This window comes from Callorhinchus milii, unplaced genomic scaffold, assembly GCF_018977255.1.
Source record: "Callorhinchus milii isolate IMCB2004 unplaced genomic scaffold, IMCB_Cmil_1.0 Scaffold6, whole genome shotgun sequence".
In the NCBI taxonomy this organism is placed as follows: Eukaryota; Metazoa; Chordata; class Chondrichthyes; order Chimaeriformes; family Callorhinchidae; genus Callorhinchus; species Callorhinchus milii.
Window position 1 is genome coordinate 30,020,292 of NW_024704747.1, and position 144,179 is coordinate 30,164,470.

The window sequence follows — 144,179 nt, forward strand, 5'->3', positions numbered from 1 at the left end:
GAGAGAGAGCCTTTGATTGTTTGCAAGTGGTCCAGATGAGAGAGAGTGTGCTTAGACTAGGATCATTGACAGCTAGGCGCAAAAGCGATTCACTTGTAATTAATGGCGAGTGAGGGGGGGGATTTGGTTCTGTAGCCCTTGTAAAACTTCTCCCACATGACTGAACCTGTGGTCATGAGACGTTAGGCAACATTAACTCTCTGTGCATTTCCCCAGCACTCTTGAGAAGCTGGGTTGGCAACCAGGGCTCCATTTCCTCGCACCATGGGACACAAAGCCATCACTCTGTACCTTTTCATCTCGGTTGAGATGCGCAAAGGGTTCAGGCCACAGAAGGCTCCTTAATTCTCACTAATTCATTTGTGTTCCTGATTCATTTGGCCCACAGAATAATCTGAGTGTATGATAATGAAGCTGTGGAGGTAGCACTAAAGTCCCCTCTGCCTTTGAATGTGCTCAGAATGTATTGAGGCAGAGAGAGAGGGGAGAGAGAGAGAGAGAGAGAGAGGAATCTTTATTAGCACAAATTTGTCAGACACACAATATTTCTTTTTATCTGGGGAGGGGGCAATTTATTTTTAACATTTTTTATTGGGAAGCGATTATTCCCGGGACCGTGGCTTTATTTGAATAAAAAAGAGGCTGCTTTTCTGCACTTTCATAGGAATGTTAGGAATATGGTTATTGTTGGAAGAAATATACTTAACCTGCAGCAATCTCTGACCCCTTGCCACTAATCAAGTTTAGTAAACAGTTTGAATTGCATCAATATTGTTTTATTTCTGCATAGAAGAATTTTATGGATCTTCCATTCCCAACACAATGATAGTGTGGAGGGTTTATATTTTATTTTGCTTTATTCTGCTGTGGATCATTGCAAGTCGGGCTAATTTTATCTGGAGGGAAGAAATGTGTAGCATTTAAACGCTCTTAAATATATTGACGATTTCATTTTTGTTCAACAAAACCAAAAATATATATGATATATATATAAGCCCATGCTATAAAATATCCTTAACTAATTAAAATATTTCCTGCTATTTGACCATTTAACCACCAGCAGCAAAAGAAAATATGTTTGAAAGTGAAGCCCTATAAAAGATGACCCGATGTTACATTTTAAAACATATTATTGTGTCTTAAAATATTAAAATAAATGTTCCTGTGTAAAAAAAAACGGATTCCATGTCATAGCAATGTTACATTATTCCAGCTGTTATTTGTGGCCTCGTATCTTCCACCTTGAATGGAAAATAGATAACTGATTAAAAACGTAATTAGCTGAAGGATTGTGAAACCAGCATTAAACACAGTGGAACATTCATTTCAGGTATTAGTGGAGACCATCCAAACCCAGTGGTGTGTGTGGGCATTCCTAATCCACTGCATTAGGAACTCAGGCAGCATCAAGCCTTCTCTAAGAAGGTAGCACTTTAACATGCAGTAAAGCTCTCCTTCACCAACTTCCTGACTGATTAGATCACTTATTATAATAATAATAATAATAATCCCACATACAAAACACACAGTCAATTCACTTTACAGCTGCTCCACTTGGCTCAGTCGCTGGCACTCTCATCTCTCAGTCAGAATGTTACGGCCTCTCCTCCTCCATCGGTGGCCGTTCCTTCAGCCGCTACGCCCCGAAACTCTGGAACTCCCTTCCCCCCAAAACCCTCCACCTCGCCCCCTCCCTCCCCACTTTCAAATCCCGCCTAAAGACCTTCCTTTGTGATCGTGCTTATGGTCACCTTGCCCACCCCACCCCCCCCACTTCTCCCCCCTGGCTGGTGTCAGACACTGCCACTGTCAAGCGCTCCAGGGACACTACCCCATGTGAAGGGCGCTGTGTAAATACAAAATATACAGTCAATTCACTTTACAGTGTATCCTGTGAAGCGCTTTGAGACGTCTCGAAGACGTGATAAGGCGTTGTATCAAATGCAAGATTATTATTGTAAATAAATATGTAACATCAAGCAAGCAGATAGAGCTGTAGACGATTACTGTAGGAAAGATTTCCGTGCTGTATAATAGGAAGCCGGTCTGAACTTTAAAGAGTATAATTGGACACCACTGGAATGCTCCAACAAGGTGAACCTGGCAATAGAGAGAACTAATGCAAGATTACACTGTCAATGCAGTCTGTGAAAGCCTGACTCTACATGACAGAACAATTTAATATTTTGACAAGACAAAACATAAAGCAGTGTTTTATTCTGCTGAGAATTTGCTTGACACCAGCGTGGAACTGTGTGTGATCAATAAGCTTAGCGTCAGAGGGTGGTTTATTTACAGCACTGGATTATGTAGAAAAAGAACTCTGGTGTATTGCCACAGGGTTTCGAGTAGAAATGGCTCTTTCTCAGTACGTTTCACGGCAGGGATAGATTGTCACGGGTTTTGGTACCAGTATTCAAAGCGTTATCTGATCAGCCTCAAAGACATGGGACGGAACTAGACAGATGATTAGTTACCTTAAACGATTCTCATAATGCAGAAATTGATGATTTAATATATCGGGTGACAGATGATTACATTTACGCTAGATAAAGTGTCTGTGGTTTGTATCAATCATAATAGAGTTATTATTGAGCATATAGCAAAGCATGTTTAATATCATTAATTCCAGATATGTCGGGCTCCACATCTGGCATCCATCCACACACGACACAGCACTCCAGGCTACTCTTTCCCTAAGCGTACGGCCCATTCCAGTGTTTTTGTAATTTCAAAATGTTTTCACCACCTCAAGGTAGCTGCAATAACAGTTTACAGATTGCCTTTGCCGTCCCATTTTGACAAACTTCTCCCTGTGATTTGACCTTGGTCTTCAACCATCTGCTTCGCTATTTTTTCTTAAACTACAGCTTTTAGCCGAGTGTACTGTCAGGCGTTGGCTACAACATTGGAACCCCAACTAATGTAATTTGCACCAATCAAACACACTTACTGTATGAACATACAAACAGACACTTCAATGTCACAGATGTCCGTATCTCTCTAACTCAATGTGTTCTTTCCATTAATGCTATTCACACACAGTGAAAGACACAAATATGTCATATATTTATATTTTGCATTTTTGTACTGGTTAGTGCTCAGTTCTTTCAAGGTTATGACAGTCCATACCTAGTTGAATTAACGTTACACAAAGCGAAATCACATAATGGTTTAATATATATTATTTTTTAACTAACAAATATTACATGAAGCAAAGGGTGTACAAAGGGTGAATTTCTAAAAATTCAATTTTTTGTGAAGTACAAACTTATGGAAAAAGAATTGTTTATGTAGCACTTACTGCTTATATACAAAGATTGCCCATTTAGCTAATGTCTGTAAAAGTCCAGAATATTTTTTATGTTGATTCTTAATAAAAAATTGGCTGCTGCGTTTCACCCACAAAATATACAGTATATTCTGTGAAGTGCTTTGAGACGTCTAGAAGATGTGGCAAAGTGCTATATCAAATGCAAGGATTATTATTATTATAAATAAATGTCACGCACAAGGACTCGCTCACTGTTGTGCCACAAACAAACCTTGAATCCTGTGATAGGGGGTTTGAGTGAGTCACAGAGTAGAATTTCAGTGTCCAGGAGCTAAATATGTCAAGTGTGACATTTGCAGTTTATTTAGAGAATGGCTTTTATAGAAATATTCTTTATGTTCTTTTTCCGAACACTTCCTTTGTACCGTCCTGAATTCAATAATACTTGAACCACTGACTGAATTGTAATTGGTTGAAAAGGTGTTCGCGGATTCTAATTGACCTGGAGCTCGGAGTGCACTGATGTCATTGACTTACTCTCATTCGCTTTGCCGAGAGAGAGCTGCAGGAAGTAACCCTTTGATGTCCACGCTGATACCTTTTCCACCATTTCAGAATAACAGACATCAAAATGTTCTTACCAACCTCTCATTGCTGCCTAAGAAATTCTACTGTACAAGCTGTTGATTCCTATGTTTTTTTCCAGAGAGTGAAAGACTTTAAAAGAATCGAATGTCAGCCTGGTTCAGTGGCTAGACTTCCTGGCAATAAGTCCAAAGATTGTGAGTTTGAGTCCCATTCCATGGCTTTTGAGTTCTTAGTCTAAGCAGATGCTCCCGTGCAGTGATGGGGGAGCATTGCATTGTCAGAGGTGCTGCCCTTCGGATGAGATGTTTAAACCCAAGGTCCCATCTGCTGTTCAGGTGGATGTTAAAGATCCCAAAGCATTTATCAAAAAGAGATGGGAGTTTCTCCTTGTGTCCTGGCCAACAATCAAATAATTCACTGCATAGCTTTCTGTGAGACATCACTGTGTTCAGATTAGCTCTTGAGTTCACCTACAAATAGTCACTGACTTCACAGAAAACCGCTGTGAAACACTTTGAGTTATTTCAACATAATAATGTGTGATATGAAATGTAAGAATTAGTGTGATTTTAGTTTAGTATATTCCGTATTTAGTATTTAGTATAATAGTACAGTATATTCTGTGAAAGGGCTTTGAGACGTCTCAACGACATGATCACGCATTATATCAAATGCAAGGATTATTATTATTACTCTTGGGAAAAACTACTAAACAACTATTGATGATGTTGATTAACATTTGAAGAACCTCTTCGAAGGGTCCAAATTCTTAACTTTTTTTTGTGTGGGTTTCAGTTGTTCCCAGAAACGTCATTTTTCTGAACACACGTAATAGATTCCCGCTGCCGAGTGCTGAAGGAATCCAGCAGTCAGCCATTAAATACAATATATTTCTTCATTTCAAATAAAGACAATTTAACACAATCCTTTTAGCATAATGGCCAAATCCCCCCAAAAGGCTCCTTATTACTTGAACCAAGTGAAACAGATGATAATGGTAGTCCTACCGCTCTTTAATGATATCCAAATGTGTTATCAGTTGGGTTTAAGTGGAGCTGTGGACTTTAGAATCACTTTACCAGTAAAATCAAATGGAAAATGGTTGTCACTCTGAGCGCTACAGAAGCTTTAATTTGAAAGTCTAAAAGTGCCGGGAAAAAACACGAGACAATATGGAATGTGTAAATATGCAGAATATTGGTGGCAGTAACCATTTCTCACTTCATTTTGTTTAATTTTTCATTTAATCTGGATCATTAGACGTATGTTTAACATTTCTTAACCACAGGAAGCAACCATTCCCAAATCATTGCAGGAGCAGAGAGAGAGAGAGAGAGAGAGGAGAGAGGAGAGAGGGTGGGGGTGGAATCTGAAAAGTTATCTCAAACTGTTCAAAAGCACAAGTTTGTAGGCAGTTAAAAAATGAATGTGCTCAGCACTGGAATGTCATTAGTGAGAGGTTGGGTAACAGCAACAGCAATGCCTGAAGGATTGGGAGTCGGCAACAGAAAAGATTAATAATTTACACATGTTGAGTTTCCCAGCAAACAGGATACAACTGTTAGGCATTAATCCTCCCATGATGGGGCAGGTAAAAGGAGTGCAGTTGATACGGAAGGGGTTTAACATCAGCAATACTTGAAAGCACAAAGATATCTAAAAAAAAAGATACGAGAAAAAGTGAAGCTTTTTGAAATGTGATCCTGATGATTTTGTAGGAGCTACTAAAAAATTTATTTTTTTGTCTGAAAACTAAACAAGGTAATCTGAAGCATACATGGATTACTTTATGTTTCCAAAAGCTATCGTCTATAAAATTATCTGTAACATCATTACATCATGTTACAGATAATTGCTGTGCGCAATTGGCTGCTGCGTTTCGCCCACAAATATACGGTTAATTCACTTTGCAGTATATTCTGTGAAGCGCTTTGAGGCGTTTTGAAGACGTGATAAGGCGCTGTATCACATGCAAGGATTATTATTATTATTTAATACAACAATGCTGAACGTGAATGGAAAATAAATGGAGGGAACAATATTTTAGGCATTTTGGGAAGATCACTCTTTATCTTTAGTTTCACGTTGTTTGCTCCAAAAGTCAGGGAAACTTCTATTTTTACCCGGAATATTTGCTGTTAAACCAGAAAAACAGCCTTCTAATATCACTCTTTGGCGCTGTCACGAACATAGTGTTGATATCTACAATACCATTCACATCAGAAGATATCTCAAAATGTTTAATAATGCTTTGTGATGAAGATTATATCGAAGGTAAAAGTCAGTGAAAATTATGAAAAATATTAAAATAAATAAGTAAAGACAATACTGTGAGTGTAGGAAAAAGATAATAATAATAATAATCCTGGCATTTGATACAGCGCCTTATCACATCGTCCAAACATCTCAAAGCGCTTCACAGGATATACCATCAAGTCAATGGACTGTGTATTTTGAGGGTGAAAAGATGGGAATTGAGATTAAAGTATAGTGGAGGAGCAAGTTACTGTAACTATATATGTGTGATGCTATGACTACAGATTATTTTTCAAAGTGTGCAGAATACACTTGTTATCAGATCATGGTTGACAACACCAACCCGAGAAAAAATAAATCACATCATTGAATTGAATGAAAAGCCTAAAACAGTATTAAACAGGAGGCTGAAGGCTTCTGTTTCTCAGCTCGCTACTGAAGTTCTTCTTTGAATTGTTATGTTTGTCAGTCCTGAACTGGTTTATTGTTCTTCATTGTTTACGTAAGAATATATAGAGCTCAGTGAAAGCGTACACCTTCGCACATCAATATAACAACGTGGAAGAAACCTCAAGTTGAATTGTATAAAATGTAGAAATGTTATTTAAGAAACAGCCTTTGCCAATAACTAATCTCAATGAATAATAACAATAAAGTTACAAATTATGCAAAATGTCCAACAGCTCTTTGGGGTTTTGTTTTTCATTTTTTTTTGTGTTTCAGTACAGATGTTGGAGCACTCGTCTCGCAAACGAGAGGACCCGGGTTCAATTCCCAGCCGGGCGCGAAACCTTAGGCAAGTTTCCTTACTCCACACACTTCTGTTTACCAGCAGTAAGTAGGAACCCGGTTGTTAGTCGATTGTCGGATCACTTTTCCGGGGGTAATAATCCCTTCAAAATAAATAAATAATAATTTGGTCACTCAACCCACGACTGTTTGTGGGGACGGACGCTGCTGTGCACAATTGGCTGCCGTGTTTCGCCCACAGAATATACAGTCAATTCACTTTACAGTATTTAAAAACAGCCAAACCTTTACTACATCTACTTAATGCTTTCACTTTGTACACATTTATTTCTTGTTTTGGGTAATAATAACACATAAAAATGAGAATAACAAAAGCGAGCATGGGAAAGGAACTCAACATAAAAATATTTTATTTTTCTTGACATACTTCAAGCTCTTCCTCGGTAAGATTCTGTGAACAACAGGCAGGTGTGGGAGCCGGTCATCACTGCTCTCAACTCTGGGCCAAAGCCATTATTTAATCAGCTCTGGGGAGATGAATGAGAACCGCTGATTGTGTCTTGTACCCTGTGGTGCAGAGAAGCTTTCACACAGTCTCTCTCTCTCTCTCTCTCTCTGACAGCTCGGGAACTCACTATGTGAAAAAATGTGAGCAAAGAACCTCCTGTTTAACACTGTTTTAGGCTTTCTACCTTCGGAGTGCTTTTGGCCAAGTTGTTCGGTGAAATTGGCATGCGATTTGTCCTTATTTGCTAACTTGTGATATTCTGTTGTGTTAATTGCAAACTGCTGGTTTGTGAAGTTCGCAGACAGTACAACGTGATTTCTCTCCCTGAAAAAGGCCAGGGAATAAAGTGCAGGTGGGAAGTGATGCAACGTTTCACTCCCAGGTATTTTTTCACACTTTGCTGAGTGCAAAGTTTGGTGTGAAATCCAGTTTGGGAATAGCGCAGATGAGATCCCACCGATAGTTCAACGATAATAATAATATTATAATAATAATACTACCAATAATATTATTCTTACAGTTCAATGATCCCTAATAGTTGGTCGAGTTGACATGATGGATACTTAGAGCCAAATTAAATGAATGAATTTTTTAAAAAATGACATGGATCAAAAACACGTTCTAAAAAAAATCTTCACATATTTTTCTTTCTTTCTTGGCACAATTCATGTATTGTACTGGATATACTAACGACCTCATTAGCTGCTCATTAGGATTCATTGAAGTACTTCACAAATGCCTTTTTTTTGATTGGTTACTTAAATTTTGGAGTGCTCAGAGGAAACTTGTAACTTATTCCATGTTCACCGATAAGGACAATTTATTCCTTAATAATAAATAAGGAGGGGAATATTCTCCACTCACCACCCCCCCCCCCCACCCCCACCCCCCCAAGTGACTATAGAGTGAGAAGATGGCAAATACTATAATTTGATCTTAATTGGCCATGGACTCAAATTATGGTCTCGATTGTTGCTCTTAACTGGGAATTTCTCACACAGAGCAAGCCATGTGAACATATCTCTAAATTGGAAATGATTCATAGTTGGTGAGATATGATCTGATTAAAAGTAGATCTCGAGCCCATTTGATTCACAGTATCTTTGTGAAGTCCTGTAGCTCAGTGTAGGCGAGAGGACCTGGGTTCGATTCCCTGGGCGGGGTGAAATCTTGGGCAAGTTTTCTTACACCACACACCTCTGTTTTACCATAGCAGTAAGTAGGGACCTGGTTGTTAGTCGATGGGCAGATCACTTTTCCAGGGGTAAGGACCCCTTCAAACAAAATACAGTCAATTAACTTTACAATATATTCTGTGAATCGCTTTGAGACATCTCGCAGAAGTGATAAGACGTTGTATCAAATGCAAGGATTATTATTATTATTATTATTATTATTATTATTATTATCTACTTCAACTTTGTTATGGCTCCAAACCAGCACTGCATTTGTCATTTTTTAGAAGTCTCCAAATGTAATTGAATTGTATTTGATTTCCTGTGTGCTGCTGCACACTTCCTATTAATGTTTTGATTTTATTTTGCAGCAGTGATAGGGCTGTTTTATTTAAATCCAACGGCGCTATCTACAGTTCAAGGTCTCTTTTGCGCTGCATGTTACCTTGGCTCCTATTCAGACAGCTGCAAGCAGCATAGGGATCCTGAAATGTGCTAAAACCTCAAATAAAAACACCACAGAATGTAACAAAAGCAGAAGTCGTTGGGAACCCTCAGCAGGTCAGGCAGCATCTATGGAGAAGAGAAAGTGAGTCAACGTTTCGGGTCCACGACCCTTCGTCAGAACAGAATGTACCTGTTTTATTTCCCCCTAAGCATCCAAATAATTATTGTTTTTCATGGCTTATATAGCTTCTAACAGGTGCATTTTTTTTGCCTGTGGCTCACCCGAGTGCAAAAATAAATTCCCTTAATATGAAGTCATGGCAGCATTTGCTAATGCTGTGCTACATAATGGTGTTATAAAACCATCCGTTAAAAGTTTCCCTCTAATTAATGGAATAAAATGCCCACTGAAAGATTAGTGTAGTGGTTCTGTCACTTGTTCCAATAGTGCATGATTAATCAACAAAATTACAGCACAAATGCTGTTACGAGAGCTTTCTGTTGAATACATCCCATTAAGAAACTGTAAGCAACAAAATGTATGCTTTTAATCAAGGGCATCTATTTAGGTTACTGCTCTTTCTATATTTTGTACTGATTTCTGTCAGCTGAACCTAACAGAGGCAACTGACAGACACAGGTTTTTTTGACTAAAACTGAAATAAAAAAAACATATATTATATTATAGTTCCACCTACCACATTGTTTAACGAGAGGTAAGATAAATTATCATAATTAACGTGTTAATTGAGGTTATGTTTATTAGCAAATCATATTTCGAGAGCAATTTAAATTTCAGGTTATCTTGACCATATAGGCAGGCATATGTTTTCTGGTAAACAACAATATTGTACAATGATTTATGTTCTGCAGAATATCTTCTCCAGCAAGAAATATGAAGGTCTCAAATTCTCCAATTTGCACCAGGGGTCAGTCAGTCAAATATCTGCTGCTTCAGATCCCGAGATTCTTCTGTCTAGTTCAAGCTTGAGAGAAATCCTCCGGTTTCCAGTCATCTTCAATGTAGGAGAGGAACCTTTGCACTAATGAGTAGCTTGATCTTGTGTTCTTAACCTTATCAGCCGCTCCTCAAGTGATGAAGGCCTCAGCATTATGTGCTGAAAGGTGTTGATAATTCTCAATCTCGATATGAGGACTTTGTGTCCTTGTTCAGAATTACCCTGTTAACTAAGCTAGACCGCTCATAATGACCATCACCGTGCCAGTCTCCGCTACCACAAAGTGGACAGCTACAGGCGATACGTGCAAGTAGTTCTTTCTTGTCAGGGCAAGAATTATTGTCTGGCGCCTAATAGTATAAGGACCTCTTGCAGCGTCATGACTTTTGTCCTGAAAAATGGAAAAAAAACGAAGAATTGACGGGACAGAAAGGAACACTTCTTCTCGAGTCTCGTGGCTGATAATGGCCACGTGAAACAGACCCACATGTTGGTATGTGAAGTACTTGCACATATGAAAGAACCTGCTTCTCCTGCAGAGGAAGAAAAAGTGCAAAGGCTTCGGGAAGGAAGTCTCGAGTCAGAATCTCTCTCTTCATTCAACTGTGCCTTTTACTCCACATTATTTTTAATCACTAAGTATTTCTCTGCTTGGTATCCACCACTGTTTGTGGACAGATTTGACATAGTATTTGATATGAAAGATGCTATATAATAACATTAATCCTTGGATTTGTTACAGCGCCTTATCACGTCATTGAGACGTTTCAAAGCGCTTCACAGAATACACTGTTAAGTGAATTGACTGTATATTTTGTGGGCGAAATGCAGCTGTGGCCTTCAAACAGTCGTGGATTGAGCCACCAAATTTTTACCTGAGGGTTGTTACCCTCGGAAAACGATCCGCCAGTCGACTAACAACCAGGTTCCTACTTATTGCTGGTAAGCAGAGGCGTGTGTGTGGAGTAAGGAAACGAGCTTAAGGATTCGCTCTGCCCAGGAATCGAACCCAGGTCCTCTCGCTTGCGAGGCGAGTGCTCTAACCACTGAGCTATAGGACTCCACATTGTTGGCCTCAATAGGGTTATGGAGTGAGTGGGGCAGCAGCGATTTGATTGTCACTGTGTACCACACACAGATGTGAAAATGACAATAAAAATGATCAGTTGAATGGTTAAAGATGGCTGAATGTTTGAAGAGATGAAGATGTAATTTTGTCCTAGCTCCCAGAGGATCTGAATTAAATATGACTACAGGGCTTAATCAAATAGCTAGTCACCATACAACAGGCAAAGACTGCATTTTTCATTCCAGGCATGTTTTCTGCAGCCACATTACTTATGCAGAGGTTTGTCAGCAGTGTGCATTATTAGTGCTTTAGAGATAAAACTTTAAGTGTGCTCCCAATTAGCAGTACACTGGCCACGTACAGTGGCTGTGCTTAATGCCTGCTTTCACAGAAGAGGTAGTTATGAAGGTCTGAGAAAATGAAACAGCTTAAGCATTCATTTTGAGTGGAGAGACAGCTCCTATTAACATTTAACAGCATTTGTGCAACTCTGTGTGGAGGTTATGATGCAAATGAGGTAGAATTAAAAGTGGCCAGGGATCTGTCATTGATGGATTGCAGTCTGGCGCTGTTCACACTTCTGTTGTGTCCATCATAAGCGATTACTGTGTAATTAAACCTTATTTCTCTACTCTCCAGTGCATAATTACTTTGTGAATGTAACCATCATCTAAAAAGCTACCAAAATGCTTTAGCATTTAGTCTTGCAAGTCTTTTCTAGCCAGTGTCAGATATAGCCATCAGACAGTGCAAAAGAACTGTCACTTTTAATAAGAGGCAAAAAATTAAATGAAACAGTATGCTTATTACAGAAAAATTAGGCTTTCAAGTGGTAGAGTCCTTTTTGGCATTTGCATAATTTATTCTTTTTTTACAGCGGCTAGCTCCAGGCAATTTCCCTCACATTTAAATAGATCGCACATTTAAGGCTACTTAAGTAAAATTATCACTTTGCATATTTTAATTGTCGAGAAGAAAGTGAATAGAAAGGTCCACAGCTGGGACTTTGCAGTCGGTCAGATGATTTCCGAGCTCAGTCCTGCTCCTCCACAGATAACCCTGCAGTTCACAGACAGACACACACTTCATCAGCAATGCACATAACCATGTACATAGCCATATAGCCATAGCCACATAGCCATAGCCACATAGCCATGTACATAGCCACATAGCTATAGTCATAGCCACATAGCCATGTACATAGCCATAGCCACATAGCCATGTACATAGCCACAGCCATGTACATAGCCACATAGCCATGTACATAGCCACATAGCCATAGCCACATAGCCATGTACATAGCCACATAGCCATAGCCACATAGCCATGTACATAGCCACATAGCCATAACCACATAGCCATGTACATAGCCATAGCCACATAGCCACATAGACACATAGCCACATAGCCATGTACATTGCCATAGCCACATAGCCACATGGCCATGGCCACATAGCCATGTACATAGCCACATGGCCAGGCACATAGTGTCTGAACCAGGGTAACAAGTGGATCTTTGATATTTACAAACTAGCCACTAATAACCGGAATGTAAGTTGCCTGACACCAACCACTGATCTGGCTATTCCCATTGCTGTGGACACTCAGAAGGTGTTTGTGTTGCACCTTTACAAAGTCATTGAAAATAATACTCTGTGTGAATGTGAGTGTTTGTGTTTGAGAGTCTGTAAGTATGTGTGTGTTTGTGTGAGTGTGTGTGTGTGAGTATGTGTGTGTTTGTGTGTATGCGTGTGAGTGTATGTGTGCATTTGTGAATGTGTGTATGTGTGAGTGTGTGTGCATTTGTGAGTGTGTGTGACAGTATGTGTGTGAGTGTATTTGTGAGTGTGTGACTGTGTGTGTGTGTGTGTGTGTGTGAGTGCGCATTTTACGAGAATTCCTTACAGCTGAGGATACTGACTTGTGTACATTGCTGGAGGCCAGGAATTCCAAGCCCGAGGCCGTTAGCAGCTCTGACTTACATGAGCAGGAAACACTGAGGTTCTGGAAAGGGAGTAGAGAGAGAGAGAGAGAGAGAGACAGGAGAAAAAAACATCTATGGATTCTCATCAGCACGACAGGAAAAGCCATACACATGTCTCTGATTTTGATGATCATATAACAGTCTGTGTTGTGAAGTCAGAAATATCACCTTCCCAAATATAATTAACTTAGAACTAACTCGGGAGTGCCTGCTGATTAGAAAAAAACACCAATAAAGTGAATGGAATAAGTGATTGGTGGAGATTTAGTCAAGCTGTTGAGTTTAGTTTGGAGAAAGAAAGCTTTTGGCATCAAATCATTAATTAGATAGTAATGAACCTGTAGCAGCTACTGAAGGAAGCTTTAGACGTTTATCAAACAGTGAGGCACAGCCAACTGTGTGTAAATATTGTATCTCAGTACAAATGAAAAGGCTTCAATTGTGCCATCTCTCTCTCTCACCAAAATAAATATTGTCAACAAGCCCAGCTTTGTGCATAACAACATACATCTGTTTCACCATCAATTGAATCTGAAATCAAATTTCACAGAATAAACGCTCACTCAGTTGTATTTATTTCTCTGCTCCCCCCCAATCACTGTCTAATGATAAGAAACCCAGTGATAAACATTTAGTTGTTATAAATCGATAGATTGGATATAATCCGGATATTTCAGGTAAATCTGCAGATCAAATGCTAATTAATAATAATAATCCTTGCATTTGATACAGCGCCTCATCACGTCTTCAAGACGTCTCAAAGCGCTTCACAGGATATACTGTAAAGTGAATTGACTGTGTATAATTCCATTGGCCGGTAGGTCTGTCAGTCTCCCTCAATCACCAGGGAATATAGACACACACTCACCGCGGCATTGCCAGGGATCAGGTGCAGATATGTTCCTCCCCCCTCCCCCGAGACTGATCAACATTCCACCATCACCAGGGAAAATGGATTGTCATTGGATTTTCTGCGACTGAAACAGCCCTCTCCACACCCCCCCTCCCCCCGCCCCACACATAGATTATTATAAAGCTCGCTGATGTATTCTCCACTAGATTTTCCCTCCTCACCCCCTCCCTCCTGCTTATGAACCTGTATTTTGAGATTCACCACTTGATCTGTAGCGATTGAACCTCCTACACCCCTCCCTCCCCTCTCCCCCTCCCCTCATCTGCCCCACCATCTAAGTAACAACATACTTGACCAAACAGAAAGAGATTTATCAATGAAAACTTGACTACCCACCTACCTTTGGTGTTGCCACTCTAGATACAAACCAGCTTCTGTTTGTGCGCAATTAGCTGCCGGGTTTCTCCCACAAAACACACAATCGATTACAATATATGCTGTGAAGCGCTTTGAGACATTTCGATGACGTGATAAGGTGCTGTAGCAAGTGCAAGGATTAAAAAAAAAATGCAAGGATCATCTGACACCCACCTAAAATGAGGAAAATCTAATCGTAGGACATGCGGGGGAAATTACTCATTTCTCTTGTTTGTAAACCATGCCAGTTATTGAAGGCAAAGGTCAATCCACATTCAAAATAAAGCTCCCAACCTTTTTGCTTTGAGGGGGTTTGATTTGGGTTTGGCTTCCATCCATCCCTGAAGGGGCCACATTCAGATCACATCTTTTATTCACCACAATCTTCTCATATTTCTAATTACAGGCAACAGAGAATCACAACGGGCACCTCAAAAGCCATTGTGTTGCTTCCCAATAATAGTCTAAAGCTGTTGTAGCCAACAAAAGCAATTGAGACACTTCCACCCTACAGTTAATAAATTAAGTAATAATTTGGTCACTCGATCCAGGACTGTTGTGGGAGACTGCTGTGAGTTTCGCCCACAAAATACAATTTACAATATATTCTGTGAAGCGCTTTGAGAAGTCTCGACGATGTGCTAAGGCACTTTATTGGCATGATTTAAAAACTACCAGGTTTGATTGAAAGTTTACTGATATTTATGAAGCATAAAGAATATGTTAGAAGACAGACGTCATGTGGTAATCGCTGTGGGATTTGGGGAAATGGGAAATTATAATGTTTTGTTCTTTCTGGAGATGGTGAGAGAAAGAGAGAGAAAAAAAAACTCTCTCCATCTTTCAAAGAGCCAGCTTTTCCCCTCAAGTCTTCTCAACCTTAAACCGTATGTGAAGGAAATAGAAATCCACAGCCTTTTTGATATTCAGAATTTTATTTGAGGTATGCTTGTTCTCTTCCGTTTCCATATTTAGTAGCATAGCCATATACAACAAATTGTACAATAGAGAAAACTTTTCATAAAAATATCTGCCTTGAACCACAAATTTTTTGTTCCTTTAATGGTCACTACTTAAACTAGTAATTCTATATGAAAATTTTTACTCCGATCATTTACTTCCCTGTGGTAGCAAGTAATTATGAAAAGAAAGATTCTAATGTGGCTAGATAATATAATAGGATTGGGCACTGAATTTCCAGACCACAGTGCCTTCGTATTTACTACACTTGCTAGAACTGAGATGCAGAGGTTTACAATGACACTGCACCCATGATGACAAAATGCATTGCAACAATTTCAGGAACTCAGTCAAGTTCTCCCAATTTAATCATAAAGCAGTTTCCTATGCTCATACGTTCAACCATATAATGATCCCATCACAGCAGCAACTGAAAAAGAAAACCGTTAAACCAGAAATGTCTCATTTACACAAAGAAATGGCTCACAAATAACATGAATTTGTTTCGTCAAATGCCTTTTTTTTCTCCTCTCCTCTTAATTAATTAATCCATTAATTAATCGATGAAGATATTGTGCAGAGCTAAAAGATTGTGGGGTCTTTACACGGCATGAGTAAAGACATATTTGGTTCCAGCAGATACAAAATAATATATCTAATAATATATCTTTAAAACCTGCTGAACATACTTATACAGGGTAATTTGTGATACTGTATAGGACTTCATGTATATGGGAGGTCGTTTATTACTCCAAATTTTGTTTCAGGGAATTGAAAATCTTTAAGACTATTATATTATTATTATTAATTTACTGAGATAGAATTGTAGATTATGTGAAACGTTCCTGGTAGCACGTTAGGTAAGTGCGCACAGAAAGGCCCATACAGTAAACAAATAGCTAACAGAAATACTCTGGCCACAAGTAATAATTTCCAGTCCGACAATATTCGCAGTAGCTGTGCATTATCTAACATGTTACCTAATGCATCTATCGTATCGGTTGATAATACTGTTCAGTGTAAATGACAGTCTTTCTGAGGTAGACTGTTCCAAGTTCAAGGACAAGTCTCATTTTTTTTTCTCTCTCTCTTACAAACGCATGACATTCAAAAAGGACATAAAATAATAAATACTACATGTACAATATGTAGCAATGAGGTAGAAATGGTCACAAAGGATGCAACGAGTTTCTGAATTCACAACAGAACTGTGTAGGATAAAAGGATAAAAGGAACAAAAATCTGAGCGAGTGGCTAAAAAAAAAAAATGCAAATAAAAAATAAGCTTTTTATATAATAGCTTTAAGTAGCTTAACGATGCAAAAGAGGAGCATCTAAAAATACAGTACTGAACATTCTATTATTCTCCCTCTCAGTCCCCTCAGCAGAGCTGACCCAAACTGCCTGCGTTGTAGCTATCATAAGGATTCACATCCACATCCTTCCATTTTAAGTCGAACTGCCTTCCACGACGCTGCTGTGTGTTGTATTGTATTGTATTGCATTGTGCTACACTTCGAGTGTTATGTTTTAAGAACCGGGATTGGGGAGGGGGTTTGGGGGGAGAATGCCGAATGGCAGGAACTGATTGACTGGACCGACTTACTGACTGCGACTGGAACAGCTGATTAGGGCGAAGGGGGGGGAGAGAGGAGGTAGAATTAATTGTAATTAATTATAAACCTGCCTACCTCTTCGCCGTGAGGTGTAATTTTGTGTAACATTTAACGATGAATCGCCCCCCCACCACCCCAACCCCCCCAAAAAAAAACATAATATAGACTTCAGTGGCCCTGATACACTGCGTCCAGCCTCTCTGGGCTGAATGACCACCAGTACAACATTAAACCTATTTACACTTCCAAGAGCGTGCGAGTGCTGATGCTGGCTAAAGAGCTTTTACAAATCAAACTCATTTCACATTCCACTAATTAGTTGAGATGGTGCGAATTTAAATTAGCGTCAGAAACACTGATCTGTTAAGGGTATTCGAGGAACAAAAAAAAAATCCATCCACATATTCGGGGGTATCTTACACGGGCAAAAATGAATAAAAAATAAAGTTATGTAAAAAAGATAAAATATGAAATTTGATTTTTTTTTTTTGCCTGGGCAAAAAATAAATTATATTTTCCACCAGTAAGCCGCAAACTTTGGTTTCCACGTAACATTCACAACAGATTACAAATGGATTAAGTATATAGATATGGAAAAGCCCATGGTAATTTTACCTTTTTTTAATAATTGGGTGAAACATTGGGTAAGTTTCCTCACTCCACACGCCTCTGATTTCCTAGCAGTAAGTAGGAACCCGATTGTTAGTTGATTGACAGATCACTTTTCCAGGGGATAATAATCCCTTAAAATAATAACAACAATAATTTGGTCACTCAATCAACAACTGTTTGTGTGACGCTGCTGTGCGCAATTGGCTGCTGTGTTTCGTCCACAAAATATACAGTCAATTCACTTTGCAGTATATTCCGTGAAGAGCTTTGAGATGTCTTGTTGATGTGATGAGGCGCTGTATCAAATGCAAGGATTATTATTATTAATATTATTAACTGAAGACTGATGGCAATCTTTAATGTGGAAGACAGTCACATTTATGTGGAAAGGCTCACAGCACTGAAGCTTATCATTATACTTTTAATTTTGCTGTAGAAGTATTCGACGTCAAGGACAATATCACACTACGTTAGTGTCCTTTCAGTTGGTAGGTTAGCTGGAATTATTGAATTAAGATTCACTTGATTATTTGTGGTAAGTGTATAACAATTCAAATAAAAAATCTGGGTTTGAAAGCAGGCTCCAGAAATTAATGGGTAACCTTAAAAACACACACACACACACACAAAAGGGGTCAGCAAACACACAGTGCATTCGTAAACTTCAGCAGCGATATTGATTTTAGACCATACCTAGTTGAAATGTTTAAGAGACGCAGAGTGAAAATTTAATTAAAATGAGCTTTTTTTCCCCCACAAAAATAATACACAGGCTGAAGGCTGATGGGTGGGAGGTGAGGGGATGTGAGAGGGGGGGCGGGGGGGGGGTAAACAGGAGCTGTATTTCATTCCTAGTTTGACTTTCTCAGTGCAGTTTAAAAAAAAATGCTTGTTAAACTTACATTATTTTAAGGGGAACGGGTAAAAAAAAAAAAGTACCAGTGCTTTGCAAACAGTTCGTTAACTGTATAAAATAAATGGGGAGGGAAAAAAAATACATTCAACGAGCGAGCGAGCCTATTCTGTTCATGCAGTCAGTTCGCAAGCTTCGAGACAGCTGCAACGTAAACTACTCCTTTTTTTTTCCCCAGAGACATTACCCCCGACATCAATCAGCTGTCCAAAAAAAAAAGTTGCACGTAAAAGCATAAAAGGATAACAAGAAGACAACACGAGAGAGAGACGATAAAAATACCACACATGCCAGCTAATAGTCATTCCAGAAATAACACTCACTCCACACACACAGACACACACACACACACACGCACACACGCACGCACAGAGTGCGTGGCTGTACTGTAGGAAAGGGAGTGACGACGTGAAGCTTTTGACTCGAGGGGGAAAAAAAAATTAGCAGCTCGCAGAAACTCGTTCCGCAGGTTAGCATACCAAAGTGTAATCTGACTTCCAAAAAAAAACAACAACCAAACAAGAAAAAAAAACCTTAATAATCTGCTTTCAGAGAGAATATAACAAAACTGAGGTAGAACAGAAAGCAGGTCACATTCCCTTCCATTGGGCTTCAGTACATCTTTGAGGAATGGTGTGTGTCTGTCTGTCTGTGTGTCTGTCTGTGTCTGTCTGTGTGTGTGTCTGTCTGTGTGTCTGTGTCTGTCTGTCTGTGTGTCTGTCTGTGTGTGTGTCTGTCTGTGTGTGTGGCTGTGTGTGTGTGTGTCGATGTAATCTAACAACCGAACACAACATTTTAGGTTTTTTTGTCTGTTTTTAGTACACTGAAAAAGCTTGTACACATTTGGATGTTCAGCTACTGTTTGTCCAGCAGATAGTCAACCAACTGCCTGGCCTGGCTACCACATGTAGCTAGTTCTGTGGCCTTTGGCTTCCAACTTTGACATGTAATGAATCCTTCCCCACCCCCAACCCAATAGCCAAACGCCTATCAACTCTAACGTTTGGGCCAATGGCTTGAAGGTCAATAGTCACAGAGGTCACAGCCAAATGTGCCTCTGAGATAGATATAAAATAGATAGATAGAGTAGTGAGCCATCAAATAAAATCTATGTTAAACTATTTTCCCCAAATACTTAATTATTAAAGTGGCTTTCAATTGACATGTGCACCTCCTTTGACTGGGTCGAACTGCGCTACTGTAAGATCACAACACATTATTGTCAGTTGCTAAACTTCACTAAGATGAAGAGGTGGATCTTACCCCCCGAGAGTTTGAAAGCAACCACTTTCGGAATAAGGATCCGTCGTTCTGTTAATGCCTAGGAACAGGTCAACAGAGTACAAAGTTCTGTACAGATCACTTCAGAATAAACCTAGATACATTCAAAGTCATCTCCTCGCCATTTTTTTTGAGGTAAACATACAGTAATTAAAATTAGTAATGAGAAACCCAGCTATGACTCTCAGCAGTACATAGTGCTTTCAACACATTCCTTTGAGGTACAAATCACAATCACTTTCCTGAGTATTTGCGGACAGAACATTAAAAGAACTGAACTGCTAACATTAAGGTCCAGATCATCAATACCCTGTTTTAACAGACAGGACTGAGGAATACTGTTGTTCTAAGAATGGCAAAAGCTGGCTAGCCACCTCCTATTACAACCGCTCATGTTTCTCACTCGATAAAACATTTTAGTTTTGTTTGGGAATCATTTCGTTAAAGCTCTTGTATTAGCACGTGCCACCCTAACTGATCTGTGAGGCAAAAAAAAAAAGATAAAGCACCACTTCAGGCACTTGACAGCAACTGAATCTCAAGAACAGCAGAATGGAATCAACACACAGGGTCCTTTCTCAAAACAACCCATTTTCCTCTTGCACCTCGATGAGCCTCGGCCTGGTTTGAGCGACAACTAGGCGTCGATATAAGCGTCTCCGTACACAGCTTACACCAGCAGCTCCCCACGGCTTGTTTTATGCTCTTCCTTCCAAGTTTTACCCTGACTCAGTCACACATACGCTAAGGTCACTGTTGTCTGTCTCCCTCACTCGGTACCTTTTTCAACTGTAAATAACTACCGAAAAAGGTTGGGGGTGGGGGGGTTGGGGCAGATTGGGGGATGGGGTATTGGGGTTGGGATAGTGGTCCCTATGCAGCACATTCTTGTGACCAATAATTGATCACTGTGGTATTCATAGGCTTTGTCATTGGCTGCAGCCAAACATTTTGTTCCATTCAACGTACACGTCCAGCTCTTTCTGCGAGACGCTGGGCTGAATCTTGCACAACGCGCTGTCGAAGTCTTGGTAAGTGACCGGCCTCAACTGGTTAGGCATGATGGCGGAAAGGTCTGTGGACTGCATGGCGTGGAGTGGGCCCAACACGGCTTCCTGACACAAGTGAGTCATATCCAAGCCAGAGAAGCCCTCTGTACGCTGTACGGTCAGTGCGATCTCCTTGTCACTGAGGCAGTAGTTGTGCTGTGAGAGCAAGTGTATTACCATCTGGTGCCGGGCACTGCCATCAGGCAACGGGATCAAGAGTCTCTTCATGAAGTATCTGCGTCCGGCCTCGTCCATCTCTTCTGGTTTGCTGGTGGTGCAGATGATCACCAGCTGGTCCTCTGCCGAGGTGACTGATGTGTCCAGCTGCATGAGGAGCTCGGTCTTGATGCGGCTGACTGGGCTGGGCTCCTCGCTGACCTCCGAGAAGAGGAGCAGATCCACTTCGCTGATGAAGATGACCGACGGCTGGCGACAGCGAGCCACCAGGAACGAGGCGTGGAGGATCTTGTCGCCTTCCCCCAGCCACTTGGAGATAAGTGCGGAGCCGCTGATCCTGCAGAAGGTGGCCCCCAGCTGACTGGCTATGCACCTGCCCAACAGAGTCTTGCCTGTCCCTCGAGGCCCAAAGAACAGGAGGCTTTTGGGCAACGCGCTGAGTCCCGTAAACACATCTGGCCTCAGTATGGGCCATAAAACCTCCTCTTTGATTGCGGCCTTGGCCATTTCCAGTCCCGCGATGTCGCTCCAGTCGACTGGAGGGCCCTGGTTGATGATTTCATTGGTGACCAGTTCGATGAGGTGTGGGTCTGCGTTCTTCAACTGCTCGTCTGGGAGCCTGTTGGATGAGGTAGCCGCACGGATTCCCGTGGCCTGTAAGGGATGAGGCAGGAGCTGTCTATGCTCCTCGCTGTGGTCGCTCATCACCGGCGAAGGGAATTTCCCGAAAGGTTCGCTCGATCTCGAGGCTGGGCCCAAAGAATTCTTGCTAGCGCTGTACGAGGGCGGGGTCAGCGCCCGGCCTGACTGGCTGCTGAACTTCCTTTGCTGGTCGACGACCATCAGCTGCTTGGTGGGTTTAAATGCTAACGATACCGACTCCACGCTCCTGTCAAAGCCGTTTCCCCGGCTCGCGTTCGAGACGCTATTGTCTGGCATCCGGTACATGGGGCTCTGTGCAGTCCGCTGCTGTACGTAGCTGTAACTGCCGTAGCTGGAGTCCAGCTCCCCCTGCCCCGCCATGTAGAAAGCTTTCCTCTTCAGGGAATGGGCCGAGCTGTTGCTGAGCGGGGACGGGGCGAGAGGTGACAGCCCGTGACTCTGATAGCTGTAACCGGGGACAGTGGTGGGGGGGAGGGGGGTGGGAGCAGGGATACCCGAGGGCAGATAAGTGGAGGGTGGGGGGGCACCACCCCCAGGACTGTATCCAGGGGTCTGCGGTGGGTAGCTAGCGGGGGGGTAGTTGTACACCGCTGAGAGGTTGGGGGAGCCTCCGTTGTAGCCTGGGACTAGGCTGGGGGGAGGCGGGGGGGGCGGGGGCTGGAGCAGGCCGGAGCTGTGTAAAGGTGAGGGGTGAGGTGAGGGATGGCCCGAGGCCGACTGGCTGCTGTAACTCGAGTGGAGGTAAGAGCCGTTGTAACCGGTGACGTAATCCTGAGACGTTCCCACGGGCTGGAGGCCGGAGTGAAGGCCTGGGACAGCGTGACTGTTACAGGTGGAGCTGGAGTAGCCCGACTCCACCCCGGGGGGGCTGCCCATCGTGCCACCGGAAGCATCCGCAGGTGTTGGGAGGACCGCGGTCAGCCCCGACTTGCTGACCGTAATCACGTCGGGCACACAGCTCATGGAGTACACGCTGTCGGAGGTGACAGCCGACTGCCACAGCTCGCTCTCATTTTTGCGTCCGTTCACCAGACCGGGCACCAGCTCGGAGTAGCTGTTCAACAAGCCTCGCTCGCCGGGGGCCTCGAGAATCCCCGAGTACTTCTCCGCGTATTTCTTGAGCAGGTTGGAGGCGGTGAGGGCGGAGATGTCGTCATTGGCCCAGGCGTACTGGTAGGTTCGCTGCAGGTGACCTCGGAACACGTCGACTTTGTGGGCCGGGGAGCGAGTGGTGGACGAGATGTCAAAGTGCTGTTCGGGCCACTGGCTGAGAGGCTGTGCGTGTTCTGGCGTCCACTGCATCTTCAAGCCTGCAAGAGAAGATGTTCGATCCTCTGTTAAATCATAATAATAATAATAATAATCCTTGCCTTTGACTCAGGGGTCAAAGATGTGTCAGACCAATGGTACCCCAATGCTGATACCCAGTTATAATAATAATAATAATCCTTGCATTTGATACAGGGCCTCATCACGTCTTCGAGACGTCTCAAAGCGCTTCACAGGATACACTGCAAAGTGAATTGACTGTATATTCTGTATATTTTTTCACCCTGCCCAGAAATCAAACACCCAGGTACCTCTGGCTTGTGAGGCAAGTGCTCTAACCACTGAGCTACAGGGCTCCACTAAACACCCGCTTGTTTCAAAATGCTGGCCGTCAGCGACTAATAGAGCCTCCGTCTCAGTGAAAGTGAACGATTCAGTATCAATGATAATGTTGTCACCTCATGTCACCTTATGTATTAAAACTTTTCCCTCATTCTAAAAGGTCCCCTCTCGCAGGTGAAGTTCCCTTCAATTCCACCATCATTACATTTCTGCTCGGCTAGGAGGCAGCGGAAAACAAGCCAAGCCACTTGTGTGAAAAATGTTGCTTCCCAGCACAATCCGTCAGGAAGGGATTTAACTTTCCGCCCCACAGACTGAAACCAGGGGCTTTGGTCATCCCACCAGCTTCTCTGCTTCGCCCCAGGCTCCTGGCAGGTACTCAAGGGGCAAAGTGCGGAGGTCAACAGCAGGAGATCTTAGAATGTGTGCCACTGATACCACTTCCCTGTTGGCCAAAGTTACACCCATTCACAAGGGATTTGGGGCAATATTTCTGAGCTTTGTCAGCTTCCGCTTACCTACACGAGAGGCAAAGGGCAAAGTAGACCATAAATATGCTTCACATTTTTTTAAATCTTTGCCCAACTGCTCAATATTTTTTAATGAATCAACATTAATAATAATAATCCTCGCATTTCATATTGCGCTTTATCCCGTCTCAAAGCGCTTCACAGAATATATTGTATATATTATATTATATAAAGTGGTTGGACTGTGTATATTTGTGGGCGAAACGCGGGAGCCAATTTCGCACAGCAGCGTCCCACAAACAGTCGTGGTTTGAATGACCAATTATTATTATTTTTTTTCCAAGGGATTATTACTCCCATAAAGCGATCCATCAATCGACTAACAACCAGATTCCTACTTACTGCTGGTATACAGAGATGTAGGAAACTTGCCCAATGTTTCGCCCTGCCCGGGAATCAAACCCAGGTCCTCTCATTTGCGAGGCGAGCGCTCTAACCACTGAGCTACAGGACTCCATAAAGACATCAATCATAGGCAATGCTGAATTAATTAGAAAAATATCTGATAAGGTTCCCTTGATGGGAGTCCCGGTCAGTGCAATGTACTGTATAACATTAAAGCCATACAGACAACAACAACAAATTACACTTGGATAGCGTCCTTCATGTCGGAAATACAGCCCAGGAGATTGGACAGTCAGGGCTTTTTTGGACCTGAACTGGGAGAACACAGGTTTGAATCCTGATTTGAAGCTAAGTTAATTGATCTTAGCTGTGGTAGCAGTTGAAGATGCTACGATTGGCCTTGGTGTTGTTGGACTAGCACTGGGAGCAATCAGCCGGAGCTCCTGTTGCTGCTACCCTGACCGCGTTGGACTGTGTGAGTGTGTAGACGTCACCATTGGGCTGAGCTGCGAATGTCCTCCATGAATTCCTTGTCGAAATTCACACAGAAAAGAAGACTACTTTGATGAGGTACCAGAGGACTTGACTGCCCATAAAACTTTACCTCTAGCTTCTGTAGGAGGGAAGACATTTTGAAGCGGGGGGGTGGGGTGGGAATAATAAGAGAAAAAAAAAAACCTGCACTGATTTTCTTCACCGTTGATCCTGTTACACTAATTATCGTGAATATTAAATATTTTTCAAAACCTTTTCAGAGAATGCCCGAGAATGTGCGTGTTAACGAAACACGACAGGTAGGGGTAAATTTGGTATTATTTATATATATATAAAAAAAGACTAAAACCAACATTAATTACTACAGCTCACGCTAAAGCCTGAAATAGAAAAGTAATCAACATGACTACATTTGCTGTCTACCTCCCTAACAATTGTTTGACTTTCCTCTCCTGATCTAAAATAGGAGACACAGCTGACATATCACTTGGAGGATATCTTTCTGAATTTATCCTGAAGACCTAGTTAGCACAGTGTAATGCACCCCCGTGCAGAACAATATGACACAGACATTTCGGGTCATTCTATAATCCAACTCTCATCTGAGCAGTCCGAGACAGTTTCAAATCTGCTTCCCAGAGAGCAGTAAAGCAATCTCCCAGGCAGCGCTCCATCGCTCTCATCACACAAAGCCTACAACTCCGCATGAATTACAACTGGCCCTTTCGCTCCTCAGTCCTGTTGTCGAAGCTCTGAAAAAAAAACAACGTCACTTGTCTGCCAGTCCTCTTTCTTTTAACAGCCTTCAGGGTACAAAAGGCAACCGGGGGCAGTTTAATCCTCCGGTTCTCTCTCTCGCACACACACACACAACACCAGAGACACGAAACACTGCTGCGTACATCGCTGAGCAAAGATATTAAGTTTACTTTCTATCGATACCCACATTGTGTAATATCGTTCTATTTTATTCCCTCAAATCCTAAAATACACAGAGCAAATTCCACCCCCCCACCACACACCCACGCCTCCACTCACCACCCCCCAAGAAAGCTTCATCTAACTGTGTGTGTAAAAGTCTTACCTGAGTATGACAAACATTACTGATTTGGGGACAGCTGTATCAACAGGCTCTCTTAATCTTGATCATATTACCAAAAGTGATTTCTCACAAACAAGTCCCAGTGTGCCCTCTGGCACTGATGCTGTGATAAGGGGGAGCGCTTGCTGCAACAAAACATCTGTGCCATTGCTCTACTCTGAATTATTACTGTCTTTCCAGCTCCCACCCCCTCCCCGTCTCCTCCCCCTCTTTAGCCGCTCGCATGAGGCATCAGATCCCGCTGCCAGAGACTGGCTCTATTAAAACAAATGCAACATACTGTTTGCTTGGGGAGAGAAGAGAACAGCATGCTGATTCCCACCTGACATCACTCTCCAGCACTAACAAACCACTGCACCAGACACTGGGAGCTAATTAACAGGATGATGTGCTGCTAATTGTGTTAATTTACAAGGTTTAATTCAAAGGAAATCACAATATAGTTGGCATTTCTGTCAGGTTTCCAGCTTAGCACCGGAGAAATGTGAGGGGAATGAGAGGCCGGCATGACCACCATTTCTGGTTGAAAAGGCAATGAAAGGATCTTGTGTGTGTGTGTGTGTGTGAGAGAGTGAGTGCACGTGTGTGTGCATGCGTGTGTGCGTGTGTGAGGGTAAAAGATTGCATTGTTGGTGGAGAAATGTCAGAAGATGATCACAGTCAACCACCGCAGACACAAAGTAATAAACGGTCAATGCTAGAGCTTTTTATTTTAATAACAACAGTAATAATCCTCGTATTTGATACAGCGCCTCATCACATCTTCGAGACGTCTCAAAGCGCTTCACAGGATATACTGTAAAGCGAACTGACTGTATATTTTGCAGGGGAAACGAAACGTTAAACTCGCCAAACAGTTTAAATCTCATCGATATTTCTGATGCTTTACGCTGCAATTAGCGTCGGTAATGAAGTCATTATAAGCAGCCACAGTTCACTAATTCTCATGTTGCCTAACAAAATTTACGGTATGATGCCTGTGGCATATGTTTTCAAGTAGATTGCTTGTCTCGTGTTTTATCTATTGGACTGATAAGCTTCTTTTTAAGTTTAATTATGAATATTGAGTAGAATAATAAAAGCCCATTTTCTCTGTGCAGTCGTAGGAACTTGGCTATATTTATAGGCCTGAGATATAACATGGACTTCAAGCATTGGATTAACTGCCTCAAAGGCAAAGTTTGAACAAATAATAATGAACGTAACTAACAGTGTCGGGTTAATCGATTCTAATTTCAGAAGGATGAAATGATTGGCAAGTTTCTTTACTCCACACGCTTCTTTGTACGTAGCAGTAAGTAGGAACCTCTTGTTAGTCGGTTAGCGGATCACTTTCTGGGGGTAATCATCTCTTCAAAAAATAATAATAATAATTTGGTCGTTCAAACCACGACTGTTTGTGGGACACTGCTGTCTCGAAGATGTGATAATCATAATCCCTGCATCTGCGCTTTTCATGTCTTCGAGACGTCTCAAAGCGCTTCACGGGATACACTGTAAAGTGAATTGACTGTATATTTGTGGGTGAAACGCAGCAGCCAGTTACGCACAGCGTCCCAAGGCGCTATATCAAATGCAAGGATTATTATTATATAAAAGAACAAAGTGCTTTTTTTCTCCATCTCTTTGTTTTTCATGTGTAGGTCCAACTGCAACAACAAACATCAATTTGCTAAATGAAATGGAAACTGAAAATTAAATTAAAACGAACCACATACAAAATGACTTGCCTCGAAATCACTCAGTCATAGCTTGAACTGTGGCTTGACGGGTTTCTGCCCAGGCTCTCTGTGGATATGGACAAAGCTTAACTGTTTGCAAGTCCAGTTTCACTGCAAACATTTCAAGTTATGGACACAAGTATTACCCATGTGCTAAATTCCCCGCTCCACATAAGTGCTACTATTAACATTTAAACAAGGAAAGAGGGTAGTCAAGTGGCCTGGGCTGGAGGCACGGGTGGATTATTAATTTAGTGTTGGGCTCTATTCCTGTTGGGTGCATATTACGAAAGTATCCCAAGACAGCCAACTGTTTGCATTGATTTATTTAGCTTCTGGCAGCATTTGAGCAGCCTCTCTCTCTCTCTCTCTCTGCTCTTTGTAAAAAAATCCAGAATCCAGCAACGAACTACTGCTGTTATGGTGCCTTCTGCACACCGGGAGCAAAGTTCATTCTGCTGCAGGAAATGCTGAGGCTTGTCATCAGAGAGAGAGCGAGAGAGAGAGAGAGAGGGGGGGGGGGGGGGGGGGATCACTAGTTATAGGTGGTGGTGGGGAAGTGGGGGGGGTTCCTACGAAACAGTCGATCCTGCATTCAAGAAACTGTCATCTCCCTGTGCACCGCTCAAAAGCAAGTCAGCTATTTTCCCCTTTCCCTTATAAAGCCAATAAATTCAGCAGTATATACAGGGTGACCAAAAATTTGTGATATCTACCCTATTATTATATATATATAATTTATTTAAGACTTATTAGACATTGTAATGGTATCACGACTTTTTGGTCAGCCTGTATTGTCAGGGATATCAAACATTCGCACGATATACACACGGAGAAAATACACACACACACACATTTGGTTTGTCTTTCTGGAAGGGAAACTCCTTCGATCCATAATCTAATCTGTACCAGCGTTTGTGACTTGACAAGAGTTTGATTAAAACAACATTCCCCCCCCCCCCACCCCCAAATAATGCAATAGTTTGCCTGGTTTCAGGGCCTGGCTGGCTGGCTGGCTTGCGCTCGCTCACATTCCACTGATTAGCACCTCAAAAGGCTCCCAAAGAATGCACTTTTGTATAATTTAACAGTGCTTGGTGGTCGAGCTTATTGCCACAATGATAAAAAACCTACAACATTTTACAGCGCATTTTTTTCGCTTTGTAAATGTCAATCTCCAGCAAAGCGTGTCAAAATTACTCTCAGAAAGTTAGTTTCTCCTTTTCCCCTCCCCTCCTTCAAAGGGAAAGGCTAAATAAAGTAGGCAGTGGCTGCATTTGAATAAGCAATTCCTAGGGTGGTTTTATATGGTTAACAGTGTTTTTTCCTGCCTCTCTCTAACTCTAAGCGATATTTCCACCTCCCTGGTTTAAGCGAGCAAACAACACAAAGCTGACCTTATTTAGCACTATTAATCTCTGTATTCTTTGCTGTTTTTAAGCAAACATGACTGTTCTCCAGTATGTCCATCCAATTTCCCACCACGTAAATTGGACTACCGTTTGCACAATTCTCTATTCATTATGGAACAGCTGAATGGTGTTTGTGTGACGCCTTGTAGCAGATTCCACCGCATCGAAAAAGAATTTTATGCTAGGGGAGCAATGTAATTGAAATTCATTCTCATCAGGCTCATTACTGTTCCCATCGATTGAGAACACTAAGATGCTTATTAAGTAACTGTGTTCAATAAACCACCGTGTGTTTTTCTTTTAAAAAACGAAAATCTGTAACGCATTCTTAACAGCCAATTTTCACCATGATTATGAATGTTAAGCTGCCATGTAACCAACAGATTGCAAAACAGTGCTTTCATTAAACTGTGGTTTCATTGTCTGGGTTAGAGATGTTGAATGTTGTATCCAGGCATTTAATACGGGAACAACCACAGTTCATAACGGTACAGATAATGGGGAGGGAAATTAAAAATATTATAACGCAACAGTTAAAAGATGGGAATTGAAAACCGCAGATCAGTAAACGCTACCCATGTACAGGAGAATACGTTCTGTCCGTGACAAGATATTCACCCACAAAATACAGTCAAGCAATCAATTATACAGTATATACTGTGAAGCTCTTTGAGAAACGTCTCAACAATGTGATAAGGCGCATATCAAATGCAAGTAACAATATTATTATATAAATAAGCTTCAATTGACTGCTGTCTTAGAGATATAATAATAATTTTTGCATTTGATACAGCGCCTTATCACGTCTTCGAGATGTCTCAAAGCGCTTCACAGGATACACTGTAAAGTGAATCGACTGTATATTTTGTGGGCGAAACACGGCGGCCAATTACGCACAGCAGCGTCTGTCCCACAAACAGCCGTGGATTGAGAGACCAAATTATTATTATTTTTTTTGAAGGAATTGCAAAGCGCGGAACAAGGATAATCGTTGGCTGTTTACCTGACGGTTATAGGTGATACACACGTAAAAAACAAACGACACAACTGGTCTGTGCCAACTGGTGTAAATATCAGACACATACCAACCATTCTTCGTCAGGAGTTAGGAAGGTTGTGTTTCAGAGTGTGGGACCTGCAAATAGGCTTCTCCTGGGAGTTGGGAGACGAGTCACCACGTCTCTGATGAACCAATTAAACTGAAGTTACCAGTCAATCGAGCGCCATTAATACCTGAAGCATACATCATCGCATTTTATTTAACATTCATCATCCACTTCATTTATTTAGAGACAGGTTACTTGCTCCTCGTGTAACGGCATTAATATACGCAGAGAAGTGTGCAGAAAAAATGTAATCGTCAGCACTGACAAGGGAGTCACAGAAATCTACTTTTTTTTATATAAACAATTTCTATATCAACTCCCCCACCGCGTTTGCTTTGTTTGATGACAAAAAAAACCACCCTTGGCCAAAAAGCAAGATTTATATTCAATTTAGTTAATGATATTTTGTGTCAGGATGTTAAACCCTCCAAATGGAGATCAAGGTTCTGTATTCACAACCGTTTCAGCGCGTGTGTGTGTGTGTGTGTGTGTGATTTGGTGAAGCTGTGGTACCCATAGATACATAGGAACAGGAAGAGGCCATTCAGCCCCTGAAGCCTGTTCCACCATTCTATAAGATGGCCTCTCTGTACCTCAACTCCAATTACCTGTCCTTGCCCCCTATCCCTTGACCCCCTGACCCTAACAGACATCTACCCACCTCAGTCTTGAAAATGTGAATGGATTCAGCGGTAATGCACAGCCTTTCGGGGGAGAGAGGGAGAGTTCCAGATTCCCACCGGCCTTTGGGTAGAAAACTGCCTCCTGATTTCACTCCTAAACAGCCTGACTCTAATTTTAAGATTAGACTCCTGTGTTCTGGATTCCTAAAACATGTGACTGCTTACACACACGCACACATAGACACACGCACACACACGCACACAGCACACACACCAACACAGCCGGGCTCAGCATATACCCCAGAGTGTGGTTGCAGAGCTGGAGATTCACAAACCTAAAGAAATAAAGTAATCAGATTGGAGCCATTGCTCAAAGCAGCCCCAATATCACAGAACAACAGCACATGGTCGGCGTATTGATGGCAGAGAATCCTAATCGTTTTTGCACACAGAGTCCCAGAGAGGCTGTGGCAGATATCGCTCACTCCAGGTTCTGCTAATAAATCCACCATCGCAGGTATATAGCACGACAGCAGTGTGATGACCTTAATGTTACCACACTGGCATCCCATGCTGCCTTGAGACATGCAACACAGATGAAAGACAGATTCCGGTGCAATTCATTGACACGACAAGTTTCACCGCAGCGTGGAATTTAGTTACTCAAACAATGAAGGGAATAGACGATGTTCATGGAAAAACAAACTATTCTTTTGGATTATGACTGGATCTGTGCAAAATTTCAAGACTGAGGAGGGTAGAGTTTTATTAGGTCAGGGTGACAAAGGATACGGGGCAGAGGCGGGTAATTGGAGTTGAGGTACCAAACAGCCATGATCTTACAGAATGGCGGGACAGGCTCGAGGGGCTGAATGGTCTACTCCTGTTCCTATGTTTCTATGTTCCTAACAACAAACTTTGGGAGCAATCAGAAAAAGAGAACTGGAAGGTGATTTTAATCCGAGAGCTAAAAACCAAGAGTTAAGTTTAAGTGCAAACATTTGTTGCTATAATCCCTCCCTGATCAGTGACTCTGTGTGAGACAGTTCTAGAGACGCCAATAGCTCTTCACTGCCTCATCCAAACACAAGTCCGGGCAGCATCAACAGGCTATTCACATGCAATGGCATCATCCTAATAAATAGAATAATAATCCTTGCATTTTGATTACGGCGCATTATCACATCTTTTAGACGTTTCAAAGCGCTTCACAAAATGTACTGTAAAGTGTAGAGACTGTAAATTTTGTGGGAGAAACGCGGCAGCCAATTGCACACAGCAGCGTCCCCCAAATGGTTGTGGATTGAGTGACTAAACTTTTATTATTTTTTTCATGTGAGCACTTTCCAGCAGCAATCACGAGATAGCAAATGAGGAGCTCGAACCTTTCGTTCCCATTTCCTAGCCGAGCCAATACCGAATCCAAGAGTAGTCCCCAGGTCACGGTCTGTGGTTAACGTTATGCATTGCACTGGGGCAGTGTTTCCGTTTCGGGAAACTCAACATTTACCTTAGTCTTAAAATGAAATAGAATTCTTTCTAATACAGACTAGTTTGGTGCTGTTCCAGACAAATGTTCGTCCTCAAAATACAGTCAATTCACTTTACAGTATATTCTGTGAAGCGCACTGAGACGCCTCGAAGACGTGATAAGGCGCTATATCACGTGCAAGAATTATTATTTATTATAAAGAGACAGATTGTGGGTTACACAGCAAGTGGAGAGATATGTGGGAATTGATGTCAGGTCTGAGGAGACATGGGGTTGAGATTTTGGGATTGGGGGAGGCAGTGGGATTGAGGTGAACGTGTTAGTAGGATGACCTGAGCTGGGTTAATGGGTGTTTTGTGTTCTTACCTTATTGCTATTTCAAACTGGTCTGACTTTGAGATGAGTCAATGAAGAAAGGAAACCGAATACGGGAGAAATAATTGTACAAGGTACAATTATAATCAGGTCCCCAGTGAATACCATCTAAAGCTGGAGCTATATTTTTTTAAACAAAAAGATATATATTTTCAATGACCTACTAATGCTGTGGGTGTCCGAGTTCCTGGAAAACTTAGTGAGGAGACAGCTGCCAATCTCCAATCCTCTAACAGCAAAATATGCTTCAGGACTCTCCATCCTCCTCAAATACCATTGAGATGTAAAAATGTCATCAATCAATGAACACAAGTTTAAAGTATCAGCTGGAGAGAAATCTGCTGGATCTGAGCACCAGCCGTCAGTTGAAGAGTTCAATATCTCAGAACTAAAAGAATTCTCTCCAAACGATATTATAAGTAGGTGCCATATTATCAAAATATATAAAGATATAACACGTCTCGCCCACAAAATACGCAGTCAATTTACTTTACAGTATATCCTGTGAAGCACTTTGAGACGTCTCAACAACGTGATAAGGCCTTATACCAAATGGAAGGATTATTATTATTATTACTGTTATAATATTTTGCTCTCCCTAACTGCGTTTAAAGTTTAACAATAATCAGCCTGCCCCACGTCCCATCTCAGCCTGTTACAATTTATGATCATTGCTTTACACAAAGGCTTAACTCTGGCTTATCTACAAATGTTTTACTGTCACCAATAACAAACAATGTTGAACACATACAACCTTTATATAGAGGGGAAACACCGCATACCGGCCCTGTATAAAACCATTTACTTGCCAGATCACAGCCTGTGGAGAAGGCAACAGAATCCTCCATTTTATTCCTTTAAAGCTTTTGGTGGTGTGTAAGTGGACAACACAACACCCAATTGCTACCATGAAGGCTTCATGTTTCTGTGACTATGACTGAGACTGAGACAAAGTGCTGCCTGTTGAACGCAAGAACCTTATATCAACAAACACTGATTAATTAGGCTTTAGGAATACACACATGCGCTTTATAGAAATGGGAATGAAACACCAACTGTTGTTTGGGAATTTGGTGAAAACCTCGGTCCTTTGAGGTTTCCAGTGAAAAGTTAAACATTCACATGTTTTACCTTAATCTTCCTTTCACCCTGACTGGTATTTTATTTGGAGGGGATGGAGATGGGGGGGGAACAACATGTGAAAAACACAAGCATTCATTATTTCAATGATTTTTCAAGTATTTTGCTCACAAAATACAGTCAATCCAATTTACAGTGTATTCTATGAAGTGCTTTGGGACATCTCAATAACGTGATAAGGCACCCTATCAAATGCAAGGATTATTATTATTATTGTAAGACACAGTCTTATATAAACTTTCCCGCAACAAAAGGACTAGGTTGGATATGAATGTGTCATGTCGGAACTGGTCTGTTACACAGCTAACATAAGACAGCTGAACCAATGAATATAATAAATGAGGAAGTAGAAATAAAGTTCAGACTGTACTAGGGGCACTGACCTTTTTAAATTACATTTCACAAGATTTTATCAAATTTGGCAGCAGAATTTTTTTTACATTTTCAGGATTAAATCATTATCAAAACAGAATAAAATCAGTTCACGCTAACTAAAGATGCAAGAATGAAGAGATAAAAACCCTCAAATAAAAGAAACGTATTGAGATTTCTATATATAATAATAATCCTCGTATGTGATACAGCGCCTTGTCACGTCTTCAAGATGTCTCAAAGCGCTTCACAGAATATACTGTAAAATGTAGTGACTGTATATTTGTGGGCGAAATGCGGCAGCCAATTGCGCACAGCAGCGTCCCACAAATAGTTGTGGATTCAGTGACCAAATTATTATCATTATTATTAAAGAAAATGCTCAGTTTAACCAATTCTTGTTAAAATAATGAATAATATGTGCATATACATTACAAGTCCTTTTACCAAGAGTGTACACATTATGCCCAGCGAGTATCCAGTATTCAGACTCCTGTCGGATCTGTTTGCCAGCTTACCTTGAATGTCACACTACTATTATTTTGCTATTGCAACAAGGAGTCAACGTGAATATATATTACTCCATCAATTGCTGAATACAAACTATGTCCAGGTTTGTCAAAAATTCCCTTCTCTGCACATTGTTCACTGCTGTGTTCAGAACAGCAGGTGAATAAATAAAATAGAGTAATAAACGATATGGCATTCCTGACATGAAATGAACAGAATTGTAGCATTCTGTCTCTTCCACACTCCAACACTCATAAACGTAACTTAGGACATACGATGAAAGATAAAATGAAAACTTCTATAACAGTTATATGACTTTGCCAAACTGCAACCAGGGGAAATGAGTTTTATTGAATCCTCAAAGAATGTTTGGATTAATATAATAACAATAATAATAATCCTTGCATTTGGTATAGCGCCTTATCATGCCTTTGAGTCCTCTCAAAGCGCTTCACAGGATACTCTGTAAAGTGGAGTGACTGTGTATTTCGTGCGCAAAATGCAGCAGTCAATTGCCCCACAAAGAGTCATTTAGAATATCTGTTTGAAATATTTGTTTCAAATGTTTTTAAAATATCTGTTTGGACAGGTGAGTATTAGGGTGTAGCTCGAAACATGTATCCCTATGTTAACTAACAGAAGGCAATTTTCTAAATGAAAATGGTCCGTGTGTTTGGACAGGTATAATGAGAACATCACCAGCCTCAATCTGAAATCTACCTGTCATGGCTGGCACATAGGTTATTCTTAAAGCACTGTTCTGTTTTATTAAATGGTGTACTCCCAGAGGGCATTTGCTACAGACTGGATTTAGCTTCAGAGTAAATAGTCCTGTGTAAATTCTACCGGAGCCGTAACTAAGGATTCAATAAAACTCATCTCCCCTGGATGCAGTTTGATTTAGAAGTGAATCATGAATCAGAGAGAGCTGGCTGGCTGTGGCTGGCTGTGCGAGGCATAGCCTGAAATTGCCCACCGCGCAGTTTTAGGTAATGGGAGATGCCAATGATTTCAAACCATTTACTTCACTGGTGCTTTCAGCCTACATTCATCCTGTTGCGCTATGTTATTGCATGTGTGTGTGAGAGAGAGACTGAGACAGAGTGTGCGTGTGTGTGTACACAGGCGGGAGAGGGGATAGTGGGAATTCAAGAATATAAAGTATTTGGGAAGAAAATTCAAGACTGAGGTGGATAGATAATAATAATAATAAATAATAATCCTTGCATTTGATATAGCGCTTTTCACGTCGGGAGGACGTCCCAAAGCGTTTCACAGAACACACTGTAAAGTGAATTGACTGTATATTTGTGGGCGAACGCGGCAGCCAATTGCGCACAGCAATGTCCCACAGACAGTCGTAGATTGAAAATGACCAATTTATTATTGTTTTGGGTTTTGGAGGGATTATTATTAGGCGTGAGGAAGTAAGGAAACTTGCCCAAGGTTTCGCCCTGACCTGCCTGGAATTGAACTCAGGTTTCTCACTTACAAAGCGAGTGCTCTAACCATTGAGCTACAGGACTCTAGATGTTTGTTAAGGTCAGGATATCGCGAGATACAGTGCAGAGGCGGGTAATTGGAGTTGAGGTACAGATCTGCCATGATCTAATAGAATGGCAGAATAGGCTCGAGGGGCTGAATGGTCTCCTCCTGTACTTACGTTCCTAGAATTGATATTGAAGACTAACCTGTATTCTGCAATCTCAAGAGAGAAGCCAGATTCCGCCCAGCGCCCAGTCCGTCTCTAAGGCACACAAAATGTGCAGCTGGAGCCAGGGATGTAATGAAGAATATCTTTTAGGGATTTTACGGAGCTTTTAATCACATTGAAACGACATGCACTCTACCAGTAACAGTTTTACAATTGGATGCATTCCCCTGACCTAACTACTGTGTGAGAGTCCTCAAATGAGCAGAAACTTGCACTTTCAATGCCAATCGACATTTGCCTTAGTTTTTTCTTATATAAAACATCCACTAGGTTTGTGAGCTCCAGCCACAGCAAAGAAATGTTCCCTCATCCCCAATCCCCAGCAGAAAAGTGGGAAAGATGGTGGGAAAATGTAAAATAGCTGAACATATTACAGGGACAACAATGACTTGCTTTTATATAGCGGCCTTCACGCGGGCAGCGTCTCAGAGTGCTCAACAGTGGCGGAGCTTGTCGCTGAGCCGGGGAGAGGAAGAGAGGAGGTGACTGTGCAGTCGAAGAGGAAGGTCTTCAGTCGAGGGGAAGGAGGGGGCAAGGTGGAGGGATTGGGGGAGAGAGTTCCAAAGCTTTGGGGCTGGCCGTGGCTGAAGGCACGGCCGCTGATGACGATATATAGACATATTTCGGGGAACATCCTTTCAGAGGGGCAGAGGCTGGAGACCCGACTAGCGATGGTGGGTTTAGCCGGGCTGGGGATGTGGAGTTGGCTGGAGCCTGCTGAGCAGAGCAAGTGGACATGTTGATATGGTCACACCCCGGAATGTGAACTAAAACTATAAGTCAGAATGATTTTAGCACATCAGGATTTATTTTTTATTTTACGTCAAAACAGTTGTTTTCGTCACGTAAAGTGACAAAATAGCCAAACAGTATCCGCCACCACGAGGAATCTGCTCAGTGTTGAGCAGCTTTTGAAAAGGGCTCAAATTTGCGGTAATTCACCCCTTGCATTGTGATTAGATTGCACTCGCTGATCTGCCTCATTTTACTACAGAAAAGATTTGTCAATCAAAAAAAAACTGTGTGAAGAAGCTGACTACGTCAGTAACAAAGGGAAAGTGCTTGTGTGTGAGATAGAATGGTGGGCTATTGTGGTTGGTTACCGTCCTGTTGTCAATCATTCAGAATTACAGTGTGACAAGGCATAATCTGCTAATTATATAAACATACTGTACTTGTGTCACAGTGCACGTAGCTGAATAGAAATGCCAGGCCCAATAGTATTTCCTATTCAAACCCTCCTCAGTGTGTTCCAGCTTGCCATACACCTACTGCATTCCGTTGCTGGTGTCTCTGTGAACCAGTAAATCTGTGAACGTCAGTAGTTTTTGATTCACTTACAGTTTTTATTTAATGCCCATCAATTTCCCACACATTTTGTCACTTTAAAAAGCCGCCTGCATGCCGAGCAAGCGTTTATGCAGTCATGGTCACCCGAAGCTTTTTTTTTAAAAAAAAATATAAGGAGGATAAAAGAATTCCCTCGCTAAAGACATTCTCGGCTATGTTGGTGATTACAGATTTCAAACTGCAAAAGATCACAGTGTCACTCACCATGATTGCAGCAGGATCTGTGCACAAGTTAATGCCTTGTAAAATGTGCTCTACACCACTGCACAAAACATGCTCTGTGGAAGCTAAGTACCTTTTGCTAAGAGTTACAGGACTTTACTGGTAAAACGCTGGTTTTATTTAAATCCCAGACTGGAGGGAGCCTTGTTCTATTGCAGCTTTACCCTGAAATGTTACTAAAGCATTGTGCAAGCACTTTGTGCAATCTCAGGGTTTTGCAGTCAAGCAAGCAGGAATCCTTTCATTCCTGAATACCAAGGTTCCCCCACCCCCCCGCCCTTTAAACATTTGAAAAAACAAGGACTTGGTGTTAAAATGCCTGATGATGAACATCATAAATACAATGCGACAGAATCGTTGAACACTTCACCATCCGTAGTTCTCTACAATTACGTTTAAGAAAAGCGTAAAGTTAGGTGGCATTTATTTTTATGTTACATTTATATATGTCAAAACTGTATTTGTAGTTGTTCCAAAGAGACGATGTTTAATGGATGAAGGATAAAAGCTTTTAATGGATGAACGTACTTCCCACGTATGGTTCCAAATACAAAGCCTGCAGGAACCTGCACTCCCTCCTTCTCCCCTCTCCCTCCCCTCCACGTTAAACAATGCACGCTCCATTCTGCATTGAGTTTGATACAAAAGGAGAGACCGAAAGCTTGCAATTCGATCAAGGAGAGGAAGGACTCTGCGCTTATTGAACATAGTTAGGACTCAGACCACATCCATGACTTAATGCAGATCCTCAGATGAAGCGGAAACAGGGTTACAGTCAATGTCATACTGTGTCGTAAAGTCACATGATACAACATGACAGGGGCTGGTTTGATGTCGCCTTGCTATTACATTATGATTTTTCACCCACAAAATATACAGTCAATCCACTTTACAACAGCAGCAACTTGGGTTTATATAGTTCCCTTCATGTGGGGTAGGAGCACTTGACAGTATATTCTGTGAAGCGCTTCGAGACGTCTCAAAGATGGGATAAGGAGCTGGATCAAATGCGAGGATTGTTTGTTATTTATTTTAGAATGAACATGATCATATTTATAAAATATTCCAATGTAAATATTAAGCAGAGAGCAACCAGGCATATAAAAACGTGCAATATTACCAGCCAAAGTCCCCATAGTACAAAGTGATTTTATCAATGACATCTGATATTTGAATGAGGTTCTTAATCTGTTTCACATTTCAGTCAGTTAACAACTGATAAATGGAAGCTGGTACAAATTACACATATTCACATTTATCAGCAGACCATTCACTGTGTAACACTCAGCTCGGTAACGTGAACACCTCCCACCCAATCCTTCAGCACTAATACCATACATCTGCTAGAATATGTACTTGGCTGATAGCAGCCAACTGGTCTGACACTATCTCTGCAAATATTAAATCATCAAATTAAACTTTCAGTGACTAACTAAAGCTATAGAATTCACAGAACTTGTGTCGCCCACGAAATTCACAGCCAATCCACTTTACAGTATATTCTGCGAAGCGCTTTGAGACATGTTGAGACGCGATTTCAAATGCAAGGATTGTTAATAGCAAACATTTGATATGAATTCTTATTATTATAGAATGCACAATTTCACCTGTTTTGTGCTCACCTAATATCAAACATTTCAGAGGATGCATTTGAAATCTGTGTTTTTAGAAACTACTTCTTTAAGCAATCAGTCCTGTAGCTCAGTGGTTACAGCACTCTCCTCGCAAGCAAGAGATCTGGGTTTGATTCCCGGGTCAGGGCGAAACATTGGGCAAGTTTCCTTACTCCATACGCCTCTGTTTACCAGCACTAAGTAGGAACCTGGTTGTTAGTCGATTGGCGGATCAGTTTTCCGGAGGGTAATAATCATTTCAAAAAATACATAATAATAATTTGGTTACTCAATCCACGACTGTTTGTGGGACACTGCTGTGTGCAATTGGCTGCCGCGTTTCACCAACAAAATATACAGTGAAACCTCTTTGAGACGTCTCGAAGATCTGATAAGACGCTATTTCAAGTGCAAGGATTATTATTAGCAAATATTTGATATGAGTTCAAATATCTGGTAAAAAAACTACACAGTTTCATAAAAATTAAATGGTAAAAGTATGGTGGTATTCTGATTTATTAATATTAGACATAGATCACACAATTTCACAGGCGCCCATAAAAGAAACACAGAAGCCAGTGTTTAGATTTGATTTTTTTATAGTTTTGACCTATAGCCAAAGCAAGCCGGCAAAAAAAGGAACGTCATATTTTTCAATAATAATGCTCTGGTGGTGATTGATTATAACACGCTTGTTTCAATCGCAGCTGAAAAGCTTTTTTTTTGTGCGTGTGTGTGTGGGTGGTGTGTGTGTGGCTGCGTGGATGGTTTATGGGTGTGTGTGTGAGTGTGGATGGTTTATGGGTATGTGGGTGGTGTGTGTGTGTGTGTGTCGATAGTTTATGGGTGTGTGGGTGGTGTGTTTGTGAGTGTGGCTGTGTGTATGGTTTATGGGTGTGTGGGTGGTGTGTGTGTATGTGTGTGGTGTGTGTGTGTGGATGGTATATGGGTGGTGTGTGTGAGTGTGTGGCTGTGTGGATGGTTTATAGGTGTGTGGGTGGTGTGTGTATGTGGATGGTTTATGGGTGTGTGGGTGGTGTGTGTGAGTGTGTGGATGGTTAATCGGTGTGTGTGTGTGTGGTGTGTTTGTGGGTATGTGTGGATGGTTTATGGGTGTGTGGGTGTGTGTGTGGCTGTGTGCTGTGGTGTCCCAAATAACGGTTCTCAGTCGATAGGATCTGTGTGGAATTCCCTAAACTAACGCAGCGCCAAAAAGGAATTTCCTCAAACATCTACAAGCGATCCCAACTCTCTTTTAATGCGGGGCTGCAATGCACAAGAACCGACTGCTGTAAATAGAAATGATGTGGAAATAGCAGGCAGGCGCGTAAGTCATCTGGTCAATGTTCCAGATCTCCAGAGATTGCACGCAAAGATAAGATTTCACCTTTCGTAACTTTCTGCAATTTGCACGTCAAATGCAGATGGTTTGAACTGATAAACGCTGCAATACAGTTCTTAAAGGTAATGGCAAATGGCAAGTGTGTGAGAACACATAATGAAACTTTATGTAGCAGTAGGAAAAAAAAGCAGTCAATCACCAAACTGGAATAATCAAGAACATAACCGTTACCAGGTAATAATAACATTTTATATATAAAATAAATGTTTGAAAGAGACTTGCAAATTGATGTCACATAAACATCACCCACATGTAGGGGTTTGATCAACGCCACAGATGAAAAAGATTAACTTCATTCTAAAATAAAATTTAAATAAAATTCCTTTTTTTAAACAAAAACTTGCATTTACACAGCGCCCCTCGCGCAGGATAGCATCCCAGAGCGCTCAACTGTGGCGCAGAATGACACCAAGCCGGTTAGAGGGGGCGGAGGGAGGGGGGAGGTGACTGTAGGTACGGTCGAAAAGGAAGGTCTTCAGGTGCAGCCCATAAGTATGGTTATTACCACCAAAATGTGATATTCAAAGCAGTTCCAATGTGATGTACAGAAAAAAAACAATTTCAAAATGTGCTTTCTGTAGTGTAACCTGCTTAAGTTTAGAGGTATTTGCCCCTCAAATGTGACCAAATGGAAGATCAGCATCACATTTTTTAAAAACAGAAAATAGCATTATTTTCAAGGACATCACTAATCTAAAGGCCGCAAAGCCCAACGAGAAATCTTTTCTACAAAAGATCTCCAGCAAATTTTTGATTTAAATAATAACTGCAAAAACTTGATACACTCATGGAACTGGATGAGAAACTACACAAAACTCCTCGAATAGTGAGAATTAGTCGATTGGCGGATCGCTTTTTTTTGGGGGTAATAATCGCTTAAAAAAAAATCCACTCAATCCACGACTACTTGTGGGACGCTGCTGGCTGCTGCTTTTCACCCACAAAATATACAGTCACTACACTTTACAGTGTATCCTGTGAAGCGCTTTGAGACGTCTCGAAGACGTGATAAGGCGCTGTACCAAATTCAAGGATGACTTTTTTTTAAATTCGGTAAGGGCATCAAGGAATATAGTACAAAGAAGGAGAATTTGGAGTTGGGGTACAGATCAACCGTGATCTATTAGAATGCCGGAACAGGCTCGAGGTGCTGAATGGCCTCCTCCTGTTCCTACATCCCTAACAACTGGTGTGTTTGCCACATATCACCACTCCCGAGCCATATCCCCGGGCACTCCAGTCAGAACGCAAGCCAAACCAGTCCGCGTTTCATTTCCTTTTGATCCAAATGTTTCAGAAGCATTTAGGTTCGAAATCAATTCATTAAACTGGAGATCAAGCAGTCTTCAAGGCGGTCATTAACCATCTCGGCCTCCATCCAACACAGTGCAAACCCAACGGGTCTGTCTAGATGTGGCAGAGTGTGCCGCTGGAGTATATTTGTAAATAATTCACTTCCACATCCAGCGTGACACACTCAAAATTGAACTATTGTTCGGTCGCGAATCCACACAAAGATGTATATGTTTCACGTCTGACAAACAGATCTGTTGACTGCACATGCTCAGCAATTACTCAGACTTAATTAAGAGAGTCAAGATGAATGCAGCCCTTATTCGAGAAAACAAGGAGCATTCCCCCCTATATGAATGGTGTCTTGTTCCTGTTCCTTGTCATTCTCAAGACACATCTATTCGGTGTTTGACACAGAGACTGAATTAATAAAATCTCTACTGCAATCCTTCACTGCAACCAAACGTTTCCTATCCTGTTCCTCAGCAGGAATGTGGGCATTTTTGTGTGTGAAAAAAACACCGTCATTACTTTCCAAGGACAGCTTAAGATGTACATTTATGAATAATAATTGATATTGCAATAGAAGATCGCCTTTATTCATATACTGCTGTTAACCAGATGAGGAAGACAGTGAAAGAGGATTTTAAATTAAGACCTCAGGGAAATGCTACTCAAGCTGTCTCTGCCCGGGAACATATAACATACCAACACATGCACAAACACCCACCACACACACACACGCACACACACCAGACACACACACCACACGCACACACACCCCAAACACACACCCCCCACTCACACACACCCCACAGACACACCCACCACACGCACGCACACACACACCACACCCGAACCCCGCCCCCACACATACATACACACAAGGACACAGGTAAATAGCAAATTAGCTGTAAATTCACAGAAAGCACTTCAGTGAAAAAAATCCACTGCTGCTAACACATTTTAATAATCTCTGCTATAAACTCATCAGAGCTGAGCTTTCACACCAATACACTTAACAGATAGACAGCCACTTCTTCATTTAATTGAAACAGGATATTTTAGTCCACTGTGCATTAACAATCTGCCAACATCAACATGGTGACACGATTAACATCTACGTATGTGTGGACAGTCTTCAACTAATTCCAAACCTTATAAGATATTGCATTATAAACTGCTAAAAACAATAAGATTATTCCTTGTTTTTCTACTGATGAATAATAATAATAATCCTTGCATTTGATATAGCGCCTCATCGTGTCTTCAAGATGTTTCAAAGCGCTTCACAGGGTATACTGTAATTTGTAGTAACTGTGTATTTTGTGGGCTAGCGTTTTGAATTTTGATTTTAAACTGATATTTCATTCTCGTTCAGGATTGGGGATTCATGGTGCATTGCTAACAAGTACATTTTGCATTTCCATTTCAAACAACATTTGTCAAGCCGCGGAGTCAGTAAATACACTGGTATTTGGAAATGCAAAGACTTGTCTTGCTGAACTAAGAACTAGGAAAGGTCACCACCAAACATAAACATGTTTTTAATTTAAACTTCACACCCTACAACTTAACTTCAACATGCTCGCTAATAAACACTGAACAAAGATTCTGTTAGCTGAACAAGTGTTGATACATTATGCAAAACATTAGATTTCTCTTGATTTTAACTCCCAGTTTCTTTTGGAATGGAAGCTTCTCCTCTTTAGCTAATGCCTTGCCCCTTCCTTCTCCACCTCTAAATTGTACTTGGAGATCTTCCTGCTGTTGTTGATGGGGTGGCAACTTGCCTTCAACACGGAGAGGACTGAAGGGGATGCGGAGTTCTGGGTGCCCTAATACAGAGAGGAACACGAGAGTGTGTACAGCGATGGTCCACGTGGAATATACCAAACACCAGGAGGTTATAGTTATAAGATTAGTGCTTGGAAACACGATTGGCTGTTTTCACTGCAACACAGATGATTAAGAGGGGATCTGACAAGAGTTTCTTTTGAAATTCTAGCAGGTTTTGAGAAGATAAATAGTGAAAGAATATCCTTGCTGGCTGGCAACTCAGGGAGCAGAAGATCAGAGTTAAGGAGGTTAGGAGGAACTTGTGTCTGCAGAGAAAATGGAACGGTTTGCCTGTCTCAAGTAACTATTTAAGCTAAAACTATGACATTAAAAGCGAGAATTGTATACACGATTTGAAGAGATGCCTTTGGGAAGGTTACAGGCATTAGTTAGATGAAACCAGCAAAGATTCCTTGAGCTGAATGGCCTTGCTCTGTGCTATAATTTGCTAATTCTATAAGTTGGCAACTGACAACACAATGAAAGCAGTTCATCTGCATTATTTTTATTAGCCAGGGAAGGGTTTGAGGCAGAGGGTCAGGGGGAGAGGTAGAAAGAGAGAGAACATTTAAATTGGGGAGGGGCTGGGGGGGTGGTGAGGAAGAAGTTGATGCTCCTGCACATAACTCAGTCAACATCTAAAACGTACGGTCTCTACTTGGGTTTAAAATAGACAATGAATAGGGTTCTGATCCCCCGAGTGTTTACTGAAGTGATGCCTTGTTTGACAGGTTAAACAGTGCCCTGCATAGAAATAAAGGCAATCACTTAAAACTCAGCAATCTTTCCGTTCTATAGAGGGAACCTTGTCATCTCTACCTCCTGTTAAAATTAAGCAACTGTAAGGAATCATGATCGATCCCAAGATTTTATGAATACTCCTAGCAGTAAGGAGGAACCCGGTTGTTAGTCGATCACTTTTCCGAGGGTAATAATCCCTTCAAAAAAAATAGTAGTTGGGTCACTCAATCCATGATTGTGGGACACTGCTGTGCACAATTAGCTGCCGCATTTCACCCATAAAATACAGTCACTACACTTTACAGTGTATCCTGTGAAGCGCTTTGAGATGTCTCGAAGGCATAATAAGGTGCTATATCAAATGCAAGAACTATTATTATATTAATCCAAACATTCTTTGAGGATTCAAATAGTATACGCTTTGAAGCACTTTTAGACGTCTCAACGACATGATAAGGCGCTATATAAAATGCAAAGATGATTATTATTATTAAAACAGTAAGAACCTGGAGCCATATAAAAGGCAGTATGAAGTTAACGTAAAATGAGACTAACAGGAAATAAAAGGGCAATTGAAAATCAGACTGCAGACATCATCAACCAGGTCGGAAAGAATGTGCCTTTAGCCACATAAGCAGGAGCTGGCATATCAGAGATCAGATCATTTCTTGAAGGGATAAAATAGCAATAGATCAGGAGGTGGCAAATATGCTAAACAATGTTTTTTCACGCACCAGTTTAACAAATCAGGACTGCGGTTAAAGGAAACCACATTACTGCAAATGTCAATTAAACATCTACAAGGCAGTTGGGTCAGACCAATGCAAGCCAGAATCTTCAAGGAAATGTGAGAATAAAAAGTGTTTTTCAGCATTCCCAAACAAATGTTATCCTGTTATTCAAAACCAGACTAGGACATTAGGCAGAAGTTATAGGCTAGCTAGTTTTACATCTGTGGAAGAGAAAAATACTTGAAAGCATTATACAGGATGCTTTCTATGCTCATCTAAGAGCACAGATGCAACAAGGAGTAGCCAACATAGTTGAGATGCCACTGGCCATTCATTCCTCATAAATCCATTGGAATTGTTTGAAGAAGGAGCTAAACTAAATGGACCAGGGGTACCCCGTCAATGTCATTTTATGTGGGTTTTCAGAAGGCATTTGATACACGTAAGACTTTTAAAGAAAGTTTTTACAACCAAAGGAATTAGTGATAAATTGCTGTAGCTGGTTAGAGTCCTGTAGCTCAGTGGTTAGAGCACTCGCCTCACAAGCCAGAGGACCCGGGTTTCATTCCCGGACAGGGCTAAATGTTGGGCAAGTTTCCTTTCTCCACACACCTCTGTTTAGCAGCAGTCAGTAGGAACCCGGTTGTTAGTTGATTGGCAGATCGCTTTTCCAGGGGTAATAATCCCTTCAAAATTAAAAAAAATAATAATTTGGTCACTTTAATCCATGACTGTTTGTGGGACACTACTGTGTGTAATTGGCTGCCGCGTTTCACCAACAAAATATACAGTCAATTCCCTTTACAATGTATTCTGTGAAGGGTTTCGAGACGTCTCAAAGATGTGATAAGGCGCTGCATCAAATGCAAGGATTATTTTTTATTATAGAGTGGGGAAAGAGAAATACAGTAATAATACCTCATTTATACTGCTGGAACAGTTTGTCATCGTTTTCCAGCAATAGAGCGGTTCAGAGCAGGAAACAGGATTTATATTCCCTATTCCAAAAATCACTCTCAATGGGATCCAGCGAGCTCTGTGCATGTGTAACAGAGAGCAAGCACAGAGGTCTGTAAACCAGCGCTGAATGCCTTTTTTTTTAATGTTATTAAAGAGCCAAGCCGTGACCCATGACTGGGCTCTTTAATAACATTAGAAAGCTTAAGGGGAGCCCAATGGGCTCTGGCCTGAGTTTGAGGCACACAGTTCATCCTTACATTGCTTTAAGGTGGACAGGCTCTAGCGAGGATAGGGTTCCTGTTAGGATTTTCAAAAAAAAAAGTTGAAGTCCCAGGGGTTTGGGGCTAATCAGTGTTCAGCTGTCTTCAGTTGGCATATCCCTTTGAAACTGAATGAGATACACCAATTTAAGACAGCTCAGCACTGATTAGAATCCAACCTCAGGGACTTAAAGGGATCTAAAAACTTAAGTTCCCCTTTTCCAAAATTCCAGTCACACCTCACAAAAAATTACAGATCTCTCGAATTTTCCCACAGAGAGAAAACGTCTTGCCTATGTACACATTGGCATTCGCTATTTAATTCGATGCGGTACATTTGATAACAAAAGGGAGTGTATTTTTTTTTATTTTCCCCCCATGACTTCTCATGTTTCGTTCTATCTTGTTCTTTTACCCTGCCTCTCTAAGGTGCTTTCTCAAAACTTAACACCTCAACGGAAATTACATACAGCATGAGGTGGCAAAAGGGTAAGCAAGAAATTTCTAGTTTTGTGTATTATTATAATAATAAGTTCACTCAGTCCACGGCTGTTTGTGGGACGCTGCTGTGCGCAATTGGCTGCCGCGTTTCGCCCACAAAATACACAATCAATTCATTTTACAGTATATTCTGTCTCGAAGACCTGATAAGGCACTAGATCAAATGCAAAGATTATTATTATATTATTTTTGTATTACTCGAAGCCCTGTATGTACCCTTGCTCACTCTATTAACAGAACAGTGTGTTTTTCAGGAATATGGGACAATTACTTTATTCTACTTAAATGACCGTGGTAAAAATAGCTACTGAATGAAGATTAAAGTCAAATTAAAAACTAAAATAGACAAACACTGCAAAGAGAATATTCAACAATTGTGAAAAAAAAGGCAACGTATGTTTGTTCAGATTCTTTCTCCCCACAAAGATTTGGCCAAAGAAAAATATGGAATGGCTTTATAGCTATTTGGTGGGTTCACTCAGAATCCGTGGGATTGAAGTCATGATTAGATATTGGATATACAATAGGATTACTGAAAAATAAACTGCACTCAACCACATAATTTTCGAGGCAGAATGGCAATGAGATATGTACCTGTAACTTTCAGTGGTTTACATTGGGATAAGTTGTTTTGTGTGTTTTTTTATATATAAATAAACATGTGTACTTGAAATCTGACATGATTAAAACGGAATAGGTTATGCAATTCGAATAAAATATGGTACTTTGCAAGCGTGCTTAGAATTTTGGCCAGTCAGGTCAGCTGGCTGTGTCCTAACACACACTGGCAGTGCTGTCTGCATCAGATGCTGTAACATGGAGCCCTGAAGTATCAACATGTTGGGGGTGAATTGTATGAAGAAAGAGCAGGAAGAGGCGAAGCCGGGAGATGCAGCAGAAGGTTGAGTGAGGTTGACAGGCCGAGGAAAAGAGCAGCGAATCCAACAAAGTAACAGCTGAAAAATCTGATATAAAGTTACGTCAAAGAGAGAACAATGAGAGGGACTTGTCACCTCTCTTCATATTGTGAACGTTTGATCAAAAAAGTGAGGCCCCAATTGTGGCCCTTGGTATCATGAAGATATTACAAAGCAGTGAGTGTGTGCACAGAAATAAACCATTGCTGGGCACCTACCAATGTGATAGAACACAACACGTACACTGTGACATGTTGCATTTTCTGTCAGCTTTTCATAATCCCCATGTACAAAATAAATCCCATCTTAGACACCCTCTACAACTCCTGTCCTGCAGCTCAGTGGTTAGAGCACTCGCCTCGCAAGCGAGAGGACCTGGGTACGATTCCCGGGCAGGGCAAAACCTTGGGCAAGTTCCCTTACTCCACTGTTCACCGAGCAGTAAGTCGGAATCCATTTGTTCGTTGATTGGAGGATCACTTTCTGGACATTTTTATAAAAAATAATAATTTGGTCACTCAATCCACGAATGTTTGTGGGACAGACACTGCAATTGGCTGCCGCGTTTCACCCGCAGAATACGCAGTTACTACACTTTACATTATATCCTGTGAAGCGCTTTGAGACGCCTCGAAAACGTGATAAGGAGCCATATCAATGCAAGGAATATTTTATTTACTATTAAACAACATTCTGTAGCTGAGCTGCTAGCGAGTGTGGTCTAGGGGAACAACTCCCCAATGTCAGTGACTCCCTGTAGAAACATTTAGAAAAACTGCCACTCCATTACTGATGGCCAAGATTGGGTTTGGAGCAGTTTAGACATGCCATTCATTAGGAAGAGAGCATGTGATTTCCCTCTAGAGATGCACGTGGTGGAGAACAGTAACCATGAACACTGTTCAAAACAGCAATTAAGGTGTTAATTGCTACTGTAACCAATTAAGTTGGGACGAGGATAATTTTCTCCAGTCTCTAAGGCTTTCTGGACGCAAGGGATATTTAGCCATGGTCTGAGTAGGTGTAAAGTCTTCAGATCTGTTCATAGAATGCCGTGGCTTTGGCTTGGGCAGAGTGCGAGGAGAATTCAGTGACATAGCTGCAGTTAATCATTCCAGTTCGCAACTGAGCAGAACAGCGATTTGCTATTGATATTATAGGACCTTCAACTGGACGTACAATAGCTGAGAACACAAAGCATAAAAGCAAAAGCAATTCATTAACGCACTTTAATGCACCAGCGCCTTGGGACGTCGTCCCGACATGAAAGGTGTTATACAAAGTAATGCGTTGTTGTTGTTTATGGGTTGCGCAATGGAATGATCTAAAACAGCAATAACAATTACACAAACACAAACAAAATCAGCCTCCTGACATGCCATTACAAAGAATTCACTCCATTTGTCTTTGCGTGGTTTAACATGTGCAATATCCCCATCTGTGAATTATGCGGATGAAAATAAGCATTTAGAAAAATGCCATGGAATATGTAGCTAAAATAATTGAAGTATAACTTATTTCTGATGGTAAGAACTGCCCCCATCAGAAATGGAGGAGCATCTGATGGTAATTACATATAATAATAATAATCCTTGAATTTGATACAGCGCCTTATGAAGTCTTTGAGACGTCTCAAGGCGCTTCACAGGATACACTGTAAAGTGAATTGACTGAATATTTTGTGGGTGAAACTCAGCAGCCAATTGCGCACAGCAGCGTCCCACAAACAGTCGTGGATTGAGTGACCAAATTATTATTATTTGATTTGATACTAAGATTAATGGTTTGGCAGCTCTATTATGAACATATACTATTGTCTAAGTCGCAAGATACAACGGTGACGGAATTATTACATCCAGAAAAGTGATCTGCTAATCGACTAACAACCGGGTTCCTACTTCCTGCTGGTAAACAGAGGCGTGTGGAGTAAAGAAACTTGCCCAACGCTTCGTCCCGCCTGGGAATCGAACCCAGGTCCTCTCGCTTGCGAGGCGAGTGCTCTAACCCCTGAGCTACAGAACTCCACATGCAAGGATCATCAGTCAAGGGTTGGTTAATGTAAGTACATCTCTGTGCTATTTGAGTAGCCAGAAAAAGTCTGAGAGAAAGAAGTATTCCTCCTTTGATCACTTAGCACTGATACTCACACAACTCAAGTCCAACTCAATTTCAATGAGTAAACTTCAGTATAAATTGCACTAAAAATAGCCAGATGACAGGCCCCATTGAACCAGTTGGGAGCCCCAGAGGATGGACAACGCAACAGTAAGTGAACAGTGTTTGGCAGCCAAGCCAAGCCAATAACAGCATTGTCCCACCAGGAGCTCTGATCTGCCCAAACCATCACACTGCAAACTCCAGACTTTCTCCACAAAAGCATGTCTTAAGTATCCCTTTACCATATTGACTGCACAAATTCTCTCTTTATCAACTGTTACTGCAGGTTCTGTAGCTTTCCCCAATGGCACTGAGGCTGGTGTTCAAAGCAATAATAACCACGCTTCCAACCCCCCCCCCATCCCCCATATCCCCCTTACATCCCCTTGTGTACACTCCACTGACCTTCCTGCTTGCTCATTATGAGGCCATTTAGTGCTGTAGGACTGTCTTGATGTGATTGGTGCTTTAAATTGACCAAACCCGGGGCAGCAGGGGGGCTGCTCAGTGGAAAATTGAATCTTATCCAGGTTCAGTAAATCGGGTGGATTTACTGCTCAATTTCTTTGTCAATAGCCATACCTCCCAACCAGGAAAATCTCTCCCCCCTCCACCTCCCCTCCCCCCCCCATCCTACTGCCTCTGTCCGTCTCACTAATGATCTGACAAAGATCAGGAACTTGTCCAGCAAGGAACTGCAGATGTGATCCAGCATTTCCCCCCCCCCCCCCCCCCTCACTTCCCTATGGCATCTGAACACCCATCCACCCCAACATCGCTGCTGTGCAAACTCTCAAGACATTATTATACAAATGCCATTCCATCTCTGTAGCTCCAAATGCCCACTGTGATTTACAAATTGTTGTTTAATACAGTTTTTACCAATGTTACCCACTGTTTATCAGATCTGGCCGACAAAAACGTTCTGTCGACAATTTTTAAAAAAAAAAGTACTTTGTGCCCTGCTGAGCCACATGTTTTACATTAAGGACTGTTAACCCTTTCAACAGCTCCTTGTGTTTATGTGGAAGCTTGCAATGCAGCACTAAGCTCCAATTACCGTTGACTTGTCTTTGATTGATACTTATGTCCTTTAATTACCGATAACTATTTTACAATTTTTGCCCAATATTCGCAATTAATTGGTGAATAACCTGAAGGGGATTTTATGCAGATTTGACCTTTCGTTGACTGAGGAAAACAAAGATATTTCAAGCTGGTGACTCAATCACAAAATCCGTATTGCACACACAAAGCCTCTATTATTTAAACTCACAGCAGACATGGGTAATTTATTATTCTTATTTGGAAAATATTAAACTCTAAGAAATTTGCTAATCAGGATAAATCGATGAGAAAAGTGGTTAAGACAACTGAGACGAGACCTTTTTACCTGCGCATAAACAATTCCATTTCCTGGTAAACGGTAGGATTAATGAAACACCACAATGTGTATACATTGCAGTGGTTTTAAGCGATTATTGTAGTGACCCAAAAATATATAATATCACGACATCCCCCAGTTCAAATCCAAAATACAGGTTAATACAATCCAGGATACGTTTAGTGTTGAATCCTAAATAAAGCATTGTGCTGGTGAGGCAGAGCAGTAAAAGCAATTGACTGCATCTTCTGTATAGAAACTGGATGTGATTAATAGCATTGCTTACAACAACACAGAAGAGGGTCATTCCCTAATCCTAAACTCACCACGGTAAAGAGGAAAGCAGATGGGTCACAACTCAACATTTACACTTCAATAAAGGACAAGTCACAGCAAACCCAAACAACCAATTATTCCTGGCGTTTAGCAAATAAAAATTGGCTTGAAAATTCCACGCAGTTTAGCCCCAATGCTTCATTACAGTAGTTTAGAACTGGATTCCCTCATTCATGAAAGCATGCGTAGGTCAAGATTCCCACTGCCACTTTGAGGCTGTTAAGCAAAGGAAATGCAAGCAGTTCTCTTTGTGAATATGGACCCCATACACAGCAGGAATAGTGTCAAACAGCCCCATTGCACTTCCACTGCAACAGTGAACTATTCTTACCAGATTTCATCTTCTCTGACTAACTACTGATGTCTTTGTAATGTTTTCCAGGGGAAAGATATACAGCAATTTACTAATGACAGTATTCAAACACAGACCTGCAGAATGCTAATGAATATCAGCACAGAAATGAAAATATAGTTAGCGCCAATGACAAAATATACAAAATCTTAGTTTTCCCTTTGGTGGCCTATAAGTAAAAGCACAACAGAAATTTATAGAATGCCACCGATCATTAAAAATAATTACAGAAACACAAAATTCATAGAAAAATGAAACAACCATATTCATTGGGACATAATCCTTCCAAACTTTGATGCATGATGTCAAGTCTGTTTACAGAGTTCTGGCCTTGTGTCAATTTTAAACTGTATTTCTGAGTTTTCGTTCCGAATTACTAGAAATATTCTTTTTTTTAAATAATGATATGCATATCAATTTCAAGGACCTTTTACGCAAAGTGTCACAATGAAAAGCTTGCAAGCTAATACATGGAGGAATGAGATAATTGCAAGCTTCATTTAAATCTAAATATACTTAAGCAGCAACTTACAAATAAGCGATCAGCATTTATCTTAGGGTCTGCTTTGAGCATCTTGAAGGGTACAGATACATCAAAATTTACAAAACACCGCCCTGCATATTTACCACACACACAAAAAATCTGCGTTAAAATTAATCTCAATTCAAAACCCAAACTGCATGGGCTTCTGAAGCAGATAATGGCACCACACAATATATTACTTTTGACTCAATTGTTGCAGAGAATACCAGCTAAAAATGCACTTTGTACAGCTATTAAAGATATGACCCTATTGCAGCTCTCTTTTGTGGTGCACTTTCTACATCGGCGAGGCCATTAATCAAATGGCAGGTTCAAATTGATGCGTTTTATATAGACAGCCCTGACCACACACTTTAATTGCCTAGTATTAAATAGTAATTAAGTTTCCGAGCTTTAAAGTTTAATTAAAAAATTAAGTGGATGTTACAGGCATTTATCGCGCTGGAGAAGTCTTTAGCAGCCACAGTTCCCTCGGTCTGAACGGGCGAAAGATGCCGCAATTTGCTATCGACACTCACTCAAATATGAGGTCATTTGACACAAGTCTGCTGTGAACAAAGGTGAACTAGGGAACTAATGAATGCTGTGACCAGGAAGAAAATAGACAATTCGGAGGCAATCGGTAATAAAGTTACAAAAATATCCAGTAGCACTTTAACGGAGGAGAGCAAACAATATCATAATATATATATATATATACAGGCACACACATGCAGTCAATTCACTTTACAGTATATCCTGTGAAACGTTTTGAGACGTCTCGAAGACGTGATAAGGCGCTATATCAAATGCCAGGATTATTATTATTTTTATCAATACTGTCCAATAGTCTCACCTAAAATTCCCCGAGTCTTTTCAAAAATGTACAGTACATTAGTCACCTAATAGAGTGTTTCCCCCAGTTACTTCTTAATAAACTCGTATTAAAAAAACGCCATTGAAATATTTAATTTTGCAAGTGAATAAATAGGAGCTGACAGTGTTGAGCACTTTCATTAGATTCCGTGGAACATAACAATCCACTTTACACTACTAATCTATTGAAGCAAAATTAAATCCATTTGCAACACATACCACACATAAACACATGCCTCAAATTGCCTTTCACGTCTTATATTGTAAAGCACAGTTTGAATCAAACTTTTACACATTTCTGTTCCACCTTAACTTAATTCTTATTCAATTACTTATTCTGTCACTCCACACACTAACAAACTTTAAAATACCAATCATTCAACTACTTTTCACCCACAAAATATGCAGTCAATTCACTTTACAGTGTATCCTGCGAAGCGCTTTGAGACGTCTTGAAGACGTGATAAGGCGCTGTATCAAATGCCAGGATTATGATTATTACTATACTTGTTATTGAAATGAACCATTTAAGCAAAAACATATTTAAATTAAAGATTTGCATAAGCCCCCAATCATTCCTGGTGGAAAAGCAGTCGTGTATTTTAATGCATAATCACAGTGTGGCTGTACTCCCCCCAAATTGTAAAAGCACATGCAAAACAAAACCCCAAAAATCAAAGATAAAGTGTTTTCACAGCATCATCTGGTCACTTCCTGTAACTTGAGGGTCGGCTGTTCACCTGAACTAATGCACTTCACAAGGCAAAGAATTCTAATTGTGTTTTTCTGTTTCATATTGCAGCAAAGTAAAAAAAAATCAATAGCATTTGTCTGGCCTGCAGTAAAAATGGAATCTCTTATTGAGTAATTAAACACCCATTATTGTCACAGACAGCAAAACAATGAATTTTAAAAGAGAACCATTTTTTTTTCTGTAATGAAATGCTGGAGTGACAAATATCTCTGTAGAAATGGTTGGACAGCGAGTGGGACTCTCTACACATTCTGATACAGAGGAGAAGAAAGAATACTGGAAAAGGGAAAAAAAAATGATCACGCAATAACAATGTAACCTTGAAGTACCATCACTTCAGCCGCAAAATACAGGGTGCTGAATTTGAACACGCTTTGAACTTTATCTGTGGATCATTGTCTGTCGGGGCTTAAGGAACGCAGAGAATCTTAGCAGTGCAACTAATTTACATTGGTAAGAAGAACGAACTGCTTTGATTTCTTGCACCAAATGAATTAACACTTTGTTGACCACTGAAGAGTTGACCGAAATAAACTGCGGGGAATAAGGACCAAAAATATGACTGGATTGAGCATTTCACTTCTAATGACTGGGTTACCTGTCTTTCCGCATTACCTAAAGCCAGCCTTACTTTCCCTTGTAAATAGTGCATCGTTACTTAAGCGGGGAGCCCTCTGGTTACTGCAACAAATAGCTGATTTACTAATGCACCGGTCAGCAAGGATGCTGTCTCTCTGCCCACCACTGTGTACGACTGGCTCAAAGGCAGCTCAGTGCACAGTCTCTGGGCTGGAGTTGGAATCTGATTACATGGACCTTTTTGTCCACCGTTCCCTAAACCTTCGTGGCAGTTTACCAACATTTTCAGCACATTTTTACAGACCAGAGAACTGATAAACTCTCAGGTACCAAGGCAGGCTCCTGCAGTCAACGTCTGGCAATCGACCAAGTATGTAGCCACACAAATGCTCGAGGGCCTGAATGCATAAAGCACATAGCATTCAATGGACAGGAGAGAGAGTCACACAGAGAGAGGATATTGGAACGTACAGGATATATTCAGAGAGCTTTACTGCTTGGATTCGAGAGCTCTTAAGTACTTTTTAAAAAAAAATATAACGTTGGAATATTTTTTAAAAAAGTTAATTTACATTTATTCCCTTCGCCAGTCTTCAAATTGTTACAAGTGAAATTCCCCTCCTCCAAATAACACCCCCCCACAAAAAAAAGTTTAATTTGAATATTTTAGTAAGTTATATTATTGCAATTCTGTAGATAATGTTAATTGTTAAACTGCTCAATTAAATCATAAACAATCACAATAAAGACATCAGTTTTTAGGCAAATGTCTTCACGTGCCACTTGGGATATGATAATCACTGGTGTAAATCTATACAGGCTGATGAATCCTCTACAAATCTAGATTTAAGGGCATTAATACTGAACCTCTGGGTTTATTTCTTTCCCATTGGGGCCTGTGTATTATTCTGGATAAATCCCAACCTGCACACAAGAAATCCTGTCCCCTATGTTGTCATGTAAATATATATATTTGTAAAAAAATACTAACACACACACACACACACACACACACACGTTCAAATCTGTCTCTGCTTTAAGGCTCCATTACAAAGCATAACGCTTTAGCTGTTTTAGGAATAAAACAATCTCTTGCACTTCATTCTCCTTGAACTTAGAAGTAAATATTTCATTGGAATTGGGTGCTTTTGAGTGACTGGGGCTGAAAGCTTTGAATGGAATCACTGAGATTCTACAGGAGAAAATAAAAGCATTGCTGTCGTCTGTGCTTAAAAACTTTTTTTTTTATTCCCCCCACCCTCCTCCCTTTAATTTGTTTGTGCTGCATTGCTGTCATTCAAGTCAGAACAAAAAAATTGACCAAGGAAGACAATCTGAGCAGCTGAATGTTGATCAAGTCAGGGAAGTGTGTCCAGGATTTGAGGTCCTTCATTTTCACAGTCAGAGCAAACACATCCCTCAGAAGCAGACAGACACACACAGAGAGAGATACACACACACACGCACGCACAGACACAGAGAGACCCACACACAGATTCACTTTACCATGTAGCCCCCAACCTCGATCTGAGCTAAAAATATATATTGTCAGAGAACTCAAGAGATATAACACAAAGAAAAACATATCCAGCTGCTGAAAGGGTGAACATCATGCATATTACAAATGGCATGTTATATTTGCATGATGCCGAACTCCCCTGGGAATCCTCTTTCTAATCTAAAGCACAAACACAACAGTTAACATATTTGCTTACAGCTGACAAGACTCAGGTTGATGGCGTTTTACTGCAGCAGTGTTTTATTTACAGACAATGTAATAATAAAGTGGATTCATGGTTTGTAACAAGTACAGAACAAAATGTATTGTCTATTGTACATCAATCTACCTGCTCGGATATTCACTTACCATCACTTTTCCTCTATTTCACAATCCCACACACACACACATTAAAAAAGCACTTGATCAATAAAAGTTCAAAATAATTAGTTCCATTTAAAGACGAGAGCTAAGTTAGAAGATGAGGCAGCTTTGCATTCATGGAATACCTCTGTTTAATATTTAGTACTGATAAACAGAATAGAAGTAAAATTGTTTCCCCCTCCAAAAAAATGTATGTATCTTAAAGGTACAGTGTCCTGTTCAAATTGACTCTCTTGTCAATTTTCCTAATGTAAACTTCACCAGCTCGTTAGCTGGCAAATGGTTCCCTGTTTACCCCTCGCCCCCCGCCCCGTTTAATATCTAACAAGGTATTTTCTCCTGAAATGGAATGAAAGGTCAATTTATATAAGCAGGCAGGCAGCAACTTTAACTTTAACAGATCTGATGTGAACAATCGCATATTGTGTATATGTGTATATAGAGATATATTACTTTCAAGCAAGATTAAGAGAGAAAGGGATTGATCGCTTGGTGTCGCTTAAAGATGCAGGGAATCGAAACACATGCACACACACACCTCGGCAATTCGGTTCCATCCAAACTAGTTGAGTGGAGAGCTTACACCTAGACTGATCTCAGTAAACAGCTTTACGTTAGAATCAGCAGAGGACACCAGGAGGACAGCTTAGCTTAGGTAAGGCAACTGTCACCATCAATAGGTGGATGTACACTTCACTTCTTTGGTGTTTAGCGGGAGACAATTGAAAGGCTTCCTTATTCACTGATCAACCTCAAGAGGGAAGCTAAGGAGAGAGACAGGTGCCTGGCTGACAGCATGCTCATGGGCTGATGTGAAATTAACATAAGTTTTCAGTGTTATTTATTTCTACACCACACACAGCCAACTACCCCCCTAAAGTCTTCTTCTGCTAAACATGAACTAAACTGACTGTTTCTTATTGATTAGACACACAAATGACCGATTCCTGTAAATATCCTAAATGTTAGAATAAAACACAAAACTAGACAAAGCCTAGGAAGTCACTGCCAATATTTTCGAATCATGCAAAATCTTTTATTTATTTATAAATTAATTGTTCTCTTGGATTCCTGAATTTTAGCATTAATTGATAGCACACTTCTATTTTCCTCTGCCTTTCCACCTTTCCTCTCCCTTTAATTTTGTTTCTGTCTGTCCTTAACTGAAACAGCTCTGGGTTTTGCTGTGTGTGTGTGTGTGTATATATATATACACACACATCTGTATATCCATTCACTTCAATTAAATGTCATTTAACTACATGCAAAGCAGTAATAACATCAGTGGCTTAAGCTTTCATAAACTGCAATTGACTGAATGAATCAAGCATTTCCAAGTTGTGTTGCCAATAGATTTTGGGGAACAAATGGGTGAATCCATTGGAAGATAAATCTAAAACCATGGCATGGTTGAAGTACGCACTAGCAAACAACCTAACCCTAACCTGGTGCTTTCTGGCTGTGAATTTAGCACTAATTGAATGAATACCAAATTGCCAACAAAAAATAAGAAAGCATTCACATTAAATATCAAGCTCCCACCACACTTACACTTGAAGCCCCATCTCGATCTAAAACATTTATAAACGCTAGAGATAGCGAGATAGAGATAGATAGCCTCTCCACATCATCTGGTCTGGAGCACAGAACTACCCAAATCCTCTATGAATATATATTACAGGTTTAACATGAGATAGAGGAGGGGAAGGCAAGGGGAGAGGGGAAAAAATCTCCAGTTGCTTTACCATAAGAATCTATCTGTACATTACAGCACATTAGCAATATAAAGGCTTTCCTTTCTCTCTCTATCTATTTATCTCTCTTTCTCTCTCTCTCTGTGTGTCTTTCCTCTCTCTTTCTCTCTCTCTGTGCAATTGACAAATGCAACGATAACAATAATAATAATAATAATAATCACCTACCATAAACAGAGACACTGCTGATCATTGCTCGCAGCCACACAATTGGATTCACATGTAGAATTCCGACGGTTAGATTTTCATTAGCCACTTTTCCTCTGCTCTCCTCTGGCTATCAAATTTCACTTGCTTTGAAAAACCTTGGGCCCTTTTTTCTCTCTCTCTTTCCCCCACCGTCAGGTATTCATTTAACCTACATGCATATAATTAAAGAGAGGATGGAGAGAGGGGGGAGAGAGAGAGAGAGCCACATTAACACAAAAAAAGGGAATTTGAGACACAGAGCAAGAGACTGAGCAGGAGAGACAGAGAGAGCAATAGAGACACACACACACACACACACACACAGAGCCACACCAACAAAAAAGGATATCTCAGAGACTGAGCAAGAGAGAAAGATAGAGAGGAGAGAGAAACAGAGAGAGAAAGACACTCACACTCACACAGAAAGCCACAGCAACAAAAAGGGAAATCTGAGACTGAGCAAAAGAGAGACACAGAGGAAACACACACACACACAGAGACACACACACAGACACAGAGACACACACACACACACACACAGACACAGAGACACACACACACACACAGACACACACACACACACACACAGAGACACACACAGAGACACACACACACAGAGACACACACACACACACACACACAGACACACACACACACAGACACACACACACACACACAGACACAGAGACACACACACACACAGACACAGAGACACACACACACAGACACACACACACACACACAGACACAGAGACACACACACACACAGAGACACACACACAGAGACACACACACACAGACACACACACACACACACAGACACACACACACAGACACACACACAGAGACACACACACACAGACACACACACACAGAGACACACACACACACACAGAGACACACAGAGACACACAGACAGAGACACACACACAGAGAGACACACACACAGACACACACACACACAGAGACACACAGACAGACACACAGTGACACACACACACAGTGACACACACACAGAGACAGAGGGAGAGAAAGCCACATAAAAAGGCAATCCGAGAGACTGAGCAGGAGATGTGGACAGAGAGCTATGGACACACACACACACACACACAGGGAAAGCACAGACACTCACTCACTCACATATACATACAAATACAACCACATGATCACAAATCCAAGTCGCTGTCAATTTCACTCACTTCCATGGAAACTAACATGAAGCTCCATAGAGAGAGAGAGAGAGAGAGGGGGTGTGGGGGTAGTACGGGATCAGTGTACTGTATATATATCATTAGATTATCCATCTCTGTGTCTGTGTCTCTCAGTGCAATCCGCCCCCATCCCTTCTCAGCCCTGAAACAGATGGATGTGGTTTTGCTTTCTCTTCCTCTCCCCAACACAGGTTCAAGCTACAGATCTGACACCTCTCTCTCTCTCTCTCTCTCCCTATTTTCTCTCGTTCCCCCCTTCCTGAGTAAATTCACTGCAACTTAACTCAGTGCCGCCTTCCTTCCTCCCCTCATTTGCACTCCTCATTGACTTACACATCGCACAAGTTGTCTCCAACCTATTAAACCCAACTCCAGCCCAACCTCGTAACCAAATAGTTCCACATTCCCCCCGTCTTCATTCCTGTCTGACTCGACACACAGAAATAACCAGCATTACAGAGAGGGGGGGAGAGAGGGGGAGAGGGGGAGAGAGAGAGAGAGGGGGAGAGGGAGAGAGGGGGAGAGAGAGTGTGAGAGAGAGGGAGAGTGTGTGAGAGAGGGGGAGAGTGTGAGAGGGGGAGAGAGGGGGAGAGTGTGAGAGAGAGTGTGAGAGAGAGGGAGAGTGTGTGAGAGAAAGGGGGAGAGTGTGAGAGAGGGAGAGAATGTGTGAGAGGAGAGTGGGTATGTGAGAATGTATGTGAGAGTGTATATATGTGTATGTGAGACAGTGTGTGTATTTATGTGAGAGGGAGAGTGTGTATGTGAAAGTGTGTATGTGAGAGGGAGTGTGTGTGTGTGAGAGGGAGAGAGTGTGTGAGGGAGAGTGTGTGAGAGGGAGAGAGTGTGAGAGGGAGAGTGTGTGAGAGGGAGAGTGTGTATGTGAGAGGGGGAGTGTGTGTGAGAGGGGGAGAGTGTGTGTGTGAGAGGGGGAGAGTGTGTGTGTGAGAGGGGGAGAGTGTGTGTGTGAGAGGGAGGGAGTATGTGAGAGGGAGAGAGTGTGTATATGTGTATGTGAGAGTGTGTATGTGAGAGGGAGAGAGTATGTGAGAGGGAGAGTGTGTGTGAGAGGGAGAGAGTGTGTATGTAAGAGGGAGAGTGTATGTGAGAGGGGGAGAGTGTGTATGTGAGAGGGAGTGTATGTGAGAGGGAGAGAGTGTGTATGTGAGAGGGAGTGTATGTGAGAGGGGGAGAGTGTGTATGTGAGAGGGAGTGTATGTGAGAGGGAGTGTATGTGAGAGGGGGAGAGTGTGTATGTGAGAGGGAGTGTATGTGAGAGGGGGAGAGTGTGTATGTGAGAGGGGGAGAGTGTGTATGTGAGAGGGAGTGTATGTGAGAGGGAGAGAGTGTGTATGTGAGAGGGAGTGTATGTGAGAGGGGGAGAGTGTGTATGTGAGAGGGGGAGAATGTGTATGTGAGAGGGAGTGTATGTGAGAGGGGGAGAGTGTGTATGTGAGAGGGGGAGAGTGTGTATGTGAGAGGGGGAGAGTGTGTATGTGAGAGGGAGAGAGTGTGTATGTGAGAGGGAGAGTGTATGTGAGAGGGAGAGAGTATGTGAGAGGGAGAGTGTATGTGAGAGGGGGAGAGTGTGTATGTGAGAGAGAGAGTGTATGTGAGAGGGAGAGAGTATGTGAGAGGGAGAGTGTATGTGAGAGGGGGAGAGTGTGTATGTGAGAGGGAGAGTGTGTATGTGAGAGGGGGAGAGTGTGTGAGAGGGGGAGAGTGTGTATATGAGAGGGGGAGAGTGTGTGAGAGGGGGAGAGTGTGTGTATGTGAGAGGGAGAGAGTGTATGTGAGAGGGGGAGAGTGTGTGAGAGGGGGAGAGTGTGTATGTGAGAGGGAGAGTGTGTATGTGAGAGGGGGAGAGTGTGTGAGAGGGGGAGAGTGTGTGTATGTGAGAGGGAGAGAGTGTATGTGAGAGGGGGAGAGTGTGTGAGAGGGGGAGAGTGTGTGTATGTGAGAGGGAGAGAGTGTGTGTGAGAGGGAGAGAGTGTGTGAGAGGGGGAGAGTGTGTGTGAGAGGGAGAGAGAGTGTGTGAGAGGGGGAGAGTGTGTGAGAGGGAGAGAGTGTATGTGAGAGGGAGAGTGTGTGTGAGAGGGAGAGAGAGTGTGTATGTGAGAGGGAGAGAGTGTGTATGTGAGAGGGAGAGTGTATGTGAGAGGGAGAGTGTGTGTGAGAGGGAGAGAGTGTGTATGTGAGGGAGAGTGTGTGTGTGTGAGAGGGAGAGTGTGTGTGTGAGAGGGAGAGAGGGTGTGTATGTGAGAGGGGAGAGTGTGTATGTGAGAGGGGGAGAGTATGTGAGAGGGGGAGAGTGTGTATGTGAGAGGGAGAGTGTGTGTGAGAGGGAGAGAGTGTGTATGTGAGGGAGAGTGTATGTGAGAGGGAGAGAGTATGTGAGAGGGGGAGAGTGTGTGTGTGAGAGGGAGAGAGTATGTGAGAGGGGGAGAGTGTGTATGTGAGAGGGAGAGTGTGTGTGAGAGGGAGAGAGTGTGTGAGAGGGAGAGAGTGTGTGAGAGGGGGAGAGTGTGTATGTGAGAGGGAGAGTGTGTGTGAGAGGGAGAGAGTGTGTGAGAGGGGGAGAGTGTGTGAGAGGGGGAGAGTGTGTGTGTGAGAGGGAGGGAGTGTGTATGTGAGAGGGAGAGTGTATGTGAGAGGGGGAGAGTGTGTGAGAGGGGGAGAGTGTGTGAGAGGGGGAGAGTGTGTATGTGAGAGGGGGAGAGTGTGTATGTGAGAGGGGGAGAGTGTGTATGTGAGAGGGAGAGTGTGTGAGAGGGGGAGAGTATGTGAGAGGGGAGAGTGTGTGAGAGGGGGAGAGTGTGTATGTGAGAGGGAGAGAGTATGTGAGAGGGGGAGAGTGTGTGTGTGAGAGGGAGAGTGTGTGTGAGAGGGGAGAGTGTGTGAGAGGGGGAGAGTGTGTATGTGAGAGGGGGAGAGTGTGTATGTGAGAGGGAGAGTGTGTATGTGAGAGGGGGAGAGTATGTGAGAGGGGGAGAGTGTGTGAGAGGGGGAGAGTGTGTATGTGAGAGGGAGAGAGTATGTGAGAGGGGGAGAGTGTGTGTGTGAGAGGGAGAGTGTGTGTGAGAGGGGGAGAGTGTGTGAGAGGGGGAGAGTGTGTATATGGTGTGTGTGTGTGTAGAGAGAGAGAGGAAGAAACACAAATACGGAAAAAAATTAAATCGAACTCTGAAATCCTCGCAGCTCAAAAGGCAGAGTCTCGCGTGGTTTTTACACTCTCTCTCTCTCTCTCTCTCTTAATAATTCCTCAATGAAGATTTTTTTCGAGAGAAAAAAAGAAAAGAGCAATTAATTGCAGGTTTCCTTTGTGGGGTTTTTTTTTTGCATTGAAATAAAACTCTGACAAACCCATAAAACTGTGACAAACCCATAAAACTGTGACAAACCCACCTCTCGGTTATGGCTGCAAACCGTATTGTGTGTGTGAGTATATATATATATATATGTGTGTGTGAGAGTGAGTGAGTGAGAAGGATAAACACTCGGGAAGTAAATCACAGCTCTCTCTCTCTCTCTCTGTCTCTCACCCATTGCCTATTCTATGATCGCTTGGGTTCCCAGAGAGAGAGAGAGAGAGCTTCCCTGTGGTCCCTCAGCCCCTGTCCCTCAGCCCCTGTCCCTGTCCCTCAGCCCCTGTCCCTGTCCCTGTCCCTCAGCCCCTGTCCCTGTCCCTGTCCCTCAGCCCCTGTCCCTGTCCCTATCCCTGTCCCTGTCCCTCAGCCCCTGTCCCTGTCCCTGTCCCTGTCCCTGTCCCTGTCCCTCAGCCCCTGTCCCTGTCCCTATCCCTGTCCCTGTCCCTCAGCCCCTGTCCCTGTCCCTATCCCTGTCCCTGTCCCTGTCCCTCAGCCCCTGTCCCTGTCCCTGTCCCTCAGCCCCTGTCCCTGTCCCTGTCCCTGTCCCTCAGCCCCTGTCCCTGTCCCTGTCCCTGTCCCTGTCCCTCAGCCCCTGTCCCTGTCCCTGTCCCTCAGCCCCTGTCCCTGTCCCTCAGCCCCTGTCCCTGTCCCTGTCCCTGTCCCTCAGCCCCTGTCCCTGTCCCTGTCCCTCAGCCCCTGTCCCTGTCCCTCAGCCCCTGTCCCTCAGCCCCTGTCCCTCAGCCCCTGTCCCTGTCCCTGTCCCTCAGTCCCTGTCCCTGTCCCTGTCCCTCAGCCCCTGTCCCTGTCCCTATCCCTGCCCCTATCCCTGTCCCTGTCCCTGTCCCTGTCCCTCAGCCCCTGTCCCTGTCCCTGTCCCTCAGCCCCTGTCCCTGTCCCTCAGCCCCTGCCCCTGTCCCTGTCCCTGCCCCTGTCCCTGCCCCTGTCCCTGTCCCTGTCCCTGTCCCTGTCCCTCAGCCCCTGTCCCTGTCCCTGTCCCTATCCCTGCCCCTATCCCTGTCCCTGTCCCTGCCCCTGCCCCTGTCCCTGCCCCTGCCCCTGTCCCTGTCCCTGTCCCTGTCCCTGTCCCTCAGCCCCTGTCCCTGTCCCTGTCCCTGTCCCTCAGCCCCTGTCCCTCAGCCCCTGTCCCTGTCCCTATCCCTGTCCCTGTCCCTGCCCCTGTCCCTGTCCCTGTCCCTGTCCCTGTCCCTGCCCCTGTCCCTGCCCCTGTCCCTGTCCCTCAGCCCCTGTCCCTCAGCCCCTGTCCCTGTCCCTGTCCCTGCCCCTGTCCCTGCCCCTGTCCCTGTCCCTCAGCCCCTGTCCCTGTCCCTGCCCCTGCCCCTGCCCCTGCCCCTGTCCCTGCCCCTGTCCCTGTCCCTGTCCCTGTCCCTGCCCCTGTCCCTGTCCCTGCCCCTGTACCTGTCCCTCAGCCCCTGTCCCTGTCCCTCAGCCCCTGTCCCTCAGCCCCTGTCCCTGTCCCTGTCCCTGCCCCTGTCCCTGTCCCTGCCCCTGTCCCTGTCCTTACCTGCTCTCTCACAGCATCCTCCCACAGGTTGGCAGCCAGACTCCTGCCTTCACTGCTGGGCTGAGCAGCTCAGGGCACAGGCAGGGGCTGAGGATCATGGTGAAATCCTTCCAAGTTTTCAAACCAGTCTGCTTCCCAGGACTGCCATGTTGGAATTCACTCCAAAAAACAGCTGCCTCTGAGCCCCCTCCCACCCCCCACCCCTCCCACCCCCCCCCCCCCCAGGCACAGGGACACACGCATGCGTTAGAGCTGGAGAGGCAATTTCAAACAAGACATCACACACACACACACACAGAGCACAGCTACAGAAACCTCTCTCATGCCTTACAAACCCTGCAGCTCTGCATTCAATGCATTTTTGCCCACATAATAATAATAATAATAATAATAATAATCCTGGCATTTGGTATGGAGCGTTATCACAGTCTTCCAGACGTCTCAAAACCCTTCACAGGATACGCTGTAAAGTGAATTGACTGCGTGTTTTGTGGGTGGAACCGCAGCAGACAATTGTGCCCATCAGCGTCCCACAAACAGTCGTGGGCAGAAGTGACCAAATTATTATCATTTTTAATAAGCGCAAAAATAATACTGATAAAAATACACAGTCACTACACTTGGCAGTATATTCTGTGAAGCACTTTGAGACGTCTAGGAAACATGATAAGGCGCCGTATCAAATGCAAGGATTATTATTATTTTAAATATCCTCACCTAGTGCTGGACAGTCAGGGATTTGGACCCAAGCTGGGGGTTGGCATCAGGAGGGGTGGAGGGTATGGAGGGTGGGGGTAGGAGGGTGACAGAAGGCACGGTTGAAGAGGAGAGTTTTCAGATCCTAATGTAATCCTAAATAAAAACTAATTTCCAGATTTTTTTTTACTGCTGATCAATAGGGCAGCTGGTGAAAATTGACAAGATTGTATTGTCAATGTAGTCATGTCAATCTCTGACATGATTTTGTCTCGACACTGGGAACTGTGAGCGTGGGGTGGGGGAGTCAAAAAAGCAAACCAATTGGCCCCAAAAACCCAATGAGTGAACTTGTCAAAGGTTAATGGCTTGAATTCTAACCAATTAAACCCTAAATCGTGTTTATAATAATAATCCTCTTGCATTTGATATTAAATATAAACGTGTAGATGCACACAGTACATTGGATCTGTAAAACTGTATCCAAGCAGGAAGGTATCTGATAAACAAATTTACTCAGAAACTCACAGAACATAAACAAGGATCATGTAAATAATAATAATGTAAGTAATAATAATAATAGTCCTGACATTTGATACAGTGTCTTATCACATCTTCGAGACGTCTCAAAGCGCTTCACACAATATACTGCAAACTGAATTGACTGTATATTTTGTGGGCGAAACGTGGCAGCCAATTGCGCACAGCAGCGTCCCACAAACAGCCGTGGATTGAAGTGACCAAATTATTATTTTTAATATATATTTCTCGAAGGGATTATTACCCCCAGAAAAGCGATCTGCCAATTGACTGACAAATGGGTTACTGCTCGGTAAACAGGTGTGTGGAATAAGGAAACTTATTATATAGGATTATTATTATTTATGCATGAATCCCTTCCATGCTGATTCAATGCTTCTAATTAGTATTACTTTTCATCTATCTACGTTCTATTGTGTGTCCTGTTTTCTGATTATAAAAAGTATTTGTGTGTCTGCCTGTCTGTTGAACGTACCTGTTTGGCTTGCTGTAACTTTCCCTGCTTTCTATCACACAGAACGACCTGGGAAAATGAGTTTCTGACTGGCTGAAACCCAGTTTGCAATTCTAGTTTCTCAGCCAATCAAACAATAAACTGTGGGAGTTTCAGGAGCCATGTTATTAGGATGACATCTCAAATATGTTATGTGATTTTCGCGTGATGCCAGCGAATAGAAATTCCTGGATGAGATAACTCATCGACAGCCTAGGGAACTGGTTATGTCAAAACAAGTTATGTTGTCCACTGTGCTGCTAGGTTGACACAAATACCTGTTCCTCCAGAGACACAGCGGTACTCAGAAGAACTTAGACGCGTAATCCACAATATCAATAGGGCATATTTCTAAAGATTTTTTTAGATCCCAGCTGTGTCACACCAGTTGGTACAACATTGGTGATTCCCAGTTATAATAATAATAATACATCTTGCAATTGGTATAGCGCCTTATCACGTCTTCAAGACGTCTCAAAGCGCTTCACAGAATATACTGTAAAGTGAATTGACTGCGTGTTTTGTGGGCGAAACACGGCAGCCAATTGCGCACAGCAGCAAACACACGTGGATTGAGTGACCAAATTATTTAATTTTTTTGAAGGGATTATTACCTACGAAAAGCAATCCACCAATCGACTAACAACCAGGGTCCTACTTACTGCCGGGTAAACGGAGACATGTGGAGTAAGGAAACTTGCCCAACATTTTTCCCTGCCCGGGAATCGAACCCAGGTCCTTTTGCTTGTGAAGCAAGTACTCTAAGCACTGAGCTTCAGGACTCCACAAAGCTACAGGATTTGACTATAAAGCAGGAAAATGTTTTTTATTTGATGCTACTTGTCCGGCTAGGGATGCCCTACGCACCAGCAGTTTTTTTGTCTTCCCGATTTGAGTCTAATTGATGAGTCAAATAGTCTCGCCAGACGTTAAAATAATTTTTTTAAATAAATACATTTTAAAATAGACACCCCTACAAACTCCTGCTTACCTTGTTTACAATATACGAGATTGTGTCCAATGATTCCACTATTAATTATTTCATATATATATATATATATCTACTGCCTGTGAAAAGGGAGAGATCAGCATTTGGTCAGTGAGTTGAACTTTTATTTCCCCAGCTTGAATATCTCACATTAAAGTAATATGGTCACATTAAACTTTACTCTTTATTCTAAATATGTGACGGTGCCTAAGTGCAAATCTCAACTGGAGCTCATTATTTGAGAAACAAAAAAGATATTGCACTAGGCATTTACATTCTGACTAATTATACAGCACAAATTATTGCTGAACTTAGTCTAAAAATAAAAGTGGTGTGAAACCGTAGAACATTTGCGAGTAAGTATTTTACACAATTCTTTCCGTCTCAAATTGTGGAATCTTGAGGTTTGATTCCCTGGATTTAAAAGAACTCAGGAAACCAGGGAATATGAAATATGTGTGGTATTGATACAGTATAAATTGGGTTCCCATTACTTGCTCATTGCAGTTTGACGTAACAACGTTTTAAAATCAAAATACCGAACAAACAGAAATCTAGCATACCTACATAAAAATAGCCTCTCGCATTCAAACTCAATCCATTTGTGTTTCAATCAGAGCATAAGAATGTTGTAAGATTGCATTAACATTAGACTGCTACACTTGCGTTGACCTTCATATTTAAAATATTCCTACTTAGGCATTTCCTACATGTTATACGGCACCAATACACAGACACTAATGATAATTATAGAACAGATGCTGATTTAGTCATTTTAAGAAAGAGTAGAGGCATAATTAGTGCTTAAATGGCCTAGTTATTACAATGTTATAGGAAACCCAGACAAATCTTAAAATGAGAACATCTACTTGTCTGATAACAGAAAACACGAAATACATAATTCATTCATTCATTCAATTGGAATCGTTATATCAGAGTGTCACCACAAACAGTAATAATGATCCAATTCTTTGTGAGTGGTTTGTAAGATACCGCAGTCATCTGCAATCATTTAACAAATCCTTTGGGGATCAAATAGCATTTTCTGGAATTCTCGGTGGCGTTTGTGTAATAAAGTACGAACAAACAGAAAAAATGTGCAGTCGGTCCCGGTCATTCTTGAAGAATTCAAATGTTACCAGCGGGGAATTTCATTTCAGACATAACAGTGTGAAAATGTATAAATATGCCATAAAACAGAGAAAGGTCAGCCCACCCTTGCTTAAACAACGGAATTTATACTGTTCAAATATTGTATTTATCTTATTGTACTCGGGTCAACTGTTATGGAGTAGAGAGAAGTGTATCATATGAGAAGCTAAAGAAGCATTTTTCAACACAAACACAAGGGATTGGATGATTATACAGCTTTCACAGGCACAGGCACTGGCACAGATACTGGCACTGGCCCAGACATTGGCACAGCCACTGGCACAGACACTGCATCACTCAACTGCTGTGAAATTTGGTGTAGATGTTCATGTTCCCAGCCTCGAGTCTTCTACGTAATAAAGAAATGATTTGTTTATAAGTATGATTGAACAGTATTGTGCCTGATGCAATAATGTACGTTTAACTGTGGTATGCTTAATCACCATATGCTGAGGGCACAACATATATACACTGGATCCTATGGTGCCTTCACTTCTGAAGCCTTCAGTCCTGGCCTGACTGTCTGGGGTGAGTGGTGGTGAGTGTGTTTTCCCTGACAGCTGTGGGAGGCGCAGTCATAGCTGAATTACATTCTGGCCATCTCTGCCTCGTTTCCAGTGGACATCAGGCCACAGCACAGGCAGAACTCAAGATCAACACCTAATATGGTTGTCTTTAGCCATGAAAAGCCTCCATCTGGAACGAGAGGAGAATGGAGGGATTTTCCCTGGTGTGTTTGGAGAGAAAAACACTCTTTCACGTTGGGTGTCAACGTACAGTTTGGAATGCGGGGCTCAGCATAGCATAAGTAGCACTTATTGCGTTGTAGCAAACTAGAAAAGAATCCTTTAATATTTGCCAAAAATTCATCTTCGCTCAATTCGACACCTCACAAATCCATACCTCTTTATAGTTTAATTTGAAAACTACGGGTTCAAACCTGTGTGTTTCTCATCTTATTTCTGCTGTATATGATCTACTGTTCAGCCCGTGAGAAACCATTAGCCTGATCCTCAGTAGGTGGCTGAGTTAGCTGAGCTCAGGGGTGTGGAGGGACAATTCATCTCCGGTTCCATTCTAGTCCAGGATATTGGGGTGCAAACCTCTTCTTTCAGCTAACGCCATATCAACCTGACCTCTTCCTCCACTCAGCGGGCTCCGGCTTGCTCCACTCCACCCAGCCTCGGCTGTCGGGCCTTTAGCCTCTCTGCCCCCGCACTTTGGAACGCCATCCCACAGTCCCGTCACCTCGCTCCCTTCTAGCGTTGCTAGAAGCTCTACAAGTCAGGCACGGTCTCTGTCGTGTGGGTAGCCAGCAGCTTGTCCCCAATCTGGTTGGAGACTGGTTCCTAGGAGAGGGTTAGGAACCTTCTGCAGTGCTTGAGACATGATGCCAATCAAGGGAGAGATCACGGGAACAAAATGGATGCCGACCATTCTGAGCATCTGTGATTTCTGCTCTATATAAAGCCCATTAAACCATGTCCACATTACAGCGCTTAAATCATACCTGTATCCTGGAGAAAAATCCTAGGCTATCCCTGGGATACAGACACACCGAGTGGGATAGGTTTGTTTCCTGACTATTTCAGGAAAAGAGATAAAGTTTAGAGAAAGGAGATACATTTCAGATCTAAACCCCACAGGGAAATCTTGGTAACATTTTACTATGGTAACAAAATCTCCAATATGAATATATTTTGTCAGGGGGAAAGGGAAAAAAAAGCATTGGTTCGTTTATAATACAGTAGTCGTTCTATTGCAATATGTTTACCCCAGAAAGAAACGGTGGAACATTTAGCCACCAGTAAACAAAGAATATTGATTTTGGCTAACATCAAAACGTGGGAAAATGACTCGCTTATTTTTTATATAAACGGACACAATTTTTCTGGCTTTTTTTATTGGGCGTAAAATAATTGAAATATGAACAGCGTGCTTTGGGATTTTAAGGTCTCGAAAGAAGATTTAGGCAAAAACATTCTGGTTAAAAAAAAATGTAACTGATCAGGGTAACTGATGCTGAATAACCCTTGACTTGGCTACGTTGTGATATGAGTGGTCTTTTGTAGAGTTAAGAGTACCCTCAGGAAATGCCGTGTGTGTGTGTGTGTGTGTGTGGTGGGAGGGGAGGGGGGTTGGGGAGCTCAACAGTATTTAAAATCCTACACGTCTCCACTTCATCCATTTTACTTGAACTGAAAGCATCGCAGCCTCAAGATTTTACAATCCATTCATTCTTACAGATGAAACTGAAATAATAAGAGCTTTTTTTTTCCTAACCTTTACCCGCTTCAGTTCACGTCAGAATTTTTTGTGGCAAAAAAATATATAACACACGACTTTAATATTTGGAGATCATAGTAAAAAAAAAAGTGAGTGCAAAGAGAATAGAAGCCATTCATCTTAAAGACCGCACATTTTATGTCCGTGAAACTTTTGAAACCACAAAACCCTTCTCCAAGTCAGAATGATTGCATAATTTAAACGAAAAGATAATAATGACAAGAATCCTTGCATTTGACACAGAGCCTTATCACGTTGTCGAGACGTCTCAAAGCGCTTCACAGAATATACTGTCAAGTGAATTGACTGTGTATTTTGTGGGCGAAACGCGGCAGCCAATTGCGCACAGCAGCGTCCCCACAAACAGCCGTGGATTGAGTGACCAAATTAGAGCATTATCATATTTTTGTTTGCAGGTGGTAGCTATTTTAAAAGAGGATGTGCTAGCAATTTATTTGCAACCATAAAGATTTGATGGTCTTTGTCTGGTTTGATTTAATATGACAGGCCGTAATGATAAATATGGTGACTATTCAAGGGAGGGCTCGATGATGCTGTTGCCTTGGGTCTCCTGGGGAATGGTTTGGGGGGGACCTTAATGTGAGGAGAGATGCCTTTACGTTTGAGGCATAAATAGAACTCTTGTGACTTGGTCTAATTGAGATGTAAGATATGTTGGTGCGTGCGGATGTGGGGGCAAAGCTTCACAACAACAGATTCATTGCAGGGTTACAATATTTCCACTTCTTATTCTTGCAGACTTCAAAGAAGTCTTTTTTTTTAATCGAAGATGGATTTGCGGTGAGACAGATATGCATTTCTATTAAGAACTCGGGAGCATAGAATTGTATTCTGGTGAGAATTACAAATTCTGATTTTTCTGATCCAATTTTGATTAAAAATCTGGATGTGCAAATAAAATAAGAAATGAAGAATAACAGCCATGTTGTAAACAAACATGTACAATATTTATCAAATAGTCATAATATTTATGAACTATGTTTGGGCTGCAAATTGTATTATTGTATCTAGTAATACTTGAATGATAGGTTTAAAACATTACAATTACGAAGACCAATGTCACATTGTATGAGAATTTATATGATTATTTTGCATCACAATTTATTTATTGAAATAGTTTATTAGTATAGCTGTTCTCTAATACCTTCCCTGCTGTAACAAGTACTTTATCTTTATTGATAGACTGTCAAACAGTGCGCCTGAACCCTGTGTAATCATCAAGACAGATATACCTTGCAGTAAGTCTCAAGTCATAAAGATTTTTCCCATTAAAATTCGGAAAAAATACCTAAATTAATAATTTGAGAGATATTGAGTCCGTAAAAATTTACATCGTAATTTGTCTCACTTTTCATTCCAGCTTCTGGAGATCCCATTACATTTTTTTTACAAAAAAAATGAAGGTTGTAATAAAATTACAGTTAGGGACAGACTGCCAGGAACTGGCACCAGAAAATAAAAGTAATGGCGTAAGTGTACAGCTCCATTGAGAAAAGTGAGGGCTATAATTTAGTGGAGCAGCACTTGCTGAACGACTGGAGAGGAATTTAGGTTGGGAAAATTGAAAAATGAAACCTTTGGTTTCTCTCTCATGTTAGATAGTCTGGGAGTAAGTCCCTTTATGGACTAGGGCTAACATCCTAATAGGGACAAGCTTTCAGTGAATAGAGCCTACAGAGGATAAGCTAGTAAATCTTGCAATAAAAGCTATGTGATTTACAGTAAATTCCATTGGGCTTACAGCACCACAGTTGAAGGCATAAACAGTCCTTTCATTCTAGTCCTACAGGCAGCTCTGTCTACTGTGTAGTACAATGGTGGAGAAAGGCACACTGCTCACAAGGACTGACTTTGATAAATAACTAGGAAGTCCCACTGTTGGCTTCAAACTAGAAGTTGTTCAGTTGCAATTCTGCATTTGTCCTGGTTTAATGGCTATGGAAGTGGCTTTAGCTGTAATCTGTCATTGATTGATTAGGTCGGCCTCAATCCCACACAACTCAGTCTCAGCCTCTGGAAATCTAAACCCAAATTGCCCACTCCCTGACTGCTGCATTTATTCAAAAAGTAAATTTGTACCATGTTGCCTGTACAAATCAATTGTTTCTTTCATCCCTTTACAGGTCATTCTCAATTTCGCTCGGTATCCGGAGAGCGCAGGTTATACTAAGAAGTGCCACCGAATGTGTATTTTAACCATTTTCACACACAAACCTGGGCAAACCGGAAAGTGCAGCCTTGCTCTTTACCATTTGGTTTCATTGATTAAGGAAATGAGAGATTGAATCTAAAAGGTCTACAGGGTGGGGAGGTGTCTCTCAATGCAAGAAATCTGTAATGAGCAAACGCACAGCATTTCAAGAAACATGGCTTGTAATAATAATAATAATCCTTGCACTTGATATAGAGCCTTATCACATCTTGGAGACGTCTCAAAGTGCTTCACAGGATATACTGTAAAGTGAATTGATTGTATATTTTGTGGGTGAAACACGGCAGCCAATTGCGCACAGCGGCATCCCACAAAGAGTCATGGATTGAGTGACCAAATTATTGTTATTATTTTATTTATTTAATTTTTTTTAAGACAATTATTACTCCCGGAAAAGCGATCCCCCAATCGACTAATGGGTTCCTACTTACTGCTGGTAAACAGAGGTGTGTGGAGTAAGGAAACTTCCCCAATGTTTCACCCTGACTGGGAATCAAACCCGGGTCCGTCCTTTCACTTGTGAGGCGAGTGCTCTAACCACTGAGCTACAGGACTCCTAAAGAATTACCTAAACACATATGATTTATTTTTTAGTTATTGTAAATCATTGGTTTATAGTGAGTATCCATACTCGATCTATAAGAGTCTGACCATTCTATTGCGATCTGCCTGTATGCTGCTTATCAAATAGACTTATACAGTATTTCACCTGTAAAGTCTATTCCACAAGGAACCAAACTCTTGGTTATAAATGAAATGAGTAAAGGGCTCATTACTCAGTAACCACTGACTATCAGGCCTGGGGAATTCTCAATTCCCCAAGTAGTTGGCTCTCAATTACAGAGTTACCAGCCAAAACGTGATGTGGAGAATTCTAAAGCTTCCACTCTTTATTCTCAAATGGAAAGCAAAGAATGACTCCTTGCTGAATACAATAAATCAGACCTCCATAAAGTGCCTTGGTACAACTTGCGATTGCAAATAATGTTGTGCTGTCTAAAGCAACTAAATCAACAAATGGTGATAAGCTCTGTAATTCCTACTAATATATCTGATTACAAGCTGCTCAACTTCCATTTTGCTCTAACGTAAGGCGAATAAGTAATGAATAATCAGACAATTGAACAACAGACTACAAGCCTGTTAATACCGTTAAAACTTTTCTTATTCAAAAGCTTGCAAGATGGTAGACCGATATAAAATAAACATCTCTTGCAGAAATCCCCCCACCCCCCCAAAAAAAAACCTACAAATGGCATCAATTCTCGACAAGGGAAACTGTCATTTGTAAAAAATATATATTTATTCCAATTCAAAAAAAGACAATACATTCTACAGTAACCTGGAAACGACTGACGTGATGCTGTGACTGTGAAACATGATGAGGACAAAATAGTCCGTTGTCACAGAGGAATCTTGTCATCAAATGGCCATGAAGCAGTGAGAGTGAGAGTCCTGACTCACTCACGTACCTAGGGATGTGAGTCGAGGGGCTTCCCTGAGAGATTCTTGGATAAAATAGTGCCTTATACCCACTTGAGCTCATCCTTCCAGATTCCCCCTCTTTACTACTTTCCCTTTACAGCATCAAACTCTTTCTCAAATGGGTCCCACATGCTGGATTTGGCCACCTTTCCTGGTAACCCATTCCAGATGTAAATTACCCTCCCTGTAAAGGTATACTTCCTGGTGTCTGTCATGGCCAGCCTATGGTTCTTTGAAACCATCTATTAAAAAAGGGCAATTTGTGGCTCTTTCCCCTTTATTCTTTAGAAGGTGCCACATTACATTATAACAATAATAATCCTTGCGTTTGATGTAGCGCCTTATCACATCGTTGGGACATGTCAAAGCACTTCACAGAATAATAAATGATGCACAATAATCAATAGGAAGAAATACCGACATATCAGTCGTGCGTTCAATCATTCCTTTCCAAACTCAATAAGCACACCACTTGTGAATGTACTTTGATGTACAGTGTGTTCATAGGGTGAACCCTGGTACAGCCCTAAAGGGAACGCAATTTTTGTGCTCTGATGCCAAACAATTGCTACTAATATCAAATAGAGAAGTCTATCCCATGTATCTAAAATTATCTGGAACCTTTTTGAATCGTTTCTAGTTCCGAGCTTCATGTGCACTCCCAAACTACAAAAGGTTTCGAATCTCTGTAGCTCGGACACGTTGGCCTTTAAAATGCGTCGGTATATGCACAAGCCGTATTAGGAATAGAGTGAAAGTGGCACGACTTTGCCTTGAACTGGACTGAACCACAGCAGACTAAATACATCAGAGTTTTTAAAAGGCCCGTTTACATTCCAATACACTCTGTGCAAATGACAAGTGAGAAAATAGCTACAGGCAGGACCGTAACACACAAAAACTGGTCCGTTTAAACGTGGAATTGGCCAATAAGACCTTCGAAGAATTAAACCACAGAGGACAACCCCATTAGCCCTGCTGGCACGACAAGCCAAGCCAAAGTGCCTTATTTACACTTAATGTCTCATTTATATTTTTATTGTGTTTTTTTTTGATTAATGACAGAAATCAATTTTTTTTGCTCTGGAGTTTATGAGGTGGATAGTTTTATTTGTTTAAATATTGCTGTCAGCCTCTTGCTGTTCGGCTGTGCGCTTATGAAGGCCAAACGGTACCAAGGCAGGAATAATTGCCTTTCTGTCCTTTTATGTAGCTGCAAAAGACACTTTGCATTGAATTTAGTAATAAAAATCTGGTGAAATAAACACATTGCTTTAAAATGGCAATTTTAACACAAATTGCAAAGAACAAAAGTCGTGTAGCTCAGCAGTTAGAGCACTCGTATACCCTGCAGTACCCAGTTGTTAGTCGATTGGTGGATCATTTTTCCGGGGATAATAATCCCTTAAAAAAAAATTTGGTCACTCAATGCATGACTAAGAGTCCTGACTGAGTTCTTTGCTCCTACTATCAGAGAGAGTAAACTTTGGAACCTTTCCAAAAGTCCCACTATTGCTATTACTGCCACCCCAATGCTTCGGGCACTGGCAGCATTGGCTTTCACGGCTGCACACTCAACCTCACTAAGCCAGTCAGGAACCTGGGTATCTTGTTCGACCCTGAACTGTCCTTTCTCCCTCACATCCACGCCATGACCGGCACTGCCTACCACCACCTCCGCAACATTACCAGACTCCGCCATTGCCTCACCCCTCAGGCTGCCCAAATCCTCACCCACGCATTCATCACATCAAGGCTCGATTACAGGAACTCCCTCCTCATCGGCCTTCCCAACTCTGCCCTTCACAAGCTGCAGATCATCAAAACTCTGCAGCTCATGTCCTCTCACACACCAGGCTCCGTGACCCCATCACTCCCACCCTCGTCCGACTCCACTGGCTCCCCATTCCCCAGAGGATCAATTTCAAGATCCTCATCCTCACCTTTAAAGCCATCCATGGCCTTGCCCCCTCCTACCTCTCTGACCTGCTGGCTCCCTACCAACCTGCCCGCTCCCTCCGTTCAACAGGCTCCGGCCGGCTCCATGTCTCCCACCCGACCCGCCCTACCATCAGTGGCCGGGCCTTCAGCCTCTCTGCCCTCACACTCTGGAACTCCATCCCACAGTCCCTTCCCCTCGCTTCCTCCCTCGCCTCCTTCAAGGCCGGTCTCAAGACCCTTCTCTTCGACCATGCCTTTGGTCACCCTCCCACCTCTCTACCTTCCCTCATCCCTACACCACCCCTCCCCCATGCTCGGGCCCCGACACCTGACTGTTCAGCGTTTTGGGACGTCCTCCCGACGTGAAAGGCGCTCTATAAATGTCATTTTGCTGTTGTTGTTGTAAGATGACTGTCTCACTGGCAATAACATTGCTTCTGAAACCTTAACCTTTGTTCCCATTTGCTGTCAGTAGGAAATTCTTGCCAATCGTTTGAGCTTGCCACGTTGGGATTAACATTGCAATTAGATATTGTAAAAGTGTTTTGAACCAAACAACCCTGTAATATAATTGTAAAAAAGATTTCATAGGCCACCGACCTCCTGCCATTCAATGCCACAGGCCAAACCTGTAACTACATTATCTGCCATCTGATGTTCCATTAGGATTAATAACCCTTCTTGTGCACCAACTGATAACAAAATAAAACAATTTGCAGATAACTCCTACTTGTAATCCATTGGATAACCCACAACATAGCTTCTACAATGAGCTTGGCAATGCTGTCCTCTTGAAAGATATTGGAACTTGGAGCTTGTATTTGTATAGCACCTTATTATTACATTGTCTCAACGTACGGAAAACATCTCAGACACAGTGTCAGTCAGAGTTGGAGCTCAACCGTTCTTTGTCACCTGCAGATCAAGCCTCAACCTCTGAACAATGGCCTCTCTTCCAGTACTATCCTACCGACATGTCTCATGATGATATTTATGGAGTCCTGTAGCTTAGTAGTTAGACCACTCGCCTCGCTGACGAGAGGACCTGGGTTCGATTCCCGGGCGGGGCGAAACATTGGGCAAATTTCCTTAATCCATACACATGCTTCTGTTTACCAGCAGTAAGTAGGAACCCGTTTGTTAGTCGATTGGCGGATTGCTTTTCTGGGGGTAATAATCCCTTCAAAACAAAACAAAAGGAAAACAAAAAATGTTGGTCACTCAAACCACGACTGCTTGTGGGATACTGCTATGCGCAATTAGCTGCCACTTTTCACCCACGAAATATACAATCAATTCACTTCAGCGGATATTCTGTAAAGCATTTTGATACCAGCAAAAGCTAGGACCGCAAGATCAGGAACATTATTCAAAGAGTAACGTCTTGACAATTAGGGTTATGGTTACGTTTACAGACCTTGGCAATGTGTACTTAACTCAAAATGATTTTTTTTCCATTATAAGTACATATGGCCAAGGACGGTAAATTTATTGACATGTTGAGAATAGCACGCAGTCGCTGTCAAGGTCGGTAGGTTTAACGACAGACTGAGAATAACAAACTTGGAGTGGGTAAATTATTAAACACATCGCCACTTGGTACAGGGACTTGCTAACACCATGGAAAGTGAGCATTCAACAAGGAACTCGCTAGATTCCTGATTCAACGAGTAAAATAATAATAGGATCTTGGAGCAGAAGAAAAGATGAAAATGATTTGTGCAGATCCCGAATAATGTCTGAAAGTCCTGGACAGGCTGATTGGCTTCACCTTATCCTTACATTCGTCCACAAAATACACAGTCACTACACTTTATGGTATATTCTGTGAAGCGCTTTGAAACGGGTCGAAGACATCATAAAGCGCCATATCAAATGCGAAGGTTATTATGATCAATACTCACTATCTATTAAAGATCAACTGATTAAAATTGGTCACAGAGGAACTTTGCCTGTAAATCTGTACCCCACCTGGTGTTCAGGAGAGGAGAGATATATTAGGTTCATTCACCAAGGGAAATATCTGCTATAAATATGGCGTCGTTGACTAAAAAAAGTATATTATTGTTTTTATGTCATACCTACGTGCACTCAGGCAATAGGAAATGTTCATTCTCAATGTGTGATTGTAATTTAAAATAGTAATAAATTCCATTATGAGCCAGTGTACTCAAAATAAAAGGCTGCTTCAACTGTATAAATGGTCGGCCTTTGGACTCAGCATTTATCCAGCACAGTCTGCTTTTATTACCTCATACACTCCCTTACAACACAATTTATTGCTGAAATAAATTAGAAAAATACGGTAGTAATGTTGATGTTACTCTTGAAATGTAAAAGAAGCCAATGCTGCGGGGGGGAGGGGGGGGGGGGGGGGGTGAAGAATTTGTCTGTTGTACTTTCAAATGATTTCATGTGTCTCTATCAAGAGATTAGTTTATGACTATATGAAAAATTAAAATGAATTTTAATGCAGATTCTTAAATTATAATTATTTCCCTCCGATCCAATGCAGGTAACAAATTAATTCCAATCAGTGCTCCTACATAATGACCATCATTAGACGGAAATAATGCTGACATCTTATCTACATAAAACTTGCAGGCATTTCACTTTTCGTAGCGCTCTGATATACAATATTGATTTCCATGGAAATCTCCGTCCTGCATAATCCGTGACTGTTTCAAGGCGTCGCTCACAGCACCGCCGTGTGATGTCACAAGTTAGCAGATTTTTTTTCAGTTGCCTTTCACATCTGAAGAATTTCACAATGGGGCATTGTAACTCACAAACAAACTACTCCTTGTTGTAAAGTCAGAATTCAACCGACATCTTCACATGCCTTTTAAGTTGAATGAAGTTATGGGTTACCAGTAACCTGCCAAGCAGCTGCATACTCAACAATAAAGAAAAGAACATATTGCATGCGTTTGAATTTTTTAAAATCCTTAAAGAGACAGAAACCCTGGGGGAATAAGGTCAAAAAGACTATATTAGATATTATAATATTAATAATCCTTGCATCTGATATAACGCCTTATCAAGTCATCGCTAAGTCTCAAAGTGCTTCATAGAATTTACTTGTAAAGTGGTTTTAACTGTGTATTTTATGGTATCTAGTTTTTTGGGGGTCAGCCAGGTGTCTAACACATGCGGAAACCCATCACCGTTGCTTAAGAGTCTCCAAACCAAGCTGAGAATTCCCCGCCTCCCACCTACACATATGGAAATCCCAGTGAGAGATTGTTGGAATGGAATGCGCTCTCTCTCTCTCTCCCTCTCTCCCTGGAGGGACACTCCTGCTTACCTAATTCCAGAAAGTATTAGGCGCAGGTTGGCGAGAGCCAAGGCTTCGGGGGGGAGCCCAGAGTGTACGTTGGGGTAACTGCTGGAGTCTAGCCAGTTAAAACAGCCATTGATATTGCTGTCTGGCTAGCTTTTCTGCTACTTGTCCAGCTAGGACAATATATAATATAATATAATATAATATAATATAATATAATATAATATAATATAATATAATATAATATAATATAATATAATATAATATCTAATGGAACTGCATCAATATTTCCTATCGTGGTTTTTGAAGTTGGGTAATTCTCTAGATCTTGACTGTAATCACCTGAATGCTCTTGTAGACTCCGTAATTTTTTGTTAGTGGAAAGAACTGCAAAAAAGTCTAATTACAGTACATTGATTCATTTATAAATATAAACTATACAATCAGAAAGGTGAACTTTGGAAAAGCAACCGTACGACTGCAATGCTAATCACGGTGCAAAATCTTTTTGCTTCACTCTTCAATTTACCACATGCCTGCCCAATACTAAACACTCGTGGAAAAGCTTTGAATGGCCTTTTTTCTCCTGTTAATTTTCGATTAACATCAGTGGGACCCGAGTTAAATTCAAAGCCCAAATTTCAGAGGCCACGAGCAAATCTAGCTAAAAAAATAAATAAATAAATAAAAATAATACTTTGGCTATTGCATCCCTCCATAACCTGTAAATGTTGTGTTTCTGGAAAGGGAAACACAAAAATATTGCTTATGCAGCTCGCCGTATGTTTCTCAAATAGGGCATCCGGCCCTCAGCAGCCAAAAGGTTGTCCTAAAGAATGAATAAGACAATATAAATTGAGCAGTGTATGAGTTACCAAAAAAAACCTGCCCCCCCAAAAACACTTCAAGCCTTTAATTATTTATTCTGACTATCTGCCATGATTAGTTTTGTAACACGCTGCTCATCCCAACTCATTATAGTCACTGTAACACTGGGTTCTTCTGACTCAGTTTAAGCTGCCGCTAGACAAAAATAGCAACTGAGATGCTTGCTGGGATGGCGAGGAATGAAATAATCCCAGGACATTTAAAGAAGGGTATAGTATACACTAATTAAAATAGAGAAAAGCAAGTGAATTATCTTGTATAAATATTTACAGCATCTTTTAATAGGTACTGTCATAAATTGTTACCAGATTCTCTGAAGGTGCTGTAGGGTCCTCTTTGTGAGAGGTACTCATAAATATTTTTGAAACCAGAACACACAAAAATTTAGGTAGGTGACATTTCCATGAAGCTAGAGTTCCATGTGGAGTCCATGTAGCTCAGTGGTTAGAGCACTCGCCTCGCAAGCGAGATGACCCGGGTTCGATTCCCGGGCAGGGCGAACATTGGGCAAGTTTCCTTACTCCACACACACTCCTCTGTTTACTTAGCCATAAACAGGAACCAGTTTGTTAGTCGATTGGCAGATCACTTTCCTGGGGGTTAGAATCCCTTCAAAAAATAATAATAATGATAATAATTTGGTCTTTCAAACCACGACTGTTTGTGGGACGCTGCTGTGTGCAATTGGCTGCCGAGTTTCACCCACAAAATATACAGTCAATTCACTTCACAGTATATCCTGTGGAACATTTTGAGACGTTGAGAAGACTTCATAGCAAATGCAAGGATTATTATTATTATTAAGATTGTTTTGAAATTCACCACAAGAACTAAATAACCATTTGTTGATAGAAACTAGTGGGTTATTAAGGGAATAATGTACTCTTGACTTAACATATCAATTCTTTCATAAACGCACTGATGAACAAAATGATACAAGTGTGTTTGGTTTATTTCATCAACGTAACTAGAAATAACTGGAAATAATTTGATTATCAAAGCAATGTAAATCTTTACATAGAGAATTGCGTTGAACTACATGTTCCCATAAAACTGATCCCTAAAGACCTCGTCACATTTGTGTTTTTCTTTTTTATTTCATTTAACACCCAAATAGCTGTGACACGATCTACAAAAACAAAGCACATTAAAACGAGGCAATAATCAGTCCAAAACAGCTGTAATGGGAAAATTGTTTCCAATGTATTACTTTGCTTAACAATTAGAAACCTAATTGAATTTACTGTATGGTACACTGCCTGGGAAAACGATTTTCAGCTGATGTTGAAGCCAAGAAGTTAGCCAGCATAAAATTTCATTTAATGTCTCTTGCATCAATACAGCAGGCGCAGAAGTTACTGGTGTAGAAATACTGATCAATAAAGTATTATGACAATATAATGGGTGGCTTTGCCTGCAAAGTTTATAAGAATAGTAATAATCCTTGCATTTGTTATAGGGTCTTGCCACATCTTCGAGACGTCTCAAAGCGCTTCACAGAATGTACTGTAAAGTAAATTGTCTGTGAATTTTGTGGGTGAAACACAGCAGCCCAGATGTGAGAATGTGATGGACCAGAGGTGGGACATCCCATTGTAGAGAACCGATGCACTCACTGATGCAGTGACATCTCTAAATATTTAAGGTCAAAAATCTGACTGGTGTCAAATAAGAATCAAAACTGTTACATGGAGGATTATGGAAGAAGAGGGGATTTACCGGGTTTGGTTTCCCCACAAACAAAGTTCAAAGACTTCTATTATATATCTCAATGGAGAGACAAGAAGCTAAATTAATTTTAAACCTACTCTATCCAGTTTTAATTTATATATAGTTTGCCCATAGTGTGCGAACATACCGAGGATGGACTTTATTTAGATGAAGTTGAGCGAACTTGCAAAATCTATCTACTTTAATTTCCCACTTGTAACTAGCGTTCACATCAAAGATGCCTTTATAAATTTCCATGAAGGGTTGATAAGCATCAACATGAATGGGCTGCTTGTTTGATCCACTGGAATATTACTGCTAGGAGGTTGCTGTGCTTGGCAGAATGGTGACATAGCACTGCAAAACATCAATGCTTTGCTCCTTAAAGTTCTTGGACATGGTTCATGCCCCCAATTCACCATTCACTGATTTCCTCTACTCTGTCAAGCTGTTCGGCAAAGAGGTAGAAACAGATCCCTTAACCCTTCAGAGAATAAAGGGGAAATAGAAGAAAGATTTACCCTGTGTTGTTTGCATCCGCTGTTTGTGGTCAGTTGCAAAGAGGCCTGGCAAAAGGTAGCCGATCACCTTGATGGGCAGAACAATAAGAGAAGATTTCAGTGCTTTAACCTCTCACCAATATTAAGGGATCGAATTCAACAGGTTTCAGCTGAGCTTTGCTCCCTTGGTGGAACCGTGGACTCAATGTCCATCTTGCAGGATTGATGTGTATGTCCGAGCGCTACCCATGATATGGAGTCCTGTAGCGTACTGGTTGGAGCACCCGCCTCGCAAGCGAGGGGACCCGGTTCGATTCCCAGGTGGGGCAAAAGCCAAACCTCCTTACTCCACGCTCCTCTGTTTACTTAGCAGTAAGTAGGAACCCGCTTGTTAGTCGATTGGCAGATCGCTTTCTGGGTGTAATAATCCCTTCAAAATAATTAATAAAAATAATAATTATGGTTAACTCAATCGTAACTGTTTGTGGGGCAGTTGGCTGCTGTGTTTCACCCACAAAGTATACAGTCAATTCACTTTACAGTGTATTGTGTGAAGCGCTTTGAGACGTCCCAAACACGTGACAAGGCGCTGTATCAAATGCGAGGATTTATTATTATTATTAAAAGAGTAAAAGACCATTAAAATTATATTTCTAAATATTCTAATTGAATGTGCGTAAACAGGCCATGCGAGGCATTTGACACTTGGAAGATTTTTCTATTGACCCAAGCAAACACAGATTTGCTAATGGAAAAATTGCTGCAGTGTAAAAAATTGGAGTTCATTTGGAATGTATATAACCTGCGTCAGTTCATAATGAATGCTTTGATATCGGTTGTCATAGAAGATTGCTATTTTTAATATCTGCATTGGTTTTATTTTACACTGCAACCACCTCACTTCTAATTCTATGAACCAGTCATTACCGTCTGTGATAACAATCAGTTACTTTCAGTGAAATCTAAGCCCAGGACAAAGTAAAAGTGTGAAGTACAAGCTTCTCAGTGAAGGGAAAGCAAATAAGAATAAGCATATTTGATATCATTTATGAATTAATACCATTGTATTTATAGCACTTATATTGTGTCTGTGATTTCCGAGCAGAGCGAAACCTAAGGCAAGTTTCCTTACTCCACATGCCTGTTTTCCTAGCTGTAAGTAGGAACCCTGTTGTTAGTCGATTGGCGGATGGCTTTCCGGGGTGAGTATCCCTCAAAAAAAGGTCAGTCTATCCACAGCTGTTTGTGGGGACGCTGCTGTGCACCATTGGCTGCCGCGTTCCACCCACAAAATGCAGTCAATTCACTTTAGAGTATATTCTGTGAAGCGCTTCGAGGCGTCTCAACAACATGATAAGGTGCTGTATCAAATGCAAGGATTATTATTTCTATTAGTAACAAGTTTTAATGTCTTAAACACTGCATGATTAACGTCAATTCTGAACTGTATTAAAATATGCAGAAAATATGACAGTGTTGTCATTAATTTCACAAATGTGACCCTTTTAATTATTAGCAGATCTGCATATACGGTTTTTGCTGATAATTCATCAGACTCATTTTATCTTAACTCATTCCAGTTGTTCCATAACCTGTACCTAAAGCAAAACGAGCCCCTGTGATATTGTTTTGGAACACACAAAATGAATAGGTGCTGTGAGATTGCTAGTCATTGGAGTCTATAGCTGTGCTTGTATTTTGATATCACTGGCTACCCTGGAGCTGTGAATTAAATGACATTAGGTCACACACCATGATTCAGTGAAGCACTCTGGACACAATGAGCTTTCACCGAAGGCGAAAAGAGTAGCTGTTAGTCAGAACACAATAAATAAGCAAACCTCTTACACAGGCATTAAAGGAGGAACAGTAGCCAAGCCAAAACCCAGAGTCAACCCTCAGAATTAGTTCAAACAAATTTGTACCACGGTATTAAAGTCGACTTGAATCTGCTGCAGTGTTTAATATACAGCAAACACGGCAATGTATAAATGCACTGGAGTCGTTGAGGATGAGCAGAACAGTTTCATAGGAAGTGCTATAGTAGGAAAGTCAATAAATGGTCAGTCTGATTTTACGTAACAGCTATTTTAGATGATCTCTCAGACGCCAGATTATGTCTCAAGACACATGTGATACATTCAATAAAATGACCTGATAATAGCTTTTACTGTCAAATGTCTGCATAACATTATCCATTCCCTCCTTACCCTTCATAAAGTCTGCTGGATTCAATCATTTTTTTTTCGATTTTGAAAGATGTATTTGATACATATTAATATATTATATATGTGGATAATAATCCTTTGTATTCGATAATAATCCTTGCATTTGATATAGCGCCTTATCACGTCATTGAGGCGTCTCAAAGCGCTTCACAGAATGTCCTGCAAAGTGGGTTGACCCGTGTGTTTTGTGCGCAAATCCTTTTTTAATTTAAAAAATTGTTTTGAAGAAAAAAGGATTCCTGCTTCATGGATTTCAATATCATGCACTGTTTTTATTAACTTGAGGCATAATGCACATTTTAACAGTCATCTTACGGACTTTCTTTCTAGTGAACAATGCAAGGGTTAACGCAAGTAGAAGACATACTGCATCTATCAATGTGTCTTTGCTCATTTTGCTAACATTGCAGACTATCCTGAGCTGTCAATGCTACCAGTCGGACAAGATTTGAAGTGATTAGAAGAATCATTATCATTTTTGCTAATCCATACGGAATCTTTTGACAAATTTGAAAAATCCATAGTCAAACCAAAATAAATCTCAATGTCTGATGAATATGAATTTTTTTTAATCAGATTGAATTGACAGACAGCGGCTGAAAATAAAACTAAATTGCAGCTATCGCTTGCTAATTTGGCAGCTAAAACACTGGTTCCATTTCCCAACTCAATACCAATTCAACCCAAGTTTACAGACACCAAAATCAATAACGACATCAAATTATATTGCTTCTTATTGCAATGACGTGCTGCATGCAAATTAAAAGGACATTGTAACAGTAACCTGTAATCATCAATATTTATTTATGAGGTTTTACCCCGATCGAATTTACTTACTGTCAAGGTAAAACATGTTCTGCCAGTTATTGTATCATGCGAAAATCAAACAAGCCACACAAATGTGTTTTTACGAGACAGGTTTAATACTTCTTTTTAATTTTGCGGTATTTCTTTGGCAAATAACTTTTAATTTTCAGCCTTAATGTTCGAAGTTGCAAATGAAATACTGAATGCAGCTGAAAACGTGTTAGTTTGGGTTCAAGAAGATGTCAATGTCACATTGAAATGATAGGAACCTCCAGAATGGCACCTTTGATAAACTACGCAATACAGAATTAGATGTTGCTGACAGGGCAAAATTTGTGAGGTTTTCAGGTATGTGTCTTGGCAACAGTGTTCACATTTTTTTTGAACTGTTTTAAAGTCGTGTCACAGTGAAATCAGCAAACACTGTCAGAAATGTAAATGCTGTGATGCTCAGTTATCTTATGGGAAGACTGTTTGTAACATGTATCACATAACCAATCAGGGGCTATGACTCTAATAATGACATATGACTTTACCCCCAGTGCGGTTTTTGTAGGTTGAACAATTATTCTTATTCAGTAACAAAAAATTAACCTTTACTCTGAGGTATGATGTTCAACCCGGTTGTGAAAAGTTTTCTTTCTGTCAAATCCCATTTGAAATATTTGAACGCCTTTGCGGAAACTATGAATGTGTAAATGTCAAGACCATAAATTACATCAAATTATGTATCAGCTACTTTTCTGCTGTCATCGGTATTTATAGCAACGCACAAAAAACTACGATAAAACTGCAGAGCAAATTTATTCCTTCATTTGATTTTGATTTTGTTTCAGCCATGACATAAAACAGAGCATTTTTAATGCGTTGCATTGAGAAATTCTAGATTTGCTCCATGTATTCTGTACCATAGAGGAAATGACACTTTATTTAATTGCCAGTAGTCTCTGCTGGAACTTGTAGAATGTTACAATGGTGATAGAATTAGAAAACAAAGGAACGATAGTTTGTGTTTTAGAAATTTATGTGAAAGTGACCTTCAGAAACCCAAAATGCTGAACCATGTGTAACTTAAATTTTCCACGCTTATGTATTTTACCTACGCGTCTTGTGTTAAAATGTTTTGCCACAGTTTCTGGTCAATGAAATGATACGCTGTAGTCTGGGAATATCATGAATTCTAAGAATACATCAGTCGGAAGTAATGTCTCTATTTGTAATTAAATGGTGTATTTAAGAGCAGTGTATTAAATAGTCCCCTGGTACATTAGTGACAGCTCTTGTCTACATTGTGATGGTGGAATGTAAGAACTATAACACAGAGTGGTAAATGTGTATTATCTGTCTCAAACTGCTCCAGTCGAGGCTATCCCACATGACAAGTAGCAATTACCTACAATCACCCTGATCTGCAGTAATCCTTGATACATGTGGGCTTCATGGTGAGTGATGAGTGCGAGTGTTTACACAGAATAAGTCCAAATGATCTTTTCCCGAGCAGATTTCAAACATGAAACGGGATTCGCTGGCCGGTAATTCTAGTCTANTTTTTTCCCCGGACTTTATATAAGATCCCAAATAAGGTTGAGCCCAGCTACAGATGGTGCTGGTGCAATCTGGGATGTATTGAGTGAAGATCTGAGGCAGCAGAAAGTCCCTGAGGAGACGCTGTAATGGAACCAAATGTGTATTGTCCACCCTGTACTCTAGATTAGATTTTTGGATTATTGGGCTTGTTTGTTTATTGCTTAACACTGAAGTGCTTCCGTTAGCTTTCACCTGATTGAATGTGGACATTTAAACCGCAATTTTTTGCTGGAAACCTGATGAAAATGTTGTCTCATTTTATCTAGTAAAACATTGATTCAAAAGGTAAGATTAGCCTTTATACTGCAGTGTAGTTTTTTTAAAAAAATTGTGCAACAATGTGGAAGAATATCATAATATCAGCGATGGATAATATTTGAACACTTTATTACTTATTTTGGATCGGAGCTGTAAATTTAGTGGGGATGTCATTCTGAGTTTAAAACAAGCACCAGTAAATAAGTATTTAATATTTCTATTAAAATGTAAAACAAAATATCTTGCAGTTTTGTTTTCGACACTTAAGCGATCAAATAAATAGGGTGTACGACTGAATGTTCATTGATGAAACATCAGCTTATTAAAATTGACTGCTGACATCATGATTCCACATGTATTGTGACCCTGCTTTTGTCCTTGGGAATTTCAACATTATAAGCATATACGGTGAAAAATATATTTCTTAACAGATCTGCTGGGTTAATTTGGTCACTCAATCCATGAGTGTTTGTGAGACACTGATGTGCGCAATTGGCTGCCGCGACGTGATAAGGCGCTATATCAAATGCAAGGATTATTATGATTAATAATGGAATATGTTAAGAAACATCGCACTTCCTAGTTGATAAGAAAAGACTTTAGAACAGTGCTTGATCCCAAAGACAGTCACAAGACCTCAGTGTCTCCATTGATGCTAAAGCCACCAGTGAGAGCCCTTGTTGTTACTGACTGCAGAGCACAGCACAGTGTTTCAGACCAGTTTCAGGCAGGATATCAGCTTGCTCATGTTTTTCACAGACCGTCATTTGGAAAAACCTAACCCCTCATTTCCCTTTAGAAAATGCTGCCAAAGAAGCCCAATAATTGCACAGATAGGAATATTCAAACCCGCTGGTTGTTATCCAACCGCATTAACTTTGTTTAATTAAATAGCGTAACGGATGATCACATGATAACATGTAAGCAAGCAAATGGTTGGAATGTGAAAAGCTGTGGTCCTATCTCGCGTTGGGTGGCAAATTGCCTCAAATGTGGTAGTGATTCAACACAAAGACGGCTGAGGCAGCAGGTTTTATTTTAATCTCTCCTTTTTTTTGTCCTCTTTCACACTTAAAAACACTCACTTGCACTTTTTTTCTTACATTCCTTTGCCTCCCTCGCCCTTTCTGTTCGTCGGATCACTACTGATCCCGGATTGAATCGATTTCAAAACCACTAGAACTGTGTCAATTCACGTCAAGGCTACATTAATCTGAAGCATATTGAATAGCAGCAACACACAGAGATAGACTAGCTGGAGTGAAAAGGTTAGGTGTAGTATGCAGGTTGGGATAACCGTGTTCAAACGTGTAAAGTGTTCTTAATTATGTCATTAAGGAACAAAAAGGATTATAGCACCACCTACAATCCTGTTCATTTGTGCTAAGTTACAGAATTTAGGACACGGTTAGCCCATGGGCTATTAGCCCAACCCGCATTTTAGACTTCATTGTTTCTCAAAACACACAAGGCCCAATTTGGAACCTTCTGACCAGTAATAGTTGAGCAGTTTAGTGTGTCTGTAACTGGAGTCACAGCTGATCTAAGCTGGAACTTAAAAAACACACATTTCTTATTTTGCGTTTTGCCCACAAAACACACAGTCAATTCACTTCACAGTGTCTCCTGTGAAGTGCTTTGAGACGTCCCAAAGGCACGTAAGGTGCAATATCAAATGTAAGGATTATTATTATTATTATTAAAAAGAAGACAACTAATGCTCTAGCAAGGTCCTGATCTTATAAAACTGAAATTATAAACCTGAATTTGTTCGCGTATAATAATTTACAACCACTAGTCCAAGACAAACCTCCCTCCAGATACTCCAATCCTACTTGAAGAACAATGAGAGTCTTATCTGCCAACCACAAATGATGATGAAAAAACCTAATCCCAACACATTGTCCTAGTCATAGACTCATCCAGATGGAGATTGGTTCAAAACTAGAAACATTATTAGCTTCACTAACAAGTCTGGACTTAATTGAAGTTTCAGGGTCTGAATTACTGATTCTGACTGAGGTCCTGGAAACAACTGCACACACTCAAACAGCAGCTTGGTCTTTCCTGACGCCTGATGGGACCTGACCTGCCCGTCCATGGGACTCACCCAACACTGAGGTGCTGAAAAATCCACATTAGAGACAACTGGGAATCTCTGATATAGGAGAGATCAAAAGGAGCTCAGCAAAGGTAGGATGTGAGTTAAATCCACGCGTGGACAATGATCTGAAAGCCTTGCAGAGATAAGACAACAGCACATGACATTTACACAGAGCCTTTCATGTCGGGAGGACATCCCAAGGCCCTGGACCAAGGGAATTGGACCCGAGCTGGGGGTTGGGATCAGGGGGAGTAGAGGACGGGGAGGGTGGGGGTAGGGGGATTAGGAGGGTGACCGTCTTCAGCTCGCACCGCTCCCAACTCAGGTACGCAGCCCAGAGGCGTAAAGTACTTTGAGACGTCCTCCTAAATTCTAGAAATCAGCCGATATCTAAACTGTGGGGAAGATTCCGCAGCCCCTATAACCCCGTCTGACAGTCACCAACACCATCTTTGTTCTTTGGACAAAAATTAAACAGGAGGTGAATTGCTTTCCTTCTGGTCAAATCCTTGGATGTGGCACAAGTGCATGTTTTGTGTGTCAGGTTGACGATATTGTATCGAAAGCATGAAGCCGTTTGCTGCTGTAATTATTTAACTATTTTTTATACATAGAGATATATATATATATATATATACGTATAAAATAAAAAAAATGAAGCTGTTCTGTTTTCCAGTCAGGGACACACTGAACTTTTCCAGTGATCATATCTTGGGTTTGTTTCGAAGGTTCTGTTTCATTCATCACATGCGACTGCCTTAAAGAACACAAGCAGTAAGTTACAATGATGGAGCATGACAGTCAGAATAGCACACACTATTAGGTGGGCCCCAAGTCTATTACACTGGTATGTTTGACAACACAGAATTGAGGGATCCAAGGCTATGGGGTCAAAGGCAGCAAAACAATACATTAATCTGTTTGGGTTTTGGTCACAATCATGTCAGCCAACCAAATGTAAAAGGTACATTTAATTTTTAGGTAAAACACTTCTTTACCCTTGATTATAAATGACTCTAAACAGATTTGTCATAGAGCCCAAGCAATAAAAAATATTATTCAGTTTAATCCCGCGTGTGGTTTTTTTTTTAAAAAAAGGAGTTTCAGAACAAATTGATATCGTCAGCCTGGGCATTATGTCTGGAACCCCTGTAGAGGTTTTTTTTTATAAATTCAGCAATCAACAAGTAGGCGAGGAAATGTGAATAATTTAATTTAAATTGTCTGATTTTGAGAAAAACAAGTTAAAAAATATAATATCTTTTCACAGGACACCTCAAAGCCCTTCTCAGAATATACTGTAAAGTGGATTGACTATATATTTTTTGCGGGCGATGCACAGCAGCCAACTGAGCACAGCAGAGTCCCACAAACCATCGTGGATCGAGTGACCAAATTATTAGTATTTTTTTATATATAGATTGTGGACTTATTAAAGATAATGATGTACGTCACCCTAAGGCAGGTTGAACCATCGCTTGGATTCCATAAATCTTTAAAATTGGAACCTATGGAGATGTTTCACCGCGGTTTGGATTGACATTGGAAATTTCTGACATTGGACATTTCTGAACACTTAGCATCGTGGGTTGGGCTCCAGTCAAACAAGAGAAACTGGTTGCAGCTAATCTTCTTACTGCGAAAATCCTCTTCTATGTTCATCTCACAACTTGCGCTCTGACAACAAGTACAAAATACTCTTAGCCACGGCAACTATCTGTTAGCATATTCCACAGCTGTGACTGTTATTGTTTGAATAATAATAATCTTTGCATTTGATATAGCGCCTTATCGCATCATTGAGACATCTCAAAGCGCTTCACAGAACATATTTATGATCTTATTTAATTATTGTCCAATGTAATTTTTGAAGATTTTATTGTAGGAAAACATTGACTATACGGTAAATAATAAGTCTGTGGAAAAAGTGTTAATATCAAAAAAGCCTTCTCTTATAGGGAGCACTTTGCAATTTTATTAAGTGGATTAAACTGCATTGCATTTAATTAATAAAACAGAGTAAACTCTACTTTACACATAATTAATTTTGAAGGAAATTCCTTGCCAAATTTTTTCACCTCTATTTTAATGCAAATATTTGCTTATTAAACAAATTTCTCAGGAGCTTGTTTTTATTCTTATGTCAGAAATCCTCCTTTACCTTCCTTTTCGACCGTGCCTTCAGCCGCCCTCCTACCCTCTCTGCCCTCGCTCACCCCAACCCTGTCCCCCCCACCCCCACCCCACACTCGGGTCCTGCATCCCCTCCCGACGTAAAAGACGCTTTACACATGTAATTTTGTTGTGTTGCTGTTGAAATTGTTCCAGTTTAGTTTCGTGAGCCAATAGGTAAAAAAAACAACAAATAAATAAATTATTGATAAAGTAAAAAAAAACAACTGACGAATCTTTGAAGTAATGAGACGCGATTCTCTCGGGCCTCACCCAAATATTCTGATTGTACAACACTTCAGAAGAAACGGATAAACACCGACATTTAAAGAAAAATGTAGCTTAGGGGACAAGGAAGCAGAGAGAAAAAAATAAAAATATATCCATTTCATTTCCTGAAGTCGTACAATGCACCATGTATTGTCCTACAAAAGGAGTGCTGTCTTCCCAAGCATTTGCGCAGCCCACAATAATAAGCTGCAGCTTTAAGAATTAATTTCCATTTAATTACAATCAGAGCAAACCGAAAAAAAAATCCACCAAATATTTTAAGATCTTTGTGGCTAATGACCTTCAGTGATATAATGCAGAGTCATATTATCAGCTTCCTTTGTGCTCATTCCAGAGACTGGCTGTCTTTACTGGAGCTAATTCACAGCAAAGAATTTCAGGCTGTTAAAACCATGGGTTTTGGCCATGTCTTCTCTCCCCCCACCCCCCCCCCCCCCCCCCCCAACTCGCCTCCACTCCTCTCACCCCCACCCCAAGAGCCTTTTGTTTTGTGCCAAAAGAATTGCTCCATTCATTATCCCCGCAGATGCCTGGCCTGGAGGCAGAAAGAGTCAGTAAAACAACAAGAGGCTTGGCTCCCCTCCTAGCCCAAGCTATCATTATCAGCACAAGAGATGATGAGTATGTAATGAAGTTGACGAGGCTTATTCAGACGGTCACAGATTGGCGAGGGGATAAAAAGTGCCTTCAATTTTCATGTTGTCTGATGTTGAAGTTAGCTGTCAACCGGCACTAGATTAGTCACACTTTAAGTCAGGGTTTCAAAGGGCCACAAGAACGCTACTGTGCTAATATATAAGTACAGTATTTCACTGCTTAGAAAGAACAGAATGCTACAAGTGTAGTTGGCAACCACAATGAAAGGAGCTGTTAAAAAGAAACACACTCCCGTATTCTGTTGAGATACTTGTAGTGTGTGTGCTGTACCTGTTCTTTCCCAATATGTATTGTAAAGATAGCGAGAGCTATTTTTGGCAGCATTTGATAATTGTGAGAAGCCGTGTAGTACAGTGACATGATCTAATGCAGTTGTGTCTCCTCTCTCTTTTGGAGGCGTATTGTCAGGAAGACAGAATTTCACACACACAAACAGTTAGGGCGTCGGGGGTGGATACACAAGGTCGCTACAACTTTCACAATAATAATCTTTTCAAAGAGTCTTCAACCTGTATCCTAGAATCTCTTACTGAACAGTAACACGGAGAGAGAGAATCCTTGCATTTGATATAGCATCTTTGATATCACGCCTTCGAGACGTCTCAAAGCGCTTCACAGGATATAATGTAAAGTAACTCGACTGGATATTTTGTAGGTGAAACACGGCAGCCAATCGCGCACAGCAGCGTCTCACAAACAGCTGTGGATTGAGTGACCAAATTTGCGAGGCGAATGCTCCAAGATACAAGACTTCACTGTAGAAATTAGTATTAATATAATGGAATGTATTCATTTAGCTCATTTTTTGCTTGAGTTTGATGGGAAGACATGCATTTAATCAGGCCTCTAGTCTACAATATCAGACAAACAGTAAAACATCAGTGTTTTCTACAGTTCCTATCGGGGCAAGTTTTTTTTAACAATAATCACACTAATCGGTTTTGTCACATAATAATCAATAGTCAGTATGCCATATAATCTTTATTATTATTTTACTAATTCAGTATTATTTGTAGAATATTAATAGAATAAATAATTTCTCAACTGTATTTGAGTATTGGTGGAGACAGCGTTCAATAAGCAGCCTAGTCTTGTTCGCACACTAAAGGCCTCCAACTTCTATCACACGCCTCTCCACAGAGCCTGATTGTTCTGGTTCCTCTCTTGTTCCTGATTTGGCTCAGCTTTGGGGACAAGCCTGAGGAACTCTTTTATTTCTAGGGCTTTTTACAAAGGTTCCAGTTGAGTAGATGAGAGAGAGAGTGTGGATTCTCCTCACTGAGGCTCTGAGCTTCCAGCTGTTTGTGGAGGTGATAGGTTGATAGCCAATGGTCTATGAAGGATTGGGGGTGTGGGTGTGAGGAGAGAGTTGGTGCAATATATATATATAATATCAGGGTTCCTACCATTAACTGTTTGCTGTGGGTGGGTCTACTTGTGCTGCTTACTGCTGATTTCTTTAGCTAATGGATCACCTGAGTCAGCAGATTTGTGGCTTGGTCGAGAGGAAAGCTGCTGTGTTGAACGCCCACTCCACTGATGCTAATTATTGATCAGATGATTAAGGGCAGATGAAGAGGTTTTTTTTCTGAAAGCCAAGGCACTGATTGTGTATCTCCAGCTTGCCCCGAAAGGGTCTGAGAAATCAATACTCTCGATCATGGTGTAAAGAGCTTCCTTGTCAGTCATGCTGACTGAGGTGATTAGAATTGAGTTGTAAGACAATGAATAACTTCACACAGGCTTCCTCTCTGGCTTTCGCACCTCACAAGGAGCCTCTAATGAAGTCTGGCCACTAACTCTTTTAGAGGAAAAATAAAAGGGGTGAAAATAAAGTTTGCTCAACGCGAGAGAGACATTTTATTTACACGACACACACAAGCACAACTTTTCATCTTCCCAAATAAACAACCTGAAAGATCCACTGTGATCCATTGTCATTTAAACTCATTCACAGCCAGAGCTTAATCACTTTCTATCCTCTTTCCTCTGAGTATTCATTTTCTCCCTCTCTCCCCCCCTCTCTCTCTCTGTTCTTCATCCTACATATAGAAAGGGATAAACAGAGGTGTCTTTCAGCCCAACATCTCAGTCCAGATCCAGGCTATAATCTGAGACACTAACCTCGCTTTCTCTTTCAGATGCTGAGAGACCACAAATACGCAGCCAGCGAGTCATTCTGGCTTAGGTTTCAGGGCCATAAAAAAAACAGTGCAATTAAAACACGCAAAAAAATACACAATAACATTGTAGCTTCTAGTAGTTTTATTGTATGAATCTCTGATGGGGAAATGGGGGAGAGATGGGGGAAGAGGCCAAAATGTGGAAATCTGTGCCTCTTGTTCTCTTGACAAATATGTGAGTTTCGAAGTGGCTGTTCCAAGCTTGACACCATCTTTTCCTAAAGAGAATGACTTGTTAGTGCTCTAACCAGCAATGTGAACAGATGTGACCCTGAAACAGGCGATGGCTAGTCAGGATCCATCTGCCCAGTACAGACCCGCACAGACACCATGTACTTCTTCATCACTGAATGACTGTCATCAATTCAGCTCTGAGTCTAACACCAGTGACAGCTACACTGGAGCAGAGAGAGAGGGAGAGAGAGACCCAGGTGTGGGTGGGTGAGAGGGAGGGCTGGCTTGAAGAATGCAAGTCCGTGAAGGGCAGAGAGACCATTTGTACGGTTCACCTTCTGTGAATTATGACAGTCCCTAAATTTAAAACAATTACTAACTAGTAAACAGCAAGTGAACAACGTGAGCTTTAAATGGCACTGTGCTGGAAAAAAGTGTGTGTGTATATGAGTGTCTGTGTGTATGAGTGTCTGTGTATGTGTGTATGTATGTGAGTGTGTATGTGTGTGAGTGTCTGTGTGTGCGTATGAGAGTGTGTATGTGTCTCGTTTTTCTTTTTAAATGTTAATCCTCCTCCTCTACCCTTTTCATATTTTAACTAATGCAGCTGGTGTTCTGGACATTGCTGCTGTTGGCCACACTTTAATTATGACTTTATTGATTTTTCATGTTTCTCAGTTTCCATTTTAATGGAGTAACTGCGCCATTCCTGCTGAGGTCCTTTTTCCTATATATATATATATATATATATAAACCAATTGTGTTTGGGTTTTTTTCATCGGCCATTTGTTTTGCTAACCTTCGCCAGTGGCTATATTTATGTTGAAGACTTCTCCTGATGTGTTCCAGGCCTCAGAGTTGCTCGTGGCTGAACTGCAACAGAAGTAACTCAGGAATCTAGTGTGGAAGTTTTGGAAAGCACAATCTTTTTTGGAGAAGGGGGTAGGGGGGAAACAAAGAAGGAAAGACAAATAGTATTTTTCCCCCCTGTTTGTAGACTAGTGATGGTGGGTGGGGTACAGGGGGATAAATAAAAACTATTACAATATTGAAAGTACTATTGCAAAGGAGTCCTCATTAGGAAAGCGGCTTTTGGCGATAAATCAATGTAGTCGATATGCGACTCAAAGAGAAAGTTAAATGGGAATGCTGTTAAAAATGTAATTTTATACCGAGTGCTGTTAATTTGTTGGTGCCAATCACCTCAGCACATCGCAGAACTAAGCCGTGTAACCTGTTCCTTCTTTCACCCCCGCAGTTTGTTGTGGTAGCCACTCTGTCTTGTGCTGCCAGGCCCTGTGGATAGTAATTATTTTATAGTGTTTGCAATTAGGAGAGAATTAGGCTCTGTAAACAGTGCCGCTAATAACCCAGGCTAATAAATTTGGCTTTGACACATTTTTTGTTGATATCAAGGTTGAGACCTGGAAGCTCTCCAAGTCTTCAGTGTCTACAGTGATGAGGTGGGCAGGAGGGAGGAGGGAGGAGATAGCAATGGCTGACATAGTCCTAGCTCTCTAGGTCCCAGCAGGTGTCAGATTCCTCAGCTTCTTTGCAACCATCAACACCCTGAGGTTGCATACAGAAGATTGTGCTGCCAAACAAGAAAGATGTGTGTGTGGGGGGGGGGGGGGATGGGATTATGTAGCTATGTCAGAGGACCAGAAAGACTCCAACTGTGCTCAAGTGTTTTCTAGTAAATTTCTGATGTTCATCAGTCGCTGATTACTTCCAGATTTTACTTCTACTCCAGTAGAGAGGGCTGCACACAGTTGTCTGGCTTGTGCTTGTAATATCCTTCAGCATACTTCCTGTCTTGCTATGTGGTTGATAGCCTATATATAGAATGCAGCAACTTGCATTGATCAATGGTGTTTCAATTACCAGGGTTTAATGACCATGTATGTTATACATACAACTGTATGTGTGAACTGAAGTTCCTGCAACTCTCTTGTTCTGGATGTAAAATAAAAATAAAATGTATTAACAATCTTTCTTGCACGTTTTGTGTTTGCATACGTCTTGGTAAATCCTATTTTTTTAAAAAATACTCATTGACTTTTATTTCTGCTTTTTAGCTTCAGGTGTTCAGTTTAGGTTCAAATAGAGTGTAAATTAAAAGAAATCTTGAAGAGATTGTACTTAAAATTAAAAAAAATACAATGTGAAAATTGTCATTAATTACTTGCTGAAATAAAATCATCTATAGATGTAGGTGGGATGCATGGAAATCTCAGCTTGGTTTGGAAACTCTTTAGCATGATGATGGGTTTCCACACATATCAGACACCCAGCTGACCACCCCCCCCGCCCCCCACCCCATTCCCCCCCAAAAAATCAAAGTATCAAAAAAAATGATGGCGCAATACAGTAGATCTAAATCATATAATAGAACATATTATTTGTCTCTGTCGCAACCCAAGATAAGAAATAGGTGTTGATATAATACAGTACTTAACCATTCTGTTGACTTTACTGGTGACGCTATTTGCACATAAATACATACAAGCCCACGTACTGTTTACTTGCAAAGGGAAAGTCAAGAAACTCTCCCTGGGAAACACTTCATTGCTGCGGGAAGCGCCTTTGCTCAAGCTCTAACACTGACTGACTCGCAAAACAAGGTGATCCCAAAATAGGAGTTTCATCAGTTCTTAGCCAAACTGTTAGATAGAGCACTTCAGGTGGCAGAATGCGCATTCCTAAATGGAGGAAATCAATAGGAGGAACCTGTTTTGCTTCCAGACCGTCATTGCTGCATTTTAAGAGCAGCCAAGAGCAGAACAGCCAACCCATTTGGAATGGTATTGACAGCTGAGCACACAGAGAATTTCATCCCAGACTCTCTCTCCCACCCCAGCGCCAGAGGAAGTATTGAGGCAGGAAGGCAATGGAAACGGAGCTACTAAAATGATAACAAAAAATGTTCGTAAAATAAAAAATTAAGGATACGGTTAATGGCCTTAACACAATTTAGTTCCAATGATGTCATAAACAACTCGGGTCTCTGGCCCACGTCTGGCCTCAGCCTGCAGATAATTTTGTGGATTGGTTTTAGTTGTTGGGTTGACAGTCTCAAAGTTTCAGTGCTGGTCCCTCAAACAAAACAAATCCAGTTTCCATAGTCAAACTGCTCACTGCCATTAACTTACAGAGATTGGGATAAATTGTCAGTTATCAGTTTGGCCACAGAAACAGCCAAACTCTGAACAATTCAGGAGTATTTTAACCTTAGGAGGACCGAAATGCAAGCTGACATTCTTTATTTAGCCCACTTAAGTCTCGCCTCTTCTCAGGCCGTTGAGAATCAGCAATTGTGGCAAGTGAGAATCCTTGAGAAGTCTACCTTTGACTGATCCTGACCAAGAGTGGGAGTAAGGAAGGTTGAGAGAGAGGGATGAGCCATCAAGCGTGGAGGGCGCTATATAAATCCAAGTTGTTGTTGTTGTTGGATGCTTACATTTTAGTCACAATATTTAAGTTCAATAATGTATTATCATTGTTATTTTAATACATTTACAAGTCGGTAAAGGTTAGATACTTGCTTTAATCTCAACATATAGTTTATTCCAACAGCCCTTCGAGTATTTCGGATAGTCCTGGTGTAAGTGGCTCAATATTAAGGTTTTTTTTGGAGGATCTGCTATAGGTAAAGTGAGACAATGTTTTTAATAATAGGAAAAGGGTAATGTGCATTACGTCTGAACAAATGTTAAAAGAAATGACAACAGTTTAACTTAACAAGTATTTCTCCAGCCCTTGAGGAGTGCCTTCAAGTTCTGGCATTGAGAAGCTTAGACCTACAGCAGAGAAAATCTCCACGTCTTCTCCCTGTATTCTCGGGCATCTACAGGTCACGTGGAAATAACCCTAAAGTGATAACTCTTAGTTTAGGAAGTCGAGCACTCAAAGTAATATAAATCATCGTGACATGGCGCTGTGTAACACAAGAAACAACCTTCTCTTTGTAGAACGTGTTTTGACAGCAATTATAAACACAGATATACAACGTGCACTTTGTTAAAGTTTTATTTTTTATTTCTCCAATTTCACTCATCCATGTTAATTTATGTAGATCTCACTTTTTAATGAGGTATCTGAGGTATTTAATCATGTATTTTGCAGGATTCATCTTCTATTCTAACTTTGAAATACAAATGATCCACAAAAGGTGACCATTTTTTTTTCTGGAATATTTTGCCTTACCCACTCTAAGATTAATGACCATTGCAGAATCCTAGACATTGGAGATAGCAAATGATATTGATTTATCCAACCATCTGAATTGAGATTCTACCCCATTTTCCAAAACGCTTCTTTGGCCTCAGTTATTACCATGCTTTTCTAGTCTATATCTGCCTGATTTAGTCTTCAAAACGTTGCTAGAATTCAAGAATATTGCCGTTTCTTTTCCATCTCTTTCACCAGAAAAGGATAACTTTCCAGTCATTACTAATGAATCAATATGGTGCAAACTAAGTTAATGTTTAACCTGTATTTACACCAGTACCCAGACCCAGTATATAGTATTATAATAATAATCCTTGTATTTGATGCAGCGCCTTATCATGTCTTGGAAACGTCTCAAAGTGCTTCACAGAATATACTGTAAAGTCAACTGACAGTATATTTTGCTGGCGAAAATATACACAGCAGTGTCCCAAAAACAGCCATGGATTGAGGGACCAATTTTTTTGAAGGAATTATTACCCCCTCACTGTACCCACACTGGTATATCCTGTTGCCTGGCGGCAGTCAGTGTAGAAAGACTCTGATGTTTTTCGGGAGCCGTTTGTAGGAGTATATAGATCCTGCTATCACAATACGAAATCCTCAAACTAAGATGTGAGTCTTTCGATTTGTGTTTCACAAGATGGAAGGGCTTACTTACACCATGATATTTGTTCTATCGTTGAATCACTTTATAGTGTAAACAATGCCATCTGTTTAGCTGATGCTCAGCTTCATTGCCAATAAAGTAGGAATATCTATAGCAGATGGGAACTTGAGATGGACACACTTATACAAAAGAATTGTGCTGTAAAACACAATATTGTATCTGAAGTGAAATGTGAATCTATGTTAAACTTGTCATGCTGTGTCAGCAAAGGATTTTCCGGGTAGAAACTAATTTCTACAGTGCAGTCCTGTAGCTCAGTGGTTAGAGCACTCGCCTTGCAAGCGAGAGGACCTGGGTTTCATTCCTGGGAAAGGCGAAACATTGGGCAAATTTCCTTACTCCACACACCTCTGTTTATCGGCAGTAAGTAGGAACCCGGTTGTTAGTCGATTGGCCAATCACTTTTCCGGCATACTGCTGTGCGTAATTGGCTGCCATGTTTCACCCACAAAATACACAATCAATTCACTTTACAGCATAACCTGTGAAGCGCTTTGAGACGTCTCGAAAATGTGATAAGGCGCTGCATTCTAATTTGAAAAATTCTGGTTCAATGAGTCAGACACCTTAATAAAGCCCTTCACTGGTCCAGCACTGACAGCTCAACATACGAAAGGAGATCAGAAAATGGGAAGAATTTTGTCTGTTCAGTTTCTGGGAGCCAAAAAGTCATTGCTCCCAGTCACATAAACTTTCCATCTGGCACCCGCCAGAAAGTTTCCTGGGATAAGATTTAGCTTTAATTCATACTCTGCAAACTCTATTATGATATCAAAGGTGAGCAAAGTGACTATAGAGTAATTTTACTTAATGTCCTTGTACATATGATGTTACTAAAGATAATCAATCCCAGAGCACATTAAAATAATGGAATGTTTTCACGGCAGCAGTTCATTATGCACGCTCAGCTTTTTTTTGTTCGGGAGTGAATTCTTGCTAAGCACTATTGACTTTTAATAAATCTCAATCATAATCTGCTTTCTTTGAATTAATACTACACTTACATAAAATTATTTGACAAACTGAATATACCCTTGTAATTGTTAGTGGGTGCCTATGGTTTGTTAAAGCGTAATTAACCTCACGGGGCCCGGTTTTCAAAAGAATAGCTTTCCAACACAGAGCTAGGTTTCTCATGGTTCCTTCAACAGCTCAGTGGATAACTGCATTGCTTGGTGTGCTACTGACTCTTACAGATCAGAAAGATCTCAGATATATTCTCCCCAACCTTGTTAGTGAAGGGGGGGGGGGGGGGAGAGAAAAATTTTAATCTGTATCTCTGTTCCTTATATACTACAACAACAACTTGCATGTACACAGCACCCCTCGCTCAGGGAGCGTCCCAGAGCGCTTGACAATGTTGGAGCATGACACTGAGTCGGGAGGTGGTGGGGGGGGGGGGGGTGATGGGGGAGGTGGGGGAGGGGAAGGTGACCATAAGGCATTTTTCCAAGACGCAATCAAGGTAAAAAGCAAAATGAAAACGAGAATCAATGGAACAATGTTCCTTAAGGAATTTCACAACACAAATGCTTGTTTGTATGGGAGAAAGAAGTAAAGATGGAAGTTTTTATAGTTGGGGTGAGGGTTCCCCAATTAATATTCATTATGTAAGTGCCCCAAAATCCCAGCTGTACTATTTAACACGTAAAGCAGGAACCCATTAATGTGGTTGAATCTTTACCATCTACAGCACCATAGATAATGTCCATAGGTTACATGTTGGAATAGATTGGTCAGAAGCTATTTCAGGCCGTTGTAAAAATGCCCTTGTGTGAATTTGTAAACGCACACACACTTCATGCAAGCCCAAGGACTCTGATACATTAATCCTTTCAATGCTATGGTAGTCATTGTACAGCAATTGTAATCCATTAACAACAGAGAAGCAACAATGGACTGTAGAAGCTGAAGACTATTCAAAGGATATAGAAATTTGCTTTACGCTGCATTCCCCAGTTCAGCACTCTTTCAGGCATAAACATACTCAAGGAATTGCCGTCCTTCTGCCATTTCCCAAAATACATCCAAGGTGACAAAAAGCAAAATAAAAAAATGAGAATCGTCAGAACAAACACACATTGCACTCAACCTGGGAAAATAATGCTCACATTCCTTTGGAAAGCATCAGAGACTGATCGGCCATTGCAAACAAAGCTGTTGTGAATTCCTAAGTGACTTTCTTGCTTAAAAATGACCCACTGATCATTTCAGTCTAGCTTTAAAATGAATGAGAAACTGGCCTCCCACACAATGACTCCATGACCACATCACTACCAGCTTCATACGTTGGTTTCTATAGGAACACTCGTAGATTGTGAGACAGACTGGATGAAATCCAAGACAATTAAAACAAGCGTGATTCATGCTTGATTGTGAAGGATTGAGGGGGGGAGGTGGTAGTGGGGGTGGGGGGGGCTGGAAACAAGGTAATTGTTGAAAGTATTGTCTAAACACTGAATAGCACAGCCTGCATTCTGGTACAGGACGCAGACACATCGAGGGGTTGATTTAATGCCATACATTTTGAGAGTAAAGCCAGAGCTGTCTATTGATATCATGCCAACCAGGGGATGTGCTACTCATTCAGAACTCGGTACACAGTCCATTTTTGTACAAAATATAAGAAACACAGCAATTTCTGACCATATATTTTCGGGCAGAGGTGTTATGGGCAATAATGGGTGGCAGGTTCCTGTGATGGTAGGATTTTACAGGCAGGAGCCTTGCCTTTTGATTTCACAAGCGGTGATATTGATACATTATCCATGAAAGAAATAGCAGAGCTGCTATTCTCTTCTGCAGCTGACAAAAATGCTCTCCTCCAGCGAGCATCAAGAGCTTATGCAGAAGGTTTGAGACTTCAGCCTGGTCGACCTCTCGATAAAGACAATCGTGTGAATGATCAGACATTGATCTATTGAACACAAAGCAGAGCTTTGCAAACTTGTGACATAGAACACAGTGATGTGTTTGATCAAGTTCTAACAAAAAAAACTGCAAGAAAGTACTTACTGAACAAGGAGATATTCATATAAAACAATGGGCTCACAATAAACCGTACAGTTGACTATTGGTTGCAAAAGTAGGTTACTGGTCAATTACTGGTGTTATTTTAAAATCAAAAACAATGAACAACAAAAGTCTGTCATTATTTCAACTTAGATTTCTTATGACCTATTTACACCCTTTGCTATCAAAGGGTCCGTGAAATTATTTTAATCGGGAATTCGATAGGCGATGGNAAAAAAAGGCGTATTAAAGGATACGTGAAGCAAACAGGAGAGTGGAATTCGATTAGGTAGCCTTTGTTTATACTTTACAATCCCTGGCTGATCTGGAAATTAATGTTCGTGTTTCCTGAATCTAAATCAATTAGAATTATTATTAATAATAATAATAAAAACCCTTCCGTTTGGTGTAGAGGCTTTCACACTGGGAGGTCATCCCAAAGCATTTCGGGGATTTACTGTGAAGTATGGTAACTGTGTATTTGTAGAAGAAATCACTGCATAATTGCACACAACAATGTCCCACAAACAGCTATGAAATGTATGACCAATATTTATTTGGGGAATTGTTGACCAGGGGAACCTCCCTTCTCTTTTCGCAAAGTGCCATGAGGCCCTACCTGACCAGGCAGACGGGACCTCAGTTTAACGTCTCATTGGAGCATCAGTTTAGACTATTTTAGAATTAGGCTGATTCAGATTGATTCGAAAAATATGTATTAGATTTCCGACTCGAAATGACTTTGATTCATGTAGGCTTGTTTTGCAGTTGGTTTGCGCATGAATTCAACCACATTGAGACACTTGTAAAGATGTTTACTCGCTTCGATAATTCGTATGCTTTGGGTATTGATGCCTGAAGAGAGACTGAGTGTTAGGTGGAGTCAAAAATACCTCTTTGTAGTAAACTAATTCCTAAGTAACAACTACAACAACAACAAATGACATTTACACGGCACCTTTCACGTCGGTAGAATGTCCCAAGGCGCTGGACAGTCAGGGATTTAGACTTGAGCTGGGGATTGGGATCAGGAAGGATGGAAGGCAGGGAGGGTGGGATTAGGAGGGTGGATGAAGGTTGGTCAAAGAGGAGGGTCTTGAGATGGGCCTTGAAGGCAATGAGGAAGGGAGTGGGGCGAAGGGACTGTGAGTCCCAAAGGGTAAAAATTGGTCCAAAGTGGTTCAGAAAATCTCGCCTACAGAGGGAGGGAGGGAGTGAGGGAGGGAGTATATAAATCCTGGTGTTGCGAATAAGGTTTTTTTGTTTGAGCTCTCATCAGCTTTATTTTGATTATTTTAAATCTGAAACCGAATCCAAATTAATCTGATTTTCCTACCTTCGCTCCTCTCTGCCATACTTAGCCATTGCATTCCACCAATATTATAATAGCTCAAAAAAAAGGCCCTTTTTACAGTTTGCGCTGTAATTCAGGTGGGTTCAAAAATTTGCTGGTGATTAAAAAAAAATTAGTCCACGTTATTAAAACCGGTACAAAGTTAGTCAACTCTAATCATTGATCAGCATTAACAACAAAATTCCCACTTCGAATGCCAGATTAAAACCAGACTCTGAGGCAAATTGACTTTAATCAGGTAGGAGTGGAAGAGTTCGATTCGAATCCAAGCATTCCATCAGCACTGCATATTCATTTGATATCATCCCGAGCCTGATTGTGGTGTACAGACAGAGAGAGAGAGAGAGAGAGCACAGGCTTAGTGAAAACGCTGGGGAAATCAAACTCAGTTTGACGCTGTGATCCAGACTGAATTGGATCTCTCGTGTTCGAGAATTACAGTGGGTTTCACTTGGCTTGTCGCGACTCAAGATTTTAAACCCTTGGTTTGTTTAAGCTTTCTATTCCGTCTCTCGAATGGCTTACCGTTTTCTTGTTGCTCCTACATAATAATATGCCGTTATTGTTGCCGATTCTGGTTTGCTCTGAAAAGGCCCCTTTAACTCTTTTTAAATGTTGCTGCTCCAGAATAACGGAGAGGCTTAATAGCAAAACCTTAAAGCCGGTCACGCATTAATATCACAACAAAGCATATGTTTTTTTTAAAAAAAATACACACAACGTTCGCAACCATGTAAGTATTGGCATAACACAGGGCGATGTGTTTGAATTAACGGTGTGATCATTAATTACGCTGGCTGGCTTGTAATTTCTGTATTCAGGTGCTGCTCATTTTCAGAAACTCATTTGAATTCTTGTGGTGCGGAATGTGTCAGGGGTACCAGTCTAGATGCCAAAGCCATTAAAAAGTCATTCAGTAACTGTACATTGGAATACCAATGAGTGGGGTTAAGAAGGTTCCACTGCACTTGGAGGGCCAGTGCTAATTCAGAAACTTGCCTTCAGAAGAGCCATAGTGGGCTCATTTCCAAAACTACATCATAATGTCAGCTCATGTCAATCATCAGAATTGACAGCTTTGTTCCCACAACATAAAAAGTGATACATTAGTAATCTGTCACAGGAGCTTCATTAAAATAGCCCGCACATTAAAAGGACGAAAGGCATTGTATTACGCACATTCCTTCAGATTTATTCTTCCTTTAACTTTCAGCCTTTTTCTTTATGATACTCTACCATCCCACCAGCAACAGTGGCACAAAAATCTGAATGGTGCATTAATGTAAAGCATTCATGAACATCCTTAAAAGTCCTTTGATGTATTTTATTTCTTCCGCAGATTCCATTGATTTATTCTGAAAATCAAAAAGAATCAGACGGTCCTTAAGAATTTTGAAAGGGAATCTTTTTGTACATTGTTTCAGTAGCTCAGCAATCAGATAAATCAATGCATTCTCTGTAAAAGTATTTATTAAAGTATTAACCCTTTGCCTTCCTGGCAGCTCATTCTCCTCTCTTCCCCCCACCAACCCCCCCAAAAAAAAACTTTAACGAGTTCCCCACGTCAACCATCCCCTTTAGGATTTTGATTGCAAGAGGAGGAGGAATTTAGCACAAAATATAAAAAAAAGTAAAAAAAATTGTTTGATGTATTCAATCCTAATGCTATTTGTTGTGTTAAGCATTTAGAACTGGGCTTAGATGTATTTTGATTTCACAGCAATCTCAGTGGGGGTGAATATCTGAGTGAATATATTGGTAATTTTACTAAAGTAGGGATTTGCTAATTTTGCTAATGTTGGGTTTCAGCACAACCGGAATCTGTAACGGAACATACCATAAACCAACAATTTGATGGACAGAGGCTTTCAGTTTATGACCTGGGTTTGAAAAACGGGAGACATGTTTCTCATGCTATAGGGAGAAAGAGCAATTAAGTCCATTAATTGGTGGTTGGAGCCAATTAAATGTAGCCACATCGCAGCCTGCACACATCTGCTCTGACATTGATACCTAGAGCTGCTGTTAGCAGGTGAGCACACAAGCCAACTTCTCTGTGGCTAAACCTACCATGTATGTGAAGGTCACAAATATACATTGACTTTCTTTGGTGGTGTTAAGGGGACATTGGCAGATGAACTACAGTATAGCCAGGACTCCAAATGGATAGATATTTGAAAAGGAAAAATGTGCAGGGCCATGGAGTAAGAGCAATGGAGTGGGACTAGTTGGGGTTAGAGCGGGGGAGTGGGACTAGTTGGTGGTTCTTTCAAAGAACTGGCGCAGGCCCGATGGGCCGAATGGCCTCCTTCTGTGCTGTAAAATTCTACAATATTCCACAATGCCACTTATCAAGATGCGAAACTTCATGCAAAAAATGACAGGAGTAAATACATTGTTTGCCTTAGGATAGCTTGTCATTTTCCAAAATATATACACACACACAACAGTTGTAATTCAATCCCCATCGTCTGAATTCACTGTGGTCTCTGTGCCAAGTGAGAAGTGTGTATAATAGAGGAGAGAGAAAGGCAAAGGCAAAGTGATCATTCCTTACCATGTAGACGGGATCTCTGGCTTGTCCTGCTGGCTAGTGGAAGGTGGCTCATCCAAGTTCATTGAGTTTGTGGGGGATGGTAATCATCCAGCTGGTTATGTCCTCCCAAGCTTGGCTCCTGATGTTTGGAATAGTGGGGGGAGGGAGGTCTAAGTTGAAAGCTACCGGTTTCCTGGCTGCTTTAGCCCACACAGTGCAGGACCCTTCCATGTCCATGAACTGGCTCTATTGTATGGGTTTGAAAGCTTACAGCTCTCAAGTTGCTGGTCAACAAGTTTCGATCACCAGCTGCTTGTCTCTTCTGGTCAAAAACTTGTTAAGGTGATAAACTGTGATTATTGCTCTGAGCTCTGATTTGATGGCTTAAATTCCTAAATGGCAGGTACCACAATAGCACAGGACAGAATCTTCCACATTCCTGCTGCGGTTTAAACAGGGGAATTCGCATGACCAACTCTTCTGTTAAAGGGACTTAACGTTCATACCTGAAAACTCACTCCCAATCACACTGGAACAGTAATGCTGAACGATGCCATCAAATCTCATAATTGGATACTCTTAATAAATTAATCAATCAACTAAATTAGGTTATAAGTTCAAATAATAGAGTAGATCAAGGTTCCTCAAGTGCTGTCAAACATGTCACTTTAGTTTCTTGCAGATTTGTGAGATTTTAAAAACTTGATTTAAATGTGAACCTTGGTATTATAATAATAATAATAATCCTTGCATTTGTTATAGAGCCTTATCTTCTAGACGTCTCAAAGTGCTTCACACAATATACTGTAAGTGAATTGACTGTATATTTTGTGGGTGAAACGCAGCAGCGTCCCACAAACAGTCGTGGATTGAGTGACCAAATTATTATTTATTTTAATTTATATATATTTTGAAGGGTTTATTACTCCCCGGAAAAGCGATCCGCCAGTCGACTAACAACCTGATTCCTACCTCCTGCTGGTAAACAGAGGTGTGTAAAGTAAGGAAACTTGTCCAACGTTTCACACGTCACACGAATCCAGGTCCTCTCGCTTGCGAGGCGAGTGCTCTAACCACTAAACTACAGGACTCCACATTATTATTATAAACTACTTTGAAGAGCAGTGTGGGTGTTTGTGCTAATGGCAAATCATACATAGATTAGTCATCGCACAGCTACAAAGAAGCTTTGTAAAGCAATATTATCCACTGTAGCAATCTGCAATAACTCGGTCCTTAATTACCTGATAGAAGTAGAAACTTGCAAGAGAAGCTTCATTAAATGGACAACCCTAGAAATGGTGAATTGATGAATAATTATAAACTGCCAAGAAACTGGACTTCTTCGCTCTTAGTTTTCAGTCCCCAACCAAACATCCAGAGAGACTAAGTATAATTTTGCACATGTTTCAGTGAAGGGGAAGAGCCACAGAAACTCATAAATAATTGTAAGTTCAGGACAAATTGAATTTTATAATGAATGCCTGGGAAGCGAAAACACCTTTTCCCCTAAATGCAATAGTAGATCCTAAAACAGCTTTTAAAGATGGATATTTTTCTAGACGAGATACACATACGAAGCTCAGACGATGCTTCAGTTACCAATAAGAGAACAGAGTATGGAGCTGGGCTAATTTCTTCAGGAGAAATCCCATTAAACTCCGCTCAACCCACAAGAAATCTCTAGTGAAGTAGATCGAGTTAGAGCAGCGAGTGGTCCCACTAGTCAGTGTAACATTCTTTGGGTGACTAGAAGGACCTCCCAATTGCACAACTCGAATTCCTTATTGAGGAATCGCATTAACAAATACCAGAAATTAGGTCATAATAAATGTCTTGCCGCTTAACATCTGACAAGGTGTTACTGAAGATGTAAGGATCAAGCTAAAGTAGAAACTTAACTTACTGAGATCTGCTCATAATAAACAATTTTTTAAAAAAAAGGCAATGTTAATCACTTTAAACCAAGTGCCAATTTGTTTGGGCTCTAAGTATTCCCATTGTGCACAATATTCCATGTGGGCAAGAATTCCTTTAGGATAACCAATTTGTAGCATGGCTCAGTGGGCTCCAGCCTGCTCCACATACCCCACCCTGCCCAACCCACCATCAGCGGTCAGGCCTTCAGCATCTCTGCCCCCACGATTTGGAAATCTATCACACAGTTCCTTCACCTCGCTCCCTCCCTCCCTTCCTTCAAGGCCCTTCTCAAGCCCTTCTTCTTCGACCGCGCCTTCGGCCATCCTCCTAACCCCGACCCTCCCTGCCCTCCACCCTCCTGATCCCAATCCCCAGCTTGAGTCCAAATCCTGATTGTCCAGCGCCTTGGGATGTCCTCCTGATGTGAAAAGCTCTGTGTAAATGTAACTTGTTGTTGTTATTCTTTTGTCTTGAAACATTTGTTTATAAAGTTACATATTTTCTCTGACAATCTTTGGGGCCATTGTTTTTTTTCAGTGACGTGTTTTCAGACATTAAAAGAAAAGAACGAACAAGTGATGGGGAACGAGAGAATGAAAGAATTATATATATATATATATCAAAAGCCACAGCTGAAAAGAGAGAATCGTTGCGACAGGAAGGAATAAAAACAGGCAAAGAAAGAAAGAACAGAACGAAAATACAGCACGGGAAAAAAAAAAGAATATCAGAGCAGACACCAGCAGGAAGGGAAAGTAAAAGAGTGACCAAAATAATCTTGACAGATGGTTCTTGGGATTAGACAAAATGTTCTTCGTTCTCAAAGTACAGTGTAATTACAATTAATTGCTATTTCAACAATCATTGTCTAAATTTAATGCCCTGCCAAACAAAATGATGCCGGACTCTTCATATGTAGATCTCCGTAAGATCGGATCAGCGGATTACCGTTGAATCCTGCTAAGTGTATGTCATGTGTAGAACAAATACATATCATGTAGGGAAACAAAGAGATTAGATAGAGATAAATTTTAAATCCATTATTATCATTGCGCCTGTTGATTCCTGATGAGCAGCACGTGGAATTTAGGAACATAGGAACAGGAGTAGGCCATTTCAGTCCCTCGAGCCCGTTCCGCATTCTATTAGATCATGTGGATGTGTTACTCAAGCATAAACCTGAGAGGTTTTGACATAGTTTTTCCAGAACGTAATAGTGAATGAGTATTGTATTAATATCCTTTGAACTTGGGTATCATGTTACATGAGATGAATACAGACAGTCAGACAATTTCTCACTTAATCAGAGAGTGGAACGTAAGGAGGTAAAGGTAAATTTGTCTCCTTTTTTATCCTGATTTTCAAAACACATTTCTGCTCTTGCCTGGTTTCCAGTTTTCTAACATTCGCTCACAAATTGGTGTTAGATTTCGCAGCCAGTTGTCTGAATTCTAGAATCTCCTTCAAAGTCTTGGGTCAACATGTCATCAGCGTAAAAGTCTATGATCCAGATCAAAGAGAAGATCATTCTTCTCAAACTGGTCTGGACAGTGAGATGTCGGGAAGTTGGATGTGAACTATCTGCCTTACCTGTAGCGAGGGATGTTGGAAGTATTTTCCACTCTTTGGTTATAGCTTTCCTTTCCAGTTGTCCTATTCCATCTAATCCCTTGCTTGCCATACGTGATCTGTCAATAAATGTTATCTTTCACCACAACCTTCATCTCATAACTTCTAATCTCTGTGAGGTTTATCTTTGAAGACAACCTTCATTCTTGCTCCATACAGATATCAAACAACTTCAGCATTTTGTAGAGTGGTATCTCTATCATAGAGGGAACAATCGGCTGCTGAGTTTCGTCACACAATATACAGGCAATTCACTTTACAGTATATTCTGTGAAGCGTTTTGAGACGTCTCGAAGACGTAATAAGGCGCTGTATCAAATGCAAGAATTATTATTACTACCTTCTCCCACCTCCATCTTATTGTATGGGTGGTGGGGAGGGGAGTGGGGGTTGCGGGAGAAAATAAGGGTCTTGAAGTAAGTTTGGAATATTGCTGATTTCTGGAAAGGCGAGAGTCCCTTCCACCTCGTGAGGACAACGTTAAGGTTTTTCAACGAGTTCCTGACAGTGTAATTTCTACAAGTGAATATATAGGAGTCAAGTGTCTAATTTCTGCTTGTTTTAATACTTAATACTGATTATTGAAGCTTGACAATGATTGGGTGCCTTAACCTGCTAGTGATGATAAATTAAGATTATATGTTCCACATTCCCATCTGGCAGTAAATGGTGCCACCTAACTATCTAGTGCATTTTAATTCCTAACAGTCGGAAAATCGCCCTCGTTATTTTTTTTAATGCTGCATCTTCTTTCTAACCGACCATTTTTAATAAATAGAACATTTATACCAGCACTGTTCACGATAATAGCAATAAATGAATCCTGAAAATGAATCATAATTCTATTCAACGTTCGCTGAGTAGATATTAGCATTTAATATGTGTTAAAGAAAAAATTCCAAGGCTCCAAATAAGTTATGTTTAAATTACACAGTAGCCTTTCAACGTCTAGCTCACAGCAATGATTCATTTTTAAAATTTCATCGACACAATAATAGTAGTTTTCAAACTGCTTTGAATAAATCATTTGAAGCCTTTTGTCATCGGATGATAATGTCACAATGGCTGCCCCAACTGGGTGAAATATATTAGACACTAAAAATGTCAGTGTAGGATAGCATAGGATTTCTTGCTAAGCTGAAGTCTACCTGTGTGTGTGTTCTTTCACAAGCAAATCCTCCCAATGGGAATGAACCACCTACCAGTGGATTACCTTGAAAAGGAGAAGAGATCTCTAAATCACCCAAGAAAATCAAGTGGGGCAGAGAGGGGGTGGACAACAAATCACAAAGGACATTCACAGAATGAAAGTATATTCTCGCCCACAAAATATATGTCAATTCACTTTACAGTGTGTCCTGTGAAGCGCTTTGAGACATCTCGAAGACACGATAAGGCACTACATCAAATGCAAGGATTATTATTAATACCAGTGAATCCTTGCTCATTGCTATGTTTCTTAACTAAATCCAGTCAGCACTGTGACCTCAACTGAATATTATTTAAAAGCTACTGAAAAGGTCTATTAATGTATGAGAAAAACATACTTTGAGTAAATAAAATACAATTAGAACATGAGCAAATTTTTATATTTATTTGCTAAATCTTTAAAGGTGAAAATGTGTCGGGAGTTTTTTTTAAATAAAAAAAGAAATGATTAATTACAGTTAAATTATCCTTAGAGTTCCATAGTACCTGTTTTTAATGCAAGCTGGGATACTTCAGGGCTTTCAGATAGTGCATGCATATTGAGTTACCGATGTAAAGATAAAATGACCATTTCTGAAGACAAGGTTAAGTGCTTTCCTGTCTACAACACCAATAATCATCTTCAAACAGGAGCAACTTACTTTTGAAAATCTGACGGTTAATTCACTAACGAAGACGTGGATAAAATTTCAGAATTGTGAGAGTAAAATCATGTGAAATAGGCCTACGATGATTGCACTTCGGATTATTTTTTAGTGCTAACATCTGTACCAAGCCAATGGAAATGGATTAATTTCCGCAGATTTGATTGTCAGCGATTGCTGCATGGAACAAAATGCATGTCAGCACTAAATGCAATTATTGATTACAATACAATAGTGCTGAGTACACCAGTCATCCAAGGCTCACAGAAACCATCAGCAAATTCTAAATGAACCAAAATCGGGTCCAATCCTTTACCCAGTGGAAGCAGTGCAAATGTACATTGGGTAGCCCTAATCGCTCTATTTAACTAGAGCTTTAGACTAAATAATAGGATTATACTTAAAGTAAAAATGGTATTTGGAATACTGAGGCTACAGTAGCCCAGCTCAATAGCTCAATATATTTTCAGACAAATGATAAGAAAGGGTAGACAGTTATAATGGGGGAGCGAGCAACAGACAGACACAAAGATTTGAATAGTCTCCTTCGGTATTGTTAAACTTCCTATGCCCATCATCCTATTAGAACAACAATAACAAAATTACATTTGTATAATAATCCTTGTGTATGATACAGCGCCTTATCACGTCTTCGAGACCACTCAAATCGCTTCACAGGATATACCTTAAAGTGTAGTGACTGTATATTTTATTACAACTTGCACTTATGTTGCATTTTCGGGTAGAAAAACATTTCAAAGTACTTTGCAGGAATTGGGCGGGAGTCTGAGCAAGGGAGGAGATAGAGAGGGTAGGAAGAAGGTGGCTGAAGATGCAATCAAGAGATAAAGTATTGAAAGCAGGGATGCAGGGAGGGAAGGAGAGAGGCGGTGATATTGAGGGAGACAGTTTCAGAGAATGGGAACAAAGGGACAATATATCAGTAGAATTGTATTGATATAGAAATAGTTATTTTCTGCTTCAGTGAAAGGGCTTTGGTTTATATGATCCACAGAGAATCGTGTATACGCATCTCGGATTCATCAGTTCTACATTCTCTCTCCACATGTTTCAGGGCTGGTTCTGCTATTGGATTCAGTGTTGCTCTTGTGTGAAGGCCTGTGGAGCACCACAGTTCATTGTGGAGGAGCTACACTAAACCATATTCATTGGTGTGTTTCCTATTTCAATCATTCCTGGCAGATTTTTTTCTCCACAGCAAATTTTATTTAATGTTTGAGTGAAATGAGGCTGTTGTCACGAAGGATATCAGTTCAGGAGAGAATATTGGTCTCTTTGTACCTACAGTGAGAATCACAAACTCTAACATCAGGCAAACAACAACAACACCGCCACAACAACAACAACTTGTATTTATACATTGCACTTCACACAGGACAGTGTCTCAAAGGGCTTAACAGTGGGGGGAGCCTGACACGGAGCTGGGAGTGAGGGAGGAGGTGACCGTCAGCACGGTGGAAGAGGAAGGTCTTCAGCCATGATCTAAAAGAGGGGAAGGAGGGGGCAAGGCAGAGGGAATGGAGGAGAGAGTTCCATAGCTTCAGGGCGGAGTGGCTGAAACAGCAGCCGGCGATGGTGGAGCGGAGGGAGGTTTGTGTTCCCAACAACAACAACACCAACAGATAAGAGACAAAATAAAACTTCCTCAACACTGTTCATTTACCTCAAAGTAAGAAACATTCCTTAATATACTAGAATGGCCTTTCCATTTCCATCAGCCGCCTTTATGACCTGCTTGAAAGAGAAGACAATTTAATGCCCATTACCGCTCATTAAGATCAGTTTTGTGCTGTGGGTTTACAGTCATTAACCAATGGGGTGAAACCTGCTAAACACATTCACATAGGACTCTGAGGCCTGTCAGATGGAGGAAACATTGGTGCATTTGGTTTGTGACTCTTATAAACCCACATCAGAGATCAGAGGTGAAAGGGTCATGCCATGTAACACACATTTACACAATATACGATTCATGCTCTAATTTGGACAAAAATGCATAATTATAATTAATGTAATAATAATCCTTGCATTTAATGTAGCGCCTGATCACGTCTTCGAGACGCCTCAAAGATTATTATTATATGTTTAATTACAGGATTTAATACACTTTGAGTTTGCTCTGATGATGTTGCAAGTGTCAGTGTTCAGTGGCAAAATGGTAGAATTCAATGGAGAATTTATCATTTGTTTATCCCAAGTGTTTTGAAAGCTGTGGCTAGTGAGAGTGTGAGCGCAATAAGTGTAATATAATAGAAGAAAGTATTTCAACAATTGCTTTGGCTTTAAGTAGGGCATATGTGCTGCTGAACATACCACACAGAGGGTTAACAACCTTCATTTAGTAATAAAACATTCATTTGAGACACACACAGACAGACCATTGTCCTCCCTTCTTAGAGACAAGATCAAAATACACCATCGCACAGTTTTGCTTAACGTGGGTTTGTAAAGCCTGCCCACGTGCTGAGCTGTATGTTTGCAGTTTACAATTTCAGATGACACACGATGCTCAAAATTGATGAGAAAACTGTGGGGAATCTTCCTGTAGATTGATTCACAGGTCAGCTGATTCCTTTCTCGTTAGTCTTTTGCTGCCTACAGAGGGAGCTGGGAAATGCAGAGAAGGAAAACACACACGGCCTTGTTTAATCCTAAGGGCATTGGGAAAAGGTGGTCACATTTTCATGACTGTCTCCACTCGAGAGAAACAGAGCACCAACCACAAAATCACCAAACAGTGAGAGACACTTAACTGATTTAAAGATACAAGGGATGCTCAAGGTTCACCTCCAGATCTCTGAGGTGTGAGATGAGAAGAAAAACCATTTCACCGACCGATATTACTGTGCTTCAGTAGCAGGTTTTACCGTTGATCGGGCTGGAACGTGTCATCAGATAGTCTCTGAAGCAGAAGATTATTTTGCTCACAAAATATACAGTCAATTCACTTCACAGTATATTCTGTGAAGCGCTTTGAGACGTCTCAAGGTGCTATATCAAATGCAAGGATTATTAATATTATTATTAATATCCTCCCATTTTGTTTTCTGTCCCCCGCCCCCCTCCCCAGTGAAGATAAACTTGACAGGAAACTCTTTGAGCAAAAGTCACGTATCATAACACTTTTACTGTGGTTTGGACACGAAATAAAATATCGCTGATAATTATCGTTAAGAACAGATACTTCTCTGACAGAAGAGAGTGGAAGTGCACAGATAATGTGTGAAGTCTCGACAGCCCCCCTCCCACCCCCAGGCATTTCTCTTTCTTTGACGAGTTTATTAATCATTGCAACTGAATTAATACTTTAATGGTTAATGACCTCATGTTAAGAGCAGCACCAGGTTAGATGCGTGCTTAAATCCTCAACCATTTTTAACTATTTCATGGCATTTATATTCGTGATTATAAGGCAAAGTGAAATTTTCATTAGTTTCTCATGTAATAATAATGTACAATAATCTTTGCAGTTGATATAGCGCTTTTCACGTATTCTCGACGTCTCAAAGCACTTCACAGAATAGACTGTAAAGTGAATTGACTATATATTTGTGGGCGAAACGCGGCAGCCAATTGTACACAGCAGCGTCCCACAAAGAGTCGTGGATTGAAAATGACCAATTTATTATTATTTTGTTTTGGAGGGACTATTATTAGGTGTGGAGTAAGGAAACTTGCCCAAGGTTTCGCCCTCTGCCTGGAATTGAACCCAGGTGGCTCGCTTGCAAAGCGAGTGCTCTAACCACTGAGCTACAGGACTCCACATTTATAATGTTTAACATTATAAAGGAAAATGTACACATTTATCAACATCTCTCACTTAACCAGCCTTTCGAGCTTTGGAATTATTATTGAGAAGCAGCCTGAGCCTTAGACATTTGGAGTAGAAATCACAGGGCTGTCTCATAATAATATTTCTTCTACTTTCATATAGCGTCTTCAAGACGCCTCCAAGCGCTTCATGGAATCTACCGTGAAGTGAATTGATTGTGTATTTTGTGGGCGAAATGCGGAAGCCAATTGCGCACGGCAGCGTCCCACAAATAGCCAGGGATTGAGTGGCCAAATTCTTATTTTTATTTATCTATTCATTTATTTATTTATTTATTTGCTTATGTATTTATTTATTTGTTTGTTTATTTATTTTTGGAAGGGATTATTACCCCCAGAAAAGCAATCCGCCAATCAGCTAACAACCGGGTTCCTACTTACTGCTAAGTAAACAGAGGCGTGTGTGTGGAGTAAGGAAACTGGCCCAACATTTCACCCTGCCGGGTCATCAAACCCAGGTCCTTTTGCTTATGAGGCAAGTACTCTAACCACTGAGCTACAGGACGCCACTGTGATACTATGAATAAAGAACATTGCTCACAGCTTTCCAAACTGACTCCTAATGTAACTGGAACTGAACTTCATGGTGTGTGATCAGGAGAATTGCTAGAGAAACTGACTGCTCCCAAACTGCCTCTTACCAGCAGTTTCAAAGCATAACTTGAAGTGGCAATGAGTGAGTAAGAGACTAATAAGTGTATTGATATCTCCCTTGATAATGTTTAAGGTAATGTAACAATCCAATGAAATACACTGCCACATTCAGACAGGGTTCCCATTTGTCATTACATGTTGAATTTTAAACATCTTTGTAACACGGGGGTAGCTTAATTTTTTTAAAAAGAAAAATCAATGGTGATTTCAAAATACACTTGATCTTTCTATGCAAAAATGAATTTGTCTACATGAACGAGCTGAAGTTACATGAATTCCACCTTTATAGTCATTATTACCTATTACTTTGTTATTATGTTTTGCATTCACATTTTTAATTGTGGTTATGCTGCCTGAGATATATTTTTTCACTAACTGTGGTGTTCTGTCCCCACTCTTTGGAAATCCATCCCACAGTCCATTCACCTCACTCCCTCCCTGGCCTCAATCAAGGCCCATTTCAAGACCCTAGTCTTCGAGCGCGCCTTCTGTCACCCTCCTACCCTCCACCCTCCCTGCCCTCCATTCCTCCTGATCCCAACCCCCAGCTCGGGTCCAAATCTCTGACTGTCCAGCGCCTTGGGACGTCCTCCTGACATGAAAGGCTCCGTGTAAGTGTAATGTGTTGTTGTTGATTAAGCAATCCGCCAATCGACTAACAACCGGGTTCCTGACAATTTTCAGACAACTTGAATTCTGGAGCTTTTAGCTGAACCACTAAATATTCTACATCTCTTTCCCTGAAGTAAGTAATCCTTCCTCCTCCCTGTAACCTCACAGCAGACAAACCCACCGCTTCTCTCTGATGCGCTGTAACAGGAAGCTTACTATCAGCTGTTCAGAAGGATATTTTGGTTGTGACAGAAACTTGATCTAATAACCATCTCCCTATTGGCTGATTTTGCTGACTGAGTCGTTTGGCAATCAGCAGTTATTTTATTCCGAGCTGTATCTCACTAGTCCAACTCAAGTAGAAGTCAAGTGTTCTGGGAAACAGTATCAGAGAGCTTTGGATCTGTACGGAGATATGAAAGTTTGGGATTTCATTGAATGTTCCCTTTTATTTTTTTTACTGTATCTTATTCTGTACTCCCCAGCTTCAAGACAATCTGCTTAGAACTCCATACGGTTCATTTAGACACTCTTAAAATGTCATTTACAGCCTTATTTTAACCTTGGCAAATGCAGAAATGATTTAGCGCAAATTTGCATTGAGCTGGGGGAATAGCTCAAAAAAGTGTAACGTATAACAGATTGGAAAATCAAATGCGTCTGTGAAAAACAGAGGTTGTAACACACATATACACCAAGACAAAGGAGTAAAATAAAATTTCCGCAACATATCTGGGTTGTCGGGTAGGTCTGAGAGTAAAGGTGCTATAGTAAAATAATAATAATAATCCTTGCATTTGACATAGCACCTTATCCCGCCTTCGAGACGTCTCAAAGCGCTTCAATTAATATACTGTAAAGTGGAGTGTATATTTTGTGAGCGATAAAGGGAATGATCAGACAACATTTATGGAGTCCTGTAGTTAGTCGATTGATGGGTCACTTTCACTGGGGATAATAATACTTTAAAAGAATGTGGTCACTCAATCCACGACTGTTTGTGGGACGCTGCTGTGCGCAATTGGCTGCTGCGTTTCACCCACAAAATGCACAGTCTAATTCTGTGACGGTCTCTGAGACGTCTAGAAGACTTGATAAGGCACTATACCAAATACAAGGATTATTATTAGCAGCAGCAAATACGTTTCATTATTTCTTGTCAAATTTATTATCACTAAATATCAGCCACTGCTTCTAATTACGTCTATCTCATTCTGTATATAATGTCAGCTCTCAGTGTACAGTGGTAATGATATTCCTGGTACAGTCTGCTATATCTCAATGTTTTTTAGATCAATATCAACTTACCATTGCCATTGTAGTGTTTCAGATCTGTGTAAGTATCTTTATTCTTTGTATTCAAGATCTGGACTCAAAGACTGAATATCTTCACTGTAACTAAAGCTGAAATGTAGATTTACATATAAAATGCTGGTGTCTGTTAGGAATCTACAAGCAGCTTGCATTTGACTTGATTGTTTCAGGGGAAATACCTTATTGAACATGCTTTGATTTTGTTCTTTCATTGTTCGTCTTTAATCTAATGTCTGCGAATTGTGAGTAATTTTGTCAAACGTCAGTCAGTATTCTGATCATTTTTCTTCATGTGAAGGAAAGTCACCCTGAAATAAAGAAAGAAAACAGAGTAAAATGAGGTTATAATAATAAATAATAATAATCCTTGCATTTGTATAGCGCATTATCATATCTTCGAGATTTCTCAAAGCGCTTCACAGAATATACTGAAAAGTGAATTTAAATCAATAAAGTCAATTGCGCAAAGCAGTGTCCCACAAATAGTCCTGGATTGAGTGACCAAATTATTATTTTTTTGAAGGGATTATTACTCCCAGAAAAGCGATCCACCAATTGACTAACAACCGGGTTCCTGCTCACTGTTGGTAAACAGAGGTGTGTGGAGTAAGGAAACTTGCCCAATGTTTCGCCCTGGCCCGGGAATCAATCCCAGATCCTCTCGCTTGCGAGGCGAGTGCTCTAACCACTGAGCTACAGGACTCCAGGTACATTAAAGACAGTCTGGGTTGAAGGAATGTTTGATGCTGTCACTGGATACAAAGTGAAGGGAAATTCCATTCCTCAGGATCATCATTCCTCGCCTGAATGAGCACTGACGCACAATAAAAAGAGAGAGAGAAAAGACTGCTGGAATCCAACTGAAATAGTTTTCAGAAATGCTTATCGTACGTTGGACAAGAAAAGATGTGAAACTTTAATGATGAGTAAGTACCAAAGCCAAAATACTCCCCTAGCAATTACAGTTTCAATTGTATGATATAATGTTCCAGGAAAATTTCAAAATGTCATTTGCAATGAACTCACAATAGACACTTGGAGAATAATGGCATTCTTGGTATTCTGTCAATAATAGAGAAAGCCTGCTCTTATCTCAAGTGCTGCTTCACATTTCAGAGGAGCGGTGAATACCACAAAGCTGGTATCAATGTTTGGTAATTTCGTTCTGAAAGAGAAGCCCTTTAGTGAGTGAGTATACATTTCAAAATAATGATTTGTCTCTGGAGAAATAATGTGAAATGCATCTTGTGTATATTCATTGGAGTAAAAAAAATTCTTCTCAGACAGATATGTCTTGTTTGCATTGGAAGCTGGATTGCAATAATAATAATCATAATAATCCTTGCATTTGATATAGCACCTTATCAGGTCTTTGAGATGTCTCAAAGCGCTTCACAGGATACACTGTAAAGTGTATACTTATATTTACAAATGACTGAAAATAACATTTAAAAATATATTTGTTTTTAATTTTTAGCCTCATAACTAATATGAAAAGTGCATCTATTTAAATTTCATCAAAATAAGAGACTTTTCAAAATCTGCTTTAAATGCTAAAAAGGTACATTTAAAAGGGTTTGTGAACGTTTTTTGACAGTTTTGAATTATTATAAAAGATAAAATAGGTCAAAAGGATAATTTTTTCAAATTTTACGTTCAATTTATCATCCAAATGTTGACAGTAAATGACACTCGTCATTAGATAGAAAATGCATCTTAACCTGTTGTTACGTCTTGATTGTGATACCTGACAGACAATCAATACATGATGCATCAATGTACCATCCTACATATGTTAATACTAAAACCAAACTCTGCAAGTCAAGCCTACTTTAGCTTTTGTTTGACGGTGATGGTTTGCATAAAATGCACGACAGATTACAAATGATTGATTTTTTGCTGTGCGCCTGAATCAGACATTTATTTACCTCAGCTTTCGCTATAATATTCTGATACAACGCATGATATTTATGACTCATTAATAGAGAAGCAAGCTGTTTGAAACAAATACTCTACAGATATCACTCATTAATAATAATAATAATCCTTGCATTTGATACAGCGCCTTAGCACGTCTTCGAGACGTCTCAGAGCGCTTCACAGAATTAGACTGTAGAGTGAATTGACTGTATATTTTGTGGGCGAAATGCGGCAGCCAATTGTGCACAGCAGCGTCCCACAAACAGTCGTGGATGGAGCGTCCAAATTATTATGATTATTATTATTATTCTAACATCCTTTTTATTGCTGGCTTCTGCTGTGTGATGGGACGTGTCGTGTCAAGTTGTGTTCTGGACATTGTTGAAGCGCTCCAGGACACTACCCTGCATGGAGGGCGCTATATAAACTCCAGTTGATGTTCAGTCTTGGACAGGCGCTTGGCAATTACGCAAGTGGAAGTCAGGCATTCCCTCCAAAAGAACATTGAAATGCAAAGTCAGTTAGACAACCCCAGGACGTCTCACAGCACTTAGAGCAGCAACGACAGAACTCAAGGCATAGATCAGCTGCCCATTATTTCAGCTGAAGAATGATGCATGATCCTGGGGAACCTAAGGAGTGAAATTACCAATTGACTTGAACACAGGGATTCAATACAAATGGGATTTAGCCAAGACAGTTAGATACAAAGCACATTTTGCAAATACAAAAGACCTGAACAGCAATATTGTATTTGCATCAATCAGATATTCCACTGGAGAGGATAATATGAAGGAGGAGATGGCAAAACCATTAGAGAATATGAAAAGGATACAAGTCTTGAGGCACACACAACATGCTGCGGAATGAAATCATCTTTTTTTTGTTTGTGTGAAATAAAGAGAAATGGCTATGTTTAAAGAAGCTGATGTTAGTTAAAGTGGAATTAGACTCTATCAGAAAAAAATAAAGAAACATTAACTGATCGATCAATAACTGTATAGAGAGCGTATTACAAGTGAGGAAGAATGCAAATCTAAGATGATGAATCTTGAGACGCTTCTAAGGGTCATATAGCTGACAGGAAAAAAATATATGTGTGTGTGTATATATAGGTGTATATGTCTGGGTGTGTGTATGTATGTGTACGTATGTATGTGTGTGTGCATATGTGTGTGCATGTGTGTGTTTATGTGTGTGGGTGTGTATGTATGTATGGGTGTGTGTGTATATGTGTGGGTTTGTGTATGTATGGTTGTGTGTGTATGTATGTATGTGTGTGTGTGGGGGTATATGTATGTGTGTATGTATGTGTGTGTGTGGCAGTGTATGTATGTGTGTATATGTGTGGGTGTGTGTATGTATGTGTGTGTGTGTTTAAGGAGAAGTTTGAAGTTTTTCCTGCTGTTTACTTCGATAATTTGTGCTTATAATAACAAAGTAGGCACTGGTTCAGAGTCAAAGGAATCTCTTGGCCCATGGAGTGAAAAATAACCCATGCAGCGGATGCTTGATTATGCATTACATCATTACCAATCCTGTTTGCTCGCTCTGCTCTCCCACCAACTTCCAGCAGTTAATTCAACAACAACAACACTTTGCATTTACATGGCGCCCTTCATTCAGGGCAGGTCCCAGAGCCGAGGAGATAAGTATAGCAGAGTTTGAGTCGGGGAAGATAACAGAGCAAAGAAAATGACCTGAAAGATATCATCAGCACTGAAATATCACGAGGCCCTCAGATTGGCTTTCTACATTATTAGTCTGAAACAACAGCCCTTAATATGCAAAGCTGGAAAAGCAAATCATCTTGTTCCCTACGCCAACCGAACAGGATTGGATTGAGGCTATTACTGATATTGTAAACCTGGAACATTTGGCCTTTAACTTAAATAACAACACAAACCTGTCAGTATATTGGTTAAATCAAACGCTTCACGAAGGAGAATGTTTTTTTCCCCCCCCTCACAAAATTGCTTTTATCTTGTTATCTTCAGCCAATTGCGCATAGCAGTGTCCCACAAACGGTCGTGGATTGAGTTACCAAATTATTATTATTATTATTTTTTAAGGGATTATTACAGTCTGGAAAAGCGATCGGCCAATCAACTAACAACCGGGTTCCTACTTACTGCTGGTAAACAGAGACGTGTGGGGTAAGGAAACTTGCCCAATGTTTCACCCCCTGCCCGGGAATCGAATCCAGGTCTCTCACTTGCGAGAGCTCTAACCACTGAGCTATAGGATTTTCAGTTTGAGGTTTACCATCTATTTAGTGATTAACACTGACTTTTATAAATGCTGTCACAAAAATGGCAACACTGTCAAACAGACACTGTGATAATAAACATCAGATAAACTCTATATCTACATTTGTATCTTTGCCAGAATGTTACGAAAGGATAAATAAATCCTGCATTACATGCTCCTTAAAAGCAAACCTGACAATAGGAGAAATAATGCAAAGGTGGCAGAACATTCTGATAAGAGAAGTCTTTAACAGCAGGGGGAAAAAATAATCTTCGGTATAATGTTTTTAATATACAGTGGAGGAGAATGAGCTTCAATTACAATATTAAATTAACCGTTCCAAAATATATGGTTTCGCCCACAAAATATACAATCAGTTCACCTTGCAGTACATTCTGTGAAGCGCTGTGAGACGTCTCAAAGATGTGATAAAACGCTATATCAAATGCAAGGATTATTAAAAACTTTCCGATCAGCTTTCAGGTAGCAAATGGACATATTTAACAAACCAGGACACAATTTCAACTGGATGTTACAATGATGGACATCAAATCAGACCTTCTCCCAACGGAATGATTCCCTTTTCACTCCCAGGGACTAAGCCTATTGACCTCCAAACTGTTATCCGTTTCACAGCTAACGTGGTAATTTCTTTAATCTCTTGGATCAGAGATTGGTTCAATAAAATCATCTTGGTTTGTATGTGGTGTGGTGGAAAAGAGGTATTCAACGCCATACTAATTGTGCAAGCTAGCTGAAATCTTTATTGAAGAAGGCACATTTTTGTGTTGCAGCATCTTTCAGTATTGGAAATGGATAATTCCTTGGTCTAACATTCCTTTGCTTAGGTTTACAAGACAGAAAACTGTTGAGGTAAGCAATGTCTTTTGTAGCATGTCCCCGGGACATTGTTATAGACTCTTTTTGTGATACTTACATAAAAACTTTAGAAACGTTTTATTTTTAGAAATCCGGATTTTTTTTTATTTTAAAAAGACACATGGAGCTTTAGGAATACTTATGAGATCACAGCTTGGATAAAATAATGTTCACTAATAGTAATAATAATAATATATAATAATAATCCTTGCGTTTGATATAGAGCTTTTCATGTCTTCTGGACATCTCAAAGCGCTTCACAGAATATACTGTAAAGTGAATTGACCGTATATTTGTGGGCGAAACGTGGCAGCCAATTGCGCACAGCAATGTCCCACAAACAGTCGTGGATTGAAAATGACCAATTTATTATTGTTTTTTGTTTTGGAGGGACTATTATTAGGTGTGGAGTAAGGAAACTTGCCCAAGGTTTCGCCCTGTCTGGAATTGAACTCAGGTGTCTCGCTTGCAAAGCGAGTGCTCTAACCACTGAGCTACAGGACTCCACCTATGGGTTTATATTTCACAAATACATACTCCAAAGCACAATACATTGGTAAATAATAATACAAATAATCCTGGCATTTGATACAGCCTCTCATCACATCTTCGAGACGTCTCAAAGTGCTTCACAGAATATACTGTAAATCGCATTGACTGTATATTTGTGGGTGAAACGCACAGCAGCGTCCCACAAACAGCCATGGATCGAGAAACTAAATTGTTATTTTTTTTAAAGAAATGGTGGGTGAAGGTTTATTACCTCCAGAAAAACGATCCTCCAATCAACTAGCAACCGGGTTCCTACTTACCCCTGAGTAAACCAAGGCGTATGGAGTAAGGAAACTTGCCTAAGGTTTGGCCCCGCCCAGGAATTGAAGCCATGTCCTCTTGCGTTGATGTAAGGGAAACACCGGGAAGCTCTAAGGTAGCTCAGGTTCAGATCTACCACATTTTTAATAAAGTGTTATCTTCTAATAAACTGAATCTCCAGTAATGCTCATTGCCGCAAAGGAAAAGACCCTCGAAAATACAATTTCCATCTTCGGTAAAAAGTGTGCAACGAGGGCTGTGATTTACGAGCTTGATTCCTTGCCTAGTTATACAGGCCAGATACGCCAACCTGCCTGGAGGATGTCTACCCTGTGCTTGAGCTATAAGTAAATAATAGGTTTTGGTTACCTTTTCCATGAGTTTTTTTGTCATTTTAGGAAAATAATAGTTAATCAATGGCTAATCAATGGCGAGCTGTGTGTTATTAGATTGTCGTGCTTCATCATCCCATTTTCTTCAATTGCCCAGGGCTTTCCTCTCAGTGCTCAGGAAATTGATTCCTATTGAGTGAGATCATTCAGCACACGTTGATGAGCATCAGCTGCACTTTCTGGCTGTGAGACTTTTACCATTACTTCAGTGGCGACAGAGAGAGAGGGGAGAGGAGAAAGGCACTTACTGCTGAGGCTTCAATTCACCCTGTTTCCTGATAGCTTCAGCTGCTCTTTTCCCCCCAAATACTCATGACAAAATAATGCAAATATTTTAATTTGGGACCTTTATAATAATACGATTAAAAATAATAATCCTTGCATTTGATACAGAGCCTCATCACATCTTCGAGACATCTCCAAGCGCTTCACAGGATACACTGTAAGGTGGATTGATTGTGAATTTTGTGGGCGAAACTCAGCAGCCAATTGTGCACAGCAGCGTCCCACAAACAGCCGTGGATTGAAATGAACAAATAATTTTTATTAATTTTACCCCCGGAAAAGCGATCCGCCAATCGACTAACAACCGGGTTCCTACTTACTGCTGGTAAACAGAATCGTGTGGAGATATAAAACTTACCCAACATTTCGCCCTGACCTGGGAATCAAACCCGGGTCCTTTCACTTGCGAGGCGAGTGCTCTAACCACTGAGCTACAGGACTCCACTGTGAGAACAGTGTGAAGGACAAGTTTGGATCGGAACATAAAATAAATGAGACAGTTTAAGAACATCGTGAGGGACAGAAATATTAGGTCTCCTTTAAATGGGCAAATAAATCTTGCGTTTATTTTTAAAGAGAGTTTAATATATTCTGAACAGGGATAAACACACAGGTATGGGCTTCCAATGGCACCATAGGTTGATATTTAAATGATAAATAAGATACAATGAATAAAATCCATGATGATTTGGACCAAGTGTAAAAAAATGAGCAATGAATTTACTCATTGGAACAGAGAATTGCCCCCATTGGCCCCTCCATTGAAATCACTGGGGATCTGTCCCTTCACTCAAGATAATAATACTTTGGCTACGTCTTCATTCTCCTGTTATCACAACTCTAAAATAGATTTTGCATTCATTCTAAAACTCTCGCACAATCATTGCTATATTTCAGCAAACAGCATCAGGTAGACCTCACTGTGACGATACCGTGGGGCCATTTTATAAACTCAAAAGCAAAATAGTTTGTTTCCTTCTATAGTTAGGTGAAAGAAACCAGTAGCATATTATATTCTTCATGATACGACTCATCTTGTGTCTTTGTTTGTTTTCTTATTTAAGCTTTTACACTGAGAGAAACCGATGATTAACAGCTGGCGCGTTAAGTTTTAGTTTTGATCCTTCCTAGTTTCTGAGATTGTTGTTAAGTATAAAACAGCAACTTCAGATTAACAAATTGTCTTCTTATTGAGCACTGCTATTGCCCCCTTGTGGTACGAGATCTGCGTGTTATTATAAAGTGCAGCTATTTTCAATTGAGAAAACATGCAATTACTTTTTCTTTCATTTTAACTTGCCCCATGTTTTACGGTGATGCAGTAGGTATCTAACACAGCAAAATTCCTCAGAAAAATTTGTATATCAGTCAATTTGAAATGATATAAAGCCTTATCACGTCTTCGAGAAGTCTCAAAACGCTTCACAGAATAGAGAATATACTGTAAAGTGTAGTGACTGTATATTTTGTGGGGGAAACGTGGAAACCATTTGCGTGCAGCAGTATCCCACAAACAGTCGTGGATAAAATGACCAAATTTTTTTTTATAAACGGATTATTACCCCTGGAAAAATGATCCGCCAATCGACTAACAAACAGGTTCCTATTTACTGCTAGGCAAACAGAGGTGTGTGTGTGTGCAATAAGGAAACTTGTGCAATGTTTCGCCCTGCCCGGGAATCAAATCCAGGTCCTCTCGCTTGCCAGACAAGATTATATTACATAATTGATATGATCATTTAAAGCATGAAAACAAAGCACAGACAACACACCAAGACTTCTGGAATCATTAGAAATGTTTTCTATTTTTAAAACCTCAAACCTATCATATTTATTTCAAAAGAATGAAACATTGACTGTTAACTACACACAAGTAATCTGTGCACATGTGAAAAAAAATCATAATCATTCATTTCAGCAACACTTTTAAGATTAAAATAAACAATTTCATCAAATCTGGAGCCTGGCTATTTAGCAATCCGAGCACATCAGAGTACTTAAATATGTTTACAAATGAATAAATGCCTGGCATTTCTGTATTGGACATCATTCAAACGTATTGAACACAGCCAACACAGTCTGTAATGTGATATCATTTAACCACATGTCAGGAAACAGGCCGCTAACAGATCTGGTGNAAAAAAATAGATCTGAAATCCATTGGAGTCTTTCCTTCATAAATCTTTGCTAGAAAAGAGGTAAGATGCATTAGCTCCAATTACATCGAATGTCATGTAAAATATCTCAAGTTATTCTGTTCAAGTCGATTTTTAGAGGCTGGCGTGACAGACGGCAAAATAACACCAGAATTCTTAAGGAAATGCTTTCAAACATGGACACGTCAGGATGTCTTGAAGCGTTCCAAAGGAATGTCTTTGGTCAAACTTACGGCAGTGTGATTAGCGGGTCCCTTGTTAATCAATCACAAGTTAGCGTGTGCTGAGGAGATCAGACATTTTCGATTGAAGCGTTTTTCTGCACCAGTTTCCGTCATGACTTTGAATGGAGTAATGCACAGGTACAGATATACAATATAAACTATAAGATACACAGTCACTCCACTTTACAGTGAAGTCCGTGAAGCGCTTTGAGACTTCTCAATGATGTGATAAGGCGCTGCATCAGATGCAAGGATTATTATTGTTATTATTTATTATTATTATTAAATATAGCCGTGAAAAGCAACATAGAGATTCTTAAGATCTCCAAGCACAGATCAACTTAACGTCTCGTAAAATGTTGGTATCTAAACGTCTTTGTATTCCCTCAAACACTAAAATGTTTCGAATAAAACATTCTCACAAACAGGATGATAGCTCCTTTCAATCGCTGTGTTTGGGGAGGGTTGTTTTGCAGTTCAATGTATGGTATAATTTTAGTGCTCCATTGTGTTGGTGATCGCGCATTTCTGTCATTCTATTCTGTTGTGCTGCATAGCCCATAATATTGTGTTACTATAATGATATCCATTACCGGTTCTGGGATTACAGGGCTGAAAACATAAGGCAGCGGTTGATGTGGAACAGATACGCTTTTCTTCCACACAACGCACTAACCAAGAGAACAATAAGGAAGTATTTTTGTGGTTGGATGACTTAGCGGAGCAATAGCACAAGCAATACCTGGGCACTGTTCAAGGACTTAGCTCTTAGTTTCACTGCGAGGCCATTCGTGTTCGCGATCTGTCCTTGTATCTAAAATCCTCAAATAGGTTTTTCGCCTAGAAAAAAGCAGGAGCTAAATCCACTTCCCTTTTGTGTGTCTGCGTGTGCAGAATAAATAGCATTGTGTCACAACAGCTACAGGGAATCAGCAGTTCCAATTCCTTTACCAAAATTGCCATCCACCCACCCACCCACCCACACACCCACACACACACACACACAAGTGGATGCTTCTTAGCTGTTGCTAAGTGAGGAACCTGACAGACTATCACAGATTCTGCCTCAATCAGCTGATCCTCACTCTGTAACAACTGGAAGTTGTGATGAAGTTCACCCACACCCTCCTTTACTTTTACTCTCCGAGAAAATCAGTCAGATTAGAAACCGTGTATGATAGATTTTTTTAAAAAATTCTGTTTACCGAGTAGGAATAAGAACCCGGTTGTTAGTCGATTGGCGGATCGCTTTCCCGAGGGTAATAATCCCTTCGAAAAATAAGTAAATAAATAACTTAGTAAATTATTTGGTGACTCAATCCACGACTGTTTGTGGGACGCTGCTGTGCGCAATTGGCTGCCGCCTTTCACCCACAAAATATACAATCAATTCACTTTACAGTATATTCCTGTGAAGCGCTTTGAGACGTCTCGGAGACGTTCAAGGAGTATAATATTTTCATATTTCGGGTTATAAAATAATAAAACAAGAACTTTGAAACGGCCTTTGTCTGGACGCTTGTTCTTGCTAACAGTTTTTACAATGAACTCTGTAACAGCCTTTAAGCCAAATGGGGATGGTACAAGATATTGAGTCAATGCTTTATTGAATTTTGAGACTGTTTTTAGACTACCTTCTGGCAGAGGAAACACTGTGGCTGTTGACACTCCCTGTGGGTATGTTTAACGAGTTCTGTACACTACCTCCACGCCCTGTTATTGAATAAAGATATACAGTCTTCCAGGTGTGGCATTGATTGAATGTTTAAGCATTAAACCACTGCATCTGGGGAATCTGGAAAAAAATGACCCTTGAGCAAATGCATAAATGTAAAGGTAAATCCAAGGTGTTTATTGACTGGCTAGACGGCTATTTCAAGCCTGTTCCCCGGGTAACCAGGTTTTTCATTACACTTTTTATCAAAAAAATACTCCAGTGTATAAACATTTTAACGATGCCATTCTCATTTTTTCTGTCAGTTTTTCACTTATCATCAACATTACCTGATAATACGAGGTCATCTAAACAGCTCAAACTGGACATCTTCCTTCAATCAAAATATATAATAATAATGATGATAATCCTTGCATTTGCTATGGCAACTCATCATGTCATCGTGACGTCTCAAAGCGCTTCACAGGATGCATTGTAAACTGAGTTGACTGTATAATTTTGTGGCGAGTCCTGTACTCTAGGTAATGCTATAAAAAAAGCAACCAAAAAAGTTTGCCCATTAAAAGAAGTTGAGAATTAATAACTGAAATGTTGCGGGTTTAACTCGTACTCACTAAAATAGATCTATTTATCTGGTTGCTGAATTTCTCCATGGCATATTCTAATCAGCAGCATTTTTATAATCAGTTCCTGCAATATCAACACCAAGGGTTTAAAAAGTTGTAGAATATAATATTATCTTTTCTATTATTACACGTCACATCATTTCTACACTTAACATTGCACATGAAGTGCTCATGGTGAATTATATGTGATGGGTCGTGTTATTGCAGAGCTGGAAATACTGGCGCTTTTCAGTCAAATAATATTCACGTTGTGATTAATTCCATTACTTTAACAAAAGAATAATCTTACACCTTGTTCGGTTTCCTGTGTTTTCCTTTCATTATTTATACGATCATACGTTCTCTTTCTGTAGTAATTGAGACAGTTTGCACGAAAACTGTATGAGAAATGCATAGAAATGAAAGAGAATAAGAAATTCCCTAATGGTAGTTAAAAATAGAGCATTTGCTGCTTTTGCATGCAGCCCTGTTTCTGTCTTTCGAGATTTAATGACTCTCTTGTGATTTAATGGAGAATTACTTCTAGTAATTGATTATTAAAATTTAAAATTGCTAACCATCTACATTATTAGATGAGTGAATATGTTATCCTTGTAATTAAAAAAGCCAGGGACTTATTCTCATCCCATTGACAGGATGTGCAAATGCTCTCAGCATCAACAGCTTGATCAGATGATTTCAGGGTCAGAGTCAGAAAGAAAATAACTGGCAAGTAATTTACATGGAGGAAAAATAGCGCCAGCCATTGAAATTAGAATTATTATGCAGGGAGAGACAAAGAGAGAAAGAAAGAGATTTAGAGAGAGAGAGAGAAAGAGGGAGAGCAGTAGATAAAGAAATAAACCTAAAAGATAATAATAATATTAACATTAATAATCCTTACATTAACACAACATAAAACGCAAAGCCATTTGTACCTAATTTGGTCACTCAATCCCACGACTGTTTGTGGGACGCTGCTGTGCACAATTGGCTGCCGTGTTTTGCCCACAAAATATACAATCATTCACATTACAATATATTCCATGAAGCGCTTTGAGACGTCTCAAAGACGTGTTAAGGCGCTGTATCAAATGCAAAGATTATTGTTATTACCTGTCAAAGCACTTGAAAAAAATAATACAGTGATACCTCTATAGCTTGCTTATCAACAAATGACACGCAATATACAATTGCAAATGGTGCAACATTTCCATGATAAAATGATTTATGTTGCTCAGGATATACCAATTTGTTGGCATTTCTTTAGTCTTTGAAACAAAAATGATATATTAAAAAAATTCTTAAATATTCCATACTATTTTTAATTTACCCACTGAAGCGCTTTGAGATGTCTCGAAGACGTGATAAGACGCTGTATCAAATGCAAGGATTATTATTGTCATCATTATTATTGTTGAGCACAGCAATTTTCAAACCTCCATCCGTACGTTTAAAACTTTTCACAGACAGTTTGGTAAATGATTGTTTTAAAGTGAGTGGAAACGTATGATCAGATAAACAATATTCTAAGAACCTAACAGGAACGCAGTCAGTGCAATTAATGAAAGTATTTTACATAATAATAAATATTAATGACACATTGGAAATATATGCAAATAACACCGTAAAGGCTGCACAGTAAAGTGGAATCCATCAATTGCAGCGTTTTTTATGAAAAAAAGTTAAAACCCCAAATTGTTCTTGTTGAAGTCCAACTGATTAAAATAATGTACAGGTGTTAGGCTTATCTGTTCAGATTCATGCCACAAAAGATTTATGACAAATATATGCGTGATATTTTACTAATCTACATTTCCCATCACTCGTCCCCCTGCTCTTTATGCTCTGGGCTGTAGTGCATAATGTGTGGTGTTTAAAAGGTTAAAAAAATTGCAATTACCCAGCCTTGGTGTCATTAGTGTACAGCTATCTGTGCAGCGTGACTTGTGTTTGCATTGAGAAGCTAATAAGACCTTCAGATAGTGATTTGCAATGAGGGCCTTTTCGCTGCAATTAACTTCTGTGGTCAGTAACGGCAGATGAATACGAGCAGAGCAGAATATGACATTTGATAAATCATGTTACTTGCGGAATGAGTATGGTACATAAAAGACCTCCCCCCCCCACCCAGCCCCCAGCCCCCAGCCCCCTCTCAACTCACAACCAACACTCCTTCTCACCATCATGCCTAACCCACCTGTATGTGTACACGGAGTTTGCAAGGCAAATCTTAAAAAGATTTTCTGACGATGTTTCCATCAAATTACCGGCCAGTGACATTATATGAGTTGCGGAAGGGGCCCTGATAGAATACCAAGATTCCACCATTGCCAGGGTGAGAAAGGTTAATAATAACCAAATGTATTTATCCTTCAGTCTTCACTAGTGGAATGAAGGTTTAAAATGAGCCCTGCAAACCCACACCTTAGTGCTCAGCCGCAAAGTGACATGCAATTCAATGACTCGCACTGAGTGTGTCAAGTTAGAGGGTAACAGCATTAACATCTATATTGCCAGACAGTAATGTTATGTCTTAGAATAATGATAATAATAATAATACAACAAATATTCCTCGCATTTGATACAGCGCCTTATCACGTGTGTTTTGTGGGCAAAACGCGCACAGCCAATTGCGCACAGCAACGTCCCACAAACAGTCGTGGTTTCAGTGACCAAATTATTATTATTATTTTTGGGGGAAGGGATTATTAACCCCGGAAAGTGATCCGCCAATCGACGAACAAGCGGGTTCCTACTTACTGTTAATCTTTGTTTAAAAGGACGACAAGCACAACATCACTATAAAGAATTGAGAGAGTGCAATTAAGGGCTGACCAGCGCCACATTATCTTAACGCACACTGATGCAGACGCAAGCCATGTATTTTGATGCCAGTTCTGACTTATTATTATAATACCAGTTTATATCGTAATTGCTTCTTAGCAGAGAATTCCACATCGCCAACATATTGCCATTCACTTTCATAGATTTCACGTCAATTCTGTATTAATTGGACTAATTTAATATTATAAACAGCCCTTTCCCCCCCTACCACCCCTGATAACGACAGCTAACATGAACTTAATATGCAAACACACACCTAAACCTTTTCACACCTAGTCTAGGTGTGAAATGCCCTCTCATTACCTCCTTGAATACATTAGCATGTGAATAGACCTGAGCCACAGAGTTAATCCTTTAATCCCTTAACTGTTCTGCAGTGTACTTAGGACTCTATTTTCACACTTGCCTATTTTTTCCTCCTTGGAGTATTTATGCCTCTTCTTATTTTCATTAACTTTCTTTTATTAAACGTTGTGCTCTTTGCTATGTCGTCATCATTTCCCCCCCACACCCCCCACCATCCCCATCTGATTATAAAACTGCTTAAATTCGCCCACAAATATGCAGTCAATTCACTTTACAGTATACTCTGTGAAACGCTTTGAGACGTCTAGAAGACGTGAAAAGCGCTATATCCAATGCAAGGATTATTATTATTATTATTAAATTCATATTGTGTTTTATGTAATCGATGGAGCTACGCGGTACCAAGTAATGTCTCCTTAAACTTTCCTTGTACATAATGTGCAGTGTTTATTGCTGCCATTTCTAATGCAACAAAAACATATATATATATATAACAGCTAGCATTTACACAGCGACCCCTCACACAGGGCAGCATCCCAGAGCACTGGACAGGGGTGGAGCTCGACGCTGAGCCGGGGGGAGGGGGAGGTGACCAAAGGCACTGGTCGAAGAGGAAGGTCTTCAGGCGCGACCTGAAGATGGGGAAGGAAGGGGCGAGGCGAGGGGAGAGAGGGAGAGAGTCCCAGAGTTTCAGGATGTAGTGGCTGAAAGTGTGACCACCGATGGTGGAGCGGAGGGCACGGGGGACAAGCAGGATTCTGGAGACTATAAATATATAACAGTGGAAGAGCCACCATCATATTGATATGCAATGATACAATATGACTATAGCTTAATGTTGGACTTGTTCTACATGTGGAACTAGATATTGTGGGAAGCCAAATGCCACAGAATGGGTTGGTTGTAGATGTGAAACGATCCGAGATAATTTTGGAACTCCACAGCCCACACATCGGTCATTGTTTGATGAGGAAGAAACGTTGTCCTGACTTCCTTATAATAATCTATGACATTCCAATACTCTTGTTCACTAATGAGTTTATCAGGTTAGCAATAACTAGAGCGAGAACCAGTTTAGTCCCTTGAGGGATCATAAATATGCAACTCGGAATATACACTGCCTTCCTTCATTGATGGACATTTGGCATAAAAAATACCACAAACTTCACTGCTCTTGCTCATTCCGGCGCTTATTAGTTGATCCACGAGGATTTCATGCCTGATAAGGTCACATGGTTATTTGAAATCAAATAAGCGAACTTCAATTGATGATCTGAAATTTCTGGAATGGAAGTCCCATGTTTTGGATCGTGTCCAAACTCCTACATTATATTCCGAGATCTTGAAAAATACCCTGAACTGATTTTCCAGTGGGTTACAAGTATTTTGTAATGGAGAGAATTCCTTTTATTTGGTTGGAGAAGGCGGAGAACAGGGAAATTAGCCAGATATAGATTGACTGTCTGGGTGTTATTGTAGGAGGTGGAGAGGGAGGGAGGGTGGGTAGAGGGGAGGTGGGGGGGATGTATTTATCTATTCAGTCAACATTTTCACCCAAGCAGCATGTTGTATCTCTGACAGCTAACTCGACAATTGTTGTTAATGGTTTAAGTGAAAGTTCTGGGCTTTTCCTCCAGGACCCAATTCAAAGCTTCAAAGGATGAACTTATGGCTTTTTTTTGTTTTAACTTCGAAAATAGGAAATCATTCGGCAGATAATATAGAGGAAGGAATCACATCCAACTTTGTGGTGATTTTCCCTGGTGTCAGCCTGGATTACAATATTTTGGATGGTGGATACATCAGTAAAGCAACAATAACAACAAATGACATATACACAGAGCCTTTCACATCAGGAGGACATCCCAAGGCGCTGGATTTAGACTTGAGCTGGGGGTTGGGATCAGGACGGGTGGGGGACAGGGAGGGTGGGGGTTGGAGCGTGGCCAAACATGTGGTCGATGAGGAGGGTCTTGAAATGTGTCTTAAGGAGGCCGGGGGGGAGCGAGGCGGAGGGACTGTGGGATGGAGTTTCCAAAGAGTCGGGGCAGAGAGGCTGAAGGCCTGCCCACCGATGGGGGACGTAGAGCAGGCGGGAGCCCACTGAGCAGAGGGAGAGAGCAGGTCGGTATGGGGTTAGCAAGTCACAGAGGTAAGAAGGAGCAAGGCCATGGAGGGTTTTGAAGGCAAAAATGTGCAGCATTAGGACAGATGTGTTAGCTCTGTACTGTACTGTACGACTGCCTTGCTTCATTCACCTTTATAGCGGGTAAGGATCACTGACTTTCTCCGATCCTGAGGGACGCTATGAAACGAAACCTGTTGTAAGATAGTATATCACTTAAAGAGAAGCCATTGCCTCCTTTGAGAATGTCATGTCTGGCACGGTTCCATCAATTCCAGGTGCTCGCTCTGGCACAGGTTGCTTGACTGCCTGTCTGATTCCCGATTCATTAGATAGTTCCACAGAGACCNAAAAAAACTGTGAAATCCCAATGTTTGCATATTTCTGTCCCATTATTTCTCTGATGTTTCTCGCTTATTGCTAAACATTTTGGGCCAATTTTGCGTTGGATATTGACACATAAATGCACACAAAATAATTGACATGTTGTGTAGGGTTGGGATTCAGATGCGTGCTCCCATTCGGTTGAAATGAATTTCTGGAACCGATTCACTTCTGTTGGCACCGTAAATACAGGAAGTGCTCAAGTGCATCAAGTTTATCTGTGTAATCCCTCTGTTCGCATAAACATCCTGTAGCTTTGCATTTGCATCTTTCCTGTCATAACCGATTCCTTTACATTATCTCCCATGTTGTGCTTCCATTTCACACAGCCGTGAAGTGGGGAAACCGCGTAACAACATGAGAATTTGCTGGACGAAAGACAACCCAGTTCGCCTTCCACCATCCTGGCAGTCGCTTGACATGTCCTGTCCCCAAACTATACACTGATAAGAACATTATACACATGATGTGGGGAATTACAATTCAGAATACTGTGGCACTGCACACCCACAATACTACTACTACTAATAATAATAATCCTTGCATTTGATATAGCGCTTTTCACGTCGGGAGGACGTCCCAAAGCGCTTCACAGAACACACTGTAAAGTGAATTGACTGTATATTTATGGGCGAACGCACAGCAATGTCCCACAAACAGTCATAGATTGAAAATGACCAATTTATTATTGTTTTGGGTTTTGGAGGGATTATTATTAGGCTCTGTGTGGAGTAAGGAAACTTGCCCAAGGTTTCGCCCTGACCTGCCGGGGATTGAACTCAGGTCTCTCACTTGCAAAGCGAGTGCTCTAACCACTGAGCTACAGGACTACTTTTTTCTTGGAAAAAATGTCATGTTTCAAATGTTTATTTTTTCTCTTGCCCTTTAAGAATTATTACAGATTCCTGGGAACAACGGGAGCCAATAAAGCACGATGAAATCGCCCACAAAATATACAGTCCATTCACTTTACAGTATATTCTGTGGAGCGCTTTGAGACGTCTCGAAGATTTGAAAAGACGGCGTATTAAATGCAAGGATTATTATTATTATTATTATTATCATCATTCAATCGTGATGAGGAGAAAAAAAAAAGACCTTGGCCAATATTTTTTCTTCCCCAACAAAGTGGGGGGGCTCAGGCCAATCGCAGCCCCACGCCCACCATCCTGGTAGAGTTTCAAAACTATTTGGCTGCCACTCGCTTTGCCTTTGTTAAAAAAAATCACAAGTGTGATTAAAGCGCCGTGCACTGTGGGCTGGGCTGTCAGTGTAAATGAGTAATGACCTTGTTCACTGTGGAGCAGACTCCGCAGAGCTGATCCCCGGGATCTTACAGCTGCCAGGACGAAGCACAAGTACAAACTCAAGGCCCCACGAAGAAATGAGCGTGGAGGGCGGGGGACATATAATTTGTTCTTTATTTACTTTTTGGTCAGCAAAGGGTTGAGTGGCTTGTGTGTCTGAAGCCTAAAAAAATGTAAAAGTGTAAAATCTTGGCCTTTTTGGGATGCTATTTGTTTTCTATTGCAGTAGTTTGAAATCCTGGATGTGCTGTTCACCATTTGGTTCAGTTCCTACAAACACCTTATATCTGTTTATTTGCCAAACGTTTTCCAGGACTGATATGCCAGATGTTATTTTGTTTCTATAAGCACAGCTGGAGTGATAATAATAATAAATAATAATAATAATAATTCTTGCATTTGATACAGCGGCTCATCACCTCTTCGAGACGTCTCAAAGCGCTTCACAAAATATACTGTAAAGTGAATTGACTGTACATTTTGTGGGCGAAACACGGCAGCCAATTGCACACAGCAGCGTCCGTCCCCACAAACAGTCATGCAGTGAATGACACAATTATTACTTTAAAAAATATCTTTTTGATGGGATTATTACCCCTGGAAAAGCGATCTGCCATTGACTGACAACCGGATTCCTACTTACTGCAAGGTCAACGGAGGCGTGTGGAGTGAGGAAACTTGCCCAACGTTTCGCCCTGCCCGGGAATCAAGCCCAGGTCCTCTCATGATGCAGCTTACAGTGATGTGTTTACAGGTTACACACTTAATACTGATTTTGAGTATTCTTCGAGACTCTCTCGATGTCACCACCTTTGAATCATGTATGTAAGACATTCTCAGTATTTTCCAGTTGAAGTCTCAGCGCTGGTCAGAAGAAATTTAATCGACTGACACAAATGACATAATCTACATAATGGTCAACTTTAATATATTTGATGAAGACAATTCTCTGTGGGATTATTGCATGACTACCTCTACAATTTAACATTGAAGGCAATATTCGATGATTCAAACCATTACATATCCCAGACACGCAGTAAAGAAAAAACAAAATGATTCTTGTGCAGTTCGTAGGAGGAAACTTCAGTCGTGTATATATATATATATATACATATAATATTTGCCTGTGTCTCAAACCGATCACATCTGTTAAAATGGGTCAATTTAACAAATAAATCAGCACAGAAGGAGGCCATTCGGCCCATTGTGCCTGTGCCAGCTCTTTAAAAAGGCTACCACTAGTCACATTCCCCCACTCGTAACCCAACTAGTCCAACTCCCCCACTCTTACCCCAACTAGTCCTACTCCCCAGCACTTACCCCAACTAGTCCTACTCACTCCCCCACTCTTACCCCAACTAGTCCCACTCCCCCGCTCGTACCCCAACTTCAATTAGAGCTAAGCCAGTTCAGAGTGAAACCACCCAAAAAAAATTCTACACAGGGTTGTGAGATTGTAGAACGCCCTAGCCATTGAAATCCATTCTCTCAGAAATCAATTGCGACATTTAAGACGGAGCTAAGTTGATATAACTGAGAGATAAGGATACCAAGAGATTTGGAGAAACAATGGGAAAACGTGGTTAGAAAGATAAAGAACTGACATGAACTAATACAATGGCAGACGAGGTACAATGGGCCAAATGGCCTTGTGCTATTTCAATTATTACTTATCGAGCCAATATGGTTTAAAGCCATTAAGTGTATTTGGTGAGGGGGATAATAATAATAATTAATAATAATCCTTGCATTTGATGCAGCAGCTTATCACATCTTCAAAGAGTCCCAAAGCGCTTCACAGAACATACTGTAAAGTGAATTGATATATTTTATATATTATATATTTTGTGGGCAAAATGTGGCAGCCAATTGCGCATGACAGGGATAATAATGGGACTGGGTGCAAATAAAACAATTGACATTTATACATTTATGAAAATAAGTATTATCGTTAGTCTCACGGCTGCGTTGGTTAGATATGCTGCCGTGGGGAAAATATGATTCAGAGCACTTCAAGTGTGAACAAAATCTAAAGCTGGTTAGATTACAATTGAGTGGACAGATCTAAATGAATTGAATTAATCGATCTGATCTTAGAAATTAGGTGCAGAGACAAGCAATTGCTTGTGAGCATTATCTTATTGCTCGCTTTAACTCAGAACTGTTTTCATTCAAAAGTAAGAGGGACAGTGGAAGCTGGTTGCAGTGAGTCAATCCATTAGTGGATTATATAACATCGTACCTGAGTATCGTTATTCTTCATTTCAACCCAGTTCTGGACAGATTGAAAGAAAACGCACATTGTACTTTACAATTTGGTTGATGAATGTACAATACATATATACGTCAAGCGCTCTGTGGGACACTACCTTACGTGAGAAACACTATATAAACGCAAGTCATTGTTATATATATATCAAAATATATAAAATACATTACTCACAAAATATCAAAAGAGCAGAATCACCTACAAAATACATAGTCACTACACTTTACAGTGAATCCTGTGAAGAACTTTGAGATGTTCTGCCAACTGGAAGGCGCTATATCAAATGCAAGGATTATTATTATATTATTATTATTATCAAATTAGTTATAATTTAGATGTTACCGCCACTCGGATCAAAATAGAGCTTGTGCTTTTTTTTAATATATAAACGTACCACATGCTAAGGGTGTAGAAGACTTCTCTTTGGAGAAGTTTGCAACTGGTATCAATGAAAGGACAAATTACTTTTGCTTTTGCTCAAGGGATCCATTGCATTAAACACTCCCTTCAAAACATAATCTATTGCTTAATTAAACTATGCATATGCAAAAATTTGAAGGGATGTATCAGGAGAGAAGTTATTGCTTTGTTGTCCTTTTTTATGCCATACCTTTAATGATTATGTTGCCAAGACATATTGCAATTTGCATGCAATTAAAGCATCTCCTTAAGCACTTAAAAGCTTTGATACCACTGTCATAGATCATGAGTCGTTTTTCATGCATTGCAAATCTCCTAAGTCTGAACTTATATTGCTTGGTGAGTAAATTTCCCCGATTGTGCCAAGCAACTCACTCTTCTTACAACGCGTGAAAATTTGAATCAGAAAATGTTGTGAAGAAGAAAGATAACTTGATTGCCGTCATTAATAGATTCTGCCAAGAAGATTAAGGTGGCAAATTTGGCACAAGGCCCACAAGAACTCTTACTACCTTTCCAATGCTGAATATTCTTTGAAAATGTACATGTTATAATAATAATAATAATCCTTGCATTTGATACAGCGCCTTATCACGTTGTCCAACCATTTCAAAGTGCTTCACAGGATATACTCTAAAGTGTAGTGACTGTGTATTTTGTGGGCGAAACCACGGCAGCCAATTGCTCACAGCAGCGTCCCCACAAACAGCCGTGGATTGCGTGACCAAATTATTATTATTATATTGTTACAACAGGAAAACGCGATGTTAAATATGCATTATCCACTCCATCAATACAAACATCATAATTCTGATACACATTTCATTTGTGTCCAAATATTACACTAATTTCCTGACGAAAAACATGAGGATTTTTGATTAATAAATGGGAGCAATGTGCTGGGTTCCTTCAGCTGTCTGTGCATCACCTCACTAAAGTGGCCTTTCTTCAGTCCCAAGCCCAGACTGTAAGAGTCAGCAGACTTTTGTGTAACTCTAAGGCACAGCACATGCAAGCCGCATTGTAACCTCATTTAATATTCACACTTTCTTGCAGAAATGGGAAATGCAGTTGATTTGTATTCACACTTGCAGCAGCTCGCTGAGGCCTGGCTACCCTGGCTCAACTGCTGTCTCAGCTGAAAGCCAACTCTCTCAACGCACATCAAGCCTGGTCTCAGAGCTTCATTACCACATCAGTCCGCAGCTTGAACCATTGAGCCAATTTGCACCGACAGACTCTCCTCTTTCTTTGTTTTAAAAATGCCTTGTTTAACACTATTTAAAAGCTTAAAACACTTAAAATTTTCTTTCATTGAGAATAATTAAATAGCTTCCGGAATGTGGGTGAAGCAACCCACCTTCCTCTGTCGGTCTTGTTATTTGGTCCCTCAATCCACGGCTGTTTGTGGGACAGACGCTGCTGTTGACAATTGGCTGCCGCGTTTCGCCCACAAAATACACAGTCAATTCACTTTACAGTATACCCTGTGAAGCACTTTGAGACATCTCGAAGATGTGATAAGGTGCTGTATCAAATGCAAAGATTATTATTATTTTTATAAACAAGAATACAGAGGAAAAGAAACAAGAGACGTTGAAGAGAAATATAAACACTTCATTTATTTGAGACTATTGCTGAACTTTTTAATCTCTCGAAAAATGAGCACACAATGTATCATCAAACTGTACTGGAGGACATCAGACTAGAGTCTAAAATAGAATAATTACCTTATGTAACTTATTTACGGAATTTTCCTATTTTAAGTGCGGAAATTAATGGCTTTCAATCTGTCCTCAACCTAGACAAACAACCAGTGCATTACTGGAGAAACAGCAAGCCAAATTGGGTTTCGCTCTGGCATCATTGTGTACAGTGGATAAAAGAACCCAACTGTGAGAGGAAGAAAAATACGCCACTTGAACTAAATGGCGAATGAATTGTCCAGCGGGGAAGCCTGGCTGCTGAGCAAAAATGAACAGAATGTCTCTCAACAACAGAACTTATTTGCTTTGGCTGCCAACAGATTCATCACTGACCGGGTAAATAGGAAAAATACATTAGTGTCATGGTAAACTGATAAAGACAAGTGCCCCCATCCAGCATCTCCAATGGCCAAACTCTTAGAGCGTGTATTGATCTGCGTTATATAAATCTTGTTTTCTGTCTACAGAAGTGAATCAAGAGTGACCTGTGAGGTTAACAAACATTGTAAAGTCTCTCAGCTGGGGCAAGATGCCTATGTGCTTTACACATTGTATTTGACCAAGGCTCATTTTGTCATTTTACTGCCAAGAAGCTTAACTAATTGCCCGCGATCATAAGACGGGTTTAATAAAAGTGGAGAATTCCTCTGATTCTCGCTCCTTCTTTTCCGCCTTTAACAAGCACAGAGAGCTCGTGTATGTAGCTGGGGGGGGGGGGGGGTTGTGGGGGGGGAACCATCAACAGCAAATTTGTCAGCAGGATGCTTGATGAGGTTGGAACTTGATGTAATTGGCATGTAAAGTTCCTAACATAGCAGCGCCGCACCTGATTAAGCTGATGTGATTTGTTTCAGTAAACTTTTACAAAGAGGTCTTCTCCCCTTTCGTCTGCTTTCACGTCATACCGTGTTAACTTATGACTCTCTTCTTTTGTCAAAGAGACCAGCCCAACCTGACCCCAATTAAATTTATAAGCACTTCTCCAGTCTGGCACAAAAGGGAAAACTGTGAAAATGAAGTGCCGACAAGTAGAAGGGGGTCAAGACAAGGACAGGAGCCAAATCCTAGCAAGTCTGGAGAAAGGACTGAACTTCAAGCCACTTTTACTCGTACTCTCTGAAACGGAAACGCAGAAATATCCAGTATTTCTGACCCCGACGAGATGGTTTCCTCCAGCCAATCTGTCATTAAACTCTTTCAATAATTCCATTCATTAATAATAATAATCCTGGCATTTGATACATCGCTACATCACATCTTCGAGACGTCTCAAAGGGCTTCACAGGATACGCTGTAAAATTAATTCAATTGACTGTGTGTTTTGTGGGCGAAATGCAGCAGCCAAAAACAAGTATAATTTATCTTATTAAGGGCCTCTCTTAAATGGCTGTTAAGAAGGAACTCTTGCAGTGTGCAGGAACAGGACAAGTCAAAGTACCAATGTAACAGTGACTTAGAACAGTGCAGTGTTCAGCCAGAGAGCACAGGAGCGGAGTCATTGGCAGATATGTGACAGTGTGTGTGAGAGAGAGAGAGAGAGAGAGAGGAGAGCGCAGTATCACAAAGGGCACACAATTTAGCTATTTTCACGCGGGTCTTAGAAAGTCTTTACACTAAATTAATTAGCGAAGGAAGTAATTAAAGCGGTAGATTTCTAGGGACCCTCTACATGCTTCAGGGCAAACCCCCAGCATCAGGCATGTCGTCCAGGCGAGGATTCTGCCCAGAGGGTTTCAGTGCCCAGTTAGTGTCGGGAGCTCTGGGGATGTGCAACAATTAATAATAATAATAATAATCCTTGCATTTGAACTTGGTTTTGGTCAATTGCCGGATTGCTTTTCTGGGGGTAATAATCCCTCCAAAAAAATAATAATTTGGTCACTCAATCCACGACTCATTATGGGACACTGCTGTATGTAATTGGCTGTCCACAAAATACACAGTCACTACACTTCACAGTGTATTCTGTGAAGCGCTTTGAGACGTCCCGTCAACATGATAAGGTGCTGTATCAAATGCGATGATTATTATTATTATCATTAAGTGCAGCTTTGCTATTTCATGTACAGAACGGTACTAGGATGCACTTGTGAACAATCAGTGTGGATAGGTACATTCACAGAAGATATTAGTGCAATTAATGTAATAGCTGAAGACTATTCAGTTGATGTCTTCTCCTCCAAGGTCATTAATGCACATGATTTTCCTCCAAATAACACAACCATTATGTTTTGAGTTGCTTCCTATCTGGGGCCTCCCAACAACTCTTCCCCTCTCTGCTCTGCCACGTGTGCTTTTCGTCCACACAATAGCAACAGTACTCGAAGCAGTTATTTGCCCCGTATAATAATAATCCTTTCTCTCTTAAGTTGAGAGAATAACGTTCGCATTATCGTCGCGTGGGCGATAAAATTTACTCTTATCATACTTATTCCCTTGCTTTCTACCTACATTATTGTTGGCTGTAAAATTCATTGATAAACGTAACTTTCTCTTGCGTTGTGTGGTCCTG

General features: G+C 40.8%; 1 protein-coding gene and 1 non-coding gene across 3 annotated transcripts; both read right to left on the reverse strand.

Annotated features, from left to right (window-relative positions):
* Nucleotides 1-20,499: 20,499 nt before the first annotated feature.
* fign (fidgetin) lies at nucleotides 20,500-64,954 on the reverse strand. 2 transcript variants are annotated; one of them, XM_007889841.2, is made up of 3 exons: nucleotides 64,813-64,954; nucleotides 58,694-58,883; nucleotides 20,500-22,861 (listed from the first exon to the last, which is right to left on the reverse strand). In XM_007889841.2, exons 2-3 carry the CDS (start codon nucleotides 58,716-58,718, stop codon nucleotides 20,592-20,594), a joined length of 2,295 nt encoding a protein of 764 aa, XP_007888032.2. In that variant the 5' UTR covers nucleotides 58,719-58,883; nucleotides 64,813-64,954; the 3' UTR covers nucleotides 20,500-20,591. The 2 variants fall into 2 exon arrangements, with proteins under 2 accessions (XP_007888032.2, XP_042192042.1); XM_042336108.1 differs by lacking the exon at nucleotides 64,813-64,954 and adding an exon at nucleotides 60,259-60,371.
* A 52,002-nt stretch (nucleotides 64,955-116,956) lies between these two features.
* On the reverse strand, nucleotides 116,957-117,030 carry trnam-cau. The gene has a single exon. It is a non-coding gene; the product is annotated as a tRNA-Met (tRNA).
* Nucleotides 117,031-144,179: the final 27,149 nt, after the last annotated feature.

Coding starts and splice junctions, on each gene's coding strand:
- fign (XM_007889841.2), bottom strand. CDS start 58,718: ATGATCAGCAGTGTCTCTGTTTATG. Junction 22,862..58,693: donor CAGCAGTGTCTCTGTTTATG/GTAGGTGATTAT, acceptor CTTCTCTTGCAG/GCTTGAAGATGCAGTGGACG.